The following is a 144,179-nucleotide window of genomic DNA, read 5'->3' as shown; positions in this document are numbered from 1 at the left end:
CATGAAAAAACTGGGACTTTTTAGCACTTGCCTGGTACAGGTAAATAAGAATTGGTATAGAGAGCCCCATTCTGAACTCACCTCAGTCCCTGGAAAAATCATGGAGCAGGTTCTCACGGAATCCATTTAAAGGCACTTGGAAGAGAGGAAGGTGATCAGGAACAGTCAGCATGGATTCACCAAAGGTAAGTCATGTCTGACCAACTTGATTGCCTTCTGTGATGAGATGACTGGGACTGCGGATGTGGGGAAAGTGGTGGAAATTATATACCTTGACTTTAGCAAAGCTTTTGATATGGTCTCCCACAGTATTATTATCAGCAAGTTAAAGAAGTATGAATGGACTATAAGAGGGATAGAAAGCTGGCTAGATCATCAGGCTCAATGGGTAGTGATCAATGGCTCCATGTCTAGCTGGCAGCCAGTCACAAGCGGAGTTCCCCAGGGGTTGGTCCTGGGGCCGGTTTTGTTCTATGTCTTCATTAATGATCTGGAGGATGGGGTAGATTGCACCCTCAGCAAGTTTGCAGATGACACTAAGATGGGGGGGGGGGGGGTGGTAGATACGCTGGAAGGTAGGGATAGGATATAGAGTGACCTAGAAAAATTAGAGGATTGGAACAAAAGATGTGGTGAGGTTCTACAAGGACAAGTGCACTACTACAGACTGGGGACCGACGAGCTAGGCAGCAGTTCAGCAGAAAAGGACCTGGGGGTTACAGTGGAAAAGAAGCTGGATATGAGTCAACAGTGTGCCTTTACTGTCAAGAAGGCTAATGGCATATTAGGCTGCATTAGTAGGAGCACTGCTGGCAGATTAAGGGAAGTGATTATTCCCTTCTATTCAGTACTGGTGAGGCCGCATTTGGAGTATTGTTTCTGTAGGGGGGGGGGCAAAACTGGACACAATGTGGACAAATTGGAAAAAGTCCAGCGGAGAGCAACAAAAATGATTAGACAGCTGGAGCACATGACTTTTGAGGAGAGGCTAAAGGAGCTAGCCTTGTTTATTCTGCAGGAGAGAAGCATGAGGGGGGATTTGATAGCAGCCTTTAACTACCTGAATGGGGGTGTCATGCTGGGTAGATGGGGGAGAGCATTTGTCATATTGGGTAACATCAGTGTATCAAAATCATAATAATTCATGTGAGATAGGCCATGTCAGGTGCTGTTAGGAAGGTTGTAATATGCTAAGTCAGATGATAATACTTATGTCCATGTGTGATGTGTGAAATGGAAGCTATAGATGTATTTGAGATATCTGTGTTTCAAATTGTGCTGCCTGGGCAACACCCCAACAGGATAGATGAAGAACAATAGCCTGCTTGTTGGCCCACTAAGACACTCAGGGATGCAAGGGGCCCAGGAAGAAACTAAAGGCATACCTGAAGAGATACCAGGACTGGCCCATGTGACTCTGGACTCCATTTTAGTTCTTGTAACATTCCACAAGGCAGCATGGCCAGGGCCAGAGGGTATATAAGGCCAAGGCACGGAAACCATCTTGTCTCTGTTCTTGTTCAGCTACAGACACACACCTGCCTCTGGATCTATTCATTCTGCAACTGAACTGAAGGACTAAGGCCCATCCAGGTAATGGATGTGAACCAGAGGAACTGTACAAGCCTGCAACTCCACAATTCTTCTAGAAACCTGATGTATATGGACTTTTATGTATGTATGTATGTGATTGCTCTAATCCTTTAACATTTCTCTTTTGGTTTATTTCTTTCTTTTTACAATAAACCTTTAGTTTTAGTTATTAAAGGATTGGCTGGCAGTGTGGTATTTTAGGTAAGATCCAAACTTATATTGAACCGGTACTGTGGCTGACCCCTTGGAGTCAGAGGGAACCTTTTTAGTAAAGAGTATAGAGTTTAAATAACTGGTCTCTTTACTGGACCTAGTGCTGATTTGTGAGCCAGGAGCTGAAATGCAATAAAGGGGCTGTGTGCATTTGTGTACTGGCTTCTGTGGGGATTCAGAAGTGCAGTTTGTGGCTGGTTGGGAAGTCTGGCTTCAGTGCCACCCAGTAGTGCTGGGAGAATCTGCTCTCCGTTTGCAGCCTGCCCTGACCTTGGCATTTTCAGGTGGCTGCCCTGGGCACGGACAGGTCACAGGAGGTTCCAGGGAGGATGGAGCTAGGCTGGTCTCAATGGTGGCAGATGACAGAACAAGGAGCAATGGTCTTAAGTTGCAGTGGGGAAGGTCTAGGTTGTATATGAGTAAAAACATTTTCACTAGGAGAGTGGCGGAGCACTGGAATGGGTTACCTAGGGAGGTGGTGGAATCTCCATCCTTAGATGTTTTTAAGGTGTGATTTGACAGAGCTCTGGCTGGGATGATTTAGTTTGGGTTAATTCTGCTTTGAGTACAGGGTTGGACTAAATGATCTCCTTAGGTCCCTTCCAACCCTAATCTTCTATGATTTATACTTATCCTTTCACGGAGTACAAAGCAAGTGGACATTCAGCCAGACAGTTGCAGTCACTGGGCTAGCTGCACTTCTCTCTTCTTTCTGGTCTCGCTCTCCGACAACAGTTTTAGGATTCTGGTCCTCACCTGTCTCAGACACAGGGATTCTGCCCTACATACCAACTGCTTATCTCCCTCCAAATCTGACTGGGGAGGGTTCAGGTGCCTTCATTCTCTCCCTTGGGGAACCCCCACTTAGGCCTCAAAAGCCAACAGTCCTCAGAACACTGTATACATACTTTTTGTAGAAAGAAACAAAGAATTAGAGAAAAAGGATTTAAAACGAGAAACGACTGACACGCCTATTTAATCTCATCTGATCTTGCTCATTGCTACAAACTAAGTGAGGTCGCCTTCATCATCAGCTACAGGAGCTAAACAGGCCCATTTCACATTCTCTTATGGCTAGTCTACACTAGAAGCACTACATTGGCACAGCTGCACCGCTCTATCCTGTCAGCATAATTAATTCATCTCCAACAGAGGCGGAAGCTACGCACCATAATAGCGCTGATATGGACAGTGCTTAGGTCGCTCTATCTTGTGTCGCTCAGGAGGTGGATTTTTCACACCCCTGACCAATGTAAATTATATCGACATAAGTGGTAGTGTAGACCTGCCCTTAGACAACCAAGGTCTCTTGTGGAACACCTTGGTCAGAACTGTCGGCGTGTCCTGCTACTTTTCTTCTTTCCCTGATTCTTTGAAAGAGTCTTAAGGGCCCTCAGTCTCAGTCTTTGCCTGCTCAAATTGTTTTTTTCCAGTCAGCAGGAGCATCCATCAGGACCTATCCTGGAGAGCGCTCTTGTGTGTCTGCTCCATTATTTGGACAGTTACACCAATTCAGTCTCAATGGGCTGTGTCTCATCCGTGGGTGAAGGCGTTCAAAGTGCCTGATCCTCTTTGTCAGTCTTACAGACCATATTAGCAGTCAAGCACATAAATCACATTTGGGACACAGATTGAAATATTCCAGAGGGGTAGCCGTGTTAGTCTGTAAACAGCAAAAACAATGAGAGTTCTGTGGCACTTTAAAGACTAACAAATTTAATTTTAGCAGGCATAAGCTTTCGTGAGGCTCAGCTCACTTCGTCAGATGCAGAGGTAGAAATGAGAAACATAGGAGCATCATAGACATATACAAGTGCATAGAGAACAATGGGGGAGGTGGATGAAAGCCGGGTACTTGGGGCCTAATGACAGATTGAAATATGCAATTCATGCACATACTTTTGAACATAAGAACAGCCATACTAAGTCAGACCAATGGTCCATCTAGCTCAGCATCCTGTCTTCCAACAGTGGCCAGTGCCAGGTGCTTCAGAGGGAATGAACAGAACAGGTCATCATCAAGTGACACATCCTGTCAACCATTCCCAACTTCTGGCGTATAGCAATCCCTGCCCATCCTGGCTAATAATCATTGGTGGACCTATCCTCCATGAAAATACCTAGATCTTTTTTGAACCCCATTATAGTCTTGGCCTTCACAACATTCTCTGGCTAGGAGATCAACAGGTTGACTGTGCATTGTGTGAAGAAATACTTCCTTTTGTTGATTTTAAACATGCTACCTATTCATTTCATTTGGTGACCCCTAGTTTTTTTGTTATAAGAAGAAGTAAATAACATTTCCAGTCATGATTTTATAGACCTCTATCATATCCCTCCTTAGTCATCTCCTTTCAAATCTGAAAAGTCCCAGCCTTCTTAATCTCTCCTCATATGGAAGCTTTTCCATACCCTTAATCATTTTTGTTCTCCTTTTCTGTACCATTTCCAATTCCAATACATGTTTTTTGAGACAGAGTGACCAGATCTGCACACAGTATTGAAGATGTGTGCATACCATGGATTTGTAAAGAGGCAATATGATATTTTCTGTTGTTTTATTATCTACCCTTTTCCTGATCATTTTCAAGATTCTTTTAGCTTTTTTACTTTCGCTACACATTGAGTGGATGTTTTCCAGAGAACTATCCACAATAACTCCAAGATCTCTTTCTTGAGTGGTAATAAATGAATTAGACCATGTCATTATATATGTATAGTTGGGATTATGTTTTCCAATGTTCATTACTTTGCAGATATCAACATAGAAGTTCATCTGCCATTTTGTTGCCAGTCACTCAATTCTTTGAGATCCCTTTGTAACTCTTCTCGGTCGGCTTTGGACTTAACTATCTTGAGTAGTTTTTATCAGTTGTAAATTTTGCCACCTCACTGGTTACCCCTTTTTCCAGATCATATATGAATATGTTCAGCAGTAATGGTCCCATTGTTTACCTCTCTCCATTCTGAAAACTCAGCATTTATTCCTATCCTTTGTCCTATCTTTTAACCAATTACTGATCCAGGAGAGGATCTTCTTTCTTATCCCATGACTGCTTATTTTGCTTAAGAGCCTTTGGTGAGGGACCTTATCAAAGTCTTTCTGAAAATCTAAGTACACTGTATCCACTGTATCACCCGTGTCGACATGCTTGTTGACCTTCTCAAAGAATTCTAATAGATTAGTGAGGCATGATTTCCATTTACGAAAACCATGTTGACTCTTCTCCAAAAATCATATACATCTATGTGTCTGATAATTCTGTTCTTTACTATAGTTTAAATCAATTTACGTGGTACTGAAGTTAGGCTTACCGGCCTGTAATTGTCAGGATTGCCGCTTGAGCCTTTTTAAAAAATTGACGTCACATTAGCTATCTTCCAGTCATCTGGTAGACAAGCTGATTTAAATGATAGGTTACATACCACAGTTAGTACTTCTGCAATTTCATATTTGAGTTCCTTCAGAACTCTATGGTAGATACTATCTGGTACTGCTGACTTACTACTGTTTAATTTATCAATTTGTTCCAAAATCTCCTCTAATGACACTTCATTTTGATCATATTTCGTCACATAAACAATATTTACAACTGATAAAAGGAAAACAATCAACAAGTGGAATTAATTGCCACAACATACCATTGAGGCCAAAATATTAGTGAGAATCAAAATGGATTAAACATTTGTTTGGATAATCAAAACATACACAGTCTCATTAAAGAGAAGGAAAAAAGAGTTTTTTTTAAAAGGATATGAATTAAAGCTGCTCAGAGAAGCTTTAATTAAACAATATTCTACCAGAATATGCTGTTCAATTTAAATCAAAACACAGTGCAATTGCGTCAGTCTCACCAGAGTTTTGTTCCAGAGGACATGTGAGGACAGCATCAAAACACGACATTAACACATTTTTGGAACTAATCATTTTGAATTTTAGTTTTGAAAATATTTTCATACTGAATGTTTTTATTCCACATTGTAATATATATTATAATTATACTGAGTGTGTCTATATAAAATTGTATTATGTTACAATATAAGACAAAAAAAATTAAAAGCCAAAATGGAAACAAAACATTTCAATCAACCTGAAACACTTTTTTCCTCCAGAATTTTCCGTTGCACAGAATTGTGCACATTTTAGTTTTCATTCCAATGTGGAATGAAACCACATTTCAAACTCTCAAAATCCTTCACAAAGTGGAACTTCCCTCATCCACACTGCTGCTCTATTAATCCTCATGCTTTGGGGAATAAGATCACTTCTAACAATCTTGAGTTAGCCAGAAACATCTCTGTGGGCAGATTTTTATGTAATTGTCCACTGCGGGGGTTTTCTTCACCTTCCTCCTATGGTTCTGATAGTGTCTGACAGCAGATTCTTCAGAACTGGACAGATTTCTGATCCAGTCTGGCAATTCTCATGTTCATCTCAATCTGTAACTGCAGCTTTTGTGGATCAGTATGTCAGAGGAGTTATGTATCAAACCACTGTAAGTATCTCTAACAAAACACATCTCTGTTCCTTACCCCTTGGTGATTATCCAGAATTACCAACACTACATGAAACACAGGTTGTTTAGACACCTCCTCAGTGATAGAAAGCCAATGCATCAGACAACCTAAACTAATTACTATGAAAATGACATGCTTTGAGTTTCACGGAGTTTAAGCGAAAGAGCTTCTGGAAAGGCAGAAGCCAACCTTGAAGAGTAGTCTCCTCTTCCTTTTTAATAGTCAGGCTTTGTCCTTGATCCAGTGACCCTGAATGTAACTAACTGGAATCTGGAATTATTTCTGTGGTTTTCATCTGCTATCTTTGCAATCACTTTTATGACCTACGGAGCTCGGACCACAAGTTTCTTTGTTCCCTTGCAGAGAAGAAGAAGAGCTGGAGTAACCCTTGAATTTTCCCCTTGCAAAATGACACCTTCCAATTATCATGAACATCTTCTGAGTAATATTTTTCCCATCGGTGTATTCCTCACCATTCTTCTTATTCCATTATTTGAAGCTGCACTCACTTTTGCTAACAAAGGTCCAGTCTAATGATAAGGGGATTATCCAAAAGATAAAGGTGTGGAGGGAAAAAAAAAGGAACTGGACAAGGTGTGGGTCTCATTTCCTTAAATCTCCTTCTAAAATTGCTGAAAGTGAAATGTGAGACCCAGGCCCAGTTGCTCAACTGCAGCTGAGGAATACACTGCACAGCTGAGAGGGAGTGGTGCAGCCACTGACTTTCTGGGCTGGTTCAGTGTTGTCTGGTCTTCTACAGGCTTCTATCAATTATGCAACCTGCCAATGGCACCAGTGGGCCATTACAGCAACTGGGAACTGGCTAGGGTTGTTTAGGTGTCACCATATCAGATTTACAACACTAGAGCATCCGGGTAGCGGATGGTCCAACTTTAACTAGGCATGAAATGTTTGGGGCCTCTTTTCTCCTGTGGGATCTGTGGTTTTGAGCCCAAAAGTGTGACAAAAGCTAAGGAGAGAAAATAGAGCCACAAGGACATGACTAGTGATTACTGCTGGATGGGAAACAGTTTTCCCTGTTCCTCAAATATTTTTGGGAGTTCAAATTTTTTCCCCATCTCAAATTGGGATGAAATTCAAAATCATAGAATCAGAGTTCGAAGGGACTTCAGGAGGTCATCTAGTCCAACCCCCTGCTCAAAGGAGGACTAACCTCAGCTAAATCATCCCAGCAAGGGTTTTGTCAAGCTGTAGCTTAAAAACCTCTAAAGATGGAGATTCCACCACCTCCCTAGGTAACCCATTCCAGTGCTTCACCACCCTCCTAGTGAAAAACTTTTTCCTAATTTCCAACTGAGACCTCCCCCACTACAACTTGAGACCATTGCTCCTTGTTCTGTCATCTGCCACCACCGAGAACAGCCTAGCTCCATCCTCCCTGGAGCCCTCTTTCAGGTAGTTAAAGGCTGCTATCAAATCCCCCCTCATTCTTCTCTTCTGCAGACTAAACAAGCCTAGTTCCTTCAGTCTCTCCTCATAAGTCTTGTGCTCCAGCCCCCTCATCATGTTTGTTGCCCTCCACTGGACTCTCTCCAACAACAGCTAACAGCTCCTGATACTGGCGCCTCACAGAAATCCCAGCTCCTATGCATTCAAAGAGGCAGTGCACCCCAGCTTTCCAGTTGCACCCTGAGGCACAGTTCAGGTAAACCACACAGCCCTTGTAATGAAACAAACTAAGGTTTATTTAAGAAAGAATGGAAACGCGAGTGTGATGGATTAAAAGCTAGGTCTCAAAAGGTAACTGTAAACAGGGAATCATCAGCAAGTGAGTGTGTTTTCAGTGGGGCCCTGCAGGGATCGAGTCTTGGGCCCGTGCTATATAAAAATTTTTATCTATGACCTGGAAGAAAACAGACTCATCACTCATAAGGTTTCCAGATGACACACACAATTGAGGAGTAGTATATGAAGAAGAGGACAGGTCACTGACTCAGAGCAATGTGGATCACTGGATAAACTGGGTGCAAGTGAACAATATGCATTTTAATCCTGCTAAATGTAAATGTACGTCTCTAGGAACAAAGAATGCAGGCCATTCTTACAGGTTTGGAGGGGACTCGATTCTCGGAAGCAGGGACTTTGAAAAAGATTTGGGAGTTGTGGTAGAAAATCAGCTGAACGTGAGCTCCAAGTGTGATGCTGGGAGCTAATGCGATCCTGTGGTGCATAAACAGGGCACTATGGAGCAGAGGGAAAGAGGCAATTTTACCTCTATATTTGGCACTAGTGCAACCGTTGCTAAAAATACTGGGTCCAGCTCCGGTGCCCACAATTCAAGAAGGATGTTGCTAAATTGGAGAGCGTTCAAAAAGAGAAAAATGATAATTATTAAAGGATTAGAAAACCTGACTTCTAGTGATAGTCAAAGAGCCCCATCTAGTTAACCGAACAAAGAGAAGGTGAAGGGGTGATTTAATTACAGTCTGTAAGTATCTACATGGGGAACAAATATTTAATAATGGCCTCTTCAGTTTAGCAGAGAAAGGTCTAACACGATTCAGTGGTTGGAAGTTTAAACTAGACAAATTCAGTCTGGAAATAAGGCTTAAATTCTTGACTATGTGGGCAAATAACCACTGGAGCTATTTACCAAGGGTCTTGGTGAATGCTTTATCACAGACAATTTTAAATCAAGATTGGCTGTTTTTCTAAAAGCTCTGTTCTAGGAATTATTTTGGGGCAGTTCTCTGGCCTATGCTGTACAGGAGGTCCGACTGGATGAACGCAATGGCCCCTTCCGGTCTTGGAATCTATGAAAACAAATGGTTACAATGCAAAACAAAATCATAAAATGCAAACTAGCATTACATTTATTAATAGCTAACTTTCCTATCTAATACAGAAGGTCCCCTCCATGAAGTTCACGCCAGTGCAGAGCTGGCTGTCTTCACAGGAACCAATCTTTCATGAAAAACACTCCTGCTCAACAAGATGTCTGCTCAATGAATGAATCCTCTGTCTGTGATAATGTTCCCTTTTTACCTCCAACTGCTTTTGATTGCTTGCAGTGGTCTTTGATGTTTCCATTGACTGTTCTGTGATGGGGCAATGAGCCTGGCATTGCATCACCAGGAATGGGAGGAAACTCCCTTTTGAATGAATAGTCTGTCACTGAGTAATATTACTCCTGGTGCCTCCTTTTAACCTCCAGGGAATAAACTTGAATATAGTTACATTGTTCCATAAATGTCAGCTGTGCACACATCATGATTACCCTGATTGTACCATGACTATGGACACTGATAAGTTGCAAATTTTCAGTACAGACCTTACATGTTACTCTTTATAGACTAATACCCTGTAAACAATCTCTTTGATGTAGTGAGTTTGTCTGCTCTGAGACAAGAGCTGGTTGTAAAGAACAGGGTACCCTTTGCCAAGGGGCCTGTGAGTCACACATGGGTTGTGTTGTTCTGAGAGGGTTCGGTGCATTCATGCAGATGGTGAATGAGGGGTGTGTGCCGTGGGAAGGGACTATGTATGTTTGGGGTTATTGTGTATACTGGTTGGTTGTTGTCTTGATTTGTATCTGTGGGGATTGTGCCAGATTAGTGTTGATTTGTGGGGATGGCTGTTGGGCCCATGGGTGTAACAGCTGGGCCAAGTAATCCACCATCTGCGCACTCTCGCTCATACAACTAATGAAATTGTTGCATGAAATTAGCTGTAGAGTAAGGGTGGTGTTTGGATGAGGTACCTCTGAATCACAGTGGTCTGGACTCTTGGCAAGTCGAAGAGGCATGCCTTACTGTAGCTGTACATTGCACGGGTGTCATTTGTAGTCAAAATGGCCGAGAACTGAGAAATTGGACTGCAACAGACCATGAATCCCAGTGATGATTCAAGCTGGTGATAGGTGGGTTTCTGTAGTGTAGTGGTGATACTCAGATGGGGAATTGAGAGCCAGAAGCGGCCCTTTAATGTGTCCCCTGTGGCTTTTTTGCAGCACTGGATGATTTAATTATTAACCAAGCTAAGTTATTAACCAATCAGGAGGCTTTTACTATGTTATTAACCAACAGTAGTTGATAAAATAATAATACTTGGTTAGTCATTTTGCTGTGACAGTTTTATTTTTATATAAAATGTTACTGAATCTAGGTGGGATGATTTACACAATAGGAATTTTACAATCAATGGTTGTAACCTAATTAGTAAGAATTGAGTGGGCAAAAGTGGAGGGAGAGTGGCACTCTATGTCAAAAATTGCATTGCCTGTTTTCGAGTCACTGATAACTTGGAAGAAAATGAGCATGAATGCTTATGAATCAGTGCCCTGACCACATAAAGCACAAGGTGGGGTATTAATTGTCTGCTAGAGACCCTCCAAATCACACTAGGGAATGGATGACTAGCTCCTTACACACCTATCTATAATGAGTAGAGGAAAAGCTATATGAGCAAAGGAGAGTTCAATCTGAGTGCCACATGCTAGAGGTCTCCTGCTGCTGGTACAAAAACATCCTTGGAATTTCTAAGCATTGTGGATGTCAATTTCTTAACAGAAGAAGTATTGCAGCCAACATAGAGAATTCCTCATTGGCCCTTGTCTTAATGGGTAAAGGAGAACTGATCACAAAACTGAAAATGAATGGTAGCTTAGATACAAATGATCATGACTTTGATCATATTTAGAGGAAGGTGTTCTTAAATTATCCCCGATAATCAGTCACATTTTTTAATTAAATTCTTCCTCTCAGCTGATTTGACTCATTATTATTTCCAGATTTGTGAAATTGGCCCTATTAAAGCACCAAGGAGATTATATATATGCTCTTATTGGGAATAATTTAAGGACAAATTACTAGATGCTGAAAAAGCTAAACCCCCATAATCAAGGAAGAAGGCCATTCTCGGTAAAAAACTAACCTAGGTTAGCAGAGAAGTGACGGCAGCTGTAAAAAATAAAATAAAATAAATCTTGTGTGTTTTTGTAAACACATGGAGGAATGGATGAATTGTAGAAAATTGATAAGAGAAGCTGTGACAAAGTGGGAGTTTTTCATAGCATTTTGTATGACACTGAGTTTTCCTCTATGTACTGCATGGTTAACTAGGTGGGGAGAAAAGGTTGTTTATGCTTTGCAGAGACCCAGAGATCCAGCTGCGACTGTCGCCAGCTGTGTGGGGCCTGGGCCCAGACAATTGCCTGGCTTTTTAATACCTAGCACTTAACAACCATTGATGGCCAACTCCTCTCTGCAGGAAGCCAGCCAGGTTTGACCAGCTGGAGAACAAAGGGCCAGATGACCATAGTTGCCTGGGAACTAGAACAAAGGACAGAGGAGGGGCTCCTCAGGGGTTGTTACATATGGGCCTCTGGAAGCAGGACACTTTTTTCTGGACTGGGACTCAACGGTGGTGAGAGAGAGCTCTGGGCTCAGGACAGTCCAGGATGGACTTTGCTATAACTCTCTATGTTAACCTAAGGACTTTCTATTCTAAGTTCTAGACATCGAATAAATCCCTCTGTTTTTATAACGCTGGTTGAGGATCACTCCAGAATCAGGAGACTGGGGGTGCAATCATAGAACTATAGGACTGGAAGGAACCTCGAGAGGTCTTCTAGTCCAATGTCCTGCACTCAAGGCAAGACTAAGTATTATCTAGCCCATTCCTGACAGGTGTTTGTCTAACCTGCTCTTAAAAATCTCCAATGACGGAGATTCCTCAACCCCCCATAGGTAATTTATTCCAGTGCTTAACTATCCTAACAGGTAGGAAGTTTTTCCTAATGTCCAATATAAACCTCCCTTGCTGCAATTTAAGCGCATTGCTTCTTGTCCTGTCCTCAGAGGTCAACAAAAACAATTTTTCTCCCTCCTCCTTGTAACAACCTTTTATATACTTTTAAAACTGTTATCATGTCCCCCCACAGTCTTCTCTTCTCCAGACTCAACAAACTATTTTTTTTTCAATCTTCCTCTAGAGGTCATGTTTTCTAGATCTTTTATCATTTGCGTTGCTCTTCTCTGGACTTTCTTCAACTTGTCCACATCTTTCCTGATTGTGGTGCCCAGAACAGGACACAAGACTCCAGTTAAGGCCTAATCAGTGAAGAGTAGAGCTGAAGCATTATTTCTTGTGTCTTGTTTACAACACTCCTGCTAATACATCCCAGAATGATGTTTGCTTTTTTTGCAACAGTTTTACACTGTTGACTATGATGCACAGTACTCTTTCCTAGGCAGTCATTTCCCATTTTGTACATGTGCAACTGATTGTTCCTTCCTACCTGGAGTACTTTGCATTTGTCCTTATTGAATTTCATCCTATTTACCTCAGACCAATTCTCTAGTTTGTCCAGATCATCTTGAATTTTAATCCTATCCTACAAAGCACTTGCAACCCCTCCCCACCTGGTATCATCTGCACATTTTATAAGTGTACGCTTGATGCCATTATCTAAATCACTGATGAAGATATTGAACTGCACAGAACCAGACCCAGAATTCATCCCTGCAGAACCCCAGTCAATATGCCCTTCCATCTTGACTGTGAACCACTGATAACTACTCTCTGGGAATGGTTTTCCAACCAGTTATATACCCACCTTATAGTACCTCCATCTAGATTGTACTTCCCTAGTTTGTTTATGAGAAGGTCATGTGAGACAGTATGAAAAGACTTACTAAAGGCAAGCTATACCACATCTACTCCTTCCTTCCTATCCACAAGGCTTGTTAACCTGTCAAAGAAAGCTATTAGGTTGGTCTGCATGATTTCTTCTCGACAAATCCATGCTGACTGTTACTTACCAACTTATTATCTTCTAAGTGTTTACAAATTGATTGTGTGTGTAATTATTTGCTCCATTATCTTTCCGGGTACTGAAATTAAGCTGACTGGTCTGTAATTCACTGTTGTCCTTATTCCCCTTTTTATAGATTGGGATTATGTTTGCCTTTTTCAGTCTTCTGGAATCTCTCCGACATTCCATGACTTCTTGAAGATAATTGCTAATGGCTCAGATATCTGCTCAGTCAGCTCCTTGAGTATTTTAGGATGTATTTCATCAGGCCCTGGTGACTTGAAGACATTTAACTTGTTTAAATAATTTTTAACTTGTTCTTTCCCTATTTTACCTCATTTTCACTGGTATGTACTATGTTAGATGTCCAATCACTGCTAAACATTTTGGTGAAAACTGAAACAAAAAAGTCACTTAGCACTTTTGCCATTTCTCAACTTTCTGTTATTGTCCCCCTCCCTCCCTTGGCTGTGTGAGTCTTCTCCAGGTATCCAGTTCAGGTGGTATCACTGAGGGAATCACAGCATGAAGCAGGCATGAATGCAGAAAAGGCAGAAGTGTTCAATAAATATTTCTATTCTGTATTTGGGGAACAAACAGATGATACAGTCTCATAATATGGTGATAACAACCTTTCCATTCTACTAGTATGTCTGGAGAATGTTAAAGAGAAACTACTAAAATTAAACATTTTTCAATCAGCAGGTCCAGATAACTTGCATCCAAGAGTTTTAAATGAGTTGGGTGAGGAGCTTGCTTGATCATTATTGCTGATTTTCAATAAGTTTTGGAGCACTGGGGAAGTTCTTGAAGACTTGAAGAAAGCTAATTCTGTGCCAATTTTTCAAAGGTAATTGGGATGACCTGGGTATTTACAGGCCTGTCAACCTGACATCAATCCCAGGCAAGATAATGTAACAGCTGATACCAGAGTCGCTTAATAAAGAATTAAACTGGAATAATGTAATTAATGCAAATCAACCTGGGTTTATGGGAAATGGATCCATACCTAGGCTCATAGGCCAGAGGGCATTTTGAATTCTAATGGTGCCAAGTTTTTTGCCTACATGGTCACCTACCATGTGCAGTGTCTAATCATTCCTCCTGTATAAGGGGTGCACTGCAGCAAGACAGGCTGGGCTAGGAGCGTAGGACTGGAGTGAGATGAGCATGAGTTTGATGTGAAGAAATGGCTAGTGGGTCTCTACAAAAGAAAGGGAAAAGCAGCTGTATCTCCGTGTTTGCAGAAAGGTTGAATTGGGTGACATGCAAGAGCTGAGCAGCATGAGAACACAGCAATGAGCTCCTAGAAGATATGCATACATTTGTAACTGGTCTGCATCCCTGGGGCATGGACAGGCACAACATTAGCAATTACGCTCTTTAAGTAGATTTGAATAATTCGTATGAGTTGTTAAAGGTGCAGTTACCATGAAGCTGAACCTATTAGATACAACAGGATACATCATTTTACTTAACATGACCTGACCTGACATAAGCCAATGAAGTGAGGCTTGTGCATTTTGTTTTGTCTCCTGTTCTAAAAATATTGCTTTTAAATGTAAGTAGAATTCACTAATGGGTAGCCAGCATTTTTGCATGAGTATTTTTAAAAGATACCAAAGCTATTTTAAAATGGTGGGTTCCAGTTCTGTCAATCTGGATGCGTGTACTTGACAGTATGCATTGTGGCTAATGCCAATGAGATGAATGGTGCTACTCACAGTCTGTAACATTAGGCATATGCTTAAGTCTTTGCAGGAGTGGTGCCTTAGTTTCTTATTGTTCTGAGAAATCTGGGCTTGATCTCAGGCCACTGAAGTCTTTTCATTTTTTTAATAGGCTTTGGATCAGGCCCTTAATGAGAAAGAGAGTCAGCTCTCGAGCATTTTCCCACATGTGTTTTTCTTCCATTTGTTATTTCAGTAGCTGTGAAACCTTATCTGCTTTAGATTAATTAGTCTAACAGGATTCCAACAGCTGTATTTTGACCAGAGGTTTTTAATAAACTCTAAAGAATTGTAAATGTATGTGACCACGTTGCTGCAGAATTGAAATTGTCTTCTGCTTCAAAGAATGTCTGCAGTGTGGACATTAGAATAGGAAAGAATGAGATTGCTCTTGCCAGGGTTACTGCATTAATTACTCTCCTAGCATGAACCTCCTGTTCTTTGTCTTCTTCTTAGCCTACAGTCCCATATAGCTTCATAGAACCAAACTGTCTTCTTGGATTTGTACTTGACAAGCAATGGTATATCGGATTTTATTCTCTTGTCTTCTAGACTATTCATGAAGGTGAAAAAGTGTTTTAATTTTCCAACCAAAAAAGGCCTGTATCACTGATAACAAACTCATCTATCTGTGTCTTTCTGTCCATCATCTGCTACTCATGCTGGCCTTGGCAAACTTGATATGGAAATAAAGTAATGAAAGTATAAAATAGGCCATGTCAGGTGTCATTGCCCTACTAGAGCATTGCTGACTGTTGTGCATTGCACAGTAGTAGTTCTGTTGTTCAAAGGCACACAATGTCTTTATCTGTTCTTTCTTTACATATCATTAATATTTAAAATCCCCAATGGAAGCTGTCTCAGTTAGCGTGTTTTCTTTCAGGTTAAAATATGACCTGGGGGAATGTTGATAGTATAGTGAACTGAGAGTGCCCAGTCAGAAAGTTCATTTCTTTTTCACCCCTAGTGCATTAAGTAAATGTCTGGGTAATTACTCACTATGTAGCTCTGGATTCAGAGTGTTACAGAAGATAATACAGAGCTGTTCATGACTCATTGATCCCAGGTTTGCTGATTCTGCATTTAAATCCTGACACTTAACTGAACAGAGGACAAGATGTGAGGAACAACCAATTTACACTTGGCCTTTCTTTTTCAATTTTGTTCTGTACTCAAAAAAGAATAAAGGAGTTGCCCCTGATGAAAAGGGGGCATTTTTGTTTAGAGCTGAACTCGTATGCACCTGAATATGGATTACTCCATTGAATACTCACATAGGGATGTAGTTAATCACATATATAATCATGTAATCAAATCATGGGTAACAGATTAGATTTGAATTGTAGTTCTAAATGGTAAAGGATAAGTAGGTTATAGGACTAACAAGTATGTATCACTGATGAGCTTGTATTAGGTATGTAAATAAGATAAGGCTTTAACAAAAAGTCTACAGGCTTTAGGCCTGTAAAATACATATCTTGGCCATGAAAACCCAAAGGCAGGAAACAGGTTGACATGACTAGATGACCGAGCTGTAACCCTGTATTAGTAAAGTGTAAGATTACAGTAAAAGATGTATTAAGTGCTGATGCTCTGGAAATTATGCAGCAATAGACTAGGAAATATTCCACACTGTGCCAGCTAAGACAAGAAAATGTCCAATAGTAACAATTCAGGGAATTATGTGATAATCTCATGTTTCTATGGTCATTTATTTATGTTGATAATGAGAATAAGGCAAACTAAGAGGTGGCCTATGAGAAATGAGGCACCCTGAAAAACATAAGGTGTGGCAGTGCAAAAAAGGAAATCTGCATGAGTGTAGTGGGTGTAGAAGAGACTCAGAATAAAAAGTGTTGCCCAAGTTAAGTGGATGGGGAAGCAGATCAGCCACAACCCAACAGGACGGCCTCCTGATAATAGTCTTATTCATCCTGATATTTCTTCAGGGGATATGAGTATGAGAGAACTGATATTGGTCATATTATGGTTTGTCTCTCTCTTTGTGTATGTCTCAGTAATTGTGGCATTGTTCATCTGCTTCATGAAACGGTTGAAAAAGGACATTTGATAAGGTACCTGCAGTGACCTCAAGTTATCAAGGAATATAGCTATTTGAGGGTTATTTAAAACAGAGGTTCTCAACCGGGGGTTCACAGAGGTTTTCCAGGGGGTACTTCAACTCATCTAGATATTTGCCTAGTTTTAAAACAGGTTACATAAAAAGCACAAGTGAAGTTAGTACAAACTAAAATTTCATACAGATAATGACTTGTTTATACCACTCTATATACTATACACTGAAATTTAAGTACAATATTTATATTCCAATTGATTTATTTTATAATTCGATGGTAAAATGAGAAAGTCAGCCATTTTTCAGTAACAGTGGGCTGTGACACTTTTATGTTCTTATGTCTGATTTTGTAAGCAAGTAGTTTTTAAGTGAGATGAAACTTGAGGGTACTCAAGACAAATCAGATTCCTGAAAGGGGTACAGCAGTCTGGAAAGGTTGAGAGCCACTGATTTAAAAGATGGTCCTTGACCACACTGTGCTCCTGAATGCATCATGCTATGTCGCTATTTAAATAATTACTGTGAAAATATGCTACCTCCTGAATCACCAAACCCATTTCCTACATACAGTCCCTGAGGCTTTCTTAGCAGACTCTTATCCTTCCCAGCCTGATCCTCCTTAGCTTATAAGATCAGAAAAGTTCACAGTGCACGGGAGCTGATCAATGGGAGTTAGGCACCTTTGAAGATCTAGGACTTGGGTCTTGTAATGCTGAGCAGAACACTGCCTGAATACCTTTAAAAATCTAGGCCTACCTGCTCTGTGACCCCATCGGTAAAACTAGACCAATATCAGTACCCTGCCCTACAAGGGGACTAGGAGGATAAACACATTAAAACTAGACTGAAAGGTGCTGAGATGCTGTGGCAACTTCCTGGGTACAGCCTGGACTTTGGGACTGCTATGTCCCCAATAACTTTCAGGCTGAGGGTACTTCTCACACCGCTCTGCTAGTGACAAGCAGCCCTTCCAGCTTCACTCTCGCACAGCCGTTAGCATGTGAAGGCACAGCCAAAGTTACATGTAGACTCTCACAGCCTCTCATGAACTGTACACAGGGAGACACCAGCAAATTGTATTAGCCGAGCCTTGCACCTCAGAAACATACTGACTTACATACACAGCCCGTGGCCTTCTCTTGAACAATGCAAGCTCATTAATTAATTCACCAGTTCATCAAAGGATAGTGGACGTGCACCAGCCTTTGTAATCTGAGCAGATTCTCCAAGTACTTTAGACAAACTCACAAGTAAAGATAAAACATTAAAATAAGTGTATTAACTACAGATAAATTTTAAGCGATAATAAGTATTAGGCATAGAGGTCAGAGTTCGTTGCATAAGAAATAAAAAGCAAAATCGCAGTCTAAATCCTAAACTTTATCAGACTACGCAAGAGCGGAATCAAGCTCTTTTTCTTGCCCCACTAGGCATTGTAAGCAGTTCAACATTCTTAATACACAGGCTGAATTCCCTGCTCAGCCTGGGACCAATCTCCCCAGTTCAAAATCTTTTCTTCCAAACATTCTTCTTGCCTTCAGAGTAGGAGGGAGAGGAGAGAGGTGGACCCGTGATGCCATTGCCCCTTATTTTATACTCTCAGGTCATGTGCCTGGAAAAATACTGGCCCCAACTATGAGTCAAGTATCACATGTCCTGATACCTTGCTGAGTCATGGAGTTAAGCAATCCCCTTTGTATAGAGCTTGAGCAACTGTCTCTTATTGAACTGTAAATCTCTTGTTTGCAAGTTTACTGCTGGTCAGTGTGTTCACTTAACACCTTTCTGGGGTGTGGTCACCCCTGTATTTGCCACTGAACAGCTAGCTGTGGGCATCTCCAAGACTCATAACATATTTCAATGACAACCATATAGCAAAATCTCATAACTCCATGTGATCATATACATATTTTGACAAAATGAGGAGTTTCAGTAAAATCACAACTTTTCTTAGGATACCTTATATTCTTTGTACAAAATATCATAACCACATTCACCACTTGTATGTGGGGTGGTATTATGGGGTAAAATATATCACAGGTGCTAAGTACCAAAGACGGATAGATGCGAAAGCTTATTGATAACTGAATGGGATCTACTTGTTATTCATACAAGGATTGTCTCCTTGGAAGTTATGTTAAACGTGAAATATGGTCCTGGAATAATTGGCTCATTGTCCTTAATTTTGTTTATTTCTTCTCAGTCACCTTATTAACAAAAAAACATTGGTTGCACATTAGCTAGATACAGGTCAATAGATATGACGATAATTCTCTGGCTCTTAACAGATAGATTCATAATAGTTCGCCAAAGAAACAATTAAAGGAGGCAGCAGCAGACCGTTTTAAGGGTTTCAGTGTAAAAGGCAAGAACAGTGTTATTAGTAAATAGATGGTTTTAATAAGTGCATATATGTCTCCAATTTAGCAGGTACATAAATGCTGTAGACTTGCTTTTTAGTAGTTTTTTTTCTAAACCAATAGAAAAAGATAGTCATGGAGAAAGAGTACCATTTTGCTCCCATTTACAAATCCAGCCAGCCTCTTTATCTCCTGAGCAGTAAATCAATATGCTAGACAAAAGGTATCACATGGTGCTGAATGCATCCTGTAATCATAAACAAAAAGGGGAAATTGGAAGGAATCTCTTTGAGCTTCCTAACATGAGCTAAAGACTTGAGCAGACTTTCTGAGTAATATGAGCTTGGAAAATAAAAAGTCACACTATACAACTGTGTCATTGCTAAAGAGGGATGTATCAGATACTTAGGTAGTTTTATCTGTTAGTCTTTGACTGGGTGCAGAATTGTAGTTGTCTATCAAAAACCCTTTGTCTCATAATACAAGAACAACGGGCACTCAAGAAATTAACAAATTCAAAACAAAATACTTTTTCATTAAATACACAATTCTTAGAATCATAAAAGATAAGAGTTGAAAGGGATCTCAGGAGGTCATCTAGTCCAACCCCCTGCTCCAATCAGACCAACCCCAACTAAAAATCATCCAAGCCAGGGCTTTGTAACGCCACACCTTAAAAACATTTAAAGATGAAGAGTCCACCACCTCCCTAGGTAACCCATTCCAGGGCTTCACCACCCTCCTAGTGAAATAGTTTTTCCTAATATCCAACCTAGACCTGCCCCACTGAAACTTGAGACCATTGCTCCTAGTTCTGCCATCTACTACAACTGAGAACAGCCTAGCTCCCTCCTCCCTGGAACCCCTTTTCAGGTAGTTAAAGGTTGCAATTCAAGATGGAACTCGTTGGCACATGATATCATTGAGGTTGATTGCTTAGCAGGATTCAAAAATAGGTTGGATAATATATAGATAACAAAAATATCCAGGGTTATAATTGCTGATAGTAAAGAAAACAAGATGTTTGGCAGGGATGTCAACCTTCAACTTTTGAGACATGAGGCAACCAAAAATTTGGGGTTAGGAGCAAATTTTCCCTGGGTACAGGTTAGTTACTAACTGCTACTTCTGAAGCAGCTGGACTAGCCAGCAAAAACACAGGTTACTGGAGAAGAAGGACCCTGGTCTGATCCACTCCAGAAATTCTTATTAACCTCTGTTGCAAGTTGTAAGATTTAGCACATTAACTTACATTTCAGAACTGTTCCTTTGCTTTCTGTTGGCACCAACCTTATCTGCTCTAGGTCATGTATAACTCACATGAGAAGATCTGAGATACATAGTTTCATAACTTCTAAGGTCAGAAGGGACCCTGTGACCGTGTAGTGAGACCTACTGCAGAGAACAGGCCACTAAATCCCAAAATAATTTCTAGAGCAGATTTTGTAGGAAAACATCCAAACTTGATTTAAAAATTGTCAGTGATGGAGAATCTATCACAACCCTTAGTAAATTGTTCCAGTGATTAACTACTTTTGCCATCAAAAAGTTACACCTTATTTCCAGTCTTAATTTGTCTAGCTTCAACTTCCAGATATTGGCTCGTGTTACACCCTACTCTGTTAAATTGACAAGCCCATTATTAGTTATTTGTTCCCCATCTAGAAATTTTATAGACTGTGACCAAGTCACTCCTTCACCTTTCCTTTGTTAAAATAAATAGATTAACCTCTTTGAGTCTTTCACTATCAGGCTTGTTTTCTATTCCTTTAATCATTCTCGTGGCTCTTCTCTGAACCCTCTACACTTTATCAACATTCTTCTTGAATTCTGCATATCAGAACAGGACACAGTATTTCAGGGGTGGTCAACCAAGTGCCAAATATTGAAGTAAAATAACCTTTCTGCTACTCAAGATTCCCGTGTTTGTGCCTCCCAGAATCACATTAGCTCCTTTGGCCTCAGGGTCACATTGGGAACTCATGTACAGCTGATTATCCACCATGAACCCCAAATCTTTTTCAGAGTTACTGCCTGGATTGACTCCCCCATTCACTAGATATGTCTGACATTCTTTGTTCCTGGAGTTATACATATATATTTAGTTGTATTAAACACATTTCCTTGGGCCCAAGTTACCAAGTGATCAAGATCATTCTGTATCAGTGACCTGTCTTCTGCAGTAATTACCATTCCCCCACTCTTTGGAATATCTAGACACTTCACTGGTGATTTTATATTGTCTTCTAGGTCACTGATAAAAATGTTAAAGAGCGTAGGTCCTGGAACTGTTCCCTGTGTGACCAGACTGGCAACACATCCTGAAATGAGATGAAAAGTTGATGTAACAAAAATATTTGTGGAAAAAAGTTTTGAAAAATATCAGTTCACAAATATCAAAACTAAAAATGTCAACATTTTGAGTTCAAATGAAACACTTCAACACTTTGAAATGTTGAAACAAAATGTTATTTGGAACCAAAATATTTTACTTTAAAATGTTGCTGTGGAAAATTTTTTTAAAAATCATCAAAGTCAATATTGTCCTTCGGAAACTTTTGATTCTGATGCAAACACATTTTTCAGTAAAAAGCCTGGTATGGAGAAAGTGATCAGCTAGATCTCATGCAGAGGTAAAACACATTCCCTTAACCATGCCACATTGTTTGTATGCCTTGCAATGTACTCGTATTACACAAGTACATATTTCACATAGAACGCATAATATTTTGCAGTAGTTGTCTGAAATATTAGAAACGCCTGCAGGCCTAGATTCACAAAGAAACCTAAATGTGGAAACACCTACATTTTAGGTGTCTAAAACATCACTGAGATTCACAAATCCTGAATTTGTAAATCCCTATATGATGGAGGATGGGAGGGAGGCACCTCGGAACGGGACTCATAAAAGCTAGCAGGCTAGATGGCTCCTTGTCTAAGCTAGCCAATGGAAAATACCAAGCTGAGGGATGAAGCCCATCTCTCTCTTGGCAATAGGCACTTAAGTCCCGGCTACAGGGAGGCACTTCCTTCTGCTTGGGATTCACAGCTGCAAACTCTCTCTTGGAGTAAGGTGCCCACAGTGTTTTACAAGAAGCTGGGAGTTGGAGGATGGGTTGATTTCCTTCATAACTTGCAGCCCAGCCGTGCTCTCACCGCCAGGCTCCAGTCATTCTCATGCTTGCTCTCACTCTCTCTCGTGCCTAACGTTGAAGCTGTTGCACTATGGATAGATAATGAAAAAATCGTGGGCCCGGAGAAAGAGAGAGAGTCAGCATGGGAATGACTCTGTGATCTGGTGGGTTGATTCAGGATCCAGTCCCCTTACCCCAGTGACTTATTTATTCAGAGTGTAACACCTTCAACAGGAGAGACTGAGGGAACCCCCATCAGAATAGCGCATAGATATCCGCATCCGATCCACGATCCACAAAAACGGTTGGCATCTATAGAGCAGATATCCGCAGATTTGCAGGGATCTTGAGGTAAAATTTGTGTCCACATCCACCCACAATCCGCAAAACTGGTCCACGGTTATCTGCAGATATAAAGCAGATAGCTCTACCCATAGCTCAGTAGCAAGAGCAGAGATTAGGATGAAATTTCCAAATGATGTTTTCATTTCTGGCCTCAGTAGGATTTCCACTCTCGAATTTGCCTACCTCTCCTTACACTGAACTCCATGGCGAAACTCCCATGGGCATCGTTGGGAGCAGAGGGAGGCCAATGCCAAGTGGTGTTGAAAATCATACCCAAGGACGCTGAGAAGTACTGACGTAGAAGACAAGGATTCAGCTTCTGGTCTCAGCTATCTCATTTGAAATTCACAGATCTTTGTGAAGTTACTTAGGATTTACACCAGCGTATCTGCGAGCAGAATTTAGCCCAATATTTTTGCTGAAGTAAAAAATCAAAGTGACTTCCACTTTTCTGTTCAAGTCTCTTAATTCTGAGGAATTCCCTTAGGAGCCAGGCCCAATCCTGTAGAGGGCTTTAAATACCAGGGCAGAAAACTGGAGCTGGTCTCTGCTGGGATCCAATGCAGAGAAAAGCAGGGGAGGAAGATGTTGTCTGTGACTTGTGTTGGTAAGTAAAGGGACCAGGAGTGTTCTACATCAATCTGGACCTATTACAGGGCATGTGGCTTCATTCCTAGATGTAATGAGTTGCAGTTGTTGTTCCAGGAGGTCACAAATGTGTGGATGACAGTAGTCAGAGCCTAGCTGATTGGATGAAGTGCCAGGTACTTGTTATCTATATACAAGGGCTTATATTGCATGCATCACCATAATATTGGAGTGCCTTCTAGTGGTGAATTAAACTATCTGACTAATGTTCAACAATATCCCAGCAGGATGAGTATGTGTACACTGCCCTTGTCTTCAGACCTCCATTATAGCCACAGGTAGCCTAGGCAAGGGGCAACATCTCCGTACCATGCCCTAGTCTGAATCCCTAGTGGTTTGGATCCAAGATACTGGCAGCTGACAGGTGACACTGCAGAAAGGATTTGTGATAGCTTCTCGAAGACGCAAAGGGATATTGGACACTGCGTGGCAGCTGGTGAGATCACTAGTATCAAGTGATAGTTTGGGTTGTTCTGATGGGAGACTGTATGTTTCAGGGTGGAAGGTAAAGTTGTCATGTGTTGACATTTGCATCTTCCATCCCACTGATTTTAATGAGAGTGCATAGGGTTATTAGCAGCTGAGCAACTCTATCATTTAAGTCCCTTGGGTCTGTGGGAGAAATAGAGGAGCCAGGAGGTGGTTGGGAAATAAACTGGGGAGACTGCTAGGAAGGGCTGAAAAGGTAATTTATCCAAACCCATCATATCTTGAATTGAACCCAAGCAGCAAAGTTTGACTCTGGAGCCAGATCTGGACTTTCCCAATCTGCAGGGAAGTTGGGCTTGCATGCTTTTACGTCAGCCCAACTCTAAAAGGCTCATCACTTTGTGTTAGGGAAAGAGCCAAGGAGTCACTATACAATCCTTTTCCAACTAACAAGAGCTGCCACGCTGGAAGAAAGAAAAACAAAAGTCACTTCCTTTTCTTTTGCCTTAGAATTCAAACCCTTTAAGATTTAGTGTAGCCCAGATCTAATTAAGTGGCAATTGTGCACCATTTCAGACTATATCAATTTAGCACTGGAAGACAATGTTGTCACCTAAAATGCTTTGCAAATTTATTTACACACTACAGGATACCGAAGAAGAAGCATGCATACCGCATTTTAAATATAAATTGCTTTGAGGTACAATTTGCTCAAATTGGTGTAATGAGCATTATGAATTTAATTTTAGCATGTTTCCACTATATAATAACCTGATCTGAAAGTATAAATGCAAATTACATTTAAATAGCCTATAATTTTTACATAATATGATGTTTCATAAATATTTATTATGGGTGTCTAATTATTGAATCAACTAGTCTTTAAACTGTGTCGATAGTAATAAAGGCAAGGTCATCTCTCACTTGCATATATTAAGCTGGTGAGTAACCACCTTAATACATGCTATTGGTGAATCGTGAATTGCCTGCCAGGTGTGAAGGCTGTGGGCCTCTTGAGACATCTAGAGACTTATGTGCAGTGCTAGGAAGGAATCAGTGGTTGTGGTACAAATAGGTACCAGAGACAAAGGGAAAGGTTGGAGAGAGGTCCTGGAGGCCAAATTTAGGCGGCTAGGTAAGAGATTATAGTCCAGGACCTGCATGGTAGCATTCTCTGAAATGCTTCCAATTCCACGCACAGGGCCAGTTAGACAGGCAGAACTGCAGGGTCTCAATGCATGGATGAGATGATGGAGGAGGGATTTAGGTTTATTAGGAACTGAGGAACCTTTTAGGAAGGCAGGAGCCTATACAGGAAGGATGGGCTCCACCTAAGCAAAACAGAACCAGATTGCTGGCAAGTAAAATTAAAAAGATCATAGAGGAGTTTTTAAAATAAGGGTTGAGGGAAAGCTGATTTAGTTCTAAGTGGTGCAGAGGATCTGGTCAAGGAAGTGAATATAGCTGAACTGCTCAGCAATAACAATTATAATATCATTACATTTAACATTCTTCTGGGGAGAAAACACCAAAGAAACCCACCACAGTAGCATTCAACTTCAAAAAGGGAAACTATACAAAAAGAAAGAAGCTAATTAAATGCAAATTAAAAAGAACAGTCTCAAGAGTGAAATGTCAGCAAGCTGCATGGCAACTTTTAAAAAAACACATAATTGAGGCTCAAACTAAACATATACCACTAATAATAATAATTTAATAATAAATGAAACAGTAAGATAACCAAAAAATAGTCACCAGGCCAAACAACATAATAAGAGAGGCAAAAAGACATTCTTTAAAACTGGAACTCAAATCCTAATGAGGAAAATAAAGGAACAGGCTGTTTTCAATGATAGATGACAAACCAAAGAGCAACGGTCTCAAGTTGCAGTGGGGGAGGTCTAGGTTGGATATTAGGAAAAAGTTGTTGACTAGAAAGGTGGTGAAGCACTGGAATGGGTTACCTAGGGAGATGGTGGAATCTCCATCTTTAGAGGTTTTTAAGCTGTATCTTGACAAAGCCCTGGCTGGGATGATTTAGCTGAGGTTAGTCCTGCTTTGAGCAGGGAGTTGGACTAGAGACCTCCTGAGGTCCCTTCCAACTCTAATGTTCTATGATTCTATGAACATAAACTCTGGCAAATCCAGTGTAAAAGTATGATTAGGCTGGACAAGAAAGAATTTGAAGATCAACTAACAAAATACAAAAAAAGAACAGCAAAACCTTTTAAAGTACATCATAGACAGGAAGCCTGACAAAAAAATCAGTGCAGTCAATGGACAACTGAGGTGCTAAATGAGCATTCAGGGAAGACAAGGCCATTGAGAAGAATTAAAATGAATTATTTTCATAGCAGAGAATCAGAAGGAGATTCCCACACTGGAGTCACTCTTTTTAGGTGACAAATCTGAAGAACTGTCCCAGATTGAGGTGTCAGTAGAGGAGGTTTTGGACCAAACTGGTGAATTAAACAGTAATAAATGACCAGGGCCAGAAGGTATTAACCCAAGAGCGCTGAAGGAATTCAAATATGAAATTGAAGAATTACGAACTGTGCTATGTAACATATCGCTTAAATCACCCTCTGTACCAGTTGACTGGAGGGTAGCTAATGTAATGGTGATTTTAAAAAAAGGTTTCAGAGATGATTCTGGCAATTACAGGTCAGTAAACCTACCTTCAGTACCAGGCAATTTGGTTGAAACTATAGTAAAAAACAGAATTATCAGACCCCTACCTGAACACAATATGTTGGGGGAAGAGTCAACACAGCTTTTATCATGCTTCACCAATCTATCAGAATTTTTTGAGGGGCAACTAACAGGTTGACAAGGGTGATGTATTGGATATAATGAACTTGGAATTTCAGAAAGTCTTTGACAAGGTCCTTCATCAAAGGGTCTTAGCTAAAATAAGCCATCATGAGATAAAGGTTAAAGTCCTCTCACGGATCAGAAACTATTTTAAATATATTATATAAAGGGTAGAAATGGACAGTTTTTACAGTAGAGAGAGGTAAATAATAGAGTCCCCCAAAGAAGGAGATAGGGGAATGTGAGGGGAAGCAGGCACCCACATGTGGTGTCACTTTGGTAGAGGGGCGTGTGTTGCCCTCCCCAATAAAGCAGTGAAACTATGCCTATGTGTACATCCACACTTTGAATACTGCGTGAAGTTCTGATCACCCTGTTTCAAAACAAGTTATCTTAGAACTGGAAAAGGTACAAAGAAGGGCAATAAAAATGATTCAGGGTATGTGATGGGTTCAATAGGAGAGACTAAAAGATTCAGACTGTTCAGCATAGGAAAGAGATGACTGAGGGGATATGGTAAAGGTCTATAAAATCTGTAAAAAGAAAGTGAATAAGGAAGTGTTATTTAGCCTTAACAGAACACAAGAACCCAGTTCCCTCAGTGAAATCAATAGCAGCAGGTTTGAAAGAAATAAAAGGAAGTACTTCATACAACACACAGTCAATCTGTGGAGCTCATTGTGAAGGCTGAAGTATAACTGGATTCAAAAAAGAACTAGGTAAGCTCATGGAGGATTGATCCATCAATGGTTGTTAGCCAAGATAGTCAGGCCCTAGCCCCATGCTCTGGGTGTCCTTAAACCTCTGTTTGCCAGAAGCTGGACTGGATGACAGGGGATGGATCACTCCAGAATTGTCCTGTTCTGTTCATTCCTGCTGAAGCGTCTGGCACCAACCACCATTGGAAGACCACTAGTCTGAGCCAGGATTGCCATTCTTATGTTCTTATACCCTTAACTGTTTGTTCTCAAGGTCATCAGTGTCATCATGATCATCTAGTTAAAATGTGTTTGTCACCTTAATATCTGAGCCCCTCACACTCTGTAATGGAATTCTGTGTCAGGTAGGGCAGTGCTTTTATGCCCATTGTACAGATGTGAGTTGAGAGAAACCAAGGCCCAGATTTTCCCAGATCTGTAGGCATTGATCCATTCAGTGTTGCAAGGCTTAATTGTGTCAGACACAAAGTCCATTTTCAAAAGTAAGTTAGGCAGGTCGGAGCGAATGTCTCAGTGATTTTCAGTGAGCACTTTGCAGTAGCAGCTACATAACGGACTCCAGAAGAGTTAGTGATGCTGCCAGCTACATCGACTCACTGTTGCATTTCAATGTGAAAATCTAATAGCGGAGCATTGTGGTTCCCTGCTCCATTCTTAAGGGACATTCAGAGGGGAGACCTGATGGGAGACTGACAGAGAGAGTGCAAAAGAATACGGAGGGATGGGTGATGCTGCAGGAAATTATCTGTGATAATGGTGGAGTCTGTCGATCATTCCTTAAGATCCCATGGGAAGGGAAGATCACGTGGTGGAGATGGTATATGCCCTGTTCTGTATGGCTGAAGGAGTTTGTCTTCCATAGAGTCACACTGCTCACCCACGCAGAAGGCACTATCCAGCCCTATGACTTTTTAAAAAATATGGAGAAAACTGGTTTAAAATACGTAAGATGAGGGGCAAGAAAGATTTCAGTGAAATTATTTCCCAATTAAGATAGTGACTTCTCTATGTTTATATGCAGGAATATTATGAAGAGCAAATATGTACATGCTTTAATTAGTTTACATAATCTGTGCCACTGAGATCCCCCAGTAACGTTTAATTTTCTTTTACCTCATTGGAATTAACGAGTTTACCAGCCCAAAGCTTCACTGACCAAGCCATAATAAATCTAGTTGTTCTTCTGTCTTTCTCTAGCTTCAGAATAATGGTTCTTCTCCTTTCTCAGAACAATAGGCGCTCTGCACACTTTGATAATTTTATCACAGTGATGTGACTGTTAATTATATGATGCAGCTGGTGATACATGAACCAGTTATATTTCACCTAATTCAACAGTCAACAATGCATGAAAGACCAAAGAGTTAACATTTCTTTTCTTGGACTTCTGATTTCTTCTTGGCACAACCCTGAATATAACTCATGGTCAGTTTATTTCAGCCGTTATTTTAGTAACCTACTGCTTTTCGTAACATACTGAATTGTAATTTATTGTTACTGAGACCCTGGTCCTGCAAAGATTTACACAGTTGTGTAACTTTAAACATGTGAGTAGACTATTGAAGAAAACAAGATTTATGTCACTGAATTCAGTGGACCTAGGATTTCATGAATTAAGACTATTCATATACTTAAAGTTAGGCTTTTTCATTAATGCAGGATTACAGTCTAAGGAAGTAAAAAGAGGCAAAGGACACAGTTTGTTCTCTGTTTAGAATAGGATGTACGCAATCTATATGAATGATCTGAAAATTTAAAATACAGCTGTAAATGAAACCCCCGGGATGTTTCCCTCACCCGGTGGGATCCCCTGGATGTGTCCAGTTATAAACACTGGGTGGACCCAGCTCAGGTCCCTTCCTCTTAGTCCTTGCAGTGGGCTCTGCCCTTTCTAGGCCTTTTTATATTTCTTTATTGTCAGGGCATCAAAAAGGAAAAAAAAATGTTCCAGTGCGACTGAGAATAAACTCTTCCTGGGGCCAACTCAAGAGAAAAAAAGGCTAGTGACATCCCCTTACTTCAGGTGTGTCTACATAGCAGATTTACAAGGGTCCTTCTGGCCGGGAAGCTCAGTCATGCTCTCCCCATAATGCTTCCTCTAGGAGTTCATGTCATGCCTTGTAGGTCTGGGTGTACAGGTCTCTGGAATGGGAGTTCCTCATGATGCGTAGGAGCCACTCCAGTCACTTCTGGCTCCCAGTGTCCTTCACTCCTTCCTCCTCTTTAAAGACCTTCTTCCTACCCATCATGATTGGAAGGGACAGGACTGTCTTCACACACTGAGCCTTTCTAGCCCTTTCCCATCAGTGTGGGGGTTTTATACCCACTCCGTCACACTCAGAATACTTTTAATAATAGCCACAAGTACATATTTGGAAATATTATCCTTCCAAGTGCAGTGCTGCCTCTGTATATTGTTAAAGAATAATTGAGTCAGGAAAGTAAACAGTGTATTTTGACATGACATTTACAGCAGAAATTGAGAAACTAAAAAAAATCTGTGTAAAGATAAAGAATTTCTAGTAGCTGTTAATTTTGACTCTGGAAGATCCTAAGTACTTCTTGCAAGCTAGGTATATTTGCACCCATTTTACAGAACAATACATTGAGGCACAGTATGGTTACTTGATCTGCCAAAGTTCACAAAGTGAGTGAGAGAAGCCAACATAGGAAGAAAATGTAAGCAATCTGACTCCTGGTGCCCTTATCTAACCACATCACATAACATTAAAGCACTTTTCAAAAAATATGGTAAGTCAAATTCCGATGTTAATAGATTGATTAAACTAAGCTGTTCCTTCCAAAGACAGCCTACAAAAGGGGCAATGTGTGCATTTATAAGTCCAGGACAACTCAGTCAAATGCTAACTACACTAGATTACAGCCTGGTACTCTCCCTTATGAGGCATCTCCTGGGAATCAGAATTTTAATTTTACAGCCCAGTGTATATTGTAGAGAGAACACTTAAAGTATAAAAAGACCTCCGCTATCATCGTCAGTAACCATCTCCCAGAGACAGTGGTCTAGTTTTGTTGTGTATGCTAAATGATATCTTTTCACTAAGCTTAACCTAAAAGATCTTAAAAAAAGTTAAATTGGAAGGTCAGTTTTAATCTAGAGACCATTAAGTGGATGAGACAACTTTGATTGCATGGACATTTAACCTGTAAACGAACAGCACATGGAAGAATAAAATGATAAATAACTCACTATAAACAAATGACCAATGTTTTCATAACAATTGCTTTACCAGACTGGTTTCTATCTTCTCTCTTTGTCTGAGTGACAAACACTTTTTATTGCTTTTGACCTGCCAGTGCCTCCAACTACTCTGATAAACCACATGACTTTCAAATCAAGTCTGATTTAGTTTACAGATGCTGCATGCAACAAACTTCAGATTTTTAATACAAACAAGAGGAAGTAGTTTTTCACACAACCAACAACTAACCTGAGGAACTCACTGACATGGGATGTTGTGATGGTCAATGTTGCAGGGTCGGTTGAAGAGAGAGAGAGATTGAGCTGGGTGGAGTGATAAGGAGCATTTATTCGGTTACAGCTTCTAGTCCACTCATTCCTCTTTGCCTCGCAACCAACGAAGTGAGCCCCGAGTTTAGTACTTTACAACTTTTTATCTAAAATAATATGTAAACACACACTTCTACAACACCCCATGAAACCCCTATCTGGGGATATAAATGGTTATAAAATGAATACTAATGGCTCTGGGAGGCATACAATTATACCCGCCCCTGTTTGTTATTTGCCACGAAACTTGAGTAGCAGATACATTTATCTTAACAGCAGGAATGGCCATGAAGTCCCTTAACAACCTAGCAACAAGGGAAGAACTAGGGGTCTGGGAAAGAAGAGATAACACTCTTCTTCCTACATTCTTTGTCCAGGTGGTGAGGGGAGGCATGGTCAGGGGTGCGGGAAGAACATAGACTACTCATATTACGCCCTCATTACCATGGTGCCTATCGGACAGGTTTGCCCTGCTCTGGACGCTGCTAGAAAGTTGCTCTGATACGCTCCCTCCTTCCCCAACTTCAGGGCTACAGAGGTGCTGTGGTTTGCACATGATTATTGCTTGTGTAGTACATGGCCTTTTTAGACCAAGCCAGGGGTCCCGCAGAGGATAATTTGTGTCCAAAGCCTGGGCTCAACTCCCAGCCCCCCAGGAATGTGGCCCAGCGCTGACATCCTTTGTCCCCGCACCCACAGTCAAAAGTATAACTGGATTCGAAAGAGAACAGGGTAAGTTCAGAGAGGATAGGTCCATCAATGGCGATTAGCCAAGATGGGTGGGTATTCAGTCTCTTGCTGAGGGCAACCCTAAGCCTCTGACTGCCAGAAGCCAGGGATGGATTACTCCGTTACTGTCCTGTTCTGTACACTCCCTCTGAAGCGCTGGCATGCATCACTGTGGTGGTATAAGAGCTTTTTAAGCTACTCTAGTCCAGGTAAGGAGATGAGCAATAGAGGCAGCATTGAGCCGCACAGCTGGAAAAGCTGGCAGTGAGCGGGAGAAAAGAGCCTGGGTTTTATCTCTTCTGATTTCAATACCAAAGATGGTGATAGCATCACACTGCTTAGGCATGAATAAAACATGGTAAGTTCAAGGCTTTTGATAAGTAGTAAATAATGGTACTTTAGTGCAACTTTGAGCTGGAAATCTAAAATGGTGGTCACAATGAGGTCATGCTAAAAGAGAGAGAAATAAAATGGAAATGTTAAGAAACTGACGAACAGCAGAAAGGTAGACTGGGGTGAAATAAACGTCACTCCTAATACCTACAGGGAGGGATCAGTAGGTAGGAAGGAGGATCCAAAGGAGATCCAAGTTTGAAGAAACAAGAAAAGCTAATTAGCATATGGGACAGTTGATTGGTTGAAAATATTATCCCTGGGTGGGAAATATGCTGTTAATTGACAAGAAGAAAGCAACCAATCAGGAAAGGGCAGGGAATCGTATATACGGCAGAGAGCTGACAGGCATGGGTGTGGGTGATGGTCAGAAGGACAGAAGACAGCAGCAAGCAGCAAAGACGCAGCAGCAATGGACAGACAGACAGACAGACAGACAGACAGAACAGAAGGACCCTTCGATGAGACAGAAGGAACTGATTAAGAAGGAAGTAAATATAATTTTTCTGATGATAAGGAATGCATATGTAGGATTTTAAATAAAGTGGGGTACTTCCATCTGAATTATATCTAACCCCACCCGTTCTCTGAACACTCTCAGAATGTTAATTTGTAGCAATGTTATTAAGTATGTCATTGGAATGTCATCGTATACATTTACATAAGGGAATTGTATGTTATAGTGTAATAAGTTTGGTATTCTAATACAACATTGCATTAAAGCTTTATGCATATGTATGCAGTATTTCTTTTTCCCTTCTATGCTATATCATATGTTGCAACATTGTACGTTTGCCATGCTGCGCTGCATTTAAGTATTCATAACATTATATTATGTGCTAAGGAAATATTGCATTGTGTTGTGAGTACTGTATTGCAATTTTAGAGTTTTATGTCATATCCGATGGCACGCTGCACTGGGTTATATAATTTATAGTGTCTTGTATTGTAGTAAGCAGCTTATTTCATTTGTTACATTGTGTTTATTTTTTTAATTCAAAGCTAATAGTATTAGAATTAACATTTAATAGAGGGATATTTTGTTTTAGAAGAAATAACTGTCTGAATGTCAATCCTTGGAGTGGAAGGCTTTATCTGTGTCCTCCCAAGGGTAAACCAAGGCAGGCAGGTCAAGGGAGTTTTTCAAAAGATTTAAAAGTGAAACCCCTGATGAGGCCTTGTGAGTCTCCCAGGAGGGCCACCTCCTGTTACCCGCTTATACAATTAAGACTTGTGATTGATCCATTAGCACGCCTAAGACATTATAGGGTCTCTTGAGTCCAGACTTTTGGGCTAACAGGATCTTGGACAAGATGGTCCATGGTCTGACCCAGTACGGCAGCTCTTACGTTCTCCTTTTGGAACAGACAAAGAATTTCATCTAAATTTAATGCTGACTTTTTAATGATGACCACTATATCTCCTCCTATGAGGCCTTAGCTGTTTTTGAGAGATCTCCAAGAGCCACCATAATCCTGCTTCTACTTCCGTACATTTTGATAATGGTTTTATAATACGCCGCGACCTATTATTTTGTTTGCGTGACCCAGTGGCTCACAATGCTTAGAAGCCATTGTTTCTATCGGAAGCCATGATATCATCAACGAGAGAGCGTTGCAATCAGATACTTGGACTTGGAATTATACCATTCTACAAGCTGTAAAACACAATGGTGAATCGAGCCCTACGGGCAGGTTTAAAAACATGGTTTTCTGCTAATTTCTTCTATAGCGAAGAGTCTTTTGTTTTGCAAATAACTGGTGAAATCTCTAATTATCTCTACCTGCAGGCTAGAAACAAAAGAAGAGGAATGATTTCAAAATCTGTTTGGCCATTTGGGAAAGGGTTATTTGCTTTGCCTTCTGCTTAATGCTTTTCCAAGGCTCCAGCCAACAATTGCCATTGACTCGTTAATCCCATTTGTTATCTCCTGTAGCAGTAAATGTGCATTATCTAATATGTGGGCTTCCAATTTTTTCTGTGTGCCATTGTGCCGAAGCCATGATGAATGGTATATTAGAATTAGTCGCAATAGAAACAACAGAGTAACGAATGGCTCTGCATTTGTTTCATTGGTGTATTAGGTTGGCTGGGCCACTGTGGGCCTTCTTGGAAGAGCAGGAAGAGGACGGAGGCAGATTGATTTCATTTGCTCCAATAACATTTATGTTTGTGTAACAAGGCAGTCTAATCTAAATAAATGTCTTTCCCTGGGCATTTCTGTACCAGAAATAGTCCAAAAGGTACTGAATGAAAAAACACTCAATACTGCCAGAAAGAATTCAGGAAGGAGGAAGAGCACAAATTAAAGCCTACAGTGGATGCCCTTTCAGAACAGCTGAGTGAATGGCTTTTCCTCCTTCGCACGTCTAGCTGAGCAGTGTTTCTCAGCAGCCACTTTCAAAATCTTTCACTGCTTCCCCATGCTTTCCCCTTGACAAAATTTTCTTTCCAGCTGCTGCCGTCTGATGGGTTTTTGCAAATATAAATCGGTTTCTTCCTACACCGCCCCCTTCAGGCCACAAAAATAACAGCAAACAATCTGAGTTCTGTAGCATTTTAAAGACTAACACATTTAATTTCAGCAGGCATAAGCTTTCGTGGTCTCCAACGCACTTCCTCATATGCAAGTAATAGAAATCCTACTGGGGGCAACATATATAGGAGGCAACATATACATATCCAAGGGAAGTGACAACAATGGGGGGAGGTGGATGAAGGCAGGGTACTTGAGGCCTAATTACAACCATTAAGTAGGACGTGAGAATGGGTGATCAGAGGTAATTACTTCTTGTAATGAGAAAACCATTCCAAGTCCCGATTCAGACCCAGTTTGCTTGTGTCAAGTTTGCAGATGATTTCAAGCTCAGCAGTTTCTCTTTGAAGTCTGTTTTTGAAGTTTTTTTGTGAGAGAATAGCAAATTTCAGGTCAGAGACAGAGTGTTCTGGGAAGTTGAAGTGTTCTCCGACTGGTTTATGGATGTTGTTATTTTTTATGCCTGATTTGTGTCCATTTATCTTTTTGCATAGTGACAGTCCGCTTTGGCCAATGTCCATGGCAGAGGGGCATTGCTGGCACATGATGGCATATATAACATTGGTAGATGTGAAGGTGAATGAGCCCCTTATGGTGTGATTGATGTGGTTAGGACCAGTGATGCTGTCAATGTGTGGGCAGAGTTGGCAACGGGGTTTGTTGCAGGGATAGGTTCCTGTATTGGCCTTCTTGTAGGGTGCATGGTTGCTGGTGAGTATTTGCTTCAGGTTGGGGGGCTGTCTGTAAGCAAGGATAGGTCTGCCTCCCACATCCTGAGCGAGAGACGGATCATCTGCTAGGATAGGTTGTAGATCTTTAATGATGTGTTGGAGAGATTTTAACTGGGGACTGTAGGTGACCCAGAAGTCACCTACTACAGGACAGACCCAACAAAGAAAACAACAGAGCACCACTGGCCATCACCTACAGCCCCCCCGGTTAGAATCTCTGCCGACAGGCATGGATATTTTAACCTCTCTGGAAGAATGACATCATCAGTCACCGAGCAACTTGGCAGACTCTGAGAATCCTTTCAAACTGACTCAGGAAGGAAGCAGTCAGCCTGAAGGAGGATTTAGAAGTGACTGGGTTTCCCATCACACCCAATTAATTGCTTTTGTGTGAAAGTGCTATGGGCTTGGGAAGTGCAAATTCACAGGAGAAGACAAAGGTACTAGACGTACCAGAGTGATTTTTCCTCATACTGGATAGAATGAGATGAGGGCAGTCCTTGGAAACATATGCCACACTGGATTTCAAAATGCATCTTCTCCACAGTGGATTTGCATAAATTAAAGACATGGAGAAAGTTGGAAAAGATAAGGAAGTGTTAAAAATTGTGGGGGTTCTTCACTTTCTCATCTTTTCACTTTGCCCAGTGGAAAATCAGAGGTGTTAAAAAACCCTGAATATCCAGAAATCAAAAACAGATAACTAAAATATTTTGGTTTTCAAAAATAGAAGCGACGCAATAATTCAACGCAAACTGAAAAGTTGTATTTTGCTTCCATATGTCTATTTGAAATGACATTTAAAAAAAAATTCTGATTGGGAGATCAAACAATTAATTGAAAGAGACATTCTCCTGCAGAAAATTTTGATCTCAATTAAACTGCATTCTCTAATGGAGAAACTTTGGCCAAAAGCGTTTGACCAACCCTATTCACCAGTAATAACATGGAATTCTCACTGCACCTGCAGCAAATTGGTCAAGCAAAAAGACTTCGCATTTGTCCCCAGTCCGCTAGAACATTATTCTGTCTTCAAAAATTGCATGAAGCTAGCTCTGTATTGGATCAGTTTTATCCACAAAATTGCAAACCATTTCCTCATAATGGGAGAAACTCAGAACCACCACCAACCAGAGGACCTTGGGATTAACCAGTCTGTCTACAACACAAAACAAAACAGACCTACAGCCTTCTTCCCTCTTCCCTTGTGTCTTGCAAAGGCTGAAGGCAAGGAAGATATTCAAAGATCTGCACATAAGAGTTTGGGTATTGATTTTGATGGGGCAGGTTCTGATCCAAATGGGCACAGAACTCTACAGTAGTTGGTTTAAAAAAATATTGATAGATTCCAAGGTCAGAAGGGACCGTTGTGCTCATCTAGTCTGACCTCCTGTACAACACAGGCCAGAGAACCTCGCCGAATAATTCTTGAGTCCTGACCTGAGGGTGCAGGAGGCAATGTCAGTCTGTGCCGTAGTATAATTTCCAGTTACCTTAACTCCAGTCCCAACCCAAACAGAGCTCCAAGCGATGGCCAGCAGCATGAGCTACCTGGAATAACCTTCCTCTCTTCATCATGGTAAGGTGATGACAGAGCTTTGCAAGGGTGCCTTACTGCCCCAACGTTTCTAGTCTTTCAACACTCCCGCTGGTTTGTGAAACTTAGTGTTTCAGACACATTGCTCTGACGTTAGTTTAATGTTTCTGGACTTTTTCCACATTTTTTTTATTGTGTTAAGTGCACTGGAGGCTTATTCTGAGGACATGTTTATTATTTCAAAGAGTTTAGCTGTATTTCCATATCTGCTTTAGCTTAGAGCACAGAAATATTCTCTCAATATCTTTTACGGTGTCTGTAGGAATGCGCACTGATTGCTAACCCGACCGCTGCTCTGCTGCTGTCTGCCCCCTCTTCTATGGCCTGAGGGAATGAAAATCATGAAAACCAATATTTGAACTCCTTCCAGCCTGCTGCTCCTTTGAGCATTAGTCTGTCTACCCAGCTGTGGCACAATACTCAGTCAGCTCGCTGTCACACATAGCGTGGCTGAAGTTTGAAAAGGGCAAGGCGAGAGATAAAGGGGCAGCAGAGGAGGGGCTGCTGGGGGATAAAGAGTTTTGTTTCTAAATTACACTCAGATATTTGTATGGGATTCATACAGATACTTCTGCAGTCAGTGCATGCTGGGTGCACTTCGTGTTCCACTGGTGAGAAATATCCATCGCCTCTCACAGAGAGACCTGGTCTTTAAAATGGGAAATGCCCACCCAATCTTTTAAACCAGCTGAAATGAATTGATTGCCTCTTCCTCATTCACACATGACCAATAATAATACAAAATAGATCCATTCCACTTCTAATTTCCTCTGCCTTCTGTTCATTCCCACCTCTCACTTTTTTCACTTCTAAAACTTTCCTTCTTTGTAACATTCTCCACTCTGCTGCCTCCCTTTTCTGTTGTGTCTGACTTTCCTTTGCCTCCTGCATTTGTGGCTGGCATGACACAGCTCCTCTCCAGATCTCGATGAGAATCCTGGCCTCCCAGATGGTTTTCTTTTCATGAAGTGACAGAGTGTGTATTTAACAGAATTTTACTCATATTTTAGTTTCCATGTGCTCGCATCCAAAATCGGTTGATGACTCAAGGGTAGGAGAAAAGTGTAGCTTTTCTATTAATCTGTATTAGTTAAAGTACTAAGAGGACATTCCTTCAAAGGGTTGTCACAAAATGAAACACAGTGGTTTTATGAAAGTAAGCAAGCTGTCACTGAATTGATGGGAATAGTGCAGTATTCTGTATAGTCGATAGCTAAACAGAAATGAAAGCTCTAACCAGGGAAAAAAATCCAGAGTTGTTCATGCAGGTGGAAGATTAAAATATATCTGAGTTAATTACAGGTGCTTTGCACCAAATGAAGAAATAAAAACATTCTGCCCTCTCTTCCAGTGCATGGCACTGCGGTAATGGAATGCAGAGTTTATCTCTGTCAGTTCCTTGCTGTACTTGCAAACTATACAACTTTCAACCACTTGCTTTCTATTCCTTGTATTACAGTAACATCCAGGAACTCCACTTGAGATCAAGGCCCCACTGTGCTAGGGCCTTTGTAAGAGGCAGCTTCCAAATTAAACAGAGAAGAGAAACGACGGGAAGGGAGAAAGGAAGTGTTAGTCAGACTGTAAATAAGGTGTACATTTTTAAGTGAGGTAATTAATCATTGGAACAGCATACCAGGGGGTTGCAGTCGTAGTTAAGGGCAGCTGCACCTATATTCGCCCTCTATGATCCAGCAAAGGCTCCATCTCTCAGGTTTCTGGCTCACCAGCCGCCACCTCTCTTGGACAGAGACATGCGTCCATCTCCCTCATGACCGGAGTCATGGCTGCACAGCTCCCTGCCTACACAGTGAATTCCCTAGCAAAGCCAGACGGCCTAAGCAGGCCTGCTCTGCGTTTCTCCTCAGAGACCATAACCAGTGGAATTGCCACAATTAAGTTACCATTCAGCTCTTTCTAAGCAAGCAGGTGCCAATAACATGCCTGCAAGTCTGTCCAGTCATTTATTAACCCTTATAAATGGAGCCTCGATAGAAAAGGTTAGAAGAGTGTCCTGCAGAATTTAATACACGATTAGAGCCTTCCTCTTGACTTTTGTAGGGTGGTTTGAAAGAAAGGGCCCCATCAACTCTTCAGCTGTCCCGCGTTCCAGCCCTCCGCTACAGCTCTTTAGAACTCTTCTGATTCCGCCCCTGGCAATTGGGAGTGCACTTTTCTCTCAGGGAGGTGTGGCTGTTGGGGAGACCTTGTTATGGGGAGAATGTCACAGAGAGCCCCCCTGCGAGTGCTCCATGCACAGCTCAGGTGCTCTGGCTCCACAGCAGATGAAATGATATTTTCCTTAAAACTTTCCTATCATTTCCAATCTGCCCTGGGTGGATTTTGCCTCTAAGGAAGAATACTCATGTGTGTACATTTGCCATACTCGATTTACACCAGAAAACGGTCAGAGCAGCTTTGTCCCTCTGACAAGTTAAGTGTGAACAAAATAACTGTACCGTGGCAGCAGTTCGATCTGGAAGTAAAATGGGCAGCTTTTTACGCAGGGCTTTTAGCTGCTGGGCACAGTTAATTGGAGTGCTGCGTTCTCATGCACTGTGAAATGACCACTGTTCCGCCTGGAACTGCTGTCAAACCATTCTGCTCAGAAATAATTCCAAAGAAGATGCATGGATCAGTTAGCAAAAGAGTCCTCCAAGAACAATACAGCATGCATCAACCCCAGAGGCAAAGCCCACACTTTGTTATTCATTCTTCGCAGGACAAGGGTTTGGAACCTTGATTCCACTTATGTGGACTTTGGCACCGGGGAAATCTTGAGAAAAAGAATGTTTAAACATAGAGGAACTTTGCTGCATTTTCTATATTCTCCTGCCTGTGATTGCTGCTGATTGAAAACTGCCTGGGTTTAAAATATTTCTTCCTTGCAAACTACTTTCACCTTTTAGTTGATCCCATGATCTTATGCTGTAAATATTTCTTTGGCAAGAGATTGTGAAATTACAAATGTAGGAAGGTCAGCGCTTTGATTTTATTGTCCAGTCAGGCAAGACAAGCTGGGGGGACTGCAACATACGGTGGAGAGCAGGGATGGGATACACAGTGACCTAGACAAATTGGAGGATTGGGACAAAAGAAATCTGATGAGGTGCAACAAAGACAAGTGCAGAGTCCTCAAATTGGGATGGAAGAATCCCATGCACAGCTATAGACTGGGGACTGACGAGCTAGGCAGCAGTTCTGCAGAAAAGGACCTGGGGGTTACAGTGGACAAGAAGCTGGATATGAGTCAGCAGTGTGCCCTGGTTGTCAAGAAGGCTAATGGCATATTGGGCTGCATTAGTGGGGGCATTGCCAGCAGACCGAGGGAAGTGATTATTCCCCTCTATTCGGCACTGGTGAGGCCACATTTGGAGTATTGTGTCCAGTTTTGTGCCCCCCACTACAAAAAGGATATGGACAAATTGGAGAGAGTCCAGCAGAGGGCAACAAAAAAAATTGATGAGGGGACTGGAGCACAGGACTTATGAGTAAAGGCTGAGGGAACTGGGCTTCTGTAGTCTGCAGAAGAGAAGAGTGAGAGGGGGAATAAATTAGCGGCCTTTAACTACCCAAAGGGGAGAGTTCCAGGGAGGATGGAGCTAGGCTGTCCTCAGTGGTGGCAGATGACAGAACTGGGAGCAATGGTCTCAAGTTGCAGTGGGGGAGGTCTAGGTTGGACATTAGGAAAAACTATTTCACTAGGAGGGTGGTGAAGCACTGGAATGGATTACCTAGGGAGGTGGTGGAATCTCCATCCTTCGAGGTTTTAAAGTGCGGCTTGATAAAGCTCTGGCTGGGATGATTTAGTTGGGGTTGGTCCTACTTAGAATGAGAGAAGATGAGGGTTGGAAGGGACCTCAGGAGGTCATCTAGTCCAACCCCTTGCTCTATGATTCTATGAAGAACGGGCTGGGTGAGAGAATGTTCCTGATCTAACACACAGATCTGGGGAGTTCCAGTCCTGAGACACTCTGGGCTGATTCCAGTTTCCACTGTCTTCAAATGAGCTGCGGTGAAACTACATGCAAAACTGCTATTGAGTTAAGGGGAGTACTGAGTGTGCATAGACTGCAGAATCAGCCCCATTTTTTAACTAGTAAAAGTGACAACAACAACAAAAAAAAGAGAGAAACACAGAATTGTGTTAAATATGATCTTTCCATCCTCACCGTGAAAGTCATTCTTTTGCATGGCCCAATTCTGGTTGCTCCATCAATAATTTTACACAGATGTTCATTCAGTGGAATCATTCCTGATTCACACAGGCTGCAAAAGGGAGATCAGAATCAGACCTGCAGGTTCCACTGGTGGCAAAACTGCACTGGTGTCACCAAAAAAATGGACCAGTGACATCAACAGAACTATGCAGATTTCCACCAGGCTGAGAATCCAGCCTTGTGTGTTTCACCACTGAATAGCTGCAGCCTGGCCTTTAGGAATGTTCCACCATTGTTAGTCTTAGAGAGAGAAGGAGGGTGAGGTAATATCTTTTATTGGACCAAAGAGACAAGCTTTCGAGTTGTACAGAGCTCTTCTTTTTAGGTAGTGTAATCAATGTCTTACGACTGAATGAGTCCAATGATAATAGGTTGAAATGCACCATTACTCAGGTGACCAAGGCTGTTTAAAAATGGGTCAGTGGATCTGTCTTGCATGCATCAAAATGTGAGGTGACTCTTCAACTGCATGTATCCAGCAGTGCAAGCCAGAAATCAGATGCCCCGAAGCCAGTGCTGGTAGGAAATAACCTCATGTTAGTAGCTCGCTGACTCACAGACTGCAGGATTCCTGTGGAGGAGGAACCAGTACTGAATACTAGGTATCATTTCTGTTTTTTTTTAAAAAGTTACTGCAATAAAGAAAACAAAGGCCAATTTATTAGCAAAATTTTAATTAGATTATATTATTTTTCTCTTTGCTGCTTTCTAATTTGGATATATGAGAATGAAAATTAATATTAAAGTATTGTGTCTATTCAGACTTAATGAACTCGTTGGAATGGTTTGCCAGCCTTTAGCTGTCTGATTTCAATGTGGTTAAACATTACTTCATCAAAACCATATTTGATAACGACTTTATTAAAGATCAGAGTTCAGGAAAATAAACGGAGCTATCACATTCTTTCTTAATCATTTCAAGAGCCATGGAGTCATCACACAGTAACGGCACTGACAGACTTAGAGAGAGGGATCTTAATGTCACTGCAACATAACGTAATGCTAAAGGCAACGTTTTTCCTTCACATACAATAGTTACCTGGGAGGGTGTTTGGAGCCAATTACTGTCCAGGAGCGCTCAGCAGATCTCTCCCTTCTCCATTTAGTCTTCTGTGTTCCAGGATGAGCAATCCTCCTTTCACCTCTGTCCTCCACTCCCAGCTCTTCCCCACTTCCAGGCCCTGGTGTTAAGACAATGGGCTGGGATTCAGAGACATAGGGTGACATTTTCAAAAGTGCCCAAGTGACTATGGAGCCTAAATCTCATTTCCAAAAGTGGCGTAGCGCTTGGTGCCTTGGCGCCCTTCTTTCTATCAATCGTACACCAGATCGCTAGTGCCGCCAAATTAACTCTCCCCTCTGGAATCCAGGTTAGTGACAAACTCACAGTTCTGCTCAACAAACATCTCCCAAGTCTCTCTCCCCAGGATTCCCTGGCCTTTCCCAGCCTTGTCTGCCTGGTCCCCTCAGTCACGCCACTCCCAGAACTCCAGCCTAGTCACTGGAGAGCTTCCTCCCAGGTCTGGCGGAGACTCAGCCAAGAGCTTTGCTTTATACAGTCCGCACAAGCAGAAGAACCCCTCCTGCCAGCCACTCAGGCATGTGCTTCAGTGGGAAACTAAAGTGCCCAGATTTCAAGGGTTGTGGCCTCCAGGCATATATGCACCCAAAGGACCAATGCCCCGTTCCACTTCCTCTTTGTTCAGGAGCTTGCAAGGTGATTTGAAAAGAGCACTGGCATTATCTGTCAGGAATCCCCATTCCTTTCCTCTCCCATTTCACCAGGTGCCCCCACACCTTCTTGCAACCTTGGCTCCTTTGTCTCACACTCAGGCTGTGCCCATGTCATTCTGCCTCCTTGATGATACTCTCCCAGGTTTTGTGCCAAAGATTCCCACAACTATATCTCCACCCTGATCACTTCAGGCTCATATGCCCCCCCCGGCCTCACTTGCTCCTTCTGTCCATTATCTTCTCATGGAGGTGGGACCATCCTTGACACCTCCCTGTTTCTTTTCTCAAATCCAAGCTTTTCTCAAATCCTCTCACTTCTCACTCTAGCTGCAACTTCTCCACGGTCTGCCCTCCTGCTTCCATTTCCTCTGGTAGTAACACGATTGGCTTATGCCCTCACCCAGCTAGACTACTCTATGCTCCGCCGTTCATGCCCCACTGGATATTGTTTCTCTTCTCCCACCCATTCAAACCTGAAGTCAAAGTTACCTCACTTGTCTGATGTTCTAATCATGTCAGCCCCTACTCAACTCCTGGCATTGGTTTCCTGTCTCCTTTTACATCAGGTTCACATGCTTCAGCCTCATTATCCAGCCTCCCCACCTTCTTCCCCCGAGCCCCCGTACAACTGGGGTGGAGCCATTCATTAAGTCATTCATTCAAAAATGTGGTGAAATTCAGCCAGTCAGTTATTCAGAGATTAGTTCTGTTCCCTGGTGTTCTCCAGTCACCTACACAGCAGATCTCCAAATGAGGCACCATCCTATGCCCACAGCTTTACCAAATCCTTCTCCTCGTACTGCCTCCATCCTGCCCAAACACGTCCTTCCTCCAGGTCACCCAGCCACCTGGCCTTTCTGGCAAGCCTTCCACCACTCACCTTCCACCTCGTATGCATTATTTAGTACTAGCGTTGCAGTAGCAATTACAGGCTCAAATCAGGGCCCAATTGTGCTAGGCTCTGCAGATATTTAAGAAAATTGTTATTCAAAAAGCAAAAATAACTTAAAGATAGTCAGTGAGGGAGCGAGAGAACACTCCTGGAACTAACAGCAACACCCTATGCAACACAGAAAGGGGAAGGGAAGGCCCATAAAATAACATGTTTATCAATTCCTTGACTGGATAGTGTAAGATCTTCCAGGCAAGGTCCATCTCTCTGCAAAACATTGCTGGATTGCAGCATTTGGGGCCAGATTCGGAGGAGGCGGACATTTATTGTGGTTATAGCGACAGCGTAAGATGCAGGCAGCAAAGCCAAGATCCAAAATGTACCTGAATTACCGAAAAGCTGTCTTATGTCACGGAGCTGGGTGAATTGGTGAATCAGCTAAGCTAAATAAGAAATGACCTGACTCCCCAGGGATGACCTTTTGTAAGTACAAGCCTTCAACAAACTAGGGTAGTAGAATGATTTCAAACAGGGCATTGCAATTTTTCACTATTTTTCTTTCAGTTGGCATGGAGGAGCAGAAGACCATGCTGTACAGAACCTCAGACAATGTCATCACCTTCTGTTGTGTCCCATAAAGTGTCTGATACAAACTGTGCACATAAAATGTACATGACAATAGCATGAGACTGGGAATTGCTCTTAATGGATCATCTTTCTGGTGAGGGATCAGGAGCCACGTTCTACCTTTACTGAGATGGGGGACATAGAATCCTTGAAGATTAGGGTTGGAAGGGACCTCAGGAGGTCATCTAGTCCAACCCTCTGCTCAAAGCAGGACCAACCTCAGCTAAATCATCCAGAGCCAACAATCAGACAGAGCCATCGCAGCTGAGAAGAAGGCGGATGAGCCGTCCTGCTTGCATGGATTAGGATACAGTGAACAAAGTGCGCGCTCTGGAATGCTGTTGTTTCAAAAGGAGCAGAGTTTGCACCCACTAGCACATACATAGAATATTAGAGTTGGAAGGACCTCAGAGGTCATCTAGTCCAACCCCTTGCTCAAAGCAGGACTAACCTCACCTAAATTATCCCAGCCAGGGCTTTGTCAAGCCTCAGCTTAAAAACCTCTAAAGATGGAGATTCCATCACCTCCCTAGGTAACCCATTCCAGTGCTTCACCACCCTCCTAGTGAAAAACTTTTTCCTAATGTCCAACCTAGACTTCCCCAACTGCAACTTGAGACCGTTGCTCCTTGTTCTGTCATCTGCCACCACCGAGAACAGCCTAGCCCCATCCTCCCTGGAACCCCCTTTCAGGTAGTTAAAGGCCGCTATCAAATCCCCCCTCACTCTTCTCTTCCGCAGACTAAACAAGCCTAGTTCCCTCAGCCTCTCCTCATAAGTCCTGTGCTCCAGCCCCCTAATCATTTTTGTTGCCCTCCGCTGTACTCTCTCCAACTTGTATACATCCTTTTTGTAGTGGGGGGCCCAAAACTGCACACAATATTCTAAATACGGCCTCACCAATGCCGAATAGAGGGGAATAATCACTTCCCGTGATCTGCTGGCAATGCTCCTCCTAATGCAGCCCAATATGCTATTAGCCTTCTTGGCAACCAGGGCACACTGCTGACTCATATCCAGCTTTTTATCCACTGTTACCCCCAGGTCCTTTTCTGCAGAACTGCTGCCCAGCTCGTCGGTCCCCAGTCTGTAGCTGTGCATGGGATTCTTCCTTCCTAAGTGGAGGACGCTGCACTTTTCTTTGTTGAACCTCATGAGATTTCTTTTGGCCCAATCCTCCAGTTTGTTTAGGTCTTTCTGTATCCTATCCCTACCCTCCAGGGTATCTATCCCCCCACCCAGCTTAGTGTCATCCACAAACTTGTTGAGGGTGCAATCTACCCCATCCTCCAGATCATTAATGAAGATGTTGAACAAAACCGTCCCCAGGACCGACTTCTGAGGCACTCCGCTTGTGACCGGCTGCCAGCTAGACATGGAGCCATTGATCACTGCTCGTTGAGACCTATGCTCTAGCCAGTTCTCTATCCATTTTATAGTCCATTCATCCAACCCATACTTCTTTAACTTGCTGATAAGAATACTGTGAGAGACCATATCAAAAGCTTTGCTAAAGTCAAGATATATCACATCCACCGCCTTCCCTACATCCACAGAGCCAGTCACCTCATCGTAGAAAGCAATCAGGTTTGTCAGGCATGACTTTCCCTTGGTGAATCCGTGTTGACTGTTCCTGATCACCTTCCTCTCTTCCAAGTGCCGTAAAATAGATTCCTTAAAGATCTGCTCCATGATTTTTCCAGGGATTGATCCAAGAAAAGCTCAATCGAACAATGTATTTAACCCCATTGACTATAAAAATTGCTACAATTGCTGAAGTTTGGCTGAATAAGGGTCACTATCCCGATGATTACCTGCCCTGCGCCTGCGTATTACCATAGTCGAAAGAGGTGCTCATGGATGTAAAGCAAGCCAGAGTTTTGCCCTCAGTGTGCAGGACTGATGATTTAACGTGGTTTATGATAAACAGAGGTGATGGTTTCTGCCTGCTTTGGCCCTGCTGAAGGAATCCAGAGCCGCCTTGCACCCAGCGTGCATTTCACCTTGAGCGAGCCTCACTTTTGCACTGACCAGTGACACGGGCAATAACCTGGGGACGTCGCCTCAGAGTCTTGTTTAGCTCTGTGTCAGTGGTGGCTCTAGATCACAGGAAGCTGCTTTTCTCATATTTGAAGGGGAATGAACCACTAGAAAGTAAAGTGAAAGTATCACTGCAATGTGATGTAATGCTCCAAGCGCACATGGTATTTCAGAATATTTTCCACTCCATGAACTTTTGTTTTCCCCTCCACCCACCCCCCGAGGGTTTGTTTGTAGAGTCACTACAGGGGAAAAAAGGACCTTTTAAAAACAACCTACTTGTTAATGAGGAGCATGGCAGAGCAAGGATGAGTGAGGTCTGAGCCGCTGCTTATTCAGCAGCTGTTTGCAAACAGCAGAGGAATTCTCATTTTCTGCCACTCTTTTGTCCTGCCCTCTTTGATCTTTTCGTATGCTTCACCCAGTGTTCCTTAAAATGTATCCCTCATAAACGTAATGGGCACAGCTGGTCAAACATTTTCTGACACAGAAGATTTCAGGTCAGAAAATGTTGCTTCCACGGCATTAAGATGTTCCATTGGGAAGAGGTTGAGGCCATGGAGACTTTAGACAGAGAGCAGGCAGGTAGGCAGACTGGCTGGCCAGGGTCCCCGATTCTCCAGCCAGCTGAATCCTCAATTTCTCGGGCTCCCAAGCTCCTTGGCAACCCAGCCAGTGGGAAGAATGCCAGGTTTGCCATTTCAGCCCACTGGAGGCCTTCTGGTGAGGTCATTCTCTACAGCAGCCGACCTAATGAGCTGCTTCAGAGCCGCGGAGCGTGGGGAGTTGGGACACGACAGTTTTGAGAAGTTCCGTTCCGGTTCTTCCAAAATGGAATTTTTAGGCAATGTGCCTCCTGTGAGAAACGTCTCGCATCTGACTTTTAATTCAGATTTGGAACAAATATATTTATTTGAAAATGCAAATTTTGCTATGGGATGGAAATTCCGGTTCCCAAGCAGCTCTAGCAATGGGATGACCAGTGAAGAGCAGAAAACAGTCATTGATACACTATGTGCATTTCAAAATTAAAATGTACCTGCTGGTAACAACTGGAAAAATTCAGTAGATTGCTTTAAACTAAATGTTAGGTGAATTATACCTGCTCCAGGCTTCCGAGAATTCTGCCAGCAGGGGATATTTTGGTGTGGCTTCATTTGTATCCCATTTTGTGTCCAACATCAAAGAGAGAGTTGGCGATACAGGCCACCAACTGCATCTTTGTACTTTTGTGTCTAGAAGTTAGGCAAAGAGGACATAGAGTTGTCTTTGGATGGCTCTTTTTCATTCCTCTGGTGGTTACATCCTGACAGATTAATGTTCTTGCTTGTTTAACATTAACGGGATACATCCATACACCACAGGTTTACCCTTGCATGAAAATATATTTTTCCAGCTGGACCTACTTCATCAAAGAGGACCATAGCTGGAGAGGAAACATTAGATGGGGAGAGCCAGGGTCTGAGATGGCCCTGAGTCTTCTCACTCTCAGGTGCAGGGCTGTCAAGCTCTTGCGCACGTGCTCAGGGTTAGCTGATTGCCATATGTGGAGCAGGAAGGAATTTCCCCCCAGGTCAGATTTGGAATGGGGTTTTTGCCTTCATCTGCGGCATGTGGGCACAGGTCATTTGCCAGGATTATCTGGGTATATCTCACTTAATGATTTCCCTGCCATTACGGGGGCCTCAGGCACTGGTGCACCTTGGTCCCTCCTATTCTCTGCTTGTGGTACATGTCAGGTTAGTCTCCTGCGGACTGTAATACTTTGGTCTAGTTTGGGTTGTTGGGATTAGTAGGTGGGTATTGGGTGTGTTGCTGACTGGGTGGTGTGCTGTACAGGAGATCAGCCTAGATGATCTGGTGATCCCTTCCGGCCTTCAACTCCATGACTCTAAGTTTTGCCCTCACACACGTGTGCCTGGCTGTCAATGGAAGTGACCATATGCAGTCAATGGCGGACTCTGGACTTGTGCATAAAGATTTATAACCCACATCATTCTCTACATTTCACTTGAGAGCTGTAGTCCTTGGCACAGGAAAGCCTCGTGCAGAAGGTGCTGGTAAACGACAGCTTGAAAATTGCTGTTATTGGTTGTTTTTGCATATATTCTTCATTTGGAAGAAGTTATGCATCCGATTTGCAGGTTAACTCTGAATATGTTGTACCATCCTGCAGTCACACTGTGGTAATTATTTTGTCTGTTTAGCAGACAATGTTTTCATTATAGAGAAGTACTTTACCTGGTGATTTCCACTGTGAACCCTGACATTTGAATATATCACAAGGATTTCTCTTACTCAAGATATTCATTCAACCTCTAGAAATATGACTACTCTCATTGTGTAAGTGAGCAACCTCTGACCTCCTTATATCTCGATTTACTACCATTGACAAAAGAGCTCAATGCTCAATTTCCTGGCATTTGTACTCTTTCCAGAAAAAATAATAATGTGGAAATCTCAAGGAAACTTGAATCAAAACACAATGACATCTATTTCTGGGCTCCTAATGCTGGCAAAGGTAGAGCCATTGCTGATATAAAGCCATGGGCATTTGTTTTCTGCTGCTCTTCATATCATCCTCAATTACAATTCAAAATATCTACAGAATTAGGCCATTGGCAATTCCTTCCACAAACAATAAATATTTAATGAAAATGAAGTATGATTTCTAAGATTACAGGTTTTCAGGGCATTTTAGAAAAAGTCATCTGAATCAATGCCTATTTGCTTTTTCTTTGGAATAAACATTATATACAACAATGCCATTTATTTGTCTTAATGAAACATATTTAGCTCTTGGGAACAGATAACTGCTGATTGTCGGTGATACTAACACAGCACGTGGATCTATAAAATAGTCTTATCACAGTGGTATTGTATGTGTATCAACACTGGATTCGGAGGGATTTCCTCAGGTTGTTTAACACAAATAAATTGGATCCACTTTGCTTTTGGTGCATGAAAGTGCTATTCTATACACAATTGTTGCAAATTCAGTTGGTTCAAATTCAGGCAATTTTTCACAACCCATCCAAATCTCAATCACTTTTTATCATTGTTCCATGAAAGTGAAACAGGCTTTGGGCCCAGTCCCTATCAAGAGATCAGAATTGATGATCCTTATTTTATCATCTAGTAAATCTAATAAACAAACTTCTGTTATGTCTCAGTGCATTGGCTGTCATTTTAATGAAGTTTTATTTAATGCTTCCAAGAATGTTTCCACTTTCAGTTTTTATCAGAACAAGCAAATCATCGGAGTCACTGGCTCTCGGTGGACATTGCCAGTGCTTCACCACAGCCTTTGGTTTTGGAGGGGCAATGCTAGGGTCCCACTATTCCCAGAATCCTCTCTCCCCATGTTTCTCTTTTCTTATCTGCCAAGGGTCCAGTCGTGGAATGGATGGTTCTGATTGTCGCCCTCACCCATACCCTACGGTCTCCTGAAATACTGTTCACTAGCACAACACTCACTGGCAATAGTGATATTGTGTGCTTAATACAGAAGAGCAATTCCTCAATCTCTCCCAGTGCCGACACTTCTAGAGCAGTGTGACCCAGTGAGCTTTTGGTGACAACTGGCAGATGGCACAGGGGTGTGTCAGGATCACAGGGAGCCCGGCTCTGGGAATATATGTACTAGCTCACTGAAGAGTGTTATCTAAGCCTGTGTCACGCTGATCATCGTCATCTTTGGGAAATGCCTGTACGGACAATAGCTAAGGTATTCTGTCTGTGTAACCCACTCAGCTCTGACAACGGAAGCACCCAGGGTAAATCCATTAGTGCAGCGCTAGTGAGCAGGTTCAGTCTATTCTGACAGTGGAACTCCCCCCTGTGGCTAATAACGCTTAAGATGAATATGCAAATGTGGGCAGTCGTGGATGCCCACCCTCTGCGTCGCTCCAGTTTGGAATAAAGACATCACAATGCAGGAAACCTGCTCATACTGAAAAACAAAAAGCTTTGTTTATAAGAAGACAATCCGAGGATTAACGACAACTCCTCAGGAATCTAAACACAATCTTATCATTATTACCCCAATACAGCCAATGCTATGCAAATAAAAATAATAGTATCAAGCGTACATATTTCTTCGGTACCAAAGGGCCACAAACCCTATGCATTTAAAACATGCACCGCTGACTTGGCATTTGTCACCACGCCATTCTGAGAGGAACAAGCAGCAAGTGCCCAGTTCTTTGAATGGGCTGGGATCCTTCTCCTATTGTGGTTTTCTTGCTACAATAAGTAAAAGCAGGCCTGTGAGCATCAGCTGTTGGGGCAGAGAGCTTCACCTGCCTTCCAGTACAGCTGTGTCTCTTGGGCCCTGGCTGAACTAACTGAAGAACTAATACCTGAGAGAGGAATTGGCCCAACCTTGGAGACGCCCCATGGAACATGCACCCAGGGTTTGTGCACGTTTTTTCCCTGATAATCCCAGACTAGCTGGAGTCAGTGGACAACTGCTCCACGTGTCTGGGAAAAAAACTGACTACCACTGTTTAAAGGAGCAGCGACAGTCACATGGATTAAACACACAGCCTGAAAACTGTGTTCTTATGGTGTGTAAGACAGATCACCAGAAGGTGATAAACAGGTTCTGCTCAGACGAAGGATAGGAGACACTTCTCTCCCTGGCTGACCATTGTGTATTGTGTGGCTCGCAATGGGTGTCTATTTGCATATGGAATCGCCAGCTAATCCAGATTGGGAAACTGATAAGACTTCACAAAAATCTACAGCAAGGAACACAGAGCAGGAGGGTGTCCAGTTTATGACTGAGTCCGATACAAGGAGAATGCAAGGAGAGACACGGTATCTTTCACCTAGAAAGTAAGCTGATAAGTGAAGGAAAGACCACAGCCACGGCTGGCTTTAATGCACTGGAAGGATTTGGGATGTGCTTTTGCTCTTACGATGTCCTCTTAGTTAAATGAAGGGTTTAGTGGGTGCGTTGTGATTTTATTTTTATGTAACCCTTTCTTTTCCAATGTTTCAGCTGGCTGTCATTTGAGTCTCTGTTCTTTGTTAAATAAACGTAGACTTTTGTCACTACAAACAACAGAGCTGTGGCCTAATGTAACTGCTGAGCTGTTCCTCTGGGAAGCACAGGCGTGGCTGTTCTGTGAGTGCCCAGTGACGCAGGGCTGGACATGCAGAGGACGGAGGGGCTGGGTGGTGCCTTTCACTGGCTGGCAGAAGGACAGCTGGGCCTGCGAGGCATGAGGAGGAGTTTTTGTGTTGCCTGTGGCTGGAGGAGTCAGCGAGCTGCTGGAGCGGACAGACTTCCTCACATGAAGGGCTGGTGGTAGTGAGATGTCTCACTACCCTGGTACCTCAGGAAGCAGATTCTCCACCCTCTAGATTAGGTGTGTGGGTGCTGCCGGTCCAGGAGACAGTGGAGTGACATCTGCATCTCCCTGCTTATCTCCAGCCATTGTCAATCCAGCTTGTTCCACATAAGCAGGGACTTTACAGACCAGAGAATCTGGCCCTCCCACCTCTGTCACCAAGACTCCTCTCCAAGCTCTGGATCTTTACGGCCCTGCCCATTGCATGTTCCTCAGCCTTTTCTCTCTTTGCTTTGCTCCGTCTGGAATCCTGCTGGTAAGGTCATCTCCCTCTGCCGCCATTCAGATCACACTTCCCCACTTCCTTCAGTCTCCATTCTTCTCCCAGTCCAGCATCTCCTCATCCAGAAGGCACAGCATAACTCTGCCCTTGGTCTCCATCTCCACCCTCTCTTCTTATAAACTGTTCCCATCCATCCTGCTCCACCAAGCTTCTCTCTTTGCCCAGATCCAATTTCCTGCCTCATTTATTCCATCTCATCTATAAAACTGCTTTCAAATTAAGTATTTGTACAGCATCTAGCACAATGAGTCCCTCCTCTGGTTAATCTTCAGGTGCTGCTGACATACAGATGGGCTATAATATGAATTATCACAACAAAATCAATCAACACACTCTAATTCCTCCCCGGCTCCTTCTTCAAAATAATTTCATTGTGCACTGACCCAGAACACTTAGGAGGAATATTTAAGAAGTGACAGTCCTGACCTGGAGAGTTAAATCATACTATGTAAAAGCCGTCCTATTTAGTAGCTAAAAAATTCAGGCCAAAAACACAACAACAGACATACAGACTATGTCCTTGTGGACTATATGCTACTGAGAGTTAAGGGCTAACTGGAGTATGGGGATGAGACAGACAATGCCAGGCATAGATTTTATATATGAAAAGAGAGATGCAGAGAATGAATGTGTGTACGTTAGGTGAAGGGAAAGTGAGAAATGGGTAGTGACTACCATGCAATAATACCTTACATATGAGCAACCTATTCTGAAACACCTAGTAGTTAAGAAATAATTTTTTTTTATAGACCAGCAAATAAGATGCTAGAACAGCAAAGACAACCACCAAAGGAAAACACATTTTTCAGCATAAGGTAAGATGTGTGTGCTGGAATAACAAGCAATCCATAGCTAAACACAAAGTGTAAGACACTAGTATTGTATGAAGATATTTGGCAGTGCACATGTAGCTGTGTTGGTCCCAGGATATTAGAGAAAAGATGGGTGATGTAGTACCTTTCATTGGACCAACTTCTCTTGGTGAGCGAGACAAGCTTTCAAGCTTACGTGGTGCTCCTCTTCAGGTCTCAGAAATAAAACTTACTACCTCACCCACCTTGCATGAAGATATGCAAAACTTGGATAGGGCCAAGTTCTCTCCCGCCCTTAATCATGACATGCTAAGGGACTCTCATTCATGGAATAGCAGAGGCAAAACAATTTCTACAAGAGTTTTTTTTTTAATAGAATAGAGAGACATTTGCATCAGAGAAAGACAGAATCAGATTTGGGTGCAAATTGAAGGCAGTGGATTTGAAACCAGTTACACCCAGGTTTGACATTGGCCCATAATTTCTCTTTTGATTATTTACTGATTACTTCTTTGCTGAATTATTCTCTTGGGTTGACCTAGTCTTAAACAATGGTAATTTAGACTTGTTAACATTAGAGACTGGCCAGTCCAAATCACTGAACTTCAGGTCACATGAAATTAAAGAAAAGGGATTAACAGTCATTGGGGAAGAAACAAAACCAAAATCTTCTGTCCCCTTCAGACGATTTAATTCCATCTGCAGTATGTCAACCCAACAACAACCTCTCCATACTTAAATACACTGTATTTTGTGATGGACGAGGCAGATTGGCTGCAACCATTAACATATTGTAAATAGTGGAAGGGGGAAAGGATGAAGTGCCGAGCTAGGCATGGAGAGTAATACGGTTTTGAATGATATTTTCTTTTAAACTAAAAACTAAAAACATTATGTGACCGAGTGATTTCTCATAGAGCTCAAGGCCCAACAAACATTCAGCCTCAAAACAAAAGCTTCTCTGTATCACTTCTCTTTGTGGGAATGTCGGAGATTTCCTCTGACTGATCAGCCTTGAGTCACTAGGGGCAGCTCTTCTGGATACTTCAGAGGCCATTCTCCTGGTCAGGATATCAGCTATCATCCAATAATAAGAGGATGAGTCAACATCATTCCATTGAGAGTGGCCCACCAAGTGTGATACTTCCGTGTGAGGTTATCATCATGGCCTCCTCCACTGGGAACATCCACCCATAGATTCCACCTGGCTTGAGAGGGCTTTCCTCTCTGGTATGGCAAATCCTTGTGGACAGGCTTGAGATCCTGTTACAACATACATTCCCTTTCCTGCATGAAGTAGAGGGTTTTTTAAGGGCTGTAGAATAAAACTAATGGCACACAGGAAGGACATTTCTGCCCGTGTTATGGTTGTGCTGCTGAAATATTTTCTTAATTCCTGATTCAACTAGGTCAACTGATCCAAGTCTCTTTACTGCAGATCTGTAAGTAATAAAGAAGCCTTTCTGCTAAATCAAATTTTCATTCCGTGAATGATAACCAAGCAAAGACTTTTGTTTTTGTTTTAAGGAATGACATAGATAAGCTGCTGGCATGAACTTGATATAGCTGACCAATTCATTGCTAGCTCAGGTACTAAATAAAAGAGTGTTTCTCAGTCACAAGAAGCACTTATTTTAGCCAGTAGCTCACAGTCTGTAACATTGGAAAAATCTAGCAATGTATGATTAGTACTGAAGAATACAATGCTTTGTTTTCACACGCACATACATATTGTGTATAAAGCATGCTGAAATACTTGAAAACAACACTTCTCTTAATCTGTATCCCAGGCTGTACCCTATTGTTCCCGGCATTAGAGCCTAGAGAAATGACAGCCTCTTTCTTTTAGCTGAAGGGATACTTTTAAAAGCCCTCATCGTTGAGACTATTTTAACATGTTTGTGGGAGGTGGGTCTGGATGACACAAGAGACTGGTAATGGCATAACGGCTTTTTCACCAGTTGAAAAGAAGAAGATATAGAAAAAGGAAAATATTTTTTAAAAACTTTGTAGAATTGCAAATCCAGGCACTCAGAAGTTAGGAAATGCCAAATAAAATGATGTCATCTGTATTTTTCACCTTCCCCTATGCCCCAGTTTGCTACACCAAGGAAGGTGGAGGATTGGAGTAAATTAGGTACATTGCTGACTGAGGTTCTGCATGTGGATCTGAGAAGTTGTGATTGTCACAGAGTGCATTGGATGCTTTGTCTTTGAAACCTTTCTCTGCATCCACCATTCCAAAAGAGAGATGGATGTAAAGCTCCGTGGGCGGGTTAGGAAATGCAAGTTTGCCAATATGCAGCGAAAGCAATAAACCCTAGAATGAGCTGGACTGATTTCACAGAGATATTTCTATGACTGCTCAGGGAAGTAGTCACTTTTACAACTGGATAGCAAACATTTTGATTGAGAGAGAAAAAATTTTAAAGCTGTAAAAGGCAAAAACATTGTAAATGTTAATGTGCATCTTCTGCTTGCCTGTTTTCTGCCCTTAGCTCTTGTTTTGTTTTGTTTTGTCTCATGTATAAAATAATTCTTTATGACCCATAGCTCCATATTTTTCATACTATAAAACAAAACGTATTTTCAAAGACATGACTGTTGTGTTCCCCAGCAAACTTTATGAAAATGTGAATCAGGGCCTAATCCAAAATCCTCTGATGTCAGTTGAGGGAAGTGGGGTTTGAATTAGGCCCTAGGGGAAATATATGTGCTAACCGCTAATGTCCCACGGTAGGCTATAGTAATTCCTTTCTAATAAGGAAATTCCCTCTAATCCAGTTTCCAAAAGATTTTAGAGATAATTCTGGCAAATGCTTGACAGGGCACATTGTGGAAGTACAGCTCAATGGTACATGCTGGGGATGTATGGGAATAGACTGTTGGTGTACCATAGTCCCCTAGAAACAAAAAGACAAGAGAGCAGTATGGCTAATCTGTTGGATGGCTACCGGAGAGTGCTAGAAAGCCAATATATCAGCCCCAGGCTCAGCAAGTCCCTTGTCCCCGGGTAGATGAGCAGGGGTTACGCCAGGTTAATTAACACACCTGGAGCCAATCAGGGCAGGACGCTGGCAAGGGAGATCCCTGCAGGAACAAAGACTGGCAGAGGGAAAAACCCTGCCCGAAGAGGACAAAGGACCTTTCCCAGGCCTGGAGGCCCAAGGGAAGAGACCCTGCCAGAAGGGGAGGATTGAACTGGACATTTGGTGCAGACTAGAAATATACCATCTATTTCCACAACCTCCTTCCTGGCATTCTCAGTCCCGTGAGGGAGTTTCGGGCGAGACCAGGCAGAGCTACGTAGCCCCCGTCCACACTTACGGGCTCCTCTGGCTCCTCTGCCAGTTATCAAGGTCCCATTTGAGCAGATAATTATGGATCTGGAGGGGCCCCTGGAGAAGACAGCCTGAAGCCATCAACACATATTTGTTGCCTGGACTATGCCACCCGATACCCAGAGGCTGTTCTACTATGGAAGATAGCCTCTAAGATGATAGCAACAGAGCTAGTAAAGATCTTTACCAGAGTAGGGCTACCTAAGGAAATCCTGACAGATCAAGGGACCCCCTTCATGTCAACGCTAATGAAAAACTATGTGCCCTGCTTCACATACAGGCCCTGCGGACTTCTGTCTACCACCCACAGACTGATGGCCTGGTGTAGAGGTTCAACAGGACCCTCAGTGATATGATAAGAAAAGTAGTGAGTCAGGACGGAAAAGATTGGGATACCCTGTTGCCTTACCTCATTTCGCGATCTGGGAGGTTCCTCAGACCTTCACTGGGTTTTCCGCCTTCGAGTTATTATATGGGCGACCCCCACCCTGGGTATATTGGACATCACCAGGGAGATTTGGGAGTAAGAACCAAACCCGGAAAAAAAACATAATTGACCACATACTGCAGATGAGAGACCAGATAGCCCGAGTCACTCCCATTGTACGAAAACACTTGAAGAAGTCACAGGAGGCCAGCAGACCTACCACAACCACCAAGTGAAGGTTCGACAGTCCCAGCCTGAAGATCAAGTAATGGTACTGGTACCCCCGGCTGAGAGCAAGCTATTGGCCCAGTGGCAGAGGCCTTATGAAATAGTCAAACCCATGGGAGAAGTAAATTACAAGGTAGGACAGCCAGGTCGCTGGAAACAGAGCAGGTCCACCATGTTAACCTCCTGAAGCCTTGGCAGGCCCAAGGGACAGGGGTAGTCAGCCTAGAGACCCTGCCTCCGGAAAACAACCCTCATGAGCAGGTGAAGATATCCCTTGACCTAATGCCAGACCAAAAGGCCAAGATGACCAAGATGGTCAATCGAAATCGAGATGTATTCTCAACAATGCTGGGCTGAACAACACAGGCCTATCACCACATCATCACAAACCCTGGGGCCAAGGTAAAAATAAGACCTTAGAGAGTCCCAGAGGCAAAAAGGGAGGAAATCAAGGCTGAGGTAAAGAAAATGTTAGTCATTGAAGAATCCCACAGCCAGTGGTCCAGGCCAATTGTGCTAGTGCCTAAACCCAATGGCACCACAAGGTTTTATAATGACATTCGCCGTCTGAACGAGATTTCCAAATTCGATGCATACCCTATACCGTGCATAGATTAATTAGTTGACTGATTGGTCAAGGCCCGATTCCTGACCACCCTGGAGTTGGCGAAAGGGTATTGGCAGATTCCCCTAGCCAAAGAAGGTCCAAAGAAGGTCTCCACGCCTGAAGGTCTATTCCAGGACACTGTCCCTGCCTTCGGACTACATGGGGCTTCAGTCACCTTTCAGTGCCTTATGGACAAGTCCTCATGCGAGCTATGCCGCTGCATACCTGGATCACATGATTATTCATACTCCAGACTGGGAAACCCATCTGGGAAAGGTGGAAGCAGCACTGAATACCTTGAGGTAGGTGGGCCTTACAGCAAATTCAACCAAGTGTACAATAGGACTATCAGAAGCCAAATAGCTCAAGTACATCGTGGGAAGAGATGTAGTGAAGCCCCAAGTGAATAAGCTGGAGGCCATCCAAAATTGGCCCCGACTGAACCAGAGGAAACAGGTCTGAGCATTCCTCGGCGTAGTGGGATATTACTGACAATTCATCCCCCACTTTGCCACCAGAGTAAGTCCCCTGATGGACCTGGTAAAGACTCGGGGCCCTGACATGTTGAAATGGACCTACGGACTGCCCTCTCTAGTAATCCCGGACTTTACAAAGGAATGTATGCTACAGACAGATGCATCCGAGGTAGGGTTGGGGACAGTCCTATCACAGATGATGGGAGAAAATGAACATCCCATTCTCTACCTCAGGACAAAGCTTCTTCTGAGGGAACAGAAATATGCAGTGATGGAGAAGGAGCGCCTTGCTGTCAAGTAGACCATGGAAACTCTCAAGTGTTATCTGCCAGGCCGAAAATTTACCTTTGTGGCTGACCATGCCCACCTCCAGTGGGTACAGCGGAACAAAGAGAAGAATTCGAGGGTGACCAGGTGGTTCCTGTCCCTCCAACCATTCCAGTTTACCATCCAACACAAGTCCGGGAGCTGCCATGGCAATGCAAATGGCCTGTCATGGGTGCACTGTCTAGCGACCCAAGTTGCCAACCCCCTGGTGTTGATCAGGAGGGAGGGATATGTGACTGGGTCAGACTAGATGGCTACCGGAGAGTTCTAGATGGCCAATATATCAGGCCCAGGCTCAACAAGTCCCTTTTCCCCTGGTAGCAGAGCAGGGGGTTACTCCTGGTTAATTACATGATAGAGCCGATCAGGTCCCTTCCTAGGATTTGTTAAAAGCCTCCCCTCCAGAGAAAGGGTGTGGCTGGACTGGTGGGAGTGAGGCAAGCTACCAGAGTGTGTGAGCAGGCAAGACACTCTCAGAAACCAGGAGGGTTTAGGAGAAGGAGCGGAACGCTGGCAGGACAGAGCCCTGCAGGTACCAAGACTGGGGGAAGGAAAACCCTGCCCGAAGAGAGCAAAGGACCTTTCCCAGGTCTGGAGGCCTGAGGGAAAAGACCCTGCCAGAAGGGGAAGATTGAATTGCACATTTGGTTCAGCACTACCATGCCCAGTGGGGCTGTCAGGGGTCAAGAGCCTCCCTTGGCAAGGAGGCCAGAAGGGCCCCTGTCCGAGCAATTCATCATCAGATGAGCTATATACTCCTGCTCTGTTTCTATTTCCCCCATGGTAATGGTGAGGGCAGGCTGCTCATTGAGTACACACTCATTTCTAAGCTCGTCACAAATTAGCTACCTTATTTTCTGTTGGTCCCATTTAGTGGCTGATCCAGCTTTTTTATTCCGGAGCTGCAAGTTTCAGATTTTCATTATGCTGATAGCAGACCGCAGTTCAAGAAGCAAGGTAAAATTGATTAATGCATTACAGGGTTTTCTCTAAAAACAATAGCATCTGTGAATCCTGAGGAACTTCATGGCTTTGTTCTGTAGCAAGGGATCAACTCTGCCATTACCAGTGGGTATTAACGCAGTCTGTGCGAAATGATATCAGAGGCTTGAGGAGACATTTTACAATACGCATTGTGATAGGGTTAGACTAGATGGCTACCGAGAGTGTTAGACAGCCAATAGATCAGCCCCAGGCTCAGCAAGTCCCTTTTCCCCTGGTAGCTGAGTTACTCCAGGTTAACTAACACACCTGGAGCCAATCAAGGCCCTGACTAGGACGTGTTAAAAGCCTCCCCTCCAGAGAAAGGTGTGGCTGGAGTTGTGAGAGTGAGGTGAGCTACCAGAGTGTGTGAGCAGGCAAGACGCTGTCAGAAACCAGGAGGGTTTAGGAGAAGGAGCAGGAGTCTGGCAAGGGAGATCCCTGCAGTACAAAGACTGGGGGAGGGAAAAACCCTGCCCGAAGAGGGCAAAGGACCTTTCCCAGGCCTGGAGGCCTAAGGGAAGAGACCCTGCCAGAAGGGGAGGATTGAACTGGACATTTGGTTCAGCACTACCACACCCAGTGGGGCTGTCAGGGGGTCAAGAGCCTCCCCTGGCAAGGAGGCCAGGACAGGCCCTGTCTGGGCAGGTACAGACATTAAGTCAAGGGGCTCGGGGAAGCGAGCAGCTTTTCTGAAGGCACAGTGTGAGGTTGGTACTTGTAGTGCCCTGGGTTGGGGTCTGGAGTCGAGGGTGGGACTGGGCTCCATCCCCCCCCGCACTGGCCATTCACGGGGGGGGCAATAGCCCCAGTGAAGAGACAAGGGCCTGTGAGAACCTGAGACAGGACTGGGACCCAGCAGGGAGCGGCCATCTTAGAGAGGCTGTGTTACCCTGCCCCAGCACGAGAGGGTGGAAGAACACTAAGGGCGGAAGTAGTTCCCTGACCTGCCGCTAGAAGGAAGCGCTGGCCCCTCGGTGGCAGAGGAAGAGTTTTGTCAAAACGTCCAAGGGTCCAACATGGAAATGATGGACGCTATATTGCCAGACTGAGTAGCCAACATCGTAGCCGGGTTCTGTCAACCCAAAGCCCTTGGTAACCTTCCTCTGTGCGAGGTGGTGTCGGGCAGTAAATCAAATGGAGACCCGGCCATCCAGGCAAGAGATGGACTGGTAGAACCAGTGTAACACACGAGTGCTCACACTGAAAAGCTGTACTTTGCTTCAACTCAAGCATTTTCACATGTCTGTAAAAGCTGAGTCAGGCTCTCAAGCAGTACAGCAGCAGCTTTCCCATTGGCCAGTCTTCCAGCTATCTTTGGGGGACCCCAAAACTATTTTCACGAAGAGATCCCTAGAGGAATCCACACTCCCTCCTTCCCCATTTATCCTTGTTAGCAGACAATAACATGGCAAGGAAAAAACGTGTTGTGCAGCAGTTTGAAAAGCTAATCATGTGGGTTCCACAGCTCACTTATTAGTCAGATGTGTTGTGCAGAATCTGCATGTCCTGGGGCCATGACAAACGTCTCCCAGAGGACGGGCACAGATAGGCTTCCTGCTTTTGTTCTAAAACAGTGATGGCAGCATGTCCACCAGAGCCATCATCAAGGGCTGGGGGAGGGCTTCAGAGTCAGGTACGGTGGAGAAAAAGGGTCCCCTCCCCGCCTGGCTCAGACATGCCGAGGCTGCCTAGGCCTGCAAAAGGCCGGCTGAGTCTGGCTGCTGGTAGCAACAAGTATGATCATCGATAGGACACTACCAAGTGGTCCCTGGCCCTTTGACTAGCCTATCAAACTCTCTCTGTATGAACTGGCTGGATAAAGAGATTGAACAGAAATCAAAGGGATGCCTCCCCACCAAGGTAATCAATACACGTGCTAAATCATAGGAAACAGCTCTTTTGTGCCTGAAGACGGCGACACATCATCTGATTTTTCCAGCACGTCAAGTAGGTTTTTTGGTGCACCACAGATGTCTGAGCATGGTAGCATTCCGCAATCAGACACATTTTTCTTGTTTTACTGATTAAAACCTCCAGGAGAGTAAAATAATCCTGTATTCCACTGTTAGCAGTGGGTGAACTTTACAACAAGGAGTGGACGACTCCTGAGTTTTTGGACCATTTTTCTCCATCCATCCTCATAATATTCACAGAGTTTAAACATAGCTAGTCTGAGCTAGCTGGTTAGCAGTGGTGATATTTTAAACCTTCCGCCTGTGGCGTTCCATGATCACCCAGTGCTTAAGGAGTTTGCTAGAGCTCTGCTTTATCTGTTTCTGGTTCCAACTGGTTGTGCATAACAAGACCTTCAACGCCCTCTGTCAGGAAAATGCTCATAAGCCCTGTTCCTAAGACAATGATACCTACACACAGAGAAACACTATAGCGGGTACCAGTCAAAGCTGCTGTGTGAAATCCTGGCCCCACTGAAATCAGTGATAGCTTAACAGTGGCCAGAATTTCTCCCAAGGAAAAGCCACCAAGTGCCTAGTGATGTAACCTGCACAAAGGCATGTCATGATGAAAATGGCAAAGGTCCCGCTCTAGTCTGCTTGAAGGAATCAGCACATGAGAATAGCACTTGGGGCAGACCAAATGCAGCGTGTGGATTTGGAAAGGCTGTTGTGACACAAAATCCACGTGACATTGTAAATCAAGTTAGCTTTATCTGGAAGCTTTTTATTACAGAATACAGTGCATTTGTTTGGTCGTCGATACCAAACGAACGAGGCTGTGGGTGAGCGCAGAGCCACTGCCTGCCTTTATTAAGAGCAATCACTCAACAATTAGCCTCTTCTTAAATAAATTCATGTAGTGACAGCTCATTGAAGTCAGCTGTCCATTTACATCCTACACACACTAAGGCCTAACATGAGACTGGTACCAGTGATCCAATAATCAAAAAGCTATGGTGAGCAGCAGTCAAGTATAAAGACAATTTGAATAGTGCAAAAGAAGCTGAAGAATCCAAGACTGAAAAACGCTTCGTTCGCATTAATAATCTACTTTTTAACATGTTAAAATTACACTTGTCTGACAATCTCACATGACAGAAATGCCATGGTCAACCGCATTGACCATAAATCAATTACACATAAAGTGAACACAAAGTTTCATGCTATAGAGGACAGCCGTTCCACGTCTCTCTGCTGAATATGGCGAAGCAGCTAATGTAACCCAGTAACTAACATGGGATGAAATTAAGAAACTTTCTTTACAGGCAAATTAATCAAACTCAGTAGTGCACGCACATTTCCACTGATTCGGGTGACACAGCCCAGTGAGCACAGACACATAGGACCATTTAGACCATAGTGAATAATGACCCATCGTAACGAAGGGTGTTCCACAGCTTTATTAAGGCTCTGCTTCACACTTAGGACTACAAAGGACATTCTGGTTTGTACCATGACATGTGGACACATCAGTATCAGGCCTGATTCATGCATGGACATGGACACAAATAAAGTCTGGATGGGAAGTTAGAATTCAGTTTGTTCCGCTCCACCAAACAACCAAGAAATGCTTAGCTAACAAGCATATGGCCTGGCTCAAGCCCCCTCATAACTGTGTCCTCCTTAAAAAAGTTACACAACTTTATTTAAGCAAACTCCCCTGAGGAACATCCTGCTCCCACTTCCCCAGTTATTACCTCTCCGCCTTGATGCTCCTGGAACTAGAGAATTTATGACACTTAGCCTTTCCTTCAGAGCTCCATTGCTTGCCGTCACTGTGACATACAGCGGCAGCTTTCCTCTCTGGGTGAGCATCCATTAACATTCTACACCTGTTCTGAACTCTTTGCACCAGCTAGTAGCTCGTAAGTGGGTGAATTACAACTCCCTTCTTGACCACGCAATAAAGCTTGGAACAGCCCGGGAGCCACGTCCCTGAAGGGTGTGTTTTCTGGTTGTTCTCTCCTGGCTTCTGAGCTCCTCCACAAATCACAGTTTTATGGGGCTCACCTTCTGTTGGTGGGTGCACGTGGCTCAAGAGCGGTAGGGCCATGAACATGGGTTTGGATAGCACTGGGCTGCTAGCTGAGACGTCCCTTCAATATCCTGGAGACAAAGGGACAAGGGCTGTACTATTGGGCAGACACTAGACTGGCCTGAGAGATAATGGGGTTTTGTTTTCAGGGTGTCCTATTGAATTTTGACTCGCTACACTCCATCACAAGTCCTTGTGTTGGATGTGGGGTACCGATCACTAACTACGGTTTTTAAGCTGCGGCTTGACAAAGCCCTGGTTGGGATGATATAGCAGAGGTTAGTCCTGCTTTGAGCAGGGGGTTGGACTAGATGACCTCCTGAGGTCCCTTCCAACTCTAATATTCTATGATTCTATGATTCTATGATACGGTAATCGAGGTTTTGTGGGCATTGGTGACCCTAGGTCAGAATTATACCGTGACACTGTAACTTGCCTCAACTACCCGCCTTAGTGAAGAACACATTTGACCGTCCCCCCAGGCCTGGGTTATTCAGAGCATCTCCCTAGTGGAATGTGCACTTGCGGTTTTTGTTTAAGAGCATAGGTGAAGTTGAACTTCCAGGCTGCGCTACGGCTCATAGGCCAGTCACTGAAATCTTGATGATTCTTTAGAGATAGTCACTGGAATGTGCACATTTCTTGGAGCAGCTGGAGGCACCCTCTGGAAGAGCCATTCCATTCCATTAACAGCTATGAATGGCACAGGGAACTGGGAAGAAGGGAAAGCTGGGGGGAGTGGTAGATACCCTGCAAGGTAGGGATAGGATACAGAGTGACCTAAACAAACTGGAGGATTGGGCCAAAAGAAATCTAATGAGGTTCAACAAAGAAAAGTGCAGAGTCCTCCACTTAGGAAGGAAGAATCCCATGCACAGCTATAGACTGGGGACCGACGAGCTGGGCAGCAGCTCTGCAGAAAAGGACCTGGGGGTAACGGTGGATAAAAAGCTGGATATGAGTCAGCAGTGTGCCCTGGTTGTCAAGAAGGCTAATAGCATATTGGGCTGCATTAGGAGGGGCATTGCTAGCAGGTCACGGGAAGTGATTATTCCCCTCTATTCGGCATTGGTGAGGCCGCATTTAGAATATTGTGTCCAGTTTTGGGCCCCCCAATACAAAAAGGATGTGGACAAGTTGGAGAGAGTCCAGCGTAGGGCGACAAAAATGATTAGGGGGCTGGAGCACAGGACTTATGAGGAGAGGCTGAGGGAACTGGGCTTGTTTAGTCTGCAAAAGAGAAGAGTGAGGGGGGATTTGATAGCGGCCTTTAACTACCTGAAAGGGGGTTCCAGGGAGGATGGGGCTAGGCTGTTCTCGGTGGTGGCAGATGACAGAACAAGGAGCAACGGTCTCAAGTTGCAGGGAGGGAGGTCTAGGTTGGACATTAGGAAAAAGTTTTTTACTAGGAGGGTGGTGAAGCACTGGAATGGGTTACCTAGGGAGGTGGTGGAATCTCCATCCTTAGAGGTTTTTAAGCTGCGGCTTGACAAAGCCCTGGTTGGGATGATATAGCAGAGGTTAGTCCTGCTTTGAGCAGGGGGTTGGACTAGATGACCTCCTGAGGTCCCTTCCAACTCTAATATTCTATTCTATGAAATATATTTTGCTATGATTTTATTTCCTGCCTTTTCTGAGTGGGGCATAGCGTAGCTGCCCCACAGGCAGCTCGTCCACTGTTCCTGCTCACACTGTCCCTGCTCCAGGGATAAATAAAGAGCATTGTTTCCAGGGCTGTCAAGCTGATGGCTTCAGAGCTAAAAACGGAACGTTTTTCACAGCTGTAGACGTAACCCTTCACTAGTGCAATGCAAACTCAGCTGTTCTTGGATTCAGCTAAACATAGACAGAGAATTGCTAACTTCAGAAAGAAGCAAGAAGGGACTGACAGTTGTATTCAGTTTAGGAGGGAGGAGTACATGCTAATTTCTAGCCAAAGCACTATCAACTTTACACTTGAAAGAGACTAAGTGTCAGTTCAGACAATGGCTAAAGTAACAGATGTTGCTAATGACAAGACTAGTTGCTCAGCAAAATATCCAGAGAAAAGGTTCTGATGGAAAAAAGGAATTTAACAAAAGCACTACCACCAAAAGGAGCTCATGTAATAGTCTGTTCTTTATAGGATCCTGAGGAGGGCCGAGTTGAACAAAACACTTAAGGACACGATTAATTCCAATTGATTTCAGTGGGTTTTACTCATATGCTGAAGGAGTGACTGAGGCAATCCACAGACCAAGGAGTCATATATTTATTTTGATGCCTGACCCTGGGCTGGAATAAATAAAACTCTACTTTCTGATTACGTGAACATAGAAGATAATAGTCCATCTGACTGGTACAGACACTCCAGAAATTAATGCTTTGAAGGATCCATAGGACTTGTTCTGTCTGTTTGACATGTTTTCTTAAACATTTTATTAAGGTCCACAGACAGCTAGAAATGGAAAATGTTTACTGCTGGAAGAACATACAATAAAATTATACCATACTGGATTCAAATCACAATTCATTACTATCTGAAAGAGAGAGAGACAGAGAAAAAGAATTACCTTGTTAAAGTGCTTGTCTACCTATCGAATCCAGCTGTCTGTCAAGTGAACAATCACCGAGGTAGCGAGTCAATTATCAGAGGCAGAAAACCTGTGATTCACAAATTAATGTTAGAATGTTAACAATACGCTTCCTGTTTGATCCAGGTCGTTATTGTTTTAGGTGCAGCAAGTTTGATTTTTATTATAAGAATCTTTCTAGTCAAAACAAATGGGTAAAAATAAATACAGTTTAAAGCTTTATTATATTTTCTATTCAACTTACATAATAGGCGTTCCAGGGAAGAAAATTGAACTATCAGTTTTTGCAATTTCTGGGAAAATGCCACATTTTATGAGAATATTGTATACTTGAATAGAAGTTAAATTGACTGTTTACCCTGGCTTTTTGTTCCCACTGAATTGCTAGTTCTCTGCTCCATTCCAGTATGAGCTTAACTGCTCCCTGATATGTTTAAAATTACACGTGTATTATATCTTAGTCTAATAGATATCAGAATTGTATTTCAGAAGAAAAATGAGAACAGGAGATGTGATTTTGCTTCCTCCGTGTAACAAAATAGGATTCTACCACATCATTAAACTTCACATGGTTCATTGAGTGCTGATTTAAGGATTACATTGTACAATGCTCCCAATGCTAGCTGAAAACTACTTAATTCCTGAAAAGATGTTTTAAATTAAGAAGAAGCAGTGTGGACTTCTGCATTAAAATAAACAATTCACATTTGATTATTACTGTACAGCTGCAACTCACAAGCTGTACTCTGACGAGTGAGTCACTGAACATCTGCCTGAAAACTCATTTTACCCTGAGTCGATTTGAAAACATCCTAGAAAATGCACTGTTTGGAACAACCTTGTATTTCCACGGAGATGGACTGCATGGTCTAATAGGTCTTTTCCAGTTCTGGTTTCCATGATTTTATGGGATGACTCCACTGCAGGGAGTGATGCAGACATTAGATGGGCAATTTTAAATTAGAGTGTGATATGGAGAGGAAGGCAGTAAATGAGTAGAAGAATTTGGAAAAGCTCATTAAAGCCAGCGAACCAAATCCTGATCATCTTGGGCCTGAGTGAACGCCCAGGAAAGACTCCCATTGACTTCAGTGGGCTTTACTTAAGGGCCCCATAGTCACACCAGTAGTCCCATAGCAGTGAATGTGAGCACCACGCACCACAGTGACCAGGATTTGGTCCTATCTCACCATTAGAGAAAGAGCCTTTAGCTAAACAGAGGCTGTTGAATAGGAATTTTCTGCACCTGTGACCAGGGCTTTCAGCCCCAGGATTGGAATTCCTATTTTATAGCCCCAGATTAGCTACTATGGAACTGAAAGGGCGCATGCTCATTCCTATTCCTGGGAAGATAATGCCACGGGTAGAAAAGTGTTCTTATGGGAATTAACGTCTAATGAAAGAGCAACAAGTAAAATGCCACAGGACAAAGCGACGGAATGGCACGCCTGCATGGTAAAAGCATGAGATTTTTGTACGAGAAAATGTTTGTCATCACAAGAACACATCACAGATGTCTGCAAGGAAGTAAACTGACACCGATACAGTATCTTATGAACCACTAAAAATGACCAAGAGGAATTCTATTGAGCCCAGAGGATTTATTAGCTACTCTCTTTTACTTATAATAGTTTGTTTGCATACAGCTGTCCATGACAAATGGCATCACAAATTTCCTGGGAGAGATAAAAAGGACAGAAAAAAAAATCCAGCTAGAAAAGACAAGCATTCCATTAGACGTATCTCTGCTTTCAGGAAAGGCTGCTGACTTTGTCTGTCAGCACTGATAATGTGTTTCTTGCAGAGCAAGGATGCACGTAACAAAACAAAGCGCCTAGTTAATCAACCCTCCTGAACTTTGGGGGACTATCAGGCAAGTTTGGCTGCTCACAACAACAAAAAACAAAAATGACTTAGCAACTGTTTGCTGAAGTTTTTACCAAGTGCTTTCTTCTCAAAATTCTTTGTTACTGTGATGACTAAAAGGAGAGACAATAAAGCCAATGGAACATGAAAGGACAATGCAACAAAAGAAAAATCCTCTTCTACCTCACATGAAAATATGGTTTATTACGTTTTGGAAAGTGTACCTCATGGCAGTAGCACAAGGTTACATACATCTGAAAGTTGTATCTAGGGTGAAAAATCGGGACAGGGGGTGGGGAATATTAGGTGTATATAAAAGAAAAATACCCAAATACCAGGACTGGCCGTATAAAAGCGGGGCATCTGGTCACCCTAGTTGTATCCCATTGCTACAGCACAAAGATTATGTCTGCAAAGATCATTTACACATTTGAAGGTACATAATTTGTTTAAAGTGGGATTTTTAAATTAATTCTGCACTTGCCTAACTCTGTCCCCACTGATGTCGGTGGGGTTAGCTCGTGCCATCAGTGGAAGCAGAGTTAGGCAAATTCCAAGCGCTGTGGAAAAATTCCCTCCCTGTACCAGATCAGCACTGATTTAAACGGACATTGTTCTATTGATGTCAATTTTCACTATTTTCACTAATTTTCACTATTTATGGATCTAACTCAACATTTTTAGCTTGCTATAAGTTATAGCTTGGGAACTGCCAACACAGACGTTTATGGTACCAAGAGCTGTGAGGGCCCAACAGACAGAGAGATGGGCAAGAACCGGACACAGACAAAGACCCAAGGGTGAAGAACTACAAGTAGCTGCAGATATTCACTCAGAGCTGAGTTCAAAATCAGAAGTAACCTCAATGAAAGCAGGCTATGTTGACTTATACCAGGTCACTTCAAATTCACAGCCTTGACGCTGAGATGATGAAATCAGAAGGGTTCAAACAGTTTATGAGACGACTGTAAAATTAACAGAAACATTAGCCTTTGGGGCAGAGTCCTTGCTGAATGCATTTCTTTATCTTCTGCTGTGTCACTTCACCAGTCCTGTTGGGGATGTGGCTATCTCCCAACAACCACTCATGAGATCTCAGCACCCCTGCATTTGAAGGACACCTACACCCTGATTCAGTTTTGAATCCAAACCTTGGTCTGGAAGCAAGCACTTCCTCCTTGGCCCGTCCCCTGGCACGGTTCCCAGGAGGGTGTGTGAAACCAGAGCTACAGTTGTAGATCACTGCACGAGGAAAACTGCAAAGGGGCAAATTGTGTTTCCACCTTAAGGATCGTTACAAAGGACAAGAGAATGGCTGGTGGATCCACATAGCAGGCAACCATCAGCCCCACTACCTCTCCCCAGCCAGGCTTTGTAGAACCAAGGAACCCCATTGGAACTTCCAGACTCTCCCCCAACCCCCACTTGCATCTTCCCAGGATTGTATTTTAATCTCTCTGTGGTATGTACACAGCCCCATTTCCATAGTAACTGAGCACCTCTTTATTTTAATGCATGTAACCTTGCAACACCCTTGTGAGGCAGGCTCAGGCTATTGTCCCCAGGCAGTCAAGGCACAGAGAGGCTAAACAATTCACCCAGCATCACAAAGGAAGTCCATTGCAGAGCAGGGACTTAAGCCCAGATCTCCTACGTCCTTGACTAGTACCCTAAGTACCAGACCATCTTGGGCAGTGGTACCCTATTGGATTCAATGGGAAAATAATGAGCTGACCTAGGTACACTCCTGAGATAACAGTTAAATTATAGTTCTGGTATATAAATATGTGGGGGCCCTTTTCTAACCCCAAGCACTATTTCCTTTTGCAGTTAACATTGACTTCCACATTCTGGCAACCAGGAACATCACATGGAGGCCAATATGCCAAGGGAGCAAGCGCTATGGCTAATGCTATCCTAGTGATGAATCACTTCAGGAGCTTGCTGCTACCTTCCTCCCCCATTGCTGAATGATCTGCTGGAAGGCAAACCTCACGGGCTATAGTCACTTCATTTTGTATGGCGCCCAAACCATCATCATGCTGGAAGCCTTCACACTAGACATTAAAAGCCAATGTTCAAAAAGTGGAAAACTGAAACAAATAGTACAGCTAAGTCATACAGTTTGAACTGAGGTAAGCAGACATATACATATGTATTACCTTACCCAGATCTATATATTACCTCACCCACTGTGTCCAACTGAATGATGATAATTAGTGGAGGTGGAGAACACTTAGTCTGAACAAAACAACTCACCAGGGGCTGCCTGGTTAGTCAGCAAACGCAAAGTGAAACACGAACGTTTTGTGACTGATGCATGCAGCTGGGTCACAGGGAAACTTTAAGTAACCTTGCAGTATATTGCAGGCTAGTGTAGCAGGTGGTGTAAGTTAGCATGATGGGCCACTGAGAGCTGAAGGCATCCCCAGGAAACACAAGCGACGTAATGTGTGATGTAGCATGTATATTAAGGCCCTATTGTGCTACAAAGGTCTGAAACAGTCCAAAAAATGCTGGGGGGAACAGACGTGTCTAATGAAAGATGAACCGTGCCAGGTCAAGGTTTAGACTAGCCCAGCCATGTAGCCCTTCCACCTGCTCCCACGCTGTGGTGATCTGGCTGACTTCTGTCTTCGCACTGAGTCACTCCAGTTTTCTGAGGTGCTCAAGGACTTGGGTAACATCTGAGCTAGGGGAGACCTGGAGTGCACAAGATGTCATGACTGCTGTCAGTTCAGGAGAGACTACCAGTTGTGCTGACGGCTGCATGGATTCTGTGGTGTAAGCAAAGGGGGGGGCTGGTGAAAGCTGAGGTGAGGGAACAGACACACCACAATGAGGATGGGAATCAATAGGTCTAGACTCAAGAGAGATTTACAGGTGTGGAGATCTAAAATCCTCCCCTGGCCATGCAGGGTGAACTCCACTGAAGTACACTGAGTTCCTGTAATAGAGAGACTCCTTTCCTGTAGGAGAAGGGGAATTAGTAATCCAGGGGCCAGACCCATAGCCTTTTTGCAGTACTTCCAACAGACAAAGGGGCCATTAATCTGCCTCAACTGGCCAGAAGAATAGTTGCTCTGGCGTATCAGGGATGCTGAGATGGTAGCGTCTGCTTTGCCCCACCCCCCACAGCAGCACCTGGCAGAAAGGAGGTGTGGCCTGTGGTAAGGGGGCATGGCCAGAACGCTGCTGTACTCCAGCATTCTCCTTAGGAGGATTGTATCAGCCAATGCAGTTTAGGGCAGCCATGGGCTTGGAGCCAGTTTCGCCTTCACACTGGAGAGGTTTGTTCTGGATGGCACTGAACAGTCTCTTCCTTCCCCGTGCATAACTAACGGTGAATATATTGTCCATATCTCTGACATTTGCCTCTCTGACCTAACGTGGTAAAGGAGGATTAGGAATAATGAAAAAGCATAAGCAGTATTTTTTTCTTCTTACCTGAACATATCTACTACGTCACTGATATAGCTTTTGTCATGCCATGACAAAATAAACATCATTAAAAACATCTAATTGCTTTGGGAAATAAGCAGATGTGTTTAAGGTCTGACTGGTTGTAATGACCTAACACCAGTGAGGATAACTGTCATAGGGAAAGTCATAAATAAGCACAGACTTTTCAGCTGAATAGTAAAATTCTACATTGCCATGTCAGCGTCCAATATCTTCCTTTTTGGAGCTCAGCCTAAATCACTCGCAAGGTTGCCAGAGAACCTGGCAGCTGTGGAAGTTCACACGAGGTTATCTCTGGCGCCATGGAGACGCTTTGAGTCAATCTCTCTCGTTTTCGCTATCTGTCTTTTATTTAGATTCTTTTATTTTGGCTCTTTTGCCAAAGTCACATGCTAAATAAATAATAGAAAATATAGTTTTTTTAGCGTTAAGTACTAAGAAGCTACCTATACAAATCTGAGATTAATTAGCAAGCAACAGCGAGGTGCTCTTGTTGTGAAGGCTCCAGGCGTGGTAACCATTTTAGACATTACGAAATAGAATTGAACATGTTAAATTATAAACCATTGGGTGTTGTTAATGAAACAGCCTCAAAATGGGAAACACCTGGCATGCTGGAGGGTATTGCCTCAGTTGCTGGCTTTCCACTCCCCAGTTGACTTTCGTGCTGGGAAGGTATGTTAAGGTTGGAGCCATCTTGTTTTGAGGTACATAAAATCTCCGGTGATGTCGCATTTCTCACACACTATCACAAGAGGCCAATAGTGGGAGTTACGAAGGCATTTAGGTGTCTTATTCCCCTTGATTGATTTCAGTGGACATTAGGTGCTCAGCTACTTTGTGAATCCCACTTCAAGTCCCTTCACTTTGATTGGGCTCAGATGATCCATGACTAAAAGAAAAACGGACGCTGGTTAGTCTGACACTGTGTTTCCTGAGCTGTGACTCCACCCATTGTGGGCCAGCTGGGCTGCCTTTGTGATTCAGCACACAAAAATGCCCCTTACACCCACCATAACATACATCTGGGCAACCTCACTGTGCTAGTTCCCCTCTGCTCTTCTCATCCCTTTTCCAGGCACTTCCCGCCCCCCTTCCCTCCTGAACCCGGAGGACTACGTGGAGTTGAACACTTTTGCACACCCAACGACTGTCAGACTGGTGCCAATTTAGTATACTTTGGTATTTACACCTATTTTCTCACTCACTCACACAAAATGAGCACGTAGACCTCTGTTTACATCACTGATGAATTCAGACCATAATCATTTCAAACTATTAATGTGGTTTTAGATTTGCTGTAACATCATTTATCAAAGTTTTATGCATATAAATTAAGTATCCTGCAGTTTGCTTTATCCTGGGATAGTAACAGCTCCAAAGTCAATTTAATGATTTCCTGGCAGCTTAACACAGATGTGAACCAGCAAAACAGCATCTCATCATTTTCCTGGCAGCAGCTATGAAGTTCCCTAATTTGATTAGAGAGCGTGCTAATGCGCAGATACAATGTATGACATGCTTTGGGCAGGTAATAAACTCTTGTCAACATTCGTTTGCTTCAAGCTATGCTAGTGTTTTAACATCCGGCCGCAAGCATTTCATTGGCATGATAATTTTAAATATTCTTTTCTATTCAATAATTTTACTGTGCTTCTGTTGTCAGTATGGTGTTTACAGCGCTAAGAAAAGCCCCATGCTGAAGATCAACTTCTTTTCAATGAAAGGCATGAAGGGTGCATGAGAACACTCCCATTTTAGTACTTGCAGGTAGGATAACCCAATAATTATATATCTGTGTATAAGCACCCCACTTGGGCAGAGCGCCCTCCTCTACGGATCTAGTCAGAGGAAGAATACAGACTGTTAGAAGACAAAAATGGCAGTAGTAACAAAGGGAGCATTTAGCGATGGTTCTGTCTGAATGCACGTGTGGGACAGTACAAAGAGGGTGACCAGGAGAACGGTGACAGGCAGAGGATGACAGCTACAGACTGGGGACTTATGAGGAGAGGCTGAAGGAACTAGGCTTGTTTAGCCTGCAGAAGAGAAGAATGAGGGGAGATTTGATAGCGGCCTTTAACTATCTGAAAGGGGGTTCCAGGGAGGATGGGGCTAGGCTGTTCTCGGTGTTGGCTGTTATGTATTTTGTGTCCTGCCTAGCCAGTTGCCGTAGCAACCAAGTGAGAGTATTATGGGGTAGCTCAGTCAGTTCTGCCTGGTCTTAGTTGTAAACACACGGAGAATCTTTACTGAATTCCATCTCTTTGTGTTCCTGTGCAGGTTTCTGTCTGAATGCAAGTAGCTTCCAAGAATCCAAACGTAACAGTGGCAGATGACAGAACAAGGAGCAATGGTCTCAAGTTGCAGTTGGGGAGGTCTAGGTTGGATAGTAGGAAAAAGATTTTCACTCGGAGGGTGCTGAAGCACTGGAATAGGTTACCTAGGGAGGTGGTGGAATCTCCATCCTTAGAGGGTTTTAAGGCCTGGTTTGATGAAACCAGTGCTGGGATGATTTAGTTGGGCTTGGTCCTGCTTTGAGCAGGGGGTTGGACTAGATGACCTCTTGAGGTCCCTTCCAACCCTCATCTTCTATCATTCCAGGATTCTATGAAGAGCAGGTCTGGTGCTGGGGAGGCAAGATCAGATGTTCAACCTTCAAAGGAACCTGAGAGGTAGGAGTGGGATGGGATGGAAGTGACGACCAGAAATGGGGAGACATTCAGGAGTTGCTAGTGATGTCGGAGGGATAAAGTGTTCAAGTTGCCAATAAATGGAGAGGACATACAGAAGGAAGAAACCAAGAATGTGGAGACAAAAAATATCAATGCAGAACAGCTGAAATAAAGATGAGGAAAGTGAAAAAGTAGGATGGGGAATGAAAGTAAGCAACGAACACTGGATTTTCCACTGAGCAATGCTAAAAGCAACAGCTACCTTGGATAGCAAAGACCCTAGATTGCAGCCCGGCATTTTTACTGCTGTGATCCTATAATGGGCAATTAAATTGCTGCTGCAGCTATTCCACATGCACCAGCAAAGCTGCTTCAGAGGGTTGCGTTGCCATGAATTCTTCCACCATGGCAAAGCCAATCATGAAAGCAGCCTCCATGGGTGGCCCTGAGAGAAGGAGAGGAGCATTGCAGCTATTGTTGATGTGATGCTGACTTCGTTGTCCAGTTTGAGGTGCTTTTCCCTTTTTGAGAAGAAGAAGGACAAGGAAAATCCCCTGCCCTCATTTTCCATACGTTTAGTTTGAAGAAGAAGCCCAAATCCAGAGTCAGAGTCTTATGTCCTCTGCTTGGTAGGATCAGACATGCAGCCACCTGCACGTCACCCGAACAAAGTGAAATAAGGGAAAGTTTGGTGGTGTCCCGCCAACGGGGTAATGTGCAGAAGCAGGGAACAGGTAAGTCTCCAGAGGCAGAAGGCAGCAGATTGCTGATGATGATGCAGAGCCAGTGGGCTTCCAATGGCAGGCAAAGACTGTTATTTACTTCTCTTTCCCCAGAAGGGAATGCTTTGGTAGCACAATTCTCAGCATTTACTGTTCTCGCTGTAAGCCACTGCTCAGGGGCCAGGTTGTACTCCTATCCCAGTCACCAAAATCCTCTAAATCAATAATACAGAATCATGGGGCATAAGTACAGAAAATTGTCCCTCCACGTCAACAGAGAGACACTAGTTATCATCATTATTGCTGTCAAAAATAGCACGGGAGCCCAATATAATATTTGTCCTGCAGAGTCTCAGTTTCTGCTAGATGGCCATATTTTCCCATTATCTGACCCATCGTTTTTCTAGTGTCTCTTAGTGTTACATTCGGCATTGGATTTATTCTCTGTTTATTTCATAAAAAATGATTATGTGTCTTCTACCTGTGATTTATAACCATAAATCATCTTCTCACTGCAAACAGCTGCACAGTAGCGCAGCTCTCAGCATTTCTAAATCTGAACCGCTACTGTGGCACTTGGAAGGTGAACACTAAATTGCCAAGGCATTGCTATGGAACTCAGCAAGAGAATGCTTAGCAATGCAGACTTTGCTCATCAGGAAATCAGTCACAGACTCATAGAAATGTAGGGCTGGAAGGGACCTCAAGAGGTCACCTACTCCTCTCTCCTGTGCTGTGGCAGAATTAAATATAACTAGCCCATCCTTGACAGATGCTCCTCTCACCTGATCTTACAGACCGCCAGCAATGGGGATTCCACAACCTCTTAGTAACCTATTCCAGTACTTAACTATCCTTACAGTTACAAAGTTTTTTCTACTGTCTAACCTAAATTGCTCTTGCTGCAAACTGAACCAATTATTCCTGGTCTGACCCTTCGCAGACGTAGAGAACAACTGAGCACCATCCTGTATATAACAACCTTTTTGTATATTTGAAGCCTGTTATGTTTCCCCTTAGCCTCTCATTTCTAGACTAGACATGCCTAGTTCTTACAATGTCCTCACAGGTCATGTTTTCTAAATCTCTGATCTTTTTCATTGCTTTCCTATGGCCTCTCTTCAATCTGTTTACATTTTTCTTAAAGTGTGATGGTCGAAACTGGACATAGTATGCCAGCTAAGGCCTGAGCAGTGCCAAATAGAGAGAAATAATTATCTTCCACATCTTACATACAACAATCCTGATAATATAATATATATATAAAACTTTTTCAGTGAAGCATCATGCTGTTGACTCCTATTCAATTTGTGATCCGCTATAACTCTCAGATCCTCTTCTACAGAGAAGACTGAGGGGAGAAATATGATAGAGGACTATAAAATCATGACTAATGTGGAGAAAGTGAATAAGGAAGTGTTATTTACCCCCTCACATAACATACAAACCCGGGGTCACCCAGTGAAATTAATAGGCTGCAGATTTAAAACAAACAAAAGACAACCTATGGAACTCATTACTGGGACATGTTGTGATGCCCCAAAATATAACTGGGCTCAGAAAAGAGTTAGCCATTGATGGTCTTGTCCTTCATGAACTTATCTATTAGCTAAGATGGTCACGGATGCAACCCCATATTGTGGGAGTCCCTAAGCCTCTGACTGCCAGAAGGTGAGACTAGGTGATGGGATGGATCACTTGAAAAATTGCCCTGTTGTGTTCATTCCCTCTGAAGCATCTAGCACGGGCCACTGTCAGAAGACAGGATAGGAGGCAAGACAGACCATTGGTCTGATCCAGTATGGCCATTCACATGTTCTCAGTATTGCTGCCTAGCCAGTTATTCCCCATTTTGTATTTGTACATTTGGTTTTTCCTTCTGAAGTGTAAAAGCACTTTTCACTTGTCTTTAATGAATTTCATGTTATTGATTTCAGACCAATTCTCCGATTTGTCGAGGTCATTCTGAATTCTAATCCTGTCCTCCAAAGTGCTTGGAAGTGCTTGCAGTCCGAGATAACTGGATGAAACAAATTCAGGGAAGTCAGAACTCACGGATCCACGAGGAATCGGAGCCACAGAGGCAAACAATTTTAATGCATATTCAGAGCGAGCTGGACACATTTCTTAGTGTGATTGTGATTGTGTGCTTGGGCTGCTCATGACGGTCGGGAGCAAGGCTCAGTAACCCCGGGTCTCACTTCAAGCTTATGATTTATATGCCCAAAAGCTCATGTTTCAGGCCCTCAGATGGCCACCTGCAAGGATCAGGAAGTGATTCCCCCTTTCCCCATGATGGATCATGGAGTATTTTGATTCTTCTTCCTTTGAAGCATCAGAGAAGGCCATGGCTGATTGCCAGGGATGGGCTCACAAAGGAATTTCCCCCCAGGACTTTGGTGGCGTTTCATCTTCCTCAACAATGTGTGCATGCAGGTCACTTGCCGGGATTATCTGGGTATATCTCATTTCATAGAATCCTAGAACGATAGCATAGTGGGGTTGGAAGGGATGCAGGAGGTCATCTGTCACCACTGAGAACAGCCTAGCTCCATCCTCCCTGGAACCCCTTTCAGGTAGTTAAAGGCTGCTATCAAATCCCCCCTCACTCTTCTCTTCTGCAGACTAAACAAGCCTAGTTCCCTCAGCCTCTCCTCATAAGTCTTGTGCTCCAGCCCCCTCATCATTTTTGTTGCCCTCCGCTGGACTCTCTCCCATTTGGCTGCATCCTTTCTATAATGGGGGGGGGGGGGGGGGCAAAACTGGACACAATACTCCAAATGTGGCCTCAGCAGTGCTGAATAGAGGGGAATAATCACTTACCTCGATCTGCTGGCAATGCTCCTCCTAATGCAGCCCAATATGCCATTAGCCTTCTTGGCAACCAGGGCACACTGCTGACTCATATCCAGTTTCTTGTCCACTGTTACCCCCAGGTCTTTTTCTGCAGAGCTGCTGCCTAGCTTGTTGGTCCCCAGTCTGTAGCTGTGCATGGGATTCATCATTCCTAAGTGCAGGACTCTGCACTTGTCCTTGTTGAACCTCATTAGATTTCTTATGGCCCAATCCTCCAATTTATCTAGATCACTCTGTATCCTATCCCTACCCTCTGGGGTATCTTCCACTCCCCCTAGCTTAGTGTCATCCACGAACTTACTGAGTGTGCAATGCACTCCATCCTCCAGATCATTAATGAAGATGTTGAACAAAACCAGCCCCAAGACCGACCCCGGGCACTCCGCTTGTTACCAGCTGCCAACTAGACATCGAGCCATTGAGACAACTATCCGTTGAGCCTGATGAGCCAGCCAGCTTTTTATCCACCTTATAGTTCATGTTTCCAATCCATACTTCTGTAAGCTGCTGATAAGAATACTGTGGGAGACCGTAACAAAAGCTTTGCTAAAGTCAAGATATATCACGTCCACTGCTTTCCCCACATCCACAGAGTTAGTCATCTCATCATAGAAGGCAGTCAGGCATTTCATCATTTCTGCAGGGTCATTGGTGAACCTCGGTCCCTCCAATTTTCTGTCCATGGTACACTGTAGCCTACTCGCCTGTGGGCTGCACTCTCTGGACTAGCATTGGTTTGGGGGTTTATGTGCGGGTGCTGGGTGGTGTTGGTGGCCTGTGCTGTACTGGAGGTCAGGCCAGATGATCTGGTGATTCCTAAGGCCTTTAATACCCTGACAAGTATCGCAGAAGAAAGGCTGGACTCAGTGATAAAGAACAGGCTCTCTGACAGTTTACACATTCCTAATTAAAGTACTGTCCAATCTGGGCCCAAGCATAATTTTTTAGGCCCAGTACAAACTTGTGACACCGGACTCCTCCCACACACATTCCACAATCCCTCATTCCATACATACAATCTTGTGAGCCATGACAAAAGTTTGAATTGTGAAATTACTGTTACATATTCCACAGTTCTGGAAAACACCCTTCCCCCCCCCTCCTTTGCTCTTTTTGTTTAACACAACACCCAGCCTGAGAGTCCTACACGTCTGCTGACTATGTTGTAATTTTTGGTTATTACACAGGTATTATATCCTGTCAATGTCTTGATTTTTTTATTCTAATGGCCCAATGTGACTGCAAACATTTTATAATTAAGGCAATTAACTTTAAAGCTTTACTTTTTCTGGCCTTTTTCATTGACTTTGGGGAGCAATTTCTCTGGGACTGGTAGTTCTTGTTCTTGATATGCTAGACCACGTCACAGAGAGGAGCACAAATCTCTCCATCTCAAACGACAAGTCCTAGTTGAACTGCACAAGCGCACACTGTCTAGTCTAGAGATGGGCCCCAGCAGACCCAGCAACTCACTGTTCAGAACGTTGCTTGAGACGGCGCTAACATGGCTTCTGATTGGCTCCAGCAAATCTCACAAGATCTGGACAATAGATACCTAGACACAGGGAAATAAGTTACTGTAAATATCCTCAGGCTTGATCTACAATTTAGCCTCAATTTTTAACTCATGGTAATGGGGGTTGCAGCCTGGGCCGGGCCCCCCAGGGCCTCCGGACCCCAGTAAAGTGTACCCTTCCCCTCCCTGCCCCCCATGTGGGGGCCCTGCATCCAATAGCAAATGGCTGACATTTTCTTTATCAAGCCTAACCAATCTTCGGGTTTGATACCATTGCCTGTCACTGTAGTATCTGAACATCTTCAATGTAAAATTGATATGCAATAGCAGAGTTCCCCCAAAATGGATTTCATGGGGATCTGGCCCTGCTCCCTGTTAGGGGTAAAAACTCTGCTTGATATATGGTTAGATTTTTTTGTTTGGGTTGGGGATTGCTTGAGTTGTTAGCTAGTTAGTTGTGGGTAGGTTTCTCTTCTGTGTTTGCTTTTTAGCTGTGGCAGTAAGGAAAGGGCATCAGTCCTTTCTGTTTAATGAGCGCATAGACTCACAGACCTTCAGACCAGAAGGGACCATTAAGATCTTTAGTCTGACCTCCAATTGGCTGCTTTTCACAACTCCCTTCCTATTGGCTGCTTTTCGCACAACCTCCCCAGGGCTCTATTAACCCCTTAGTGGCCAGTGTGGGGCAGACACCCCATCAGACATGTTATAAGTTTCAATTTCAATAAATGGCATTTCAGAAGAAAAAAATGCTTTGGTGGAACATTTTTGACCAGCCCTAAACAGTCATCTCTTGAGCTCACCCATGATGTGGCGGACACAGGATGGACACACTAAGCCAGATCCAGATTAGGGATGGGAGGTGTTCCGTATTTAAGGACAGACCTTTGTGCCCTACCTGTTGGTGCGGGGTGAACTGGGCCCTATGTTGGAAGCACAGCATCATCTAACCGGGTCTCAGATGCATGCAAAATCAGGGGGCCTCCTCGGTCAAATCATGGACGACAATGGCTTTATTAACCATGTAATCTGCATTCAGCAGCAGCAGCTGAAGAGCATGTTGTCATTTCTCATTACGGTATACTGTAGCAATACACACCCTTTGTAAAAGCAAACGCCGTGCTCAGTCTTGAGCATTTCTGCCAGGGCACAGGAAACGATCTGGAAGAGTACATCTGGGGTGCACGTTTATTGTTACCTTTACAAACTATTTCCAGTCCCGATTCAGTGAACGCTAAGACCAGTTTGCACATACCCCCAGTTTATGCAAGCAGAACTTTTTATTTTAAATCTTTCAAAGGCTGTGCAGTGTTAAAATGGACCTACACATTTTACACCGAAAAATACCCGTCCTTTGCAAGCACACTCAGACTATCAGATGCCGCCATAGTCTCATCTCATCTATGCCACCTTAGTCTCATTAATAGGAAGGAAAAAAAGAAGTGCTGAAAATTGTTCTGGCAGGGTGAGACCAGAGGGATAAATGATTAAAAAGCTTCTAGCTTTAATGGGTTTTTCAGACGGAGTGCCTTTGAAAAAGTGCTACTGTGGCCGGATTCTGCCTCCTGCCCCGACACATGGCTGTAAAGTAGCCACAATGAGCTAGGGGTCTGGTGTAGCAGCCGCCTCAGCTGGCTCTGGAATGAGCAGATTGGAGGGCACGGGCCATGAGGCTGCTGTGCTGCACAGCAGTGTGCATCCAGGCTAGGTAAGGTGGCCACAAATTAGAGCAGCCCCTGGGCTGCCTCTCCGTATATTGGGGGTTGTTGCAGCCCAGAATGTGTGTGGCACAAATGCAGCTTTGTTTGCCTCGCCCCACCCCTGCTCTTCTTGGGCTGCATCTCCCAGGAGGCAGAGCCGGGAGCTAGGCCATGGTGCTTAATAAAAAAAGCCCTTTGCTTGAGAGCATCTCTCCGCTGCTCATTGCTAGCCTGAACTTGCTTTAACTCCTTGCAGTGGTTTCTAAGCACACATCATTGGTGTGTCAGTATGTCTAACACTGTAAAGTTGGAGGGGAAAAAGAAGTAAAAAAACCAGCAACAACAAACCTACTCAAACTGAATAATCAGGCTGCTCAGGGCCAACTAGATTATGGACTCTGACATATCAACCCAGACACATTTGCTGCACCTGCTGATACGGCGCGCAGCCATGGCTTATTGGCAGTGTATGCAGCTTGCACTGTGGGAGACTCCAAGTGTCAAAGCTCAGCTTGTATCTTTGTTTTCATCACATGGACGTTTAAAAACATTTGCCCTGCCTTTTAGCCAGCCCGTGGGTAAACAGGCACATCAGTCCTGTTTTCCCTATGCAAATCGCCAGAGTGTTAATGCACCAATGAATCAGCCCAGCTGGATAAATAAAGGCCGGGCTGTTAGAGGTTAGGATGATTTAGTTATTTAGTGAGGCTTGCAGCCTTAAAAATGTTTGTGAGAACTGTATTTAAGCCATCCGGCCTGTCCTCTCGGGAGAACTGCAGCTTTGACTTTCATTCCATGCTGATGCGTGGTTGAACCTATAAAGCATCGTGGTTTCTGACGCAGTAAAGAAATTGGAGTCATTTTTACCTGCACTGGATGCTGCCAACATTTTCCAACTATCAAAACTACTCTTATTACACAGGCAGGGCTGAACGAGCCGTCCCAGGTATGGGATGGCCCCCACTTATTGTCTCAGCTAGTAACAGACAAAACCTGTGCCCGGGTCCTGCAACTGCATCCGTGCAGGCAGATGTCCAGGGCTGGCCTGGACGCACAGTGTGTGAGTCCAGTTGCAGGTAAGTCCCCACAGTACAAGGTAGCTCTTTGTGCAGCTAGGTGAGCCAGGTGGAAGGGATTACTGCTGGGCTTGTCCATGGAGCCCAGCCTCTAGGAAGGGAATAAGAGGCGAAGATCACAAGTTAGGGAGAAACCTCACAAGCCACTCCCTGCTCAGGGTGTTTGGATGAGTCAGGCAGCTCACCTGTACCTCTTACAAGGAGGTAGCCAGTTCTCTAGGCCCCCTTTGAGTGTGTGTCTCCTAATTTGCTCTGGTGGCTCAACTGGAATAAGCCAGAAGCATTTTCGGCAGGAACAAATCCTGATCGAGGTAAATCCAAACAAGCTGGCACGAGGAAAAACATCAAAGGCTTTCTCAGTACATAGCAGCTGGGTCTGGAGTCCAGCATTCCCAGGGGCGTCTCTCCAGCAGCCCTGTCCCAGAGCCCCTGTCCACAGGGCAGGGTGTGGAGCTGCTGTGCACCCTCCATGTGCATGGCTAAAATAGCATCCCTGATCCCAGCTGTACTCTTCTGACACCCAGGCGCATGGGGCCTCATATTGTTTCTTGAGGTGGGCCTGGCTGCTCCTGGCTCTGCCTAGGGAGATGGTCTCCAGTCTGGGGTTCAGGGCTTCCAGGGTGGGGGCAGCTTCCCTTCCTGTGACCCCCATTGTAACACTTCGCACCCCTGTGTTCAGACCCCATGCACGATTGTAATGAGGTTTGTACAGAACACGCCTTGGGAGGTATCATTTGTAAATTAAAACTAGAGCGAGTGTGAGAGGGGAACTGTTACACGCCTCGGTCTTGTACAAAAGAGCGTGTGATTGATTCTCTGACCGGCAGGCAAAGACAATGAAAATCCAGACCTTACATAGCCGAGGAAACAGGACCAGCAAGACAGCAAGGGGAGGAGATGGCAGGAGACAGAGCACTTGGGATTTCAGCAAACACAAGTAGGGGAAGAAAGAGTGCTGAGCTTCCTTCACCACCAGCCTCCATGCCATCTTCTTCGCAGCTTGAATAAACTTTACTTCGAGGGGTAATGAAGAATCCAGTTCAAAGGTTTCCTGCTCTATAAAGACAGGGGGTCTGAACCTCAAGTGACAAGCATTCGACTCAACTGCTGGTAGGCAATATTCCTGTGTTATAAGAGTGAATAAAGTGAGGTCTCTCCTGAAAACTAATGACATACTGGTGACGGAGATCATTGTGATTAACATTCTGTATGAACACTGTGTAAGGACTTGTGCCTTCGCTGACCTGAGGCTGCTCAGACAGGAGGGACTGTCACCTGTCTCCTATGTAACGTAAGCATGAAGGTAATCAGAGACAGTGGCAGCCCCATTTGCACAGAAATCATAGAGGCAGATGAGAGGTCCACAGGAAAGGAGGAACGGCACCTGCCTCTTGAAACAAGCTCATTGAACGTTGGAAGATACCAGACAGGACAGAAACCATCTTTGGCATCCCTCACTAGACAAAGGCCAGAGCTCTCGCATGCTGAGAAAGATGGGTCCTTCAACCAAAGGGGAGGTCGAAGTCTCTGGAACTGAATATAGGTGAGAAACCGGTTTAGGCAAAGATCTTTAACCTAAGAAGACAAGGGAAGCTAGCACCTTGTGCTTTGTGGAAGGACCTGACCAAAGGAAAGTCAGCCATGGCTGGGAAAAAGAATGACTGAGAGAAACTATCTTGAGCAAAGCCTGTATCTTGCTAGATTAAGTGTTAGACCTTTAGATGCATGTTTTCACTTTAATTTGCTGGTAGCCCTTTCTAACTTTATTCCTTGTAGTTAGCATCACTTCTCCTAGGTCCTGTTCTTCATAAATGTGTTATGTTGCTATAAACCAGCTCAGTGCTCTGTTTAAGGGAAGGCTGTTTTCACCCCAGCTCAGGTGATAAGCTGCAATGTGGTTTTGTGTCTTCAGATGAACAAACTAACTGTATTAGTTCTCTGAACTTTCCAGGAAAGGACAGGATGCTGCAGAGCATGCAGTTTGGGGAAAATTCGGGACTGGGAATGTGTTGAGGGAGTCACCCTGCGAGTCGCAACCCAGGCTGGTAGAAGCCAAAGGGGGCTGTAGACAGGCATCGATAAGCTCTTAGTTTTGCCTCTTTTCACCCCATTTCTGGATGAAGTGCAGGGCTCCCGAGTGAAGCCTGGGGCAGTAATAGAAGGCGCTGGACTAGGAGCTGGGCGAGCTGGTTGAACTCCCAGCTCTCCACACTCCCCCTGCATGACCTTGGGCCAGACACTTCACCTCCCTCTGCCTCAGTTCCTCATGTGTACAATGGGGAGAAGAAGATTCCCTTTCTCCTACCATGTCTGTACAGCGCCTAGCACATAGGGACCCTGGCCTCGAGGCGCTGCCACAATAGAGATAGTAACTTATCACCATCACCATCCACAACAGAAAGCTTCATCCTGCTCTTCCAGCAGTGCGCCCGCAAGGCAGGTGGGAGAAAGCTGCTCTCTATACTGGAGTGGTTCGTCATTTCCACTCTTTTGGGGTCCTGCATTTTCAATGTCCGCCAAGAGCTGATCTGCTATTTCAGCTCGAGGGCTGGCCCTTCCCGCTGCCCGCTGCAGCAGCTCTGATCTTCAATTCCTGCCTGGAGGAGACAAGCTAAGCTGCAGAAAGTCTTCATCTCATCATCTCAGCTGGCCCACCAGCAAGCAGCAGCCTCCTTCTTTGAAAAGACTTGTTACGTTTGAATTAATGCAGACAGTTACAAGTCCTGCTCCACACAGCACTGTTATTTCACTATCTGCAGTGTCTATAAAATTGCACACTAAATGGCATCCTTTCCACTCTCAGGAAAATATAAACATCTGGGGAATGGTTAATTACTAACACTGGCAATTAATTAGCACTATATATTGCTTTTCATTTTGGGTGCAACTCAAATGATAAACAGTGGAGTTGAACCTACAAATCCATTAAACCTAATAGACTTGTAAAAGCTTTTCATTCTTGCTCTCCTTTCATAGAAAATGGGCAACTCACAAACACAGCGTAAATGCAATTTATTTTTATCACAGCAGAAACTTTTATCATTGTTGTAGTTAAGACTGTCAGGTTTTTCCATTATAAAGTCCTTCTCCAGTCATTTATAACAGTCATAACATTCACTCTGCACTTTGAAAAAGTAATTTCAGCCCACATGACTTTTTCTTTAATATTTTTTTTTGGTTTTAAAATAGCCTTTTTTAATTTTGGTTTTGAAGATGAAAAGATTGTGAGGGACAGACTGTTTTTGGACTTGTATGCTGAAATTCCACGCTACCCTCAAGATCAAAAGTTAAAGTTGGTAGGAGATATAGTGTAGCAAGGCGCTGTGGCCGTCCTCGGAGCCTGGGACTGAAGAAGGGTCGCTCTGCCGCTGCTGGACAGAACCAGGCCCTGCAGGCCCAGCCACCCGGAAGCAGAGGGGCGGAGCCAGGCCCAGGACAGGCAGTATAAAAGGCAGGCCCAGCAGCTCAGTTGGGAGGAGGTTTCTGTGGGAGGCAGATGTGTTTTCCTGGAGGCTGCAGCCTAGGCCTGATCCAGGCCCCACGGCTGTTTGGCAGAGATGCCCTGCCGACCGGAGCCTCCAACCCTGGCTGGACCTGCCAGGCCCGAGTGACTGGAGGGGGCTACCCGACCCTGTTGATGAGGAAGGGCCGCCGGACCCTCGTAGCTGGGAAAAGCTACCCTTGCCCACTGGATGGGAGAAGCCCCTGGAGGCTGGCCCTGACCTGGAGGAGCTGCCTGGCGTGGAGGACCCACCGGCATGGATTGGCCCTAGCAGAGCGGAGGAACCCCTGGGCCCCTGGGACCTAGAGGCGCTACCGCTCGCCGATGACCCCCAGGTATTTCCGGACCTGCCACTAGTCGATGGTGAGGGACTCGCCGGATGCCTGCTCACCACCTTCCCCAGCGACCCGGAGGGAGATATGTGGGCACAGGTACCAGGGGACCAGGGGGAGGAAGTGGCCCAGAGATATCTATAGACAGTGGCTGAGTCAGAGGCAAGAACCCTGTCGGCGTGTTGCGGCGGGAGCCCCGTCGACTCGGTGGCAAACGCCTTTGCCACTGCTAGGGCCCTGGGCTGGGACGCAGTGGAGACGGGTGGGCCTGGGTCCCCCTCCACCCTTCCCTAGCCACCATGGGCAAACATGCGCTCCCTTACCACTACCGACAGTGGGGCGATAGACTGTGTAAACAGCCCGCCTGTGGGAAGGCCGGGGCTATAGACTCCTAAACCCGGCTGCTAATTCCCCTCAGTAGAGGCTCCGTGGCCTTCCTCGGAGCCTGGGACCAAGGAAGGGTCGCGACACCCCAGCCGGCCCGTGCCGCCCACTTCTACATATAGTCTAAATACTTGCAGCATTTTGAACTGCTCCTTTGACTCCAGTGTTTGGTTCTTGAAGTCAGTAGGAGCCACACGCTGTGTCAAAGTGCAGAATTCGACCTTGGAGCATTTAACTCATTGTGCACATCAGGCTTTTTCCCCTAATGGTGTTTGCTCTGCATGCAAATATCCAATGTAGAATTTGGGGTGTGAAGGTTAGAGAAGAGGGTATTCCTGAGAAGCCTGGGTTCTGATATTACCAAACCACTCCAACCCATTTGCAAAATCCTAGTCTGTCTTCCAGCTGCTGCCCGTGCTCCAGGGATGAGGGGCGGGAGCTGAGCTCTCCTTAGCGGGTTCCTTGCTTTTCCTCCTGGCCTGTGCCCTGGTGGTGGAATCCAGCAGAGCTGGTTCTTTGTTCTCCCGTATCATGTACCCGGCCATGCTAGCATTCCTGTCTTCTGACCTGTGGAGCTCAGGTCCCTTTGCTAGATTTGAACATGGTGGGTGCAGGAGGTTTGGTTGTCAGCAATATTTGTGGTTGGGTGTAACGTCCCCATGCGCCTGGGCACATTATGGAGCTCTGAAATAGCTCTGAAAGACCCGTCACTGATCCCCTGCCCTACACCAGCAGCTCTGCATTACCCCGGGTCAATGTCTGAATGGCGACACCATATTTCTTCTCCTGAGATGAGACAGAGAGTATGGTGAGCACCCCAGGGAGGGAGAAGGATACAGTGATAGGATGGCAGAGGGGGAATTCAACACACAGAAAACTGAGAGTTGGAGGAAGAAAGGAATGGAAGGGCTGGGGAGGAGGCAGTGTCATGGCAAAGAGGGGCTGACACAGCCAGGGAATAATGCTGTGTAAGGAGCACCATAAAGAGAGACCACCTCCGAAGCACAGTCTCTCATGATGATCTGGGGATTCATAGAATCATAGAGTTGGAAGGGACCTCAGGAGGTATCTAGTCCAACCCCCTACTCAGAAAAAGACTAACCTCAGCTAAATAATCCCAGCGAGGGTTTTGTCAAGCAGCAGCTTAAAACCCTCTAAGTATGGAGATTCCGCCACCTCCCTAGGTAACCCATTCCAGTGCTTCACCACCCTCCTAGTGACAAACATTTTCCTAATGTCCAACCTAGACCTCCCCCCCCACAACTTGAGACTGTTGCTCCTAGTTCTGTCATCTGCCACCACATTTGGAATGGTTCTGGAGCTTCTCCTACATAGGGCTGTGACTTCAATGCCAACCTGTGGTGTTTGTGTCTATCTAACACTCCTACAAACCTACCCTGTTGTCCACCAGGCCTAATCCATCTGTTGGCCAAGTTAACCCATGCATGGCCCTTTTAAAATGTTCCTTAAAATTAGAGCCCTGTGCATACACAAAATGTGTATCCGCATCTGATCTGCGATCTGCAAAAATGATCTCCATATATCTGCAGATCTGCAGGGCTTTAAATATAAAATTTGGTTCTGCATCCATCCACAGTCCACAAAAACGGTCCGTGGATATCCACATTAGCAGATGCGGATATCTGTGGATATGAAGAGGATATCCACAGATTTGCAGGGATCTACTTATAATAGTCAGTCCCCTTCAGTCCCTTAATTGGTGTTTCATGATGAACTACCTCCAGTTACCTACAACTTACAATACAACTGGTATTGAGGCAGCCAGAGAAGAATATGGTGTGAGAGAGATGGTCTCATCAGAGCCATATCATGACGGGATATAACCTCTCTCCTTCACAATGTGAAGTGACTGTATACTCTACCCCAAGTCACACTGGCCTTTGCACGCTCAGATCTCACATTGCACGCTCAGATCTAAATGCTGTTCACAATCTCCCCAAACTCACTGCCAATGTTACAGATTTCCACCAGAGTTGCTCCTGTTCTTTATGCATTTTGGCAAATCACAGTAAACAGTAAAACTCCCACAATCTTTAATTCTGGGAAACACAACGGGTATGATCCTTATACAAATTCAAGATAGCTTGCTTGGGATGTCTTTTAACAACCTAATCTTGTCTGTTGGCATCATCTTTGGTCCTAGGCTCCTGCTGGATATAGTTTAGCTTACGTTTGCTCCTAGAAGTTTAGCCAGTTGTTAGTGTTGAAGCCACAAACGGCTTTATAAAAATTAATTTCCATTTAATTAAATATGGTTAAAATATCAGAAAAAGTTGAGGCCCGAAGAGCAAGAGGGTGAGACATGATGGAGGAAAGATTATTTTGTGCTGCTAGGAATTGTACTTGGAGAAGAAACAGAAGGGGTAGAACACTGAAGGTGTATATTCTTGTCACAAAGGACAAACGCTACAGCACAGTCACTACAAGAAATTGACACTCAAGCCAGATGTATATTCTTGTCACAAAGGACAAACGCTACAGCACAGTCACTACAAGAAATTGACACTCAAGCCAGATTTCTCATCCTATTCTAGATCGAAGGTCAAGTACTGAGTGCTTCCAGCTGCACAAGCACGTGCCCTGTTAACCGCTTCTCTCTTCGAAGGAAGTGCCAATTGCAGCTGAAATTCAGGAGGACACATTTCTGGGTATTCCTTAGTGTACTGAAAATACATCTGGGCCAAAGATTAATTATTCCATAACAAACAAACAAACAAATCAAGTAGATCCCTGGAAAATATAAAAACTAGTTGCTTTTAATTAAAAAAAAAACAACATATTTTTGCGGATTAAAAACATGGCTGTCAATTTCAGTTGTGTTGCAGGGAAAAAAAAAGAATGTCACATCATTAAAAGGATTAAGTTCACCGTGTGTCCTCAGCTTGGAGGATAACTACATTGACACAAATTAGAAAGAAGAACAGTTCACTTTCTTCTTAGGAAGCCCACAATGACAGACTCATCTAGAGAATCTATTTTTTGGGGAATTACATCATCATTTTACTTCTATGGAGGAAAATGAACATAAGGTGACAGTTAATTCAGGCTCTGCACTACAAGCAGAGCGAACGTCCCTGAAGGGAAGTGATTTATCCTGAAATTATTCAAATACAGCCTTCCTGCACATTCGTCACTTTGCTCTTGCACACATGCCAAATTGAACTTGAAGGTTGTTTAGTAGAACGTGACACTGCAGCTAATGCGGAAATTCTGCTCTTCACTTCCACTGGTGTAAATCTGGATGTAAGCAGGTGACTCACTGGCCAACACGCCCCCAGTGGCTGGGCATGGTGTGCCAGTCTCTCCACCCCCCAGCGCTCCCCATTGCCCCGGCATTGGCTTGCTGCTCATTCAGCCCTCTTGCCGGTTCACACAGAGTCCCATCCCTTCCAAGATAAACCAACAGCTCAACTAATAATGGGCCTTCAACTTCATCTCGGGCCCTGGGCCCTGGCTGGCTTACTAGTCATCACCCCAGTCTCAGGGGTTTCAGTATCGTTACCGTTTTTTGGAGGGGTTTTGCTCCTCCTTCATTGTGTGGGGGCTGGGATCCAGGCCAAGGACCCTGGAATGGGCAGTCAAGGCCTCCCCCTTCAAGGGTTGACACTTACTGCAGGTGTAGTAGGGCAATGTTGATTGTGCCCACGGGCTCTCAATGGCCCCTGCAGAACCAGAGTGAGGTAGTACACCCCATCACACCTGAGCAATGCCATTACACTTGGCTGTCACTCTAAGCAGTGTTTAGTCTATATAGTTAGGGTAGTGTTGACTAATATATGTGTATTATCCGCACTGTGTGTGTGTGTGTGTGTGTGTGTGTGTGTGTGTATATATATATATATAAACTATGCATTAAGCACCAGTAACACTAAGCACAAACATTATAAGAGTGTTGTAACCTAAACTTTCCCATAATCCTGTTCACTTATGCTAAGTATCCCACAACTCCTTGCATTTGCTGAAGTAACCGTTTGGCACAAGCAGATAGGAAACTTGTCCAACTCGAGATGCATTTGTTCTATCTCTTTGTAAAAGCTAGGGAAATACTTTTACGGACCAGTACCTGGAATGCTAGTAGTCCAGATAAGCTGAACTGGAAGAACAAATTAGGGAACTGGGACAAACTGGTGGGTTGAATTGAATTCTGCATAAAGAAAAGTGTAACTTGTAGAATTCTTTTCATAATACCAGCTGAAATGTGTAACTCGGGGAGCACACCTTCTGCGTCAGGTGAATGTGACATCGCTGCACGGGGCGGCTCATCAGAGACTGGCATTGTATAGAACCTTTCTTCTGTACCATATCAATAAACCTGACTGACATCGGTTATTTGGTCTCTTGAGTACATATCATAAAGAAATAATTAACTCAAGTGTGGACAGACAGTTGACTAGACAATATATCAAGGCTGGGATTGTCAAGGGAATCTGAGGCATTTTGGTGTCCAACTCTCAGCAGGCTGCTAAGAAACTCCTGGCTCATAGGTTCCTGTCTCCTACATGCCTGGAGAGATATTGGGAACCTGGGCATCTAGACTTCCTATCTCTCCAGCTTTCGGCTCCTCAGTTCTGATTTGAAATGAAAAATACGTGCCGTACCTCAAATGGTTTTGTAGACAGAAAATCTCATCGCTGCTCTTCTCTACCAAGAAGTGTTTGTTTTCTCAGATGCTACCCAGTGTCGGAACATGCATCTTCAGACCATGTGTTTTCTCTGGCCATCAACCGACATGCACCAGAACTCTCTTCTGTCTTAATGTGAACTAAGTGATAGAAAAGAAAATCTAGCATCTCCAAGGCAGATCACGACAGTTGTTGCCTCCGTGTCCACGTATGCTGCCTGGTGCAGAGCCATACCTAAAAGAGATGGAACCATGCACCCCCTGAAATGTTGTTTTCCGTTCCTGTTCACCCTGCTTTACTAATTTTCCTTTGTGTGCTAATTAATACAAAGACAAGCTCCCATGCACAGCAGATTAATAGAGGAGCTATCGAGACCGGAAAAGCAGAGATAATTTCTGTTAATATGTATCTATCTAGGGCAGGAAAGGTAAGCAAGCTCTTCAGGGACACGTGTCACCTCAGGGACAGACAGCGGTTCTGTTAAACCAAAGATGGAACAAGGAGGGTGTATGGCAGCATTTAGGAGAATGGCAGTGGGATACACACTAAAGCCTCTCCCTATTTGCTCACCTGTTTGAATCCAGACCTGGCTAGTAATTATGGAGTGTACTTGGTACAATGGCACTTCGGACGCAGTAGTCATGGCATATTACACTGAGCATCACTGTGTTCCACCATTAGCGTATTATATGTGGCTTATACTTAGACTGGAAGCTCTTGGGGGGCAGGGGTTGTCTTTTGTTTTGTGATTGTCCAGCGCCTAGCACAATGTATCCCTGATCCTGTGTGACTGGATAATCTAGATGCTATTGCAGAACAAACAATCAGCAATGACGATGGATGTGTTGCTAGCTGAGGTTTTGCAACTGTTTATTCAAAACAAGTTGTTGTCCCAGTCCAAGTTCCCCTTGACAGGTGTCCATACTATACAAATGACCATCTCTAGAACCACACATGCTCCCACAAAAGGAGTCCAAACAAAAACCTGACTGCTTCTTCAGTAACCAAACTAAACGCCTGTGTCCTAAGCTCACCCATCTATGAGACACCTCCATGTTATTAATTACTCTACATGCACCTTGGTGTATGGAGCATGCATTCAAAATAACAATGACTGAGACCATCCTGTAAAGTAGGCTATGTATCAACAAACCAGACAGTTCGTTCCCAATAGCGTTTAGAGTGCCACTCCAAACACCAGACTTAATACAGGACCAGTAAATTAATGAGTCTTTCAAACCACTGAATTAAGTAACTGTGTCTATTTAGCCTGCTGGTATAGGAAAATACACAAGGTCAAACTGTTTGCCCCCCCCATCATCCCTGTGTATCTCTAAATTAACTATCAAAGCTAAGGAAGATACAAAGAACATGGAAATGTACAACTTTAATTAAATTTGCTTTTTAGCTCTCCTCTGAATGCTGAATTTGGAACTATCCATCATGCACAAAGTACTGTATGCCTGTTGCCTTATTTATGGTAATCTACACTGAGCTGTGAGAGGATCCGTTAGAGAGAAACTCCAAAGCATAATTAAACAGCATCATTCCCCCCCTTCTGAGTGTTCTCCAGTCGCTTTTTCTGTGGTTTATTTTTTCTTTTATGCTGATCTCTTCTTTCCACGATTTATTTCACTGACATGACAGTAATTAAGCTGTCCTGTGAGGCTCATAACCTGTTGTCTATGGTAAGTTTTTCTTTTAGATGCAAACAAGTAAACCAGGTCTCCAGGGAGAAGTCTGTGTGGCATAAACTATGCTAGTTCTAGAATAGTCTTGAAGTGTCAGCAAACGCAGGTGCTTGAAAGTAATCTTGAAACAACACAAAGGCCAAAAAAGTGTTAATCTTATTCTTGTTTATTTGAGTGGGACAAGATCTGTGATTGAAGCAAGCTGGTGATGATCTTAGAATTTGTTTAAAAGTTTTACACATTTCTTCATTTTATTTATAAATTGAAAAATGCCATAAAATATTAGTAAGCTTATTAAGAGTGAAAATATAGTTCTGAGAGTCTGGTGTAGAATGTTCACATTTTTATAAGTGTGTGAAAGAGAGGCTAGTGTTGATATAATTGAAGTAGCATACACTTATTTTTTACTGTATTTTCAAATATCATTTTAGGGATACAACTGATGTTAAGGAAGGGTTAATCTTGTGGCTTTAATTTTTTTAAATTTGTCTCTGTTTTTTGGAGTTGTGTCAGTTTAAACACTGTGTTTATTTATTGTTTTATGTGCAATGGCCTATCGCTAAGACACTATTTTAATAAACATCAAACTTCAGACATTTCCCTTCATAGATAATGTTGCTATAATTAGCCAGATGTACAATGAGTAGAAGAGCTGAGAAACAGAAGGCAAAATGATTCCCCGCCATATAAAAAACAGTTGCATTTCACGTGTTACAGCTTTTCATTGCCAAAGCCCTGTTCTAATCTTTTCTGCTTATAGTTTCTATTATTCTCTTCCTAATGTTCTCATTTGTTTAAATGTAGCATACTCTCCCCATCCAACCCCCACAATGGATCTCTTAAGTCTTCTGTGGATGAAAGATCTGCACTGCTGATTTGAGAAGACCATTTTGCCCTTGTGGATACTTTGAGTGCCTTTCACCATGTCCCAAACCATATTATAGTGCCAACGTGACTATTAAAAACATATTTCAGCATTGAATCCTTCAGATAACAGCTACTAATATCCACTGCTGGGGATGGATATCTGCAATGGGAGGGTGATTCAGTTAACCAACCCGTCACTGCCCTGACGGTACACAGTAGGATCTCCCCTCCCACAAACACATCGAATAGTTCATAGACTCATAGACCTTGAGGTCAGAAGGGACCATTATGATCTCCTGCACAATGCAGACCACAGAACCTCACCCACCCATTCCTGAGATAGACCCCTGACCTATGACTGAGTTACTGAAGTCCTCAAATCATGGTTTAAAGACTTCAAGGTACAGAGAAACCACCAGCAAGAGTCCTGTGTCCCATGCTGCAGAGGAAAGTGAAAAACCCCCAGGGCTTCTGCCAATCTGGCCTGGGGGGAAACTCCTTCCCAACCCCAAATATGGCGATCAGCTAAACCCTGCGCATGTGGGCAAGACTCACCAGCCAGACACCCAGAAAGAATTCTCTGTAGTAACTCAGAAGCTGCCCCACTAGCTAGCCGGCTGTCCTGTTAACGGGATTTATGAAATTACCTGACATGGGACAGTTTCCATCTTTATATGCTTCACCAGAAATGTTGCATTTTTACACTCAGAGATACAGCCACCTATTGCCCACGGCAGCCGTCCGTGTCTTTTAGGATTCTCTTTGCCTATTCTACACTCATGACATCGAGCCACGTTCCGGATGGGAGAGCACTTTCCAGCCCCCTCCGCCCACGCAACACCTGACTCTGCCGGCGAGGGGAAGGGGACATACAGACTAGTCACCACCCCGCCCTGCGGCTGCCGGGCTGGAAGAGCTGACACAGCCCCAGGGGGGCAGTTCTGCTGGCTGTGAGGCCAGTAGGGGTACGGCTGCACTGCCTCTGAAACCCGGCTCCGTGGGACCCACCGTTGCTAACTCAGTGTTTCCAAGCTCATGCTCTAGCGTTTGCGATGCACTGGAACGCCAGCATAGTGGTTGCTGGGCCCGTGTCTCACAGACAGGCTCACACCCCCGGACTGCACTACACAGAGCTTCTGACACAGGTCTGCAGCTTGAGCGGCGTCCACGCTGGACAGGGCCTGGCCCTGAGTCTCAGCAGGCCGTGGGCTCAGATCCATCCCCTCAGACAGGTCCTAGGAGCCAGATCCGGAGGGCCTGCTGACCCGGCTTACACAGATTTGCCTGTGGATGGTAGGGGGCTTGTGCACAAGCCTGAATCTCAGCCCACGTTTACAGTGCAGGGGAGACAGACCCTGGAACAGCACAGATGTGGATCTGTGGCTCCATCCCCTCTCCCCCTCCACGTGGCCTTCTGCGTCAGACTATGTGCTGTGACAGCATGGAGACTTCTCCTGCCGTATGCGAGGGGGTGCTGGTGTCCCCGCATGGCCACGCAGCCCTCCCCAGGCAGGCTCATGAGGCTCATGGAGCCGGGCACCATGGCTGTAGCAGGGCTGGTGTATCCCACTATTGCAGCAGGTAAAGGCCAGGCATGTTACGCAGCTGGCAGTCCAGACTATTGACCACTGGGAGATACCTGGGCCTGGGGAACACCCCATCCACCAGTGCTGGCAGGCCCCATCAGCGGCAGTGCGTGCAGCTGACACGGACAGTTCTTTGCTGTGGAACTCATCTTCTCACTTCGATCTTTCACTCTCCTGAGGCCTCTCTTGAAATCGTTTGTCTGCATTTCAGGCAGGGAGGGTGTCGCCTCTGGCAGCAGCAGCAGATGAAGTTCTCGCACAGAAGAAATAGGCCGTGGCTAACTGCAGCGCAAGCTGGTCTGGGGGTAGCGTGCTCTCAGGCTCGCCCTTCTTATTCCTCCCTGACAAGATTTCTGCCGTGGAAATCACCCAGCCCGATGAGGAGGGCGCGTCGTTTTGAAAGAGGTCACGCCCCACGCGTTTCTCCCCATGTAACATCACACTTTATTCATCCTGAGATTTCCAGACTGTTCCAGAGAACATTTGCTAAGCGAGTTTAAAGGAGTGTAGATCCACGGGGGGTGGGGGAAGGTGGAGCAAGCTAGGAGCGGGAGCTGTATTTTGGGAAAGGTTTGAGACAAACCTTCTAAGGCACTGGCTGAATTAATTGCGGTTGCCAAATGGAAGGCTTAGTTTATGCCGTGTCGCACTGTAGAGAAAATGGCTTTTCAATAATATTGACTGGTGCATGGCCCTTGATTCTCTTATCATTTATCCTGCTCCACAAAGCCCATGCCTGGCTGCAGAGGGAAGGAAGGCCAAAGCGTAGCTCTGAAAAACGCAGGTGAAATAGAGCCCTGAGAGAGAGCAAAGCCCTGACTAGACAGACAGACAGAGCGCAGGGCCCGGGTTCTCAGTGACTGTTCCTCCATGAGGGGGTTGGGGGAGTGCGGGTGGGCGAAGGCCCCCATGGCCCTTGGTAAGCCACAGGACTACCACAGCACAGTGTACGTCAGTCCATTGCTAGGTCAAAGTTTCCACGAACTCCCCGGCTACTGGCTTTGTTAACAAAAGCACCGAGCCAGATCCTCTGTAGGGCAGGGCTGCTTTGAGTCAGACTGGCAGAGGTGTTCAGGCACCGAAGGATGCAGCTAGGCCCCAGTGAGATTCTCAAGAGTGCCAAGCAGCATAGACACACTCCCTCCCTGCCTCTGGTCCGTCTGAGAAAAGGCACACAGGGTCACACAGACCGGGCAGTTAGCCCAGTGTCCTGTCTTCCCACTGCAGCCAGTGTCAGGTGCTTCAGGGGGAATGAACAGCATAGGGACATTTATTGAGTGATCCATCCCCCGTCATCCAGTCCCAGCTTCTGGCAGACAAGAGATTTAGGGAGACCCAGAGCATGGGCTTGCATCCTTGACCATAGAATCATAGAAGATTAGAGTTGGAAGGGACCTCAGGAGGTCATCTAGTCCAACCCCTGCTCAAAGCAGGACCAACCCCAACTCAATCATCCCAGCCAGGGCTTTGTTAAGCCGCAGCTTAAAAACCTGTAAAGATGGAGATTCCACCACCTCCCTAGGTAACCCATTCCAGTGCTTCACCACCCTCCTAGTGAAAAACTTTTTCCTAATGTCCAACCCAGACCTCCCTCACTGCAACTTGAGACCATTGCTCCTTGTTCTGTCATCTGCCACCACTGAGAACAGCCTAGCTCCATCCTCCCTGGAACCCCCTTTCAGGTAGTTAAAGGCTGCTATCAACTCCCCCCTCATTCCTCTCTTTTGCAAACTAAACAAGCCTAGTTCCCGCAGCCTTTCCGCATAGGTCAAGTGCTCCAGCCCTCTAATAATTTTTATTGCCCTCCACTGGACTCTCTCCAACTTGTCCACATCCTTTCTGTACTCGGGGCCCAAAACTGGACACAATACTCTAGATGTGGCCTCACCAATGCTGAATAGAGGGGAATAATCGCTTCCCTCGATCTGCTGGCAATGCTCCTACTAATGCAGCCCAATATGCTATCAGCCTTCTTGGCAATAAGGACACACTGTTTATTCATATCCATCATCTTGTGAAAACAGACCATTTATTCCTACCCTTTGTTTCCTGTCTTTTAACCAGTTACTGATCTATGAGAAGACTTTCCCTTTTATCCCATGACCACTTACTTTGCTTAAAAGCCTTTGACGGACCTTGTCAAATGCTTTCTGAAAGAGCAAGTACATTATATCCTCTGGATCATCCTTGTCCACATGCTTGTTGACCCCTTCAGAGAATTCTAAAATACTGGGGAGGCATGATTTCCCTTTACAAAAGTCCTGTTGACACTTCCCCAACAGTTCATGTTCTTCTATGTGTCTGATAATTCTGTCTTTTACCAGTTTCAACCAATTTCCCTACTGAAGTCAGGCTTACGAGTGTGTAATTGCTCGGACTGTAAAAATTGGCGTCACATCGGCTGTCCTCCAGTCATGTGGTGCAGAGGCTGATTTAAGTGATAGGTTACATACCACACTTAGTAGTTCTGCAATTTCAAATGTGAGGGCCTTCAGGACTCTTGGGTGAATAACAGCTGCTCCTGGTGATTTATTCCTGTTTAATTTATCAATTTATTCCAAAACCTCCTCTAATGACACCTCAGTCTGGGACAGTTCTGTAGATTTGTCACCTAAAAAGAATGGCTCCTGTGTGGGGATCTCCCTCACATCCTCTGCGGTGAAGACTGATGTAAAGAATGTATTTAGCTTCTCCACTATGGCTTTGTTTTCCTTGAATGCTTCTTTAGCACCTTGATTATCTCCTGGCCCCAGGGATTGTTTGTCAAGCTTCGTGCTTCTGATGGTTTTCTTTCTTTTTTAAAATGCTGTTATTTTTTGGTGTCCTTTTCTACTTGCTCTTCAAATTCTTTTTGGCCTGCCTAATTATACTTTTACATTTGACTTACCAGAATTTATGAGCCTTTATATTTTCCTCAGTAGGAAAAGTTCCTCAGCTTTTAAGGGATGCTTTTTTGCCTGTAACTGTCTCTTTTACTCTGTTGTTTTGCCATAGTGGATTTTTCCCCCTTCCTTTTAGTCCTCTTGCTGTTATTTTTTTTATTTGGGGTATACATTTATTATGAGCCTTTCTATTATGCTGTTTTTAAATCGTTTCCATGCAGTTTGCATGCATTCACTCTTGTGACTAGTCCTTTCAATTTCTGTTTAACTAGGTTTCTTATTTTTGAGTACTTCCCCCCTTTTTTTAAATGAACCACTACTGTGGTGGGTTCCTTTGGCATTTCCCCCCCAAAGGAGTTACATTTAATTACATTATTGTTGCCATTACCAACAGATTCAGCTATCTTCACCTCTTGGACCAGATCCTGTGCTCCACACAGGACACAATCCAGAACTGCCTCTCCGCTTGTGGATTCCAGGAGTAGCTGCTCCAAGAAGCAAATGGTGTCTAGACATTTTCTCTCTTCATGCGGTCCTGAGCTGATATTCCCAGTCAATATGAGGATAGTTGAAAACCCCTAATATTATTGGGTTTTCTGGTTTTGTAGTCTCTCTAACATTCCTGAGCATTTCACAATCACTGTCACCACCCGGGTCAGGTGCATGGCTGTATAGTCCTCCTGCTATATTCTTATTTTTGAAGCATGACATTTCTATCCACAGGGATTCTCTGTGATTAAGTTAAGATTTTTATGACCTTTGACTCTTTGCTTTTTTTCACATATATTGACACTCCCTCACCAGCACAATGTATTCGTCATTTCTACATATTTTGTACCCTGATATTGCCATGTCCTATTGATTATCATCATTATGCCAAGTTTCCATGATGATTATTATATCAATATCCTCATTTAATAGCAGACACTCAAGTTCACTCATCCTCATCTTTAGACTTCTAGCATTTCTATTCAAGCACTTATAAAATTTGTCAATATTCAGTTGCCTGTCTTCATACTTAAAAGCGCATTCTGCAGCAGTCTTGAATAACCCACGAATCGCAGGCTGTCATCTGCTTCTAAACACAAAAGCCCCCACTGATGTAGGAATACGCGGTCAGCACCCATCCATGCATACTCAATAGTGTGTATTCACAATGTTGACAGATTTTTGGACACTACACTATGGGTTCTGTTTTGGGGAGGTGTTTAGTGTTTTTCCAATTAAGAAAAATGCCAGGCTATCTGTTAATTTAGGGCCTGATCCCAATTTCACTGGAATCAGAAAATGCAGGATGAAATTTCAAAGCAGCAGATGGGTTAGTTAGCAATCAGTCTTATCATTTAATTGTTTCTTTGCTTCCACTCACAGGGAGATGAGAGATGGCTGAGAGTGATTATCATACTGCAGTGATGCGCTATATTCTAGACAAACAAGGGAGCTCTACAGGTACATTCACCCAGCTGCTGACTTGGGGAAATCAAAGGAGAGATTGTGCTAACTGAGGATGAACTAAATCAATTCAGCAGAGCGATGCTATCTCTAAACATGGGATTGTCTGAATGCCTGTAGGTAGCTTGGGAAGTTAAACATCTTAACTATTGCTGCACACGGCGGATGGTGCTGTGTTTCCTTCAATCACTATAGGAGAGACCTGTCCAAACACAGTATTTTTAGGGGCGTAGCTGCTGATTTAAATCTCTGGCTGGTTATTGCAGTGATGCACTTCTAGGAATGTCTACAAAGACTCGCCATAGCAGATCGGATCTGTGGTTCATCTAGTCCAGCATCTTGCCTTCAGCCAAGTGGCCAAAATCTGATATTTCAGAGGAAATTACACCACCTGAATCACAATGCACTTTGTTAAGTGGACTCATTCCTTCCTGACCTAATCAGCCTGTATCCACAGGAGAGTTCACTATCTTAACATCTGTAACTAACAGCTTTTGGTATGTTAAGCAGATTGGTAACTGGCCTGGTATGCATGGCCCTGATCCCAGGCATCAGGTAATCTGATCCTATCTAATATCTCTGGCTTTGGGGTCTCCTAGAAATAAATGCAATCTGGAGGGCTGAGCAAGTGGAACCCATGTGCCTAGTAGGCAGATATCTCTTTCAGAGCTCCATGGTGGGGGTAGGAATGAGTTGTGTCTGGGACTCATTGTTGTTAGGTAGAGACACAAGTACCACGCCACACTCAGAAGTTTTTGGAGTTGAGCATGGTAGTTTTGGGAATGCTCAGGGGGTTCTCTGTTGCTGGACTTCGACTCCAGAAGGGCAAATAGTCAGGGCAGCTGCTTTACAAATGGCTGTGTGGGTTGGGAGAAACTGAGCCACAGGGGCAGAGAGAAGGCTGGTTTCCCCTAACTCTGCAAAAAATTGCAGCAGCTTTTTTTATCCCTATACTTAAACTGAATGGCCTGTTAATTAGTTAGCAGACTGGTTCACTGAGTGACTTCAGCAGCGGAGGAAGAGTCTGCAGAGATTTCAGCTGGAGGTTACTACAAGCAAGCGGAGGGAAGATACTGTTACAGTGCTTTTGGTTCAGCAGACTGAATAGATTTTAGTGAACAAAGTAACTGAGACTCAGGTGTACGTAACCTAAGCTTTCGGGAACTCTGTGTTACTTCTTACTGTGCTTATGTGGGGACTGACCTGATTAGATTGAATTTGTTTTCTTTATTTATGTTTCGTAATGGGTTATAAAGTAGTCATGTTATATTGTCAAATAAAGTTGTTAATTATTATTATTTGATTATATTATTGTTATTATGTTTCTTTATCATTCTAAGATTTTATTAAGTTGGTACTTATGAATTAAGTTAATTCCTTTTGTTCTTTTTGGAGTTGATTGTGGGGAGGTTGACCCTGTGCAATCTTTGCGGAAAATCCTCAGTGACTGAATTCTTGCTCTCCATGTGCTTTTACATGGGAATTATTTTTAGGCACTAGGGGTTTGTCTACACTTACCGCGGAGATTCGGTGGCAGTCGACCGGAGTTACGCAAGCTAGGCAAAAAACTTGCATAACTCCCGTCGACTTCTCTGCTTCTGTTCTGCATGCCGTCTTCACTGCACTGCACCAACGGGAACTGCGTTCCCGTCGACGTAGTGCTATGCCACTTGAGAAGGTGGTCTTAATTTTCTGGATCGACTGAGAGGGTCTTCACTGACCACTCAGTCCATCCAGAGAAGTCGATCTGATGGTGGCGACTTTGCCACCGTCAGTGTAGACATAGCCTAGGAGAAGGGCAATGAAGTAAACTCTGGCCCACCCTAAGGTTAACCAAGTAACTGATTTAATGTTATTATTTTTTTATTTTACTTCAAACTTGGATAACTTGTGCAGAATATTCTAAGTCAACACAATAAATATAACTATATTAAATGCATAATACAGGAGGGCCAAATGCATAATTTAGCACCCGTTTTGCTTGTGTAACTTCTCACTGAAAAAGCTTACAGAGTATTTGAGATTACTGCTGTCAGAAAATTAGACACATTTTTTCCATTCCATTTCTGCAGCTCAAGGCTTCTGTTTTACATTTCACTGATGAAGGTTGGTGGATTTAATAGTCAAAAAGAAGGCAGGGCAGGTAATAAATGGGTGAAGGTAATAGTATTTATATGATTTAGGATAATCATTTGAGAAATGGAGAATAAACTGTGAGGCATAGAGCCTGCAATTTTACAGCAGAATTTCATTGTTCCCTGCTGCAATTGCCTTCATTTCAATTACTTGAGCTCTTAGAAAGTGTGAACAGATGGGATCTGTTGCTTTAACTATATATTTAATTTAGTTTTGCATGACTTTTTTGTTAGGTATATTTCAATTAACTGGCTTCCCTATGTTTGTTACACCATCAGACTAATGGTGCTTAAACGATGGTCATGCATAACAACTCTGTGCTGTTCTAGGGAAGAACAAGATGATGTGTAAGGCTTTTTTTATTATTTAAAAAGACCAGTGCAACAGGCAAAATCTTTTGATTAGAGATGGATAGGTTTATCGCTCAAGACTAAATACTGACTAAATGCGGGAGATCAACAGATTCTTTTCTGCTCATTCTAACCAACACTCAACCTTAGTGGCTGTAGCAAGCATCCAACAACCTGTCTAGCAACTTCTCTTTGTCCATAGCCCATCCTTTTCAGAACTTCCCCAACCCACAGTATGTATCCTGATGTCACCTACAGAGGTTCTGAGGATCATAAAAAGCAGCTTTCTCAGCTCCCGTACTAGAGTTTCGTATTTCAATATGGATTGCTATCATTGTTTTAATCAAATTGCTTAACAAATAACAGTAACAAGGCAACACAACGCAAATGAGCAATAACAAGAAGTAATGAGTGTTTCTGTCATACTTCCCTTCTATTCCCAGTTGTCTAGGGTTTAACTCTCCAGTAGCATCTCTTTAAAAAAATCCCACAAAATAAAAACAGGGCCGCGGTTAGCAAAGACTCGGTACTATGTTTCTTACTTTCTTCACTCTTTTGCTTATCTGTGCTTTCTCAGATTGTTTGTGGGCTAAGGCTCAGGGTCACAGACTGATAGTAGTTTCACAGAGGATGAACCCTCTAAATGCTGTAAACAGTTGGAACACATAGTCTGTGAGTATGGGAAATATCAAATAATGGAGCTGAACTTGAATCAGGAGATGAGGAAAAATTGGGTGAGTAGGAGGAAGGAACCAAGTGCTGCCCTTTATCTCTCACTTTTGGGACTATAACTCTGGTTTAAATCAGTGGAGCCTCTGTCATTTACAACAGGTCTGAATATGTCCCCTGGCACCCAATGAAATTCCCACTGCTCTAGCTGCCAATGGAGCATATGTCTCTGCTTCTGGTATGGCTGCTGTTATGATTATATCATCTTCTGTCTGTCCCTTTAAATTATGGGATGCCATGAGGATTTTGAGGTGGGGGTAGGGGGATTTCCTGCTTTCGTTTTGCACGTCTCCTTTGCTTACCACAGCTCCTTGAACCACTCAATGTTCACATGTAAACTACAGCCTAATAAAGCAACATATAACAGAACTGAGCAATGCCTTTGCACTCTTCCAACTGTAAGACTGGCAAGGTATACAAACAGCCAAGTTACAGCTTATTGATTTTAACAGCCTTCCAATTTTCCTTCCTATTTCTGTCTACATTTTCCTCTAATCTCAGACAAGAACCGCTTTTCAAAATGATTAAAATGAGATAAATCTTCACAGCTTTCAAAGCAAAGGGCCAGATTTACCCAAGGTGTAACTTCCTCTATGTAAAGCATGGATGAATTTGTCCCCAAATATTTGAGACTTTTTATGGCCTCCACTCTTGCAATCAGACCTCACTAGGAACGAACAGAGCTTGAACTTCACCTAAAATAGAACAGTAAACCTAAGTCTAGTTTACTTAGACCTTTAACAAGATCCCTCACAAGAGGCTATTAATAAGCCTATGTTGTCATGGGGTCAGAAACAAAGTATTGTCATGGATCAAAAACTGGCTGGGGGCGGAAAGAAAAGAGTAGGACTAAATGGTCAATTTTTGTTATGGTGAAAGGTTAACAGCATGGTTCTCAGGTTTCCACTGTAGGTCCTGTGCTGTTTAACAAATATATCACTGATCTGAAAAGAGTGGTGAGGAGTGAGGGGGCAAAATTTGCAGATGCCAAAGTTATTTAGGTTAGTCAGGGCTGGAGAACACCGTAACGAACTTCACAGAGGCCTAAAGAAGCTAAGAGAATGGGCAAAACAATGGCAAATGAATTAAATATTTTCTTTATTTTACAGAATCCCCTTTTTGACCACAGCTGCACATGGAACAGAAGTCTTTACTGAACTGTCCACAATGACACCCAGGTCCCTTTCTTAAATTGATACAGTTAATGTAGACCACTAAAGGATACAGAGAGAGTTTACATTTCCCCCCTCAAGTGCATTACTTTGCATTTAACAATATTGAATCTCATTTGCCATTTCGTTGCCCCTTTGCCTACTTCTTTAGGTCTCTCTGAAGTTTTGAAGTTCACAGTTCTTGCTGGTTCTGATTAACCTAAATTACTTTGTCAGCTGCAAAATGTATGAATGACACAGGACCTAGTATGGAACCTTCAGACTCCTGCTGTTAACCTTTTGCCATGATAAATATTGACCATTTGGAATATTGTGTGCAGTATTCATCATCCTAGCTCCAAGGATATTACAGAACTACCAAGGGTCCAGAGAAGGGTGATCAAGGGCCTGGACACACTCTCCTATGAAGGAAGATCAAATAGGCTGGGACAGTTACCTTAGAAAGGAGTCAAATAAGAGGGGACACCATAAAAGTGTATAAATAATGAATGATCTAGAGAAGGTAGAATGGGAACTTCGGTTCTTTCTGTTTCCTAACACATGAACAAGGGGGTAATTGATGAAATTAAAGGGTGGCAAATTGAAAACTAATACAAGGAAATACTTTTTTCACAATGTGTAATAATACTGTGGAAGTCACTGCTACGGGAAGTAATAGAGGCCAAGAATTTAGAAAGATTAAAAAAGGTTCATTTATATGGACAACAGAATATCCATCATTAATGATAAGAAACTATGGAAGGGATATAGAATCTCCTGGGTCAGGACTTCAACCAATGTCTAACTATTAGAGACCAAAATAAAACCTATTGGCAGGAGACAGATTACCATCTGCTACTGTGGGATTCTTACACCTGCCTTGGAAATACCTGGCACTGGCCACTCTCAGAGAAGGGATACAGGACAAGAGGACCTAGGGTCTGAGCCAAGCAGGTAATTCCTAGGTGGGTTTTTTTTTTTTTTTTTTTTTTTTTTGGGGGGGGGGGGGAGGTGGCTTGGGCTTGTTTTTCTATACTTATGCACATATGTATTTTGGATTCTGAAGTGAAAATACAAATTATCCTGGACATGGTTATTCCTGTATTTCCAGCCTAAGCCAAACTAGGAAGTGCTGGAGAAAAGCTAAAGAAATATTTAAGCTGTACTTCTCCTTTTTCATTTGCCAATAGTTTCACATTGCCATGACTATGTTTAAACTTCCTGCTCAGAAGTCAGGCTGAGAGACAGGATGACTCATTTTCACACGCGGCGCTTTACTGAAACGACTTTGTTGGTCTGACCTTAATCTCCAGCGAAAGGTTGTCCGTATGATAAAGCAATCATATAAATAAGTCAGTCCTGTTAGTGCTTGTGCTGTATGTGTAAGGAAACTCTAGGAACTCAGCCAACACGGGCACAGACTCACATCCCACTTCGGTTGAGGACCAAGTCAGATGTGAGGTCATTCACATGTCAGTGGAAGTACCCCCTTCTCCTAGCCCCACCAAACCATAAATGAACAGACCTAGGAATACAGTGGTGGTGCTGCAGTCTCCAGCTATGCCTCCAATGGTGTTTACTGAGGGGAGAGCTGTTGATTTAAAAATAAGGAAGTTAAATGCAAATAACTTCAGTTCTGCCAGTGACCAGTAGTTTGACTGGGCCCTGGGGAATTGCAGTACTATACTAACCAATTTATTTTGCCCTAAAGCGTCTGTGAGTTTTGATGCAAATGAATTATGGCCCCTATTATTAAAGTGGCATATATCATTTGTCATTGAGTCCCTCATTTAGTCTTAGAATGAAAAGCCTCTATTTGTTTTATATGCTATTTATATGGTCATTATTTATCTATATTTAATTATAATACTTTTATTTTGAAGGCACCTCTCTGTCAAGGGTTTTTCAAAAGCTGCAGAAGCAATTAAAATGCAATCATGAAAATGGCATGAATTAAAACTTGTAAAATGTAAAAGCAAAATAAACAAAGAGCAGCAAACAGAAGGAGGCAATTTGCTTTTAAGAAATCTTAAAAATTGGGAAAAAAATAAAAGCCTTTCCAAGTAGCTATTTTTTTTTACCAGCAGCTTGTTGTACTGCTGTACAGTGGGAAGGAATGAGGCCAGGGGCTTGTTATAATCCTTCTCGGTAGCCACAGAATTGCAACCAGAATGCAAAGATCAGAGACTGTACCTGGCTGCACTCACTGCACTCACTGTACAGTACTCACTGTACATTTGATTGCTTGCCAGAGTCGCAGCTGCACTTATGTGAACAAGGAATAGTCTTAAAAGGAGTTAAATAAATACTTTTTGATTCTGTCTGAGGGGGGAAGGGGACTTTACTGTGCTCTTTCTGGAGTTGACAGTTCCATCTCTATAACCCACTGTGAAGGGCTATTGTTTTCTGTTGTGACTCTATATTTATTCAAAAGTAGAGTGTTGCGTTGAGCAACAGTAGAGTGCAGAGAATGATGGCGTTCCTTGGTTCCGGCCAGGTGCCTAGGGCACCCTGTGTGGAAATTGCACATTACAGAAGCTGTCCAATAAGTTGCTAAAACGTTGTTGTGTGATGCTTATATGTTCAGTGTTTGCTGATTTTTAGAGTATCATTTCCACATTTTTTTTCCACAGGGTGCCCTTATTTACAATGACACTGCTCCTTCTGTCTGCTCATCCAAGATCTGCCAATGGAAAAAAACAAACTTTTAGTTAAGGGCTTGGAATCAGATCCTGCATCTCTTCCTGAGATGTATAGAGCTTTGCTCTAGGCAGGACTGCTAGGACTGGTCCTTGCCTTGATTTATGGAGTATAAGGTCAAAGGGGACTATTAGATTATCTAGTCTGACCTCCTGGATAACACAGGCCATTACAGTTCACCCAGTTACCCCTGTATTGAGCTAAATAACTTATGTTTGAGTAAAGCAGATATTTCTAGTCTTGATCTGAAGACGACAAGAGAGAGAGAATCCAACACTTCCCTTCATAGTTTTCGCCAATAGTTAAAGTGCAAATGTTTAACAATGAGGGTGATTATTTCCTATTTGAATGCCTGGCTTCAGCTTCCAGCCATTGGGTCTTGTAATGCCCGTCTTTCTAGATTAAAGAGCCCATTAGTACCTGATATTTTCTCCCTGTGGCGGTCCTTATTAGCTATAACCAAATCTTCTCTCAATCTACTTTGTAAGAAGCTAAACATTATGCTAAGGGTGCCGCTAGTCTGAGCAGCAAAGAAGAATGAGCAACTGCACTCACAACTCAAGTAAGAGTGGTTATATGGCGCTCAATTACATTCCTACTGAAATCAAGGGGAGCCTTTCCCCTGAGTTCAATGGGCATTGGAAATGGGTTCAGGGTTTGCAAGGGGCATTTGCATGCACATTTACTCAAACCACGTGCACGACAATGATAAACAAGCATGTCTTGTATGTGCATCTGTCCACAGTTTAAAAAATGGTCCCTCCATTATAAACATAAACATTTCTCATGTTGTGTAATGGGGGCAGAGGGGTCCCTCACTGGCATTATGATGATGAGCTGTTACTTTGCAGGGTGTCACCTAGACACCAGTGGTAACCGCTACATTTATTTTAGTCAAAACGTGACAAGAAGCAGTGGTTCCCCCTGTGGCGTTAGCTGGTGGCAGTGTTGTAGAAGGACGGTACATCATGTCCACTGGGAATTATTTGTATTCCTAGCCAGGCAACTTTCATGCCTCAGGGAGACAGACACCCTACCCTGTATTTCAGCGTTCAAATGCCACGCAGAAGGGCAAGCATCACTTTTCATTTTGGAAAATCACCATAGAAAGAAATTGGACAACAGTGACAGTAAAATTAAACATTTAAAATGCAAGGCACAGGTGTGGTTTTTTTCTTTGTTGGTTTGCATGGTTGGTTTCTGGAATTTTTTGGTTGGCGGGGTATATTTTGGTGCTCTGAGTCCCTGCTGTTGAGTTTATATTCCTGTTTTTTAAAAAAAAAAAACCTTCAAAAGCCCAAGAACCGGGGATTAATGGCATTTTTGTTTTTTGAAAAATAAATAAATGGGAATAAAAAAGTATTGCTTGGGCCAACCCCAAATCTTCATCCTAAGCAGTGTTGGAGAGGCAGCAGCACCCACGTGGCTCCCACTGGTCTCAGAGCATTTTTCTCAACCATGCTCAGCCCATTTTCACTCCGAGGACTGAGATTCAAAGTGCTCGTCTGTGTAACGGATGACTGGCATAGATTAGTTCCAGTTCGGATGAATCGCTGACCTGGTTCTCCTCAAGGGAAAAACAAACATAATTAATTTAAGAGAGAAAGTCAGAGTTGTGTCGTTACGATGTTGGAAATCTCTCAGGCAGCAAGATACCTTGATCAAATCCTAGTGTAGTTTTATCTCAGTTATTAACCAACTACTTGCAAATCAATAGCCGTAAACAAGGTAAGCCTCAATGAACTAACTAATGTGCTCATTGTAGTTTTTTCCTTGCAGTGAGTACTAAGAAATGGTATTTGTTATGATTATCCACTGCTAGCTTGATAGCCAGTCCACACTACACCTGCCACACAGAGCACAGCTACAGATAAACTAGAGGCATTAAAGAAGTCTCTTGATCACGGATGACTTTGAGAGCAGCCTGTGATAATTCTGTCAGACACAACAACTCCCCTTAGGACACTGCTGCTTAAGTAATTCAGGCTGTGCCGAAACAGGATGATTAAGCCCTAAGTTACCATAGAGAATCACTGCCTCCGATGACTCTCTGAACGAGATGTGGCCCTTCAGGAAAGGGTTGATGCTATCAGTGAAGGAACAGGTCTAGGTAACTTATAGGGCCTTCCATTACGAAATTACCATTTACCAACAATCCCCACCCACACTGTGATAGCCGGTTTTTCAGGATTCCCCTGTCCTTAGAGCAGGAGGCAGCCAGGGTGTCTCCGATGCATGGCTGCACTAACTGCGGGTCATTGGTGACTACCATAATGCCACCATAGAAATCCATGGTACTGCCACCCCTTGGATACTGCGTCCAGGTCTGGTCACCCCATCTCAGAAAAGATATATGGGAATTGGAAAAGGTACAGAGAAGGGCAACCAAACGGTATGTAACAGCTCCCTTATGAGGAGAGATTAAAAAGACTAGGACATTCTTGCTTGGAAAAGAGACGACTCAGAGGAGCTATGATAGAAGTCAATAAAATCGTGCCGGGGTGGAGAAAGTGCATAAGGAAGTGTTATTTACCCCGTCACATAACACACGACGTAGAGGTCACCCAGTTACATGGATGGGCAGCAGGCCTGGGGGCACGGGCGGTTCTATGCCACTCCCCCACCCTGATGTCTGCGAGCGCTGAGCTGCCCTGCAGGGCTTGCTCTGCCGGGACGGGGACTCTGTCTTTCCCACGCTGCACCTCCCCCGCCCAGCACCTTTCCGGGTCACTCGGCGCCTCTCCCCAGCAGCGAGGCCTGAGTGGGGAGCGGTGGGGCGGCATGGAGCAGCTGTTCTCCTGCTGGCTCAGGGTAGCTGCTCTGGGTTGCTATCTCTGCAGCTGGATGCAGGGGAGCAGTACAATGGGGGTGGGCTGGGGGAAAAGGCAGCTGGGATTCCCCTGTTAAGCTGGCAACAGCAGTCCTGCGGAGGAGAAATGTGTCAGGGATGCAACTCCATGCTCTGAGTATCCCTAGCCTCTGACTGCCAGGAGCTGGGAGTGCACGACAGGGGATGGTCCCTTGATGATTGCCCTGTTCTCTTCATTCCCTCTGAAGCACCTGGCACTGCCGCTGTTGCAGCACAAGACACTGGGCTAGGTGGACCCTCGGTCTGACCCAGTCTGGCTGTTCTTATGTTCCTATGACTTTTTAATGCATCCTCCCCACAAGCTTTGCCCACTTTTAGGACCAGACTGGAGCCGGCGTGCCGTGTGAGTGCTGAGCTGCTTAGAGACGTTGTCACGTTCGGACAGGACACAAAGCGCTGGAATAGCGAAAGCAGCTGCCCTTGCACTGTGGCTGGATAACTGGACTGTGGTGGGGGCTGTCCAATGAGGCTGTGTCTGTGGTGTTGTGTTGAAGGCACACAGAGCTTGTAGTGCACATCACACAACACAGCAACGGGAGCTTGCGGTCAGCTTTAGCCAGACACCGTCCGTTCTGCCCCACGCAGTCCAGAGACGCGCTGTCCAAGATGGAGTCTGAGCTGCTAAACCCACGGCCAGCACTTTTATAACAACCCTGGACCAATGACTGCAGATCAACAGGCAGTCATGCTGGACAAAAAATGGGGCCATCGAGCCTGCCCTGTAAAATGCTGCAGGAGGGGATCAGATCTCCTAGGGAACCCTTTGAAGGTGTTGAAGGAGGGTGTCAAGTCATCCAGGTCTCCCTTAACCGTGGCACTCAACAGGACATCTGACATATCCCGAGAAAAGTTAGAGGAAAAATAAAAACAAAACAACCTTTTCCTCCCCCAAAAGATAACGGAACCACTGTACGCACTCACTGTCTAAACACAGGAGACTTTCAGCATCAGCTTTTTCAGTGTTTTGGTTTACGATTAGCTTTGATTAGCGTGTGAAAAGTAGTTCTAGCTATAATGCTGCCTGCAGCGACTCCAGAGCATAGTACCAGCCTCAGAGCAGACGGTTAAGAAGCAGGGCATAACCCCCACATTGATTGTGAACTCTATACTTAGATTTCACCACCCAGCTATCCAGTGTGAACACCTCAGGCACTAGAACAGCCTAACTGTGGAGTCATAGACAGTCCGCTGAGGTGGGCCAATCTCTTTTGCCACCCAGGTAGTCCTACCTTTGTGATAGATGGTCCCTTACACCAAAAATCACAGCAACATGCAGGTTATTCCCAGTCCCAAAGGACCAGTCATTTACTAGAGGTCAGTTGCACTGTAGATCTCACACCAAAGACAACCCTTGCAGCCAATCATATGATAAACTATGTAAAGATTTATTAAGTAGGAAAAGGAAACAAGAGTTGTCTGCAAGGTTAAAGCAGGTAATCAGAGATACACACGTCAGTTACTACCTTAAATTTCATAGAATCATACAGCCATCCGGTTAGAAGGAACTGCAAGGATCATCTAGTCTAACCCTCTGCCAAGATGCAGGATTTGTTGTGGTTAAACCACCCAGGACAGCTGGCTATCCAGTCTCCTTTGAAAACCTTCAGTGACGGAGCCTCCACAGCCTCCGGAGGCAGTCTATTCCATTGTTTTACTGTTCTTACAATTAGGAAATTTTTCCTGAGATTTAATCTAAACCTGCTATCCTGTAGTTTGAGCCCATTGCTTCTTGCCCTGCCCTCTGCGGCAAGAGAGAACAACTTTTCTCCTTTTCTTTTTGTGGCAGCCTTTCAAGTATCTGAAGACTGCTACCACGTCTCATCTTTTCTAAACTAAACGTATCCAGTTCCTTCAAGCTTTGCTCATATGGCTTCCATTTCATCCTTTGGATCATCTTTGTCTCTCGCCCCTGGATTCTTTCCAGTTTCTCTACAGCCTTTCTATACATTGGTGACCAAAACTGGACACATGAGGCCTAACCAGCGCCGAATAGAGTGGTACCATTACCTCTCGTAACTGCAGGCTATGCTTCTGTTAATGCAACCTAAAATTGCATTTACTTTTTTTTTACAAGAGCATCACATTGCTGACTCATGTGGAGGCTATGATCCACCACAACTCCCAGATTATTATCAGCAGTGCTGCTGCCAAGTTAGTTTCCCCCCATTTTGTATTTGTGCAAAAGGTAACAGAAGCTTCTATAAGAAGGAAGTTCTATATACCCTGTAAGGCAAACCCAGGCTAAGCAGGTGGGGATCTCTTCCTTATGCCTTGAAAACCTTGCCGCCCAGAGTCCAAGCAGCACAGAGACCCAGGTCCTTCTTATTAGGGTTTTTAATCCCCCTCCTCACTTGTGCACTGGGGTGGCGGTGTTGCCTGGGACTCCAGAGACATGAGTTCTAGTCCTGGTTTTCTCACGAGCCTGATGGATAACTTTAGGCAAGTCCCTTGTGCGCTGAACTGCAAACTCAGCTGATGGGAGGAATTCACATGCATGCCTCCTCTACACGGAAGACGGAACAGCTAACACCTTTTGTCCTCTTTAACATTCCGCAATAGTCTATCTAGTGTCAATGGACCTTTCCTGTTAGACAGGACGTGAGAGCTTCTGTTGGAGACCTGTGCTTCATGCTAGTTCATGTCTCTCTCCTGTCTGGTGATTTACACAGTCACAGGGGCTCACAATACAACCTTACAAAATATACAGTATTTATAAGTGAGATCTCACAAGCACTCGATAAAGTCTAAACACTGAACACATTCTTATCATTCTAACACCAATTTTAATACTAATCCACAGGTGAGTCAGAGTGCTTCCTGCTATGTATTTGTCAGTGTCCAGCTGAGACATGGGGACTTTGGCAAGTATTATATGAACTTCCTTACTCCAGTCTCTACCCAGCAACATCTACCCTGAACTTCCAAATGGCTTATGCTCCAGTCCCTATACGCTTATCATGTTCCACTGGATAGTAATTATTATTTCCATTACTGTAGCAGCTAGACAGCCCAACCAAGATCAGGACAACTATTGTGCTAGTCACTGCAGAGACGTGACATAAGAGACAGGCCAGGTCCCAAATACAAAAGATGAACACAGAAGTGACTTGCACAAGGTCAAACAGCAGGTCAGTGTCAGAGCTGAGAACAGAAGCCAATGCCCTAGCAATCTGAACACACTGCGTGCTAATTCTTGGTGCTGATTGTATAGTATGAATAAATCTGATATCACACATTTGTGACACAGTACAGGGAACCTCTAATGTGTTCTATATGAATGCTTTCAGTACTTTGCAATGCTATTTATGATATCCCATAAAATGGGCCATATCTCTGTTGCCATTTAAGGTGGTTTAGAATAGTCTCCTGATAGAAAACTTAAATTTATTTTATATCATTAAAGTACTTTAAATCACTGATGTAGCAATAGAAACTGAATTAAGGATCACCCCTTTCCTTCAAAACCAGTTTACATTGTTGTAACAAGCCGCACATAGAACAGTTATGTAAATCACTTCCATCCAATCAGAGTGATATAATATGCGTCATACCATAAAGCAGCCTAGTAAATTATTCTTATTCTTATATCTAAATTTTCAGTGTTCCTATCCTATTGGAGCAGTTTAGCCTGTTCTAAAACTAATTTAAATTGCATTATACATATTGAAAACATTTAAATCACACCAGAGCTGATACAAAAAGTGCTTTAAATTCTACAATCCTAAGTGATAAATGATTCTGGATACACATTACATTCAATCTTAAATTTCATATTTTAGGGTGTTTTTTTGTTTTTTAATTATGTTTCTCATTTCAAACATCATATTGCCACAGATTGGAAAACCACAAGGAATTAGCATATAATAAAAACATTCCAGGAGTGTCACTCTGAAGCCTAGATTATCCACTGAGTCAGTGTGAAATGATGGAAACAAGCATGGTCAATGCTCTTTTTGTTCAGAATGTCATCAGGTTCAGTCATCGCTGTGTGACATCTTGTCTCTTAAAATGATTGAGCTCTTCCCACTTAGAATCATAGACTCATAGAAGATTAGGGTTGGAAGGGACCTGAGGAGGTCATCTAGTTCAACCCCCTGCTCAAAGTAGGACCAACCCCAACTAAATCATCCCAGCCAGGGCTTTGTCAAGCAGCAGTTTAAAAACCTCTAAGGATGGATATTACAGCATCTTCCAAGGTAAACCATTCCAGTGCTTCACCACCCTCCTAGTGAAATAGTTTTTCATAATATCCTACCTAGACCTCACCCACTGCAATTTGAGACCGTTGCTCCTTGTTCTGTCATCTGCCACTGAGAACAGCTTAGCTCCATACTCCCTGGAATTCTCCCCTTTGTGTAGTTGAAGGCCGCTATTATATTCCCCCTCTCACTCTTCTCTTCTGCGGACCACAGAAGCCCAGTTCCCTCAACCTCTACTCATGTGCTCCAGCCCCCTAATCAATTTTTTTTCTTGCCCTCCGCTGGTCTCTTCAATTTGTCCACATCCTTCCTGTAGTGCTGGGCCCAAAACTGGACACAATACTCCAAATGTGGCCTCAGCGATGCCGAATAGAGGGGAATGATCACTTCCCTCAATCTGCTGGCAAATCTCCTACTAATGCAGCCCAATATGCTATTAGCCTTCTTGGCAACCATGGCACACTGCTGACTCATATCCAGCTTCTTATCCACTGTTACCCCCTGGTCCTTTTCTGCAGAGCTGCTGCTTAGCCAGTCTGTGCCCAGTCTGTACCAGTGCATGGAATTCTTCCATCCTAAATGCAGGACTCTGCACTTGTCCTTGTTGAACCTCATCGGATTTCTTTTGGCCCAATCCTCTCATTTGTTTAGGTCACTCTGTATCCGATCCCTGCCCTTCAGCGTATCTACCACTCCCCCCAGCTTAGTGTCATCTGCACTTCCCAGTGCTAAGCTTCATACTCATACTGGTTTCAGTTTTGCAGCCTGAACAAAAATGCTGCCACCCCAGCAGAATGTGCCTGTATCTTCCTCTGTTAGGTCAAGATATAGCACTGTGATGAAGGATTTCTATCCTTTGAGTTTCTGGAGCTCCCACTGCCTGAACAACAAGGAGAAAAAGTAAGCAAACAATACCATACAAAAGGAGGAAAGTTCACCAAGACATCAGGTGACAGACTGCTGCTTTTGCTGCTGTGATAGCGTGAACTAGCCAACTGGAGGGGGGAATTGGTGGTAAAACAGAACAAAGGAAGGGGGATGCTGCCTGGAGCTACTACAAACAAAATGGGGGGGAGGGGACCAAGCAGCCATCTTGGCTGACAACGTCCAAGCAGGCAGAGTGAAAAACAGCTTTAGCCTGCATGGAGGATGTATTGCCAGCAGTGGGAGCCAAGTAGAGCCAAAAGGCGTGGTTGTGCTGCATAAGCACGCAGCCAGCAGGGAGCAATCAGGCTCAGACACCACAGAATAAAACAAACAAACAATAAAAAACAGGAAAAAAAGAATTTCCCTCTGGCAGAAAAAGCATACCGGAGGTGCGAAGCCCAACAGAAGAGCAGAGAAATGGCAACTTTTGTGGGCAATGTTGGTGAGTTTGACAAAAACCTCAAATCATTGTGTGGTGTACTTTGCAAATTTTGAGCGACTTGTAGTTTGCAACTCCTTTCCAGACGGATGAGTTTCAACCCTGCTGACAGTGATGGGACCTAAGGCATACATATTGTTAAGTGACCGATTGTCTCCAACTGTGCCTCGAACTGCCACGTATATTGCAATGGCTACAGCAATGCAGCAACATCTTTCTCCTATCCCACTGATGACAGCAGAATGCTATTGGTTCCAGTGGTGACATCAGAAAAGTGGAAAGTTCGTGGCACAGTTTGTTCCTGCTCTGCGGAAGTTGTCATTGTCAGTTTGGATAAACATTACGTGATGACCCGCGGGACCAATTTACCTCTGGATTATGCAATGACCAGGTCTGGAAAAAGTTACTGACGCTCTCAGCCCTTACATTCAAGAAGGCTGTTGCGGTAGCTTTGGCCATGGGAACCACAGAGAAGAATTCTCTGGAAATTAGTCTGAACTGAGAAGTTCACCTCCTCGACTGGCAGCTCAGAGGCCCATGGAAATGTAAGGACTCTCCATGTGGCACTGTGCACAAACTACACATGCTGAGGACACTGAGCCCATTGCTGTGACCTGTCACAGTTCAGCTACCAGCAACACAGAGTAACCATCCCTTCATGAAGACAGAATCTAACAAAGGATGGAAGTTGGGAATTCATACTGTGGAAAAAGACAAGAGCTCTAGTGACACGGACCACAACTGAGCTCTACATGTGTTATCCAAAGCGGGATTAAGACAGGGCTTTTGGGATACACCCATGATTGAAAGAGTTCTGACAAGGATGTAGCTTAATACTGGAGCTTGTATTTCACTGATTTTTGCATCTACTTTGCAATTTAAGCATCTGCAGTAGTCCACCCACAATTTTCAGTTCGCTTGCATAGTGTTTCATGTTAGCCATGTAAATGATAACGTATATATTTTAGGGAAGATTTTTACAGTAGGGTGGAGGAAGCTGCCACCACAACAGACAGCTGTATTTCTATCAGTTCCCTCTGCATGTATCTCCTTCTCTGCTGGGTCCAGATATAACACAGGGGGGCCAGAAAGAACCAGAAGGACGTTGGAGTCCAAACATCTGTGGTGGTTGGAATGTGACAGCTGAGCAAAGAAGGTGTGATTAACAGCTATGTGGGGTAATAAAGAGGGGGCTGTGCCTCCAGCCAGGGGGCATGTCTGTGCATGGACTCGGGAACATGTACAAATGGCAAAACGGGTCACTATATCCCAGTACATGGAGACAAGAACCTCATTTCTGGTCTTTTACACACATGACTATGAATTACACCTGCAGGACAGCACGGGCTTCCAGCCCCCAGTGCAGTTATAAGCTGTGAATTTTCAGGCAGCTGTGTGACAAAAAAAGGGGGTGGCGAGGAGGAAGTGCTCCAAAAAAGAATGTCAGGGTACCTCTCTGAAAATGTGTGAGTAAGAGTTCTGTGCTCAAGCACTGCAGAGTGCACGTATCTCTCATGCTGGTGCCAAACAAAGGAAAGCAAGACGATTTTCACTCAGTTTACTGCTGTGGAATTTGCAAATGACAATTTACCCGCTGAAATGTACAGTGTGGGTATAAAGAACAGCATGCAACATAAAACCAGTCTAAGGGCTCTCCCTAACACAGCTACATGGAAGAAGATTGCCCCAGACACCTCTTGCATGGTTGCTTTACAGCCACTCAGACCTTAGCTGCAGGTGCTGGAGGAAGCACCTGGGCTGCGTGCCAGATCTTCCCCGAAGGAGCTGGACATCAAGGAGTGCGCTTCACCCTCCTCGCTAGCCAGGAACACCATTTTACAGCAGGAAAATGGAATGGGAGCTCTGGAAAGGGCTTTTACACCTTTGGAAGGACTTTAGCAAAGCGTTCCAGGCCTTCTATAAAGCACAGTGACTTCAGGAGCCGTGCTTGGGAGTGGGACAAGCACAACATCCCATACTCCAGGCTCTGCCTTTCAGTGCAAATATCCTCCTTAAATGACCAATTCTTTCATTAGGTTTGGGAGAGAAAGAATACACCTGGTGCTGAGGCAAATCGAATTCTGCATAGATCCTGATGTGTTGACACCATCTGCTGTTTGGTAAAATATTTTAATATTCCATTGTTATAAGTTTTAATAAACGATTTGAACAATGAAAAGCACTGGGTTTGAGGAGCATCAGAAAGCCTAAGTGGCAATTAACAGATTACTCACACTGAGATTGGCAGTAAACATTTGTTGTAGAATCAGACTCTGAATTATTTTATTTAGGAGAGAGAATGGCAAGCCAACACTGAATTGTAATTAATGCAAATGGGAAATTTCAAGGTGAGAAAAATATGGGTCACGATTAAAAATAATAGATCTCAATATGACATTTCCTAGAGAAGGAAACACTTAAAGTGCAGTTTCATTTTGGCCCTCTACTCCCAGACTGTTTTTTCTCAAGTCATCAGAGGCAGAAAAATTAAATATAAAATCTCCAAGGAAAAAAATCCACTTCAAAGTGATCTTTGGGTTTAAGTGCACTCCTGCCCCACTTTCTCGGTTTGCCGTTCTCTGATACTCAAGGAAAACAAGGCACAAAGATCTAATGATCTTTTGGACTCCATTGAACTCTGCTCTTTGGAATCATTCTGAATCCAAATTTCAGCTCATCTACACAGGGACTAGGACAAAAACCCGTGAGATCCAGAATGAGATTAGGGCACTCTGCTCTCACCCTGAGCTTTGCCTCTCGGCCAGCAGTTTAGATGCATCCCACAAATTAAGTGGTTGGATATCAATGGCAGCTCAGCAGCATGGCATGTTGGCTCCCTCTTCACCCGCAGCTAATTCTCAGTGGGCAACAGCATCTATGCCTTACCGTGGTGGTCCGGTGACTGCAAGCAAAACATTTCGAAAACTGAACCACCTTGGGCTCTCATTGCCCCAGCTATATGTCAAATAGCCCCCTTTTACATCACAGAGTGGCGCAGCTGTGCCGCTTGGCAGATCTAGAATCTTTAGGGGAGATCCTCAGCTGATGTCAATTGCGGTGGCTCTATTGAAATCAAGGCTGATCTACACTAGATCTTGGCCTGTTGTCTGAACAATGAGGAGACGTCTGGGGTTCCACTAAAACAGGAACCAGCCAACGCTGTCTAGCATTAAGGAATTGTATCTCTTATGCTAAATAGCCTGAGTTGTGTAAAACACCGCTCAGCAGCATCTATTATTAGAGAAGGAGCCAGCAGTTGGTTACTGCTGTAGCAGCAGCATACGCTGCAGTGGGAATCCTGAGAGCAGAAGAGCAGCCCAGCCTGTGTGGATGTACTAGGATGTCTTTAATTACATGAGCACACACTATTTTCTCCGCAGGACTCCGGTTTCATTCAGTGCAAAGGTTGGATGCAGCTCAGTGCATGAAGCAGAGTGGTATAGTGAGTCAGGCTGTCGTCTGTAGGTTTCATTGCCAACTCTTGTGATGTTCTCATGAGCCGCGTGTTATTTGCTACAGTTGTGTGAGGAATGGAAATTCTGTTTTGTGGAGGATTTTGAGATTTGAAAATTTGCTTTTGTTTTGATTAGGCAGGGAACCTAAGCCAATTTTGAGCCAATTGAAATGTTTTGTTTTGTTTTTGACTTCCCATGATAATATGTAATGTCAGACCAAATAAAAACAAATCATAATGAAAAGTCATTTTGACAGGAAAAGTCAGTGTTTTATTCTGAAAAGGTTGAAATGGGATGTTCTGATATTGTTGGAACTTCTTTTTTCCTCCAAAGCAAAAATTCACCAAAATCAACATAATTTTGCCAAGTGTTTGGCGTTTAACAGAGCTGCATTGTCCAACATTAAGTTGTTCCATGCAAGTTTTCCCTGGCAACTCCACTGTCTGCTATTTTTCTTAAAGCCTCAGCTTCTGGAGTCATGTGAGCATGAGACCCTCAGTTTCCATTTAAAAAACACCAAGAAAATAAGTTTTTAACCTTCATGGCTGTAAAGAGAAGCTGAAACTTGTGACTGGAGTCTGTTACAGGAGTCGGTGGGTGATATTCTGGGGCCTGTGATGTGTAGGAGATCAGACTAGATGATCACAATGGTCCCTTCTGGTCTTAAAGTCTGTGAGAGTGTATACAAATGCACTGGAGTTGTGAATATAAATTCACTAATATTCGTGGGTCATTTGGATACTACAGTGACGAGCACCATATTAAAACTGATGAGGAAATTAATAATTCCATATTCAGTGCAGACTACCGAGTTGGACTGCACAGATTACAGAAGAATTTGGGGATCTTGGAAGAAAACTGAAGAGGAATGTCCAAGTGATTTTCTCTGAGATCTTTTCCAGGCACAAGTGAGGGAAGGCAGAAAATACTGTTGGCCGTTTGATACGAAGCTGAAGGTTTTGGTTTTGTGGAATATTCCAACAGGAGGGAGGGTTGTATGAATGGGACGGCCTGCATCTCACTAGCATCTTTTAGGTTGGAGTAGCCAGGAGGGCATTAAACTAACAATGCAAGGGAAGGGTGCTCTGAAGACAGATGAAGAACAAACTTAGAGAAATTGAACTAATATGACAAAGAATGTGAAGAGAAGAATCCATTCAGTTGTATATGCACCAATGCTAGGAAACTGGGTAACAAGCATGAGGCACTGAACATTCTGATTGTTGAGAAAAAAATGGATATAATTGCATTACTGAAACCTGGTGGGAAGATTCACACGACTGGAATGTTAAAATCACTGGTTACAACCGCTTTACTATGGATTGAAGACACCATTACCTGTTTTAGAGTTATTGATAACTGAGAACCACATGATCTTGAATGCATATGTATCAATGTGCTAACTAGCAAAGCCCATTAGTGGGAACGGGTGGCGATCTCATACCGATCATCAAATGAAACCAAAAAACAGGATGAATTACTCCTTAAGCTCCTCTCTGTAATGTGTGGAAAGAAAAAATATGTTCTGAGGGACTTTGCTTTAGGAGAAGTATTATTGTGGTCTCAAGCAACCAGTAGTAAATCATCATTAGAGTTTCTAAATATCATGGATGATAATTTTCTAACACAATGATATTGCACCTCCAGATGAGGTAAATATTTTGGACCTCATTATGATGGATAAAGATGAATCAGTCACTGGACTGGAATGATGTGCTTGTGTCAATGTGCTTCCCAACCCCCAGGAAGCAAAGAGGATGTCAAACAACATCTACTAGAGATAAACATTTTTACAACAGCAGGCTCAGATAACTTGCACTCAAGAGACCTAGAAGATCTGGCTGAGGAAACCTCTGACACGCTGAAATTATTTTTCAATAAATTTTGGAATACCAGGGAAATTCCAAAATCTACCAGAAGAGTTCTAATGTTGCACCAATATTCAAAATAGGCAACCGGCACAGTTGGGGTAATGAAAGGCCTATTAATGTGACATCAAACTTAGTCAAAATAATGGAAAAGCTGATTTAGGATTCAATGAATAAAGAACTAAAGGCTAGAAATATTAATGCCAGTGAAATGGTCCTTTAATCTAGTCAAGACTGAATGCCTTTCTAGATGATTTTGTCAAACACAAGGTATTGGGCTCAATACAGGGGTAACAGGGTGAGATTTAATGGCTGTGGTATGCACTAGATGATCTTAAACTCTAGTCATCTATACATGCACTAAATGAGGCTCACGGCCAAACACTGAATGATGAGGATAAAAAGAATCACTGAACAGCTGTCTTTATTTTCTGCACTGTCTACCCTGTTCACTGCGTGAGGCGTGTAGAAGAAAAAGAGTCAGTGTGTGATCATGTAAGTAAAGACTATACAATAATGCATGAACACAAGGAGGCAATATTAGGTTCTACAGGCAACCTTAACTTTTCCATTTTATAACTTTTGAGTATTTGACTTTCTTTAAATGCACTTTTTTTGGTATGTAATTTTTCCTAAAGTGTCTTGAAGCACAGAGTGTGCCATTGTTCTGGGGCTCTCCACAAAATAAGGTCTTATGGGGTTCCCCAGAGAGCAGGAGCTGTAAAAGCGTTGACACAGAAATAAGTAGCGGTCTTTATCATCATATCTGACATGCAGATGCTGCTTTCCATCCAGAAGGATTCCAAAGTGTTCCTCAGACTATGCACAACAGAACTGTGGAGGCACAATCCCAGGAGGGCAGTAACCAAATGCGGAATAATAAAGCAGAAAAATGGCCCTGAACCTGGGAACACCAGCCATTCCTCTCCTGTTGCAAAGGAACCTTTGATACCCTCATGGAGCAAGAAGAACCACCAGTCTCAAAAGAAAATAGTTAAGTTTTTACTTTTCTGGACTTGTCAGATATTCAAATAAAAGCATATTAGAAATTAGAGAGGAAATTGTGAGAGAAAACTGTTAATTTTTGTACTGATTCGTTCATCAAAATTTTGAAAAGTATTGACCAGTTATAATAAACACAACCAGAACAGATAGCAGAAGTTAGCTGCAGTGTATTCCTTGCAGAGAAATGCATTTATAAAACAAAGATTACTGAGGGAAACAAAATGGCAAACGTACTGCATGAGGGCTATGAAATTCTCAGTGGCCTTGCCTGGAATTCAGTGGTCTTAAGCAAGCCTTAAAGTAATCACATTGACAGCCATTGCAAAGCCTGGTTGGCATCTTGATAGCAGTCTCTTAAATCTTACTGTGAAATATTCTATCCATTATGCAGTTGCTTTTTGCTGCAACTTCAGCAACATAGGAAGGAAATGCTTCATTCATGAATACCCTGCTTCCCGTTCTATAGGCAGGGCTGGTGAGGCAGGCAGAACTGCAGGTCTCAATGTGTGGATGAGAGGATGGTGCAGGGGGTTAGATTTATTAGGACCTGGGGAACCTTTTGAGAAAGGAGGAGCCTGTACTGTTACCCGAGGTTTCTCAGAAACCAAAGCAGTGGTCATTTCACGACTTCTCTGCAGATGGTGTTAGGAATAAATCAGTGGGAGCACAGCTCATCTTTCTGATAAGTGACTGATACAAGCAAGCGTGCTCTGACCTAAAACTACTATTTATTAGATTTTAAGCATGCGCGCGCACACACACACACATACACAATAGGTTTAGGACATCCTAGATATTGTCACCAGAGTCTGAGATGAGTAGCATTTAACTTCAGAAAGAAGAACTACACAAAAATGAGGTAGCTAGTTCAATGGAAATTAAAAGGTACAGGCCCAAAAGTGCAATGCTTGTAAACTGCATGAAAACTTAAAAAACAAACAAACCAGTAATAGAGGCTAGAATTAACCAGCTGGACTTTCAGGGGCCCTCTTTCCATCCAATTGAGGGGAGTTTAGATGTAAGCTCCTTGCCCAAAGGAAATTTCCCTCAGACTGCTCCAAAGCAAATCCTTTTGCCTAATCTTTTATAGCTAACTTCAAACAAATCACATAAACTATAGTGACTCCTAGTGAGTCACCAATTCTCCTAATTTCAGCAGAACTACTCATTATCTCTTGACATCAAAAACATTACTAGTCACAACAACAATGTATCGGGGCACTTAAAACCAAAGTCGCTATTCACTCACTCTCTTCCACACCTATAATCTCTCCCATTCTCCCATTCTGATTAGCAACGTGCAAGTATGCAGCTGTCTGACCTTGCCTCACAAAAGCCTAAGATTATTCCTTGCTTTATGATATTTGGTTTTCAGCTGGCAGTGATTGAACTTACAAAATGGCTGACTGCAGTACTGTCAAATTCTGGTATTCAAGTAGGGATACAGGAAGGGCTCTGCCTAAACCAAAACAGAACCAGATTGTTGGCATGTCAAATTAAAAAGCTCATAAAGGAGTTTTTAAACTAAGGGCTCAGGAAAAGCTGACAGATATGGAGAAGCACATGGTTCAGACAGAGACTTTCCTTAAGGGAGGATCTATTAATGGGGATTCACTACATCCCATAAGGAGGAGAAGATGGAAGATGATAAAGTAAAGGTAGAATTTGACAAGAAAGAGTCAAATGAAAAAGAGTCCCATTCAATTACGTCACATAATGACAGATAGTTAAAAAGTGACACATTTTATAAATGCTAGAAATCTAAATGTTAAAACGGGTGAACTTGAGTGCCTGGTACTAGAGGAGGATATCGATGGAATCGGCATCACAGAAACTTGGTGGAATGATGACAATCTATGGGACACGGTAATACCAGGGTACACAATATATAGGAATGACAGAGTGGCCCATGCTGGTAGGGGAGTGGACTATATGTGAATGAAAACAGAGAGTTAAAATATGGTACAAACTTTAAATGAACCAAACTGTACCACAGAATTTCTATGGATAGGAATTCCAAGCTTGAATAATAAGAATATAGCAGTAGGGATATGCTACCAACCACCTGACCAGCATGGTGACAGAGACTCTGAAATGCTCAGGGAGATTAGTGAGGCTATAAAAATAGAAAATTCAATAATAACGGGGTATTTCAGCTCTCCCCATATTGACTGAGTATGTCACCTCAGAATGGGATTCAGAGATAAAGTTTCTTGACAACATTAATGGCTGCTTCTTGGAGCAGCTAGTGCTGGAACCCACAAGAGGAGAAGCAATACTTGATTCAGTCCTATGTGGAGCACAGGATCTGGTCCAAGGGGTGAATATAGCTGAACCGCTTGGTAATAGCAACCATGATATAATTACATTTAACATCCCTGTGGGAGGGGGACACCAAAGAAACCCACCACAATAACATTTAACTTCAGAAAGAAGAACTACACAAAAATGAGGTAGCTAGTTCAATGGAAATTAAAAGGTACAGTCCCAAAAGTGCAATGCTTGTAAACTGCATGAAAACTTAAAAAACAAACAAACCAGTAATAGAGGCTAGAATTAAAAAAACATAGTAAGAGGACTACAAAAGTGCTACCATGACTAAACAACAAAGTAAAAGAAGCGGTCAGAGGCAAAATGTTAAAGTCTACTGAGGAAAATAGAAAGGAGCATAAATTCTGGCAAGGCAAGTGCAAAAGCATAAGTAGGCATACCAAAAAAGAATCTCAAGAGCAATTAGCCAAAGACTCAAAAACTAACAGGAAAAAAAATTAAGTTCATCAGAAGCAGGAAGCTGCCAAACAATCAGTGGGGCCACTGGACAAGTGAGATGTTAAAGGAGCACTCAAGGAAGATAAGACCATTGTAGAGAAACTAAATGAATTCTTTGCATCAGTCTTCATTGCAGAGGATGCGATTCCCGAACCTGAGCCATTCTTTCTGGTGACAAATCTGAGAAACTGTCCCAGATTGAGGTATTGTTAGAGTTGGCTCCGGAACAAATTGATAAAATAAACAGTAATAAGTCACCAGGACCAGATGGTATCCACCCAAGAGTTCTGAAGGAACTCAAATACAAAATTGCAGAACTACTAACTGTTGTATGTAACCTATCATTTAAATCAGCTTCTATACCAGAAGACTGGAGGATAGCTAATGTGAAGACAATTTTTAAAAAAGGCTCCAGAGGCAATCCTGACAATTACAGGCCAGTAAGCCTAAATTCAGTACCAGGCAAATTGGTTGAAACTACAGTAAAGAACAGAATTATCTGACACACAGACGAACACAGTTTGTTGGGGAAGAGTCAACGCAGTTTTTGTAAAGTGAAATCATGCCTCACCAATCTACTAGAATTGTTTGAGGAGGTCAACAAGCATGTGGACCTAGAATCATAGAATAGAATCATCGGGTTAGAAAGGACCACAAGAGTCAGCTCGTCTAACTCCCTGCCAAGATGCAGTATTTGTTGTGTCTAAAGCCACTGTCAGAAGTCAGGATACTGGGCTAGATGGATCATTGATCTTGCCGGGTAGGTCTGTTTTTATGTTCTTATGTACTCTTACGCCACAAACTGCATGGTACTGTAGGCATACTGCCTCGCTTCCCATGTTTCACACTAGATGGTGATGCATTTTGAAACTAAGAAACAAATGGGAAAATAAAAAACCATGTATCACTGAACAAGTAGTTTTTAACTTCAGAAATCCTCAAGAGTGGACAGTACGCTGCTAACATATAGTTTTAATATTTCTTTATAGAAATAACCCCGCAAACACATTTCCAACACATTATCAGAGGGTTGCTACAAATTTTCATAGACACAATTAAAATTTAATAGAAAACCACACAGTTACATCACACTGCAAGTGACAAGAAAGTATAATATATTTCTATTTTTATAAATATATAAAGAGCCATTATTTATTCCCAGGAAAGGGAAACCCATTGTGGGTTTTTTTGCAGCAGAAACAACAAAAGATTTAGGAGATACATTTTCATAATTAGACATAATTTTCAGAAAAGAGAATGATCTATTAAACCTATCATGGAGAGAACACAAACAGGACTCGATAAAACATTCAGGGTGCTGAAATAACCATTACAATTGCAAATGCTATTTCCTCCCGTCTGTGATAAAGAAATCCCATTCATAGGGCATAACATGTCACAGTGATGGGTCCCAAAGCTGCAACTGAACACGCACTCTAGCAATTCTGTTATACAACACATCCACTTCACTAGGAAGTGACAAGCTGGAACACCTATGAATTGTGTTGCCATAATCCAATATTGGCCTGCTAGGCTGGGGGTTATATCTGAAAACTATCCCACTTATTTTCCCTTATAAAAGGAGCAAGTTCCAATGAAACAGACACTATTTTTTATGTAAAAATCTTTGAAATGTTGAAAAGAAAGATAAAAACCAGACATTTAAATCCTCTTACAATATGGCCCTTTTGCACCAGGGAGCGCTCTCTTTATGTGTGTACAGTGCCTCGCTCATTGAGGGCTCCACCCTGATCCAAATAAATGATCATGTTCATTCCATTTTGCTGTTCATACGTTGTATTAAAACATCATTTTAACCCAAATCATTCTTAGGAAGACTTATTAGTTAATCACTGGGCCAGATCCTCTGCTTCTGTTATTTATTATTTGTATTCCCATCGCAACTAGCCATCCCAGTCATGGACCACTGTGCTAGGTGAGGTGCAAAAAGAGAACAAAGAGATGGCCCTTTCCCCAAAGCGTTTACCATGTAAGTATCAGACCAGAGACAACAGATGGGTTCAGACGGACGGGAGAGTACAAGGAAACATTGAGACAACACTGGTCAGCATGTCAGGCTGCGGGCCCAGCACACCAGTAGCTTACCAGAAAACAAACAGTAAACCCATGTGAACCTCATGGCAAAGAAAAGTTTTGAGGCGGGTGTTGAAGGAGGATAATGAGGTAGTTCTGCTGATGTTTATGGGGAGCTTCTCCCAACCGTGAGAGGAGAAAACATGAAGTGCTAGCTAGGCACCAAGACACAGGAAAGCGAATGAGCAATGGTAGGTAACTTCCGGGTCATGCCCATGAGTATGTGCATAGCAATGGGCTCCGCAACTAAATTTCTTTAAAGACCCATTTTAAAATTAATTGTAAATACAAACCATGGAGCCAGAGCAGTAGTTGTCCACATGGAACCATTGATCACTACTCGTTGATCCCTATGCTCTAGCCAGCTTCTCTATCCATTTTATAGTCCATTCATCCAACCCATACTCTTTAACTTCTTGAATCTGAGGATATGTTGTATTCTTCATCCAGAAGTTGGATGCCTGCTTTAAGTGCAAACTCCTGCTCCGCCTTAACTATGGAGCTGTGGACAGCATCATCACAATGCTTCCTCTCCGCTGCAACCACCTCCTGTCCATGTGGCCTGTAGAAGACCATAGATGTGGAGGGGAAAGGAAGCTACTCCACATGTAATGCCTTGCATAGCTGCTTCCACTCCTTTGTCATCCCTAATGTCATTCTCAGCTGAGCACATTGTTTAGAGAGAAAACATGCAAAATCCCCTGCACGTGCAGAGCAGGAGATGGCAGAAATTCAGTCAATCAGTCAGTCAAATCAAACTGGTTCTCACCAGAACATTCCATGGAGCTAGTCCTCAGCAAGTCTATTTCCAGCACAAGGCTCAACTTGCACCTCCCAACCATTTTGTTTCAAGGGAACTTTTCAAAAGCAATTAAGTTAATTAGCAAGCAAGTCTCATATTCAGAAATGACTTAAGCACTTAGAAGCTTCACTGTGAGTGACAGTCATGGAGATTTAGGCTTACAAATCATTTGGGAGCTGTTGAAAATGTTATCTTTAATCTGTGAATCTGTTCTTTGAAAAAAGTCATAAGAATCATATATATAGGGAGAGTGTGTGCATTTTTTTCAATCCTAGTCTCCTCATACTCAGAAAGAGCTTAACTGTTTTTGCTCAAACTTTCCACAAAAAATTAGTTTATCTTTGTGCAGAACCCAAGCCTGGAAACTTCTGAGAGGTAATTTCAGAAAATTACAATTGACTGAAAATGGGGTCTAACGGAATCTAGTTTGCAACTTTGAGCATGGCAGACCGTGATCAGCACCCGAGTTCAGTGTACTGAGTCGGAAGCTGTAAGAATGCACCGTGGATGATTTTGTTTTAAATGATTGCTGCTGTGACATCAGTACAGTACATGTTTCCAGATGCCCTGCAGGTCTAGAAGCACATAGTCAATATGTTTATTGATTCTGCAGTGGGTAGGTGGTTCCTTTCTTTTTTATCCTAACTTGACAGGATTGACCCAATTCTTTCTGCAGTTTTCAAATGTCTGATTTTTTTCCACTGAGCTCTCCACACATGAAAGAAAACCTTAGCGGCTCAGTGCTTACCTGCAGGATTGGTTTACAATACTGCCACTGCTTGCTTTGTGGAAGCATAACCTAATAGCTATAAGTTATTAAGCAAAAAACAATGTCACCATTCTGAACTCAGAGTGAAAATAATAACCACAGCATTTCTTTATAGGAGCCCTTTCTCTTTCTTTTCACACAAGACACCCGTAAAAATCTATAGTCATATTTTTCTTCCTCTCACATTCACAAGGCATTTCATTTAAAAAAAAAACCCAATGATTTTAAAAGCTGAAAAGCAAGTGGTTTTAATAGGCTGGGATAAGAGTAACAGGACTGAGAACTATACTGGCTCCATCCCCAAAGGAAGAGAAGGATCTGATGCTAGAATGGAAAGTTGTGGACCTGTCCAAACTCTGAAGAAGAGCTCTGTTTAAGCTTGAAATCTTCTCAACAACAGAAATTAGTTCAATAGAAGATATTACCTCACCCACCTTGTCGCTCTCTGTCCAAAATCTGTCTAATGCCTGTTAGTGTGTGACAGAACGGGGACTGCGTTACTGCCTTGCACCATGGAAACTTCTGCATTGTCTTGGGTCATACTCTAGTTTTATTCTTTGGAGGGCAGGTGTGAGGGCTTATGCCAAATGGGGAAAGCTTTCCAGTGTGTATGCATAGTGATGGCTTTTAATAACTGTGATGCCCTGCACCCCTCTGTTTACCATTACAGTGTAATTGTGTATTGTTTCATGCAAAGTATGTCATATAAGATGTCTCTGGTATGCTCATGAGGTACTGATCATTATTGTTGTAGTTGTATGTTTGTTGCAGTGTTATGTGTCTGGTTATGAGACTTCACTATGTAATATTCCCAAAGATGTGTCCTCATGGCTTGAAACATGTTCAGGCAAAACTCTCCAGGAGCAGAGGGGCAGTTTGTTCCTGGAAAGCTGAGCTGGGTTTATCCTATATACACCTTGATGAGGTAAAAGGATGGGCATGGGCATCAAGGGGGGATCAACTGGAATTTTGAGAGAGTCACCTCCCTTCCCTTGGCCAGCTTGGAGCCGTGAGAAGGTAATGCTCACTGACTCAGGACATGAATGAGTCCATATAAGGACATTGTTTGTCACCTGACCCTGGGGGAGGGGGACGAGCAAAGCCCCAGAAGGGAGAAGGAACTTTCTGAAAAGGGAAGACATTTGTCATGCTCTGACTCTCTCTTCCACCTCCGTTTACAAACACCACCAAGCAGCTGAAGTGCTGACCAAAGGGGAGAGCCTGGCTGAAGGGAAACCAGCCAGACTGTGGTGAGAGTCACCTAAGTTTGTGCGGTTGCTGGAAGTGTTAAGCTTAGTTTAGAATGTGCTTTGCTTTTGTTGCTCTTGACCAAATCTGACTTGCTATGCTTTGATTTACAATCACTTAAACAAGCAAACAATTGATTAATTAGGGAAGGGTTTTGTTTTTCCTAAAGCAGCACCTTTGGTTTAAAGTGTGTTGCTGATTCTACTGGGAGTGAGGAGGCTGGTACATATCAATTTCTCAGTTTAATTGATGAATTTATATTTTTCAGTGGGCATAACTGAACATTGTAAGATGGCGGTTTCTAGGGTCGAATCTGTGACTGGAGGTAGTGGCTGGGGTCAGTCTGTTGCATAATCCAAAGAAGGGCTGGCTATAAGCACTCAGTCACTTAGTTGGGAGTGGCTTACATGATGGAGGTTGTGTATGAACAGCACAGGGGTGGGGATTCTCACAGCAAAGCAGAGTAAGACGGGCTCCAGGAGTGGGGGATTGGGGTGACACAGCAATACACCAGTCCGGATTGCATCAGGGGAATGTCACAACAATACAATCACATACTATTTTTCCGCAGGACCCCCACGTCATTAGGTGCACAGGATGGATGCAAAAATGGGAAGTATTAAGGTTGCATGGGCAACCACAAACCTGGCATTTCCCTACTTTCAAGTGCTTGAGCTTCCAATCCACAAACAGTTTTTAAATAATTGTGATTATTTGTGTGTGATGAATATTAGACCAAAATGTAATACTGCAAGAACAGAGAACAGAAGGGTCTCATGAAGAAGCAGATTTTACCAATTCGGGGTGCACTCTTGAGCAGATATTTCAGAGTATTTCAGCTAATACAGAGCTGGAGCAGCATGACTCATGGAAGAAATAATTAACTGATGGGTTCTGTCGATCCAGATTGAGGGAGTGGGACCTCCAGTTACCGCCAGAAACAAATCTCGTTATGTATGGGGAATGGGCCTGCTTAGCCATCTCCAGAAGAAGACAACAGGAAGGACAGGGTCTGCTGGGAAAGGAATGTCGGGCAGTTGATAAGATGATGGCTTATGCCAGGAAGTATGGATAAGGATGCATCCTGGTACGAGAGCATCATCTTCTCACTTCTATCTATTTCAGCCAGCCAGAGACTATTATTCTTTTCACTTATCTTCTACCTTTCTGCAGCAGCACAGAGTGGTGGAAAATAGAGCAAGAAACTTTCTCCAAGGTCCTGATAACCCTCGACAAGGTTTACACTTTCTGGCACATCTCTTAAGTGGCAGGTGGAATCTGTCAGCAGCTCATTCCAGGACCCTAAACACCTGCTGCCTCAGCATCAGCTGACAGTGGCTGATGGAGCCTGCTCCGGAAGTTCTCACATATTGTCTGTTCAGCTCCCTTACCTTGTGCTAAGAACGTGGGACACCCTGAGAGAGAGCAGCAAAGGGTGCCCTCACTTTGTTAAGAAAAAAAGAGTTTTTGGATAAAAAGGAAGTTTCAAAGTGCAGGGAATTTTCTTTTTAATAAAAAAGGAGCAGGTCTGCGGAAAGCAGAAAGCACCTGAATTCCTTAGGGAAGTGCCTGGACTAACCTTCACTTTTATGAAGGGGAACAACGCACTGAAGTGCTGCAGCTCTGCTCGATGGGGAGAAATGCACTACAACAGAGAGAGCCTGTGCACCACTTAAACCCTACTTAAGCCCTTATTATGAGGCTTAAGTGATGTACTGGGGCCAGCATGAGTGTTCTGCACAGGGGGAGATTTCACTGTGGAAGTGCTGAGGATACAGCTTTACTCCTTTTATTTGGCTGAACAGCCCTTCATTTTCAGGAGCCCTTGCAGAGCGTACAATGCTCTGACATGTTCCTGGGTGGTTTTTTTCTGAACTCTTTGGAGTACTGCTTTGAAAGGTAATTCCACCTTCACTTGCGGGGCTCTTGGAACCACTTGTGAGCTTCAGCTGGGAATCCCCTATGAGCAGCTTTCTTCTAGGCAGCTAGCGTGTCTGCGCACGGTGAGTGTTTGCCTCCTTCCATCCTGCCACCCCAAGAAAAGAGCCACCGGTCCATGAACGTCACAGGTGAGGAATGCTGGGAAACCACCAGCTGCTAGAACCTGCAGGTGGTTGCATCTGTAGCACCTACGACACGCGCCTCAGCCAGCTACCCAGGGGTTCAACGCCCTCCTCTTCCATTCAGCAGCTTGCTCTAAGGCAATAGCTTGCTGCCTTCTCTCTGCCTTCCCTCCCCCACTGCCAGCTCAGTTTTTTAAGAAAAAAATTACAAAACTTCCTTTAGTTCCATTAGTTCTTTCCTCCCCCGTCAGTCATGGACTCAGCAGGATGGATCCGGGATTAGCATTTTTAAATCCACAGATCAGGTGTACATGGGGAATATCAGAGCCTGCTAACCCAGACTACACTGCCAGGGCTCCTGTCAGACACAACCTGCAGCGTGTTCAGGCTTTTCAGTCCCTGTCTGCTGAAAATGCCATCAAGGGTTTGGTTCCCATGAGTGCCGAAGGTGAGCAGGTTTTACGGGACACAGATATGTGTCCACTAGGATCTGAGCCACACAGACCATCAGGCCTGCTTCACATGGGCCACGGCAAAACTTCCAGAGACCAGAACTGAGCTCAGCTGTGGACGGCTGACCCAGGAGGGGAGCTGCCCACTGCTGCATTGCTGCAGAAAGTTGGGAACTGTATAGGTGTAAGGGGACAGTTCGCCCCTTACTGAAAGGTCGTGGGTCTTTTGGTTAGCATCTCTTGAGGGAGCAGGACCCGGAGACGGACAGCCCCAGGGCCAGTGGGGAGAGCCCAACGCACCAGGTCAGCCTGATTGACAGGGCACACAGGCCAATGAGGGAACCAGGAGGGCCGGGGGGTCCCATCTTCCATGTGAGCTGAGCTGCCTGGGCAGAGAGTGGGGCTGAGCTAAGGGCAGAGGAGCCGGGGGCTGGGAGGGGAGAGGAGAAGCCAGGCCAGGGAGCCGAGCTGAGCTGAATGGAGCTGGGGCTGGGGCTGGACCCATCTGGAGTTCAATGCAGGAGGCCAGAGAAGAAGCCCAGAGAGCGGAGCAAGCTGAGCAGAGCTGAGCTGCTCTGAAGCAGAGTGGAATGGGGCAGGGGCCGGGACCGGGGCTGAGGCTGGGTTCATCTGGAGCCAGGTGCGGAGAGCCAGTGGCTGGGCAGAGCGAGGGGGACCGTGGGCAGGGCCTGGCGCAGGGAGACGCCACCAGCCCGGAGGCTGCGCAGGTTGGACCGGGAGGGGAACTGTGACCCCAATGGGGGTGAGCTGGGAGAAGGGCCCTGCCCTCTAGCGCCTGGTCCGACCTGTGTCTGACCCACGGTGCCCCTGTGGCATAGCCAGAACCTGGGCAGGAGCCTGGGGCATGTGAGACGCAGACTGTGAACGTCCCTCACACCCCAGAGACGCTGGGTGTGGGGTCCCCGGGCCAGGGGCGGCGTTGGGTGTTTTCCTTTCACTTTTCTCCTCTTTTCTTTATTTTTAAATTTGTGATTGTGATTTGATTTCTGATTGCTGTTTGTGATTGTGATTTGATTTCTGATTGTGATTGTGATTTGATTTCTGATTGCTGTTTGTGTAATACATTGTATCGACTTTGCACTGTATGCAACGATCAGTGGGTCTGGGAAGTGCCCAGTTCAGAGAGCACCCAGGGAGGGGACACCCTCGCGCCTGCACTAAGTGACCACAACAAGATTGGGGATCGAGCCCCCAGGAATCCTGGGCCCAGCCTTGTCGAGGTTACAGGGACCCCACCACACAGGAGAGCGGGAGGGGAGCCCTCGAGGCAGGCAGGCCTCTGGGTAAAGGGAGCGGGGGCAAGAACTCAGATTCTGTCACTAGCCAACTGCACCAGGGTACTGTGTGAGTCAGGAAAGTTCCCCACAACAGCAGGCCCATTTCCCTGCTTGCCTATGCAAAATACTGCACCCGCATCCTTTCACGCCCAAGTATTTCCGGCATCAGAGGCATGATGTCAGGGCACACAGCCCCCAAGCCACATGAGCAAGGTTCTCTGGGGACAGAAGAGAGTCTGTGCTGACATACTGATAGTCCCTAGGGGCCAGATTCCTAGCTGGTGCAACACGCCAATTCACTCCCCAGCACCCAGCCTGAGTAGCTAGGCCTGGCACTGGGAGACTTGTAAGAGGAACAGCGGGAGGCTGCAAAGTGCCATTTGATTCACCCCAGTGCCTAGAGTCGTCTCTCTGGCCCTCGTACTACCTCTCCCTGGAATCTGGGGAGCAGAACCCACAAATCAGCGGATCCTCTGGCCTTGTGCCTTTCCTCTCCTGTGCAGCCAGGTCCATCTGAGCTGGGGTCCTTTCCGCAGAGGGTGCCCACCCCGTGGGCTTCCCTACCATCATGCAGTAAATTCGCCCGGGTTCTCAGTGGAGAAAGGGCAGGTATTGCCCCCTTGTCACTACAGGAAGCCTCTGCATCAGAGGAAACATTACGGACTGCATTCTTGTTTCTTCTCCCACCCACAGCAGAGCAGCTCTTCTCAACCTGGCCATGCCCCCGTTGTCCCAGGTAAGTCATTACAGGTGGCATCACATCAATGCCCCCATTATGCTCCCAGGAGCCTCAGGATACTGACAGGATACTGGGCTAGATGGACCATTGGTCTGACCCAGGATGGACATCCTTATGTTCTTGTGTCCCGGGGGCCTCCCAGAGGTACAGAGAGTGCTGGCCCTAGCCAGGTTACCTTTTCCATGGGACTTCACTCTGTTCAGCAGAGTGAACTGCCTCTGGTGGCAGTAAAAGACAACCTCTTCGTGGCCATAGACACAGCTGAGCTCTCCGTGCTCCTCTGCTCGACTTCTCTGCAGCCTTTGACACCAGTGGCCCCGAGGGTCTGCTCCCCTGCCCACCTGCAATGGGCCCAGCACTGCCGTGGCGCTGATCGTTATTACGCAGCAGAACCCAAAGTGGTGTGGGTAACGGCTTCTCCTCTGCAAAGGCCCTCACCTGCAGGGAGCCAGACTATCTCTGCTTCTCTTCTACACCTACACCAGAGCCCAGCGAGAGACAGCAGACACCATGGGCTCAGCTGTCCACAGCGCGCCAGTGACACTACGGCATTGCAGACGAAGCAGAGGCAGATGGGGGAATCTGAGAGACTCAGAGACACATGGGGCTGGAAGGGACCTTGAGCAGACAGCTAGTCCACCTCCCCCCGTGCGGAGGCAGGATGAAGTATATCTAGACCACCCCTGACAGGAGTTTGCCTAACTTCTTCTGAGAAACCTCCAGTGACGGGGATTCCAGTGTTGAACTCCCCTGCCAGTGGGAAAGCTGACGCCCTAACGTCTAACCCAGAATCTCGCTTGCTGCACACGGAGCCCGTTCACACTTGGTACTTGGCTGGCGAAATGGAAGTCTGGAACTCACAGCCAGTTTGGGGCTTGTGCCCCGCTTCTCAGCAGGTCTGCCCTGGGGCCGGCACGCTCGCTCCTGAGACACTCCCTCCCCTAGCTCTCCTCCTGGGAGCTGAATCATGAGCCCCCCCGTCTCTCCTTAAGGTCACAGCCCCCAGCCGTCTTCCTGCAGCTGGGGTATAATTTAGCCAGCTCGAAGTCCTTAACCGGCTTCTCCCTCAGCCGACCATTTTCCCTCAGTTAATGCTCAGACTAGGGGGATCCAGCAAGCAGCAATCTGCCCCATGACAGGGAGGAGGCAGCATCTCCATCCCTTTCTCCCACTCATCCCCAGATGGCTGGGGGAGCGGGGACCCTCACCCTGCCCTCCCTGCCAGGCTCCTGTCCCAGGCCCTTAAAGTTACAGTGCCAGGATTTTCTCCTGAGCACTATTTACCTCTTCCTTTCAGTCAATAACCCCTGGATCCAGAGAGAAGGGAGCAAAAGAGAGAGAGGGGACACCTCTCAACCCTCAAAAGCAAGCCACATGATATGGTGGACTAACCATTAGGCCTCTCTATCATTACACGATTCTTTCCCTATTAGGGTCTGTCTTCCGTGTTGTTAGTATTCAGTGTGTTTAAACAGCTGCTCACAGTTCACTTTTTTGGTAAAGACTGAAGCAAAAAAGGCATTAAACACTTCAGCCTTCTCTGTGTCATCTATTTGCTCTCCTTCCCTGTTAAGTAATGGACCTATCCTTTCCTTCATCTTTCTCTTACTTCTAATGAATGATAAGACTAACAAACCACCTCAAGAGACTAGGGGAAATATGAAAAAATAATGATTTATATTTTCATATTTGATATATTAAAGTACCAGGAAAAAAGTTTGCTGCCTTTTGTTCCTACTCCTTCCAGTATGATCTGTTATCCATGGTGGAGGAAATAAACCCTGAGACTATTAAAGCCGCATTGCTTTACATAGAACACACATGGTTATTCCAATTTCCTAAAAGCAGAATCCTGGTCATGGAAGAGTAGTTAAAATATAATCCAGAAGAAACTGTCAATACTATGGCGTTGCAAGGCATGGTATGTGTCAGGTAATCCCTATTTACTATGAAACCAATTCTGCTGGCCTTACTCAAACAAAAATCTCACTGACTGAGTCAAGATGGCGGAATTTGGCCCATTTCCAAGAGATGGAAGTGAGAATCTTTGCCAAAAAAAACCCAACAACCTACAACAGACAAAACCAAAAAACCCATAGATACATACACATTTTCTGCACCTGCACCCTCTGGAAAATGTGGCCAATGGAGTTCTTACATGGTATTAATGTTTTAGAATGTATAAAGCATAACCAAATAAACCTGTACAAACAGTCATCATTCACATTTACTAGCAGTGTAATATAGCCATTAACCTGAACTCCATTTTACATTACTATTGCAGAATTAGCTATATTTCTGTCTAATTTTCATTGCATTACATTCACACTCTGCTCTGGAGGGGAGCAAGATATTAGTTTCTTTCCTGTGATGAACTTCATCATAATTTAACAGGCAAAATTTCAGGAATAATGGAGGAAAACATGTGGTGAAACCACCAGCAAAAGAAATGTCTTTTTTCTAATGAGTTTGTCATAAGATGCTATTTGACATAGAACTGCTTCATTCATGGACTGTCAGATTAAAAAGCAACATTTTCCTTTAGCAGAGTAGTAGCAGATGGGCTGGAATGATGGACTGTATACAACTCACACAGCTGAGGCTTTGCAGGAGTTGGAAACGAATACCTAGGCTACAGAAATACTGTCATTTCAGAAAAGGTGAGAGGCAAGACTTCTGGAACATAGCTATGGATAAGAATGAGATTGGTTAAGTGTTGTCACAGCCTGGCGAGGCTGTTTATCAGGCATGTGCCAGTGTCGAACTCTGGTTTTCACAATGCACAATGTAATACAAATTTCCACACTCATGCCGTTAATCTGTTTTTGTAGTGAGTACAGAAAAGTGAATCGAGTGCCGTTCTTTCCATACTGGATCCAAACTGAATGTGTGTTACTAGATAACTCAGAAAGTTGATCTCAAAGATATGGACATTTCAGCTCTGGTTGGGGGGAATTCACCCCTGGGCAGAAGGCCAGTTCTCAGCCTGCGCTCAAGTTTAGCCAATCACCTCAGTAAGATCAGGGTGTCTGAAGTTGTAATTTCAGTAGCTGGTAGCAGGGCTGGTTGAAAAATGTCTATCAAAACAGCTTTTCAATGAAAAAGTGCCTTCTTTCTACAGAAACTGATACTGCATCAAACAATGGAAAAGGAAAAAAAATGTGTCCAAAACCTGAAATATTTCTGTTAAAAGTGCAGCTGTCCTGCCTCCTGAGAGTTGTCATGCCTGACGCACTCACTCTACCCTATTGGCCAGGCTGTCTGGCCAGACTATATCTCCCATGATACACCATGGCTAAGGACTCACCAAGAGCGAATAAAATGGTGCATCTTAGGAGACGCAGTCCAGCCAGAGAGCTGAGCCTTGGACTACAGCTCCCAGGAAGCACTGGAGTGCCATTTTTAATCAAAATATTTCAGTTTTCAGACAAAATATTTCAGACAAAATATTTCACTGAAAAGTTGACATTTTTTTGTAGGAAATTTAAACAAATTTTTTTAAAAAGCTTGTGTCAATTTTTTTCCATTACATTTTCTGAACCCGGCTAAGTCTCCCCACTAGACCTAGCTGGGAATTTTTTGAAACACTTTTTGATTAGAAAATGTTGATTTGTCAAAACTAAAATGGTGAGACTTGTTGATTTTGACCAAAAAAAAATGGAAAACAATGTTTAAATGGCTGTTCCAACATATTCTAAATGAAAAGTAGCATTTTTCAATTTGAAACACTTTTCTTTTTCAAAATTTATACTAAAAAAGTGTTAAAAATTAAAAAGGTTGAAATCAAAATGAAACATGTTGATTGACCCTGTCAGAAATAGAGACTTGCCTATTTCCATTCAGCTTCACTGTGTGTTATTCGAGATTAGCATATATGAATACTTTGAGATATTGTGTAGCGCCACAAAAATAATGATAGTGTAATGCACATTAACACAAAGAACTGTTTGAAATTAGACCATTACCATGGAATAATCCTGCTTTGAGCAGGGGGCTGGACTAGATGACCTCCTGAGGTCCCTTCCAACACTCATCTTCTATAATTCTATGAACTACCTTATAGCTGCACAATTACACTGTATTTTTTAAAGATGATGGAATGGTTTCAGCACTCTAGTACAGCAGGCTGTGCATTGTTAAAGAGGAAAATGTGAAGCACCACACGTTAAAGATGGGATCTTCGAAAGCACTGTGTGTTGATACAGTTGACTTTCAGGAGCAGAGTTAGGCTAATACTGAGCATTTGGAAATTCCCATCCTAAACGTGCACGCGCCCCAGCTTTATACTCCAACCTATTTTATAGACAAAAGCCCATCCCCCTTTTCTGGAACCTGCAAAGTTCTCATGTGCTCAGTCGAGAGTTTGGACACACAAGAAATCTGTGATCAGCCCCAAACATTGCTACATGACATTACAAGCAGACCTGGTGGCCCCCACCAAAATCAGGGCCCCTTTGTGCCGGCCAAAGAGCACACATGGACACAGAGAAAGCGGCAGACCCAGCCCTGAACAGCTCACCGTCTAAGCAGACAAGACAGAGGAGGAGCAGGCAGGTATTCTTATTTCTATCCCCGTGTTCTAGCGGGGGACGGAGGCACAGAGGAGGCCCAGATTTTAAAGATATTCAGGTATTGCTCTGCTCGGCGTTGCAAGGCCAATGTGACTTCGGAGCCTGAGTCTTCCCAAAAGTCAATGGGATCTGAGCTCCGAGGAGACTGAGGCCCTTCCCAGGCTAAGTTAGTCAGGCCTTGCAGCGCTGAGCAGAGCAGCCCCTAAATACATTTAAAAAACGACCTTGGTGAACCTGGGCCTCAGCGACGTGTCCCGAGTGACACAGGCAGTCTGTAGCCTGGCTTGGACAGAACCGAGCCCTCCTGGCTCATGGGCAGCTTTTCCTCTCCACGAATACACACCCATTCTGAAGGACGGCCCTGGCTTTTGTTCTCTTTCGAACACAAGTGGCGTGGCTGGGCCTGGTTCCGGGACCCCTGAGAGTCGTCCCAGCAGTTCCATTCATTCAGCTGCCGACCTCACGCAGGTGAGGATCGCCCACATGAGCAAGCGGTGCTGGACCCACCACTGTGGTGACTGTTCGTAGAGAGAGGTTCCCGGGGTTGCATTACAACCCTCCTCTCGATCATTTCTCGGCCAGGCGCCCAACTCTCACCCAGCCCCATTGTTCAGAAGCCCTTTTCCACTGCTCAGCGCTCCACCAACAAAACCTGTCAGTGAGACCTCTCAAGCAGCTCGGTGCCTGGGCCCACAAGGTATCCGAGATAGCGCCCGGAGGTTGTCCTAGAAACAGGGCGCCCCATATGGTAACATGGACCCAGGCACATGGTTTGGATATCAGTTTTTCCCCCAGTCATTTGCATCAGATAAACGAAATCATTTACTGAGCTGTGTCGTTAAAGGACACTAACCCTCAGATACCTGGCAGAGTCGTAGGCTTTAGGAGGAGAAACAAATCTGTCCTTTCCTCACCTCTGCCTTCATGTCGTGCAGTCTAACACTTGCATTAAACTCAGCTGGGCAGCTGGGGCACAGACCTGCCACCATTCAAATGCTGACCAGTCTAGGTCACTTTTACTAGCGCTCTCAAATGTCATTTGTTGGCACATCACAAGCTGCACAAAGTGTAGATGGGGGCTGCCCATTTTGCTTTCTCTGGGCATGCCGTTTGCCTGTCATTAACTGAAGTGACTTCAGATTATTTCTTTTATATCCAAGTGAAAGAAAGAAAATTGCTCATTTCACACCAAAAAAAAAAAAAAAAAGATTTTTCCTTCCAAGAAAAAACCATCAACAAACCTCCCTCACTAAGCCACATAAAAACAGTGTGTGGTGGGGGGAAGGGGACAGGACGTCGAGGAGGATGCGGGAAGGTTCATTTTGTCAAAGTATTGAAAATGAAAATCAACTGTTGTGGACGGAATACAGTTGGTAGAAGAGAAACTTGATTGTTCCCACATTTTAAAGATATGCCCTAATGACTGATTTCCAGTGTGTGCAGCTATTGCAAAATGCATCTAGATCTTGTTTTTAAAACCACACATTTCTTTAATACAGATATTTACCATGCTGTTTAGATAATAAACCCCAACCAGTAGTAACAGTTGGGTGTTTATTAATGTGTCCTATTCTTAGAAGTATTGACTAGAAGGAAAGAGATCTAGTATTTTGTGCATTTGAGTACAAAAAAACTTTTGCTAGTAAAGTTTAAAATGCCCCAGACTCCATCCACAGGTTCTACATTTTTTTTTTTAAGAAACATCGAGGATATTTGCATTTAACCTAGTTCATTTAAATTTAATTTATTAGGGCTAAAAAGTCACTCGGGTGTCTATGAATAGCTTTAAGCAGAATCAAAGGATTTTCTTGCAAATATAAGCCTCTGCTTTCACCCAGGTCCCATGCCAAAGAAGCCAAGTGACATTCTGTTGTCTGAAAATTGGAAAATATCTGTTTGTATCTAATAGGGCCTTTTTTATGATTCGTTCATATTTTGAACAGAATTGAAAGCTAGTGGGAGGTACAAATATACACCATTCCAATATGTTTATTGCTCCCTCTCTCTCTCTCCCTAAGAGCAAATGTATAGTAAAGGCATAGGGAGTTGCTCTTCTCAAGATTTATATCATGTATTGTCCTTTATTTGTAATAGAATTGGACGCCTGGTTTTAGTAGGTTTAAATAACTAATGCAGCAGAGGTTTGGGAGCCTTTATGAAAGGGAGAGGCAGAAGTAGTGTTTGTCAAAAAAGGGGGTGATGGGAGTTTTCCCTTCTCCATCACAATCAGCAGAGCAATAACTGGGATATTTCCAACAGTGGCAGCTGAGTGAGATGAGGAGAGCTCCTGCAGTAAGCAGAAGACTGAGACAGAGATTGGTTTGCAAGTCTTGATTCAGTGCCGTCCGGCAGATGAGCTTCACTCTGTTGAACAACCACCAACTGTTTGTGCTTCCATCTGAAAAATGTAAATGATCCTTCATTTGTCACACACAAAAGAAAACAAATGTCAATCCAAATGCAATTCTCTTAAAAACGGAGCTTTTTATCTTGGTTTTTCTTCCTTAAAACAGTTGGCACTACGCCCAGGTATCCAGTGAGAGAGTCCAAAAAACTAAGAGGCCAGGAGGGAGGAGAGATGAAGAGAAAAAGTAAGAAAAATTACTTTCAATGAAAGGGGCTAAATATACTTAGTGAATGCATGAGCTGCTTGGAGCTGGGAAGTAGGAGGCTTGCATACCCTGGTAACTGTGCACAGCCGTCAGACCCACTGCGGCTATTGGCTATGTTGTTTTCAGTACGAGCAGGTAAAAGCCTGCAAGGATTTACGACAAAGGTCTTCACTAAAGACTTCCTCTTGCCTTCGAAGCCCGTCTTCTCAGTTGAGTGCTTTCTGAAATCCCACGACTGCAGGCTATAATTTAAGTCTGTATCTCACCCAACTGGGAAATGCCTGAGCTGTTGAGTTGAAAAACATCATTTGAAATGATTCAAACTTTGTGAAACTGTAAAATAAGCTGCCTACTCCACATTTCTCTGTACACAACACAGAGGGCTTTGTGTACGTGGTGGGGGATGGCTAAGCATGTGCTGGACGCAAAAAGCAGTTTTGATTGTTAGAAAATAATCCCCCCCGAAAGAGAATATTTTTATTAAATGTGTAAATAAATTGAAAATGTCTAGGTTTGATGGAAAGCAGGAATCAAGAAGATTCTCCCGTACTTGGCTATGACTTGTTTAATGCATCAGTGAGTTCCACCTCAAAGCAAAAACACTTTAAACTGCCTACATTCTCTAACTCTAGCGCATCTGATATGCAATCTCTATGCAAAATTCTTAACAGCATTGGAGGTTACTGGTGCAAGTCATAAGCCAATGTGGGGAAAGGAGACGCTATTTGTATTCACAATGCGAGTATAGAAACTGATTATATTGGAATTTTACAAACATTTCTTCAGTGATAGTAAAATGCCCTTTCCGGTTAGAAATGATGTTTCCAATAATAGGAGGTGCGTTTGCCTGCTGACCTCTTTTCCCCTAAAGTTAGTACATGATCCACTGGGGAGGACAAGTCTCTCTCAGAGGAAAGGAAATTCATTTTTCCTCCCAGTCTCAACTAGGGGGATGCTGGTTGGATCAATAGAGGGTGGCCTAACTCCTGGGACGTGTTTGAGCCGATTCCCTCCTTGTGCCTCAAGGTATGCATAGGCGGGATTTCTCTGCCACCCATTGGCCAGCTGTAGGACTGAGGTAGGAGGGGAGCTGATTTGCTCTCATGCACCACCCCCTCAATGTATAGCCTCCCCAGGTGTCTGAGGGCCACCGTGCCTTGTTGCTGCCCCACTCCCTCCCCATGGCTGGGGGATACCAGTAACTGTGTTTGCAAGATTCAGGGTGTCTAACCCATCACCTGTTTGGGGATCAGGAAGGGGCCAAACTGGCAGGGACTGGGGGTTTTTGCCATCCTGGCAGCATGGTGGAGGCCCAGCTTCGGTTCGTGGGGGTAAGGACTGGAACACGAACGTTAGGAGCAACACGGGAATGTTTAGTTCATCACCACTTGTGGCCAGTTCCCTGGCCATCTTCCAGAGGGAGTGGGCTCTGTATATGGCTGGTAGCCCTTTACCATAAAGGGAAAGGGAGACCATCTTGGCAGACTGAGATCCCTCCGGGTGCCCTTTACCCCTCTGGCAGGGACAGGACGAGAGGAGCGAGAAGTGAGCTGAGTCCTGGGGTCAGGCTGAGGCGGGTCTACCCCGAGGTGTGGGTTATATGGTGGGAGCCCTGTAACCCCACACCAGGCCCAATTAAGCAGCTGATAAGGCAGAGGAAGGGTAGGTGTGGATAGCATCCCTCCCCCGTGTAACGTTAATAAAGTTGCAACTTGCCACTTAATTTCATCCGTGTCTGTCGTTCACTTGCATATCCTGATCAATAATTATAAGAACATAATCTGATTACAGTTATCATTATAACATGCCTATTCATTGGAAGTACTGAGGGTATGTCTATACTGACGACAGCAAAGTCGCCGCCGTCAGATCGATCTTTCTGGATCGATTGAGTAGTCAGTGTAGACCCGCTCAATCGATCAGAAAGTCGACGCTGGTAATCCACCTCTTCAAGTGGCATAGCGCTGTATTGATGGGAACACAGTTCCCGTCGGCGCAGTGCAGTGAAGACAGTGCGCAAAAGGGAAACAGCAGTCAACATAGTATGACTGCTTGCATAACTCCCGTCGACTGCCGCCGAATTTCCAGGTAAATGTAGACCAGGGCTGAATCTCCTAACTTTCCAAGAAACAAACCATTGTATTTTATGCTGATATACTGAGGCATGATATACTCAGTATCACGTATTATGATATACTGAGGTTCGATTGAGCAGCAGTGAAGACACGCTCAATCAATCTGGAAGTTGATCTTATAAAACCACCTCCCCAAAAAGCGTAGCGCTGCATTGACAGGAACGCATTTCCCATTGGCGCAGTGCAGTGGAGATGGCACGCTAAAGGGAAGTTATGAAGTCGACGGGAGTTATGCAACCTACACAGAGTAGTTTGCGTAACTCCCATTGACTGCTGCCGAATTTTGCCAGCAGTGTAGACCTGCCCTGACTCATTCAGACTTAATCCACCACTTCTTCTAGTCAACGCAGAGACACAGTGACTATTCAATATAGTCTATATTTTACATAGATTGTATCTAGTTAAATCAGGGCTTACCTCCTGACTACCACAAAGAGCCGTCAAGGATCCAGAGAGAATGAAGATAGGTACTAAAACAACTAGCTGCCAAAACCCAACTTACCCAAGGGCTGAACTCGTCAGAAAATTGAAACATGTACAGAAGTTGTCAGCTGAAAAGAGTGAATTTGCAGAGCGGTTTCACAAAAAAATTTCCCACTAGCTTTGTCTAAGGGCCGGATATCAAGTTCACTGACCTCAAAACACTCCTTGGTGGGACAATACTTGAGAAAGAACTATGATTATAAAATCCCTCTTCCCAAAAAAGAAAAAATAGCAAATTCAGATTTAATCAGGTGCTCGCCATACTCTCTACCACTAAGCACATATTATAAAGCCTATGGTTGCATGGAGCCAAAACCAGGCAGGGAGAATTTTCTAGCCTTATATGAGATGGCAATAGAACGGTCTGACAGGGAACCCCACCACCCCATACTTGTTTTGCCACATGCTAAGGATATTCCACCACCTGCTCCCCTCAGTGCTCATGCCCCAGGTTTGACAGCAGTCCTTCTATAGCCTTGGATACAAATTGGCCTGTTTGGCCACACAGTCGTGCGGGAAAAGTGTGACTCTCTGTACAGAGATGTGCCAGAAGCTATGGGATACAGCTCTGGCTTCTCACTGCTTTCTCCTCAAAGTTGGCAGAAAAGAACATGGAGGAGTTATCAGCATGGCTGGGGCTGGACTTTCACCAGTTCACAGGACTGGGATTCAACCACGTGTTTGTTTTTTTACCTCCTATGAAACCAGACAAAGCCAAGCACTAATGACATGTTGTGTACAGGCACATTTTAGCAATCAGCCAGGTGTCCAAGCCACTGCTAATTATTGGGATGGACTACCAATTTTCTGCTTGCCGCTTTTAGCTATTTTTGGGACTCTGCAGAAAACTTAGCATAACCAAGCTTTAAGTTAAGAGCACTTGGTTTTGACTTGTCTGTGCCTGTCATTTAGCAGGCGGAGGTACTGTGTTTCCTTTGGTTTATTTTCTGATACCAACTTGCAGAGACTAAAAGTTACTGGGTCGAGGAACCCTGTGTAACAGCTGCATTATTACAGGAGCTGTGGGTAACCTCCAGGTATTAATCTGAGACCTCTTTGTTTCTGCTGATACATGGCAATCCCATGAACGCATTGAAAGGGAACATGGTGTTATGTCTCTACCATGGCTGGCATCTGTCTGCAGTTCATTCTAGCTGTTGACATATTTGATTAAAAGTATTTTTGTTAACCCATTATACCCGAAGCACTTTTATTCAAAAATTTAGCCCTCACTTTTCACAAGGAAAAAACTGTATTTTTTCCAGGATTTTAACAGGATTTTCTAAACACAGTGAGAATGTAGCATATTCCTT

The sequence above is a fragment of the Emydura macquarii genome, unplaced genomic scaffold (genome assembly GCF_026122565.2).
Source record: "Emydura macquarii macquarii isolate MOO-44397 ecotype Brisbane River unplaced genomic scaffold, CSIRO-AGI_Emac_v2 contig_1551, whole genome shotgun sequence".
Classification (NCBI taxonomy): Eukaryota; Metazoa; Chordata; order Testudines; family Chelidae; genus Emydura; species Emydura macquarii.
Note: the sequence above shows the minus strand (reverse complement) of the source record.